This window comes from Megalops cyprinoides, chromosome 12 (genome assembly GCF_013368585.1).
Source record: "Megalops cyprinoides isolate fMegCyp1 chromosome 12, fMegCyp1.pri, whole genome shotgun sequence".
NCBI lineage: Eukaryota > Metazoa > Chordata > Actinopteri > Elopiformes > Megalopidae > Megalops > Megalops cyprinoides.
This window is the reverse complement of record NC_050594.1, coordinates 17527673-17643486: the sequence shown is the minus strand read 5'-3', so window position 1 is coordinate 17643486 and position 115814 is coordinate 17527673. Positions and strand designations below refer to the sequence as shown.

The window sequence follows — 115814 nt, the reverse complement described above, 5'->3', positions numbered from 1 at the left end:
AACATTAATAGCTGAAATATGACAACAGATGCATTAGCAAAAAAAAAAAAACAAGAAGAAACATGACATGAAACACAAAAAAAACAAAATTCTTCAATGCTAGCGTGTCCATTCCTATGTATAAATATATAAACGCCTTACAATTTATTTCTTCTCATCTTCTTTTTTTCCTTTGGCAGTGGGAAGTGCCGTAACAATCCTCAGAACTTTTTTCCTTCTCTTTACAATGCTAGTTAATTTCAAAGAAAATGATTTTGACTGTCTACTCTGTCAAAATCCCATCTCAGGACGCTTAGGTCGTCCCTGTGTTCTCCCCTAAGCGCCGTGCTCTCTGGAGCTCCAGTTCGGAAGCGGTCTTCAGGAATGCACCGTGGAAGAAGAGGCACTTGGGAAGGGGACCCCCTGCCGTGCTGCAAAGACCTTGTCATGTCCAGTCCACCTGCACACAGACAGGTGAGGCTGTCTGACAACTGACTCCACCTCAGGGTAGAACGTTTTTTCGTTGAGCTGACAAAGTCTGCAAAGCATTATGGGATCCCAAGCTGCAGTGGCAAAAAGTGCAGGGCTGGTGCTCTCGGAGGGGTCTTGCCGTTATTGTCCCCCTGCTAGGGACCAGACAGCAGTAACCCCTCCAGGCCACCTAGCACCACAGTGAACAAGGAAACACAGTGGAGTTGTGCCCCCTGCAGGACTGCTTAGCCATTGCATGAGGGTGAGGTGGGCGGGATAGACACCATGGTTCACACAGGGATCCTTCCTCCAGCTTCCCAGCTAGATTTCCCCAAATCCCCATCCCAAACATAACACACGGGAGGCCCATGTTCCTTTGCGTGTCTGTGGGGCCTGACGTATGAGCCTGGAGAAGGACATTCCAGGCAGGAAAGAGCAGGGGGGGTGGAGGGGTAGGTCTTTTTGTTTCTTTCTAAGCATCAGACCTCTGTGCTGTGGGCAGGAAAACTGGAGCTGTCCTCCCTGGACACATCTCGGTTTGGAGAGGAAAAGATATTGGCAAGTGCAAGAAAGGGAGTGGAAGAGAGAGTGTGAGAGAGAGTGTGTGAAAGAGAAAAAGAGCGAGAGAAAGCGCTCCTCTCCCCCCATGCAGCAGTAACCTAAGAGGACGTGGGCAGGGGACAGTCTCACAATGCTCAGTCCATCTGTGTGTATGTCTGTTTGTCCGTCTCTGCACCACTGCAGGGCGCAGTAGGGGGTAGGGGCAGGGCAGAAGGGGAAGGGTACAGGGGAAATGGCAGCTTTTTTTTGTCTAGTATCCTTCAGGTGTGCAACGGTGAGTTGTGTGGTCCAACACGCCCCCCCCCCCCCCACCACCCCCCCCCGGGAGGGCAAGGGTTAATAGTTGACCTTGGTGACGGGCCTCTCGCGCCCGCTGCCCTCCACCAGCTCTTTGCCGGAGCGCTTGCGGTTGCGCTTGAGCTTGGACAGGTCCTTGTCGAAGACCTCCCCGGACCGCAGCGCCGACACCAGGTCGTCGAACTCGCCCACCTCCTCCGAGACGCTGCCGCTCATGCTCTTCTTGGCACGCCGCTCCCTCTCGCGCTGCTCTTTCAGCTGGACAGACACACGGACACGGGGGGAGACGAGCAGACAGTCACACACGGAGCCGCTCACACCGTCCCCACGGGGTCCTCACTCACAAAAAGGAGTGTTCAACCCTTAACCACCAAGGGACAAGAAAACATCCTGAATCAATTACGCCTAATGGGTACGCTACTGATTACTCAACTGCTTATCAGCCACATCACTACATCAACACGGCATGGCTCTGCATAAGGAACAGTGTGTACTCAGTTTACTCAAAGATTTGGGGGCTGACTGGAAACTTGGTTGTTTCTCACACTATTCTGTGCAGTACTAGGCAGGGAGGGGTTAATGATGATGGTCAACATAGAGTGCATACCTGCATACGTGAAAGAGAGTGCGTGTGAGTGTGTGTGTGTATGTGTTGTTATGTGGGCATACATGTATGTACGTATGTGTGGATATGTGAAAATGGGTGAGAGTCTGTGTGTGTGTATGCATATCTCAGTTTGTGTGTGGAAGGGGTTGGTAGGCACTATGCAGTGCATAGTAGCAGTAAGGGTTGGGGGCTGTCTGGCCGGCAGTCCCGTTCCCAGACTCCCAGAAACACATTCCCATGACTCCCTGGGGAGCCCTATGACTGAATCACTGCTCTCTCTGAGTTGTTGACAGACTGTGGGATGGTGGGGTGGGCACTTCAGAGAGCACTGGAGATGCAGAAATTGAAAAGCCACTGAACTAGTTTCTCAACACCTCTTCCTAGTCTGTCTGTGTCTTCATCTTTCCTCGCTATCTGCAGCTCAGTTCTTACCATTACATCTCTCTTTAGGCCTACCCTGTCCCTTCCAATCCTCTCTCTTTCTCCCTCTCACATTCAGAAGGCTTAACTTAATTGGCATGAAGAATTAAATGAGGTCAGAAAACCCAACTGCTGTGGTGTTATTAGAGGAAACAGGCCTTTAAATTACATTTAAACAATGTTATCTGTAGTTTTGGAACTAATTAAATTCAAAGGGACTTAAATTGGCATAGAATTGGCAGGAAACCAAGTGTTGCTTGAGTGCTGCATCCAGGTCAGTACACAGAAGCTCACATTACACAAACCCTTAGTTTCTTTTCAAATAAAATAGATTGTGGACAATGTCAATAAATGGAAAGCACTGAATGCCAAAACTTTGACCTACCCACAAATGCTAACTTGAAACTATTTACAAAAATAGCTTTTTTTGCGGTAAGAATGAACTGCTGTGTAGAAAAGCTTTGTATAATCTAGTGGTTTAAATTAATGAGGGGCTCCACCCGGTTGTACAGTGAGTGTTTGGGTTAATGTGAGACGGAGGGTGGGTGGGCGAGCCTCACCATGGCCTCCATGCGTGCCCTCCTCTCCTCCTCTTCTTTGCGGCGCTGCATGTTCTCTAGGTCCTGCCTGGCTTCGCTGAACGACTGCAGGAAGGTATCGAAAATCCCAAAGAACTCGTCCGGCTGCATCTTGCCCTGGTCCTCCCCAAAGTGCTTCAAAGCCTTCACAAACTGAGAGGAAGACAGAAAGAGAAAGAGCAATGTTCAGATGGAGGGAAACTGAATCTCATAGCATGTTTCACCATACAAGTAGGTCCCAAACTCAGACCAATCCTTCTGCACTGCACTAAGTGCAGGGTCACACCAATGTATCTCACCAACTGTCCCTGTCTCTGTCTCACCCAAAGCCCATTCTGTTTGGCCTTAACAACAGGCCATTATTTAGTGAAGACATACGCTCATACACGGCCCCTCCCCCGCTCCCGGCTGCGATGAGCGTAGCTCTGCCAAATTTGTGCTCCATGTGTTGTGGCCCTTCTCGTGCCCGGCCAGCTGCCATGTATCCTTTGCCAGGCCCTCGCCGGTCCCAGCCTGGCCCTGGCTGCACTTAAAGGCCACCCTTGTTAGGGGACCGCTTTCACCAGGACCCATGCCAGCCCACAAAGGGCCACGCTGTTCTGGGTCCATTAGAGGACGGGCCACGCCGCACCGACTCCGCTAGCTGGACTGGGGGCGCTCACCGGGACGCCGTGTGGACACGCGCACGTTCTGACATCAGCTTCGGTGTGACGTGCCCCCTCCCAGCATGATTTGACGCACAGCCTGTCCCCTGTCATCCTGGCCTCCCGCCCAACGGCAGTTTGACAGCTCTAGGCCAACTTTTTTAAAGACATCGGTGCTTATGCAGCTACATCCTGACAGCAGTGGATAACTGTATTACTTAAGAGTTTAAACTGCGGCACTTACTATAATCACAGGCCCCATACCCTCTGTTATCTTCACTCTAGCACTACATCCGTACACTCTAGCATGTACTAGCCTTGTCCCATTGTACATAGTTGTCCCATTGTACATAGTTGTCCCAGTGTAGTAACAACAGCTAAAATCAACTAGTTACATCAGTGTACCCAATGAACTCTTCCCCCTCTTTTCCCATGAATGCCCAGCGGTGGGTAAGTAAGGCTGTTAGCAATTCAAAACTTGAACCCATCTGTTGATCGCATACTGCATTGCAAGGGGATTATGGTATACGTGACACGTCAGAATTTCTGCCCCATAAAATACACACAGCCATCCGCAAACAGCACCAGGTAATTATCCTGGATGATTTTGCAATTAATGATAAGCGTGTGGGCAGAGCTTGTGATCGTAATCCAGGCCTTGCCATTTAATCTGTGTGAAGTAACGTCTAGCGGCCTGTCTCCTTGCAGCCTGCACGCAGCTGTGCAGTATAAATCTGTAGGATCCTGCTCTCTGGGCTTGTGGACACAGAGATGTCCTCCTGCTACATGTCGTGGACCGCGGTAATTCCCCATTAGTGTGTCTGTAATTATGTCCCACTAACCAACCCCCCCGATGCACCCTGCCAAATATCTCCCAGCAACCTTGTCAGGCCTGTGTAACTCAGCGTTTAATTAGTACACGCTCCACTGGGCTCTATGGGGTTCTAATTAGTCCCGACAATTAGTCACTGAGACTTTCTGACATGTAGCAGAAACAGGGGGTGGGCGTGAAGGGGGGGGGTCTAGAGGGCAAGTACAGGCTGCCAGACCCACGAAGATGCTGAGGACATCACACAAATAGAACAGAGGTCCCTTTATTCACTGACTCAGGGGCAGCGGGAGAGAAAAGGGTTCGCCAAAATGAAGAGGTTCAGAATCGCCCCTCTGTCATTTGAGAGTGGAGCTATGGATTAAAGCTGGGGTTCCCTATTGGGGACAGGTAGACTACACAGAGAAACTCCTCTTTGAATCCTAAATACAAGGTCATTCACAGCAAATTAGGTTTTTTACTAGATGCGTTTACAATGTTCTGACCGGGCCCACATGCATATTTGTGTGTGTTCTGGAAACACTAATTCTAACCAAGCTGTATCTCATAACAGCCCGTATTATGTAATTCCACCAGAGCTCAATCGACACTCTTTGAGTCACAATTAAATGCAGTCGTTAGTGTTTTCTTAACAGCAACAGGTGACTGTAAGAAAGTGAATAAAACAACTGTGTTAGGATTATTAACACTTGCATGTCTTTGTAAGACCGGGATGAATGTTGCTTGAAGGGGTAATTCTGAAAGAAGCCATGGAAATAGGGATGGCACAGAGATGAGAGAAAAGTGAGCAGAACCACATCAAATCTGTTTTAGCAGCCATTGCAACAGCTTGTCAAACAGCTGTCACCAGTCTAAGATTTCCATCCCATAGTGCTCGCCGTATATCAACCGTGCCTGCCAGCTCTCCAGTGCCAGCTTGTTGAATTTGAAAACGGCACCCTTTTTTGACCTACCACCTCCCCACTCCCTCCATCCCCCACTCCCCACCCTGCGTCACCTCCCTTGACCCCCCCAAGCATCTACAGCTGAAGTGGTTCCCAGAAAATAGGTGTGGGCAGGCCAGGGATGCTCGGCTTATTTGGAAAACATCTGTCATGTCTTGGCCCCTCTGCACCTCATGCAGCTGTGCAACTGGGCCAGGGGAAGGGCCGTTCTGATTCAAAGGAGACTTCCTCTGTCTACATCTACATGTTCCACAAAGGTTAGTGCAGGGGTGTGCAGGGATTTTTGGAGTTTGTTTTAAGCTTACACTACACTTGTTCTTCTCTGCCTCTACCTCTATGCCTGCTACAGGCATATGCACTAAGGACAGTCCACAACCCTAAATGACCCTCCATTATGTCTTTTATGCCTGCTTCTGAGCTATTCTTCATCTACAATATGATAAAGCAAATAAAAGCTGGCAGGATCAATACTGTACAGCACTACAATTTCGTGTATGACATTGAGCGACCTCAAGCTGAAAGAGCCTAGGGGCCTATAGTGTCTACCTCATAAGCACTTCTACCTCCAGCAGTCCAGCAGTTTAATACACCCTGCAGATGTAGCCTCTGTAAGGATCTGAGGGCTCTCCGGATCTCGACTGCATGGCAGGACAGATTCATTGAGTACATCACCCTGCAACCCCAATATTTGTGTTTAATCCAGAGCTAATGATGCGTCCAAGAGAGGAAGAGAGAAGACAGCTGCCCCTGAGGGAGTCTGGGTAAAGGCGGACAGAGGCCCTTTTGTGCTCTGAGAGCACGTGCAGCATTAAGCCATGGTTTTCCCGTGACGTCCAAATGGACTTTACGGTGGGACTGCCCCCCTTGAGCAAATAATTATTAAACAGGAGCGCACACAGTAGGCCTCTGTGATGGCAGCGGAGTGGTTTCTCCCCGTGGTCCTCCTCGTGGACGCTGCCGTGTTTCCTCAGCATGAATACTGACTCCCATTGATTCCTAGTGACAGTGCTCTGCTCACTCTTTCCAGAGCCATGAAGAGGTGTAGGAAAAGAGGATGGCTTAAGTGTAAGGGACGACTCCAAACATATACGCATCCACACACACACGCACACCCTCACACATGCACGCACACAGTCACACATGCACACATGCATGCTCTCATACATATATGCACACACGCACACACACAGACACACACACACACACACACACACACACACACACACACACACACACACACACTCTCTCACACACACACACACACACACACACACACACACCGCCACCTCATCAACCCCCGGGACTTCAAAATGGCTTCCTTTCATGTCTCTGAAAGACCGGGCATGCCAAGGAGGAGGCCAGGCTGCACTTCAAAAGGAATAAATCTGACAAACACAAAAAAAAGGGGAAAGAAAAACTCAGCCCAAGCGATGGGTTTCCCTGGGATGTTTTAGTCATTACGCAAAGCTGTGACACACAAAGGTTTCTCTCTTTCCTCTCTCGCTCACTCTCTTTTTCCCACTCTCTGTCTCTCCCCTTCTCCCCGTCGCTCTGTTCCCAGTTGCTTGGCTGTGTACAAGCTTGGCAGGGGCTCAGACATCTTAAAGGGGCTCACAGTGGAGCCCCTGGGGAGATCCCAAATCCATTCCACACATCCCATCCTCCTGAAGCCCCGCCTGACTCCAGCTAGTGGCAGTGACCTCAGACATGGGGAGCAGCGTGGCATGGTGGTAAGGTAAAAAGATGCAGGGCTGGTGATATCAAGGTTGCCTTTTTCAATCCCTGGTGGGTCAGTGCTAATGTACCCATGGGCAAGGTGCCCTGCTTTGCCTCAGTGAATATCCAGCTGAATAAATGGGTAACATGTAAAAAACTGTAAAAGCGATAGGTTGCTTTGGGTAAGAGCTTCTGCTAAGCAAACAGAGTGTTAGACCACTTGTTTCATCAGGTGCTGAGCATGAGAAACTTTAGTTTTCAAAATTGTTTTCAGAAAACTGCACTGGAGTTGAATTATAAAAGAACCTGGAAGACAGAATCTTTAACTTGGATGTGCATTTTTCAGACTAATTTCACTCTGCCTGAGAAAAGGAAAGCCCTTTGTGAATCATGCAAAAGAAAGCAGGAAAGGAATACAAAGCAGTTTTCTTTGATGTAGGCAGGCATATCCCTACAGGATATGGAAAACAAGCCATACACGCAGACACACCCACTCACTCACTTTCTCTCTCTCTCTCTCTCTCTCTCTCTCACACACACACACAGACAGACAGACAGACAGACAGACAGACAGACAGACAGACAGACAGGAACCACAGGACCAAATGTTGCAGAATTTCATGTAAGGTTCAGTCAGGTGACTGTGAGGGGTATAGGTGCTGCGTTTCAGCCACGTCCCTTGTCAGAAGACGGTTCGTTCATTATCCGAGATCTCCTTGTTTTCATATGCAACAATGCTGCTTTGGGTTATAGGGAAACATTTAGCCCAAAAAACTGGGGGATGGGATGCACACAGAGATGACCAGATGGGGAATTTTGCTAGTACACCAGGGAACACTGCTATTCTTTATCATAAGTGCCATAAGGACTCAAATAACCTCAGTGATCAGGGCATCAATTTAGCATCTCCTAAGGACACATAATAATATAACTGTCATCCAAATCAGCTTGATGTTTTTAAGGATGTCTCAAAATCTAAGGATGTCTCATGCTTTGTTTACTGATTTGTTATCATTATTAGTGTGTTCTTTGTATTGCTGCTTTTTCCTTTTTATGATTAATGTAATATTTTAGTATTTGTAACACATGAGAAACCCTATATTTTCCATCACTTTTGATACATGAGTAGGACCATGTAAATACAGTCTGTCGTTATTATTTTTGGTAGGAGCAGCGTGATGAGTCAACACAGGCTGAATGGCCTGTTCTCCTCATTAAAACACTCACTTTATTCTCACAGGGAACCCTGCAGACCAGCTGCAATTATCTTACTGCCTCGTCAGGCTTGACCTGTGTCCGCATGTCTGCAGTCTGTACAGAAAGTGTGTCAAATTTCCTTGTGCTTTTACCTTGTCCTTGGCCTCATTCAGCTGGTCTTCAAGCTCCGAGAAGCTAAAGCTGGCCACTGTGATGAAGTCGCTGACCACTGGGACGAACTTGTCCCCGCGGTCCCGCACACGGCTCTGCTGATACTGCAGCTCCTGGAGGACAGAAACCCATGTAGAATTAACATGTCTGGAGCTCCTTATATCAGGGATTTTCAGAATTTAAATCATTCAATTTTCAATAGGCTGGAACGAATATTTAATTTCAAAATGTCCACTGTTTGCCAGGACAATGGGGGAGATCTAGCAAGGGAAATTGTTTTCGTGGCAAGAATGTCTGAAATTTTACATTTACATTTTATTCATTTGGCAGACGCTTTTATCCAAAGCGACTTACATAGGTTACAGTTCTTTACAATGTTATCCATTTATACAGCTGGATATTTACTGAGGCAACTGTGGGTTAAGTACCTTGCCCAAGGGTACAACAGCAGTGTCCCAGCGGGGATTGAACCGGCAACCTTTTGGTTACGAGTCCTGCTCCTTAACCACTATGCTACACTGCCGCCCAGTGAACAGTTTGTTTGAGATAGTGGAGTGCTTCCTTGGGTTAAATCTACATGACCATGTTCTGCAGTCTCCACCCAAGGGGAATGTGACACCAACAAGCTGATAAAAGACAGCACGGAGCTAACGGCACAAGCACACTAGTCTACGCTGTCAAAGGAGCCTCATGTCTGTCGGGCACGCTGAGAACTTGGTAACACCTGGACACGAGAGAAATGTTTCACAAATCCGTCACATCACACCTCACGCCTGTGCGTTGCCATTATGGCACTGTCTGTCTACATGTGCTGGGATGTGATGACATCCACAGAAAAAACACCTCCACCCTCATCATCAACACCACCACCACCCCACAAACATGCTGGCAAGCAAGGCCATTCCGAGCCCAGCTCAGAGCCTTGGCTTTCCGTGAGACCTCTCCTTTTAATTGGCATCCATGCCTCCATTGTTCTGCCTCCAGGTCAGCTTCTTAGATTTGCGTTGGGAGGGGTGTGGCATGTCATCATTTGAGTGCTTTCCAGTCAGGGAATCACTGCTCTCTGAAGTTTTGAACAATTAATGAGAGGGGAGTGCGCAAATGTGATTCCTGAAATTTCCTCTGGGTGCCATACCAACACCCCCCACCCCCTGCCGCCCACAAGCTATCTCTGCCATTCTCTCTTCCAGAACATAATTAAAGGCACAGGATGAACCAGTCATTGAGAGTAAGCTGCTACACACAAACAGTGCTGAAACAGGGCTTTTCCCACAACTTTGGCTGAAAAACACAGAGAGAACCACAGTGTCAATCCCTCGAGAATTTCGCTGTCTTCCGGCTGATTTTCTTTCGGCCTTGATAATGAATTCCCTGCCTGCCAAACTGGAAGACGACATCACATCTTTTCCAGGCAGAGAACTTCGCTGAAAGCTTGTTTCTTTGCCCGTCCATACATGTACCACCAAGTGTGTTTTTGAAGGCTTGTGCAGCCTGGAGGACTGTCAGCACTGGTTGTGGTCCGTGAAATGTGGCAGCCCGCTGGCCTGGGTATTGACTACAGCTCGGCAAGCCTAGATGGCCATGTCTGGGACAGAAAAGCAGTCAGGGATGGTGGGCGAATTAGCTGCATTATTTGTTCTTTTCCCTCTGGCTGCAGTAGGGATTATTAACAGGAGAGTGGTGGAGTCTAACTGCGACCCTAGGGCCTGGTTGTGGGGGCCTAGTGCACTTGTATGTGACATACATACTTGTGTGTGTATATGTGTGTGCTAGCATGTAGACAGCAGGCTGCTCCCTCCTCTCTCCCTGATGATGTCATTAGGAGCCTCTGAGAGTGACAGCCTGGGCACTGGGCCGTACCACCCAGCGGGAGAGTGATGCATGAGCGGAGTGCTTTCGTGATCATCAGGCGTGACACTAAGTCTAATGTGTCTCACTCATCCTCATTGTTGGTTGGCCTTGAAACATAGGCCACTTGTTCATTCACTCTAATGGTGGCTATATGCTTGGTTTCCAGAGCAGCACCAGAACTGGGGGAGGACAGGGACAATGTTAAATGGTTTGAGCAATAGCTACAGGCAACTGAGAGGCTAATGATGGTGTGTGATGATTGGGTGGGTGGGCAGTGTGAGGCAGAGCTGACTGGTGAGAAGGACAGGGAACTGTATAGGTGATTGGCTACAGAAATAATATACTCTCAAGGTGATTGGTTAGAAGGAAAATGACAGAGGTGATGAGAGAGTGGTAGAGTGGTGGACGAGTACAGACGAGAGATTTTTTACAGGAGAGATATATTTGGCTGTTGGTTTAGAGGTATATTTGGCTGTTGGTTTAGAGGTACAAGTCACTGGTCAGGGGGTATATAACTGGCTACTCACTGCCTCTAAAGCCTTCAGTCCACTCTTGATGCTGTATACCTCCTTCTCCAGCTCAGCAAGACTGAAAGAGACACAGACACAGAGAATGAACAGTAAACCAACACACAGGGAAGAGCAATGTTAACAAGGGAAAGGATATGACTGGGTGTTGTACGCAGTGCTTTCAGAGCTAGTGTTCCTGGTGGCTCCTTGCTGTTTCTGTATGACATCAACATGTCATGTGATTTCAGTTCTAGTTCAGAGCTCTAAGCCCTGAGCTCACAAGACCAATCCCTCTACTCCTCAAATGGGCCAAGTCATCAAAGGTCAACACCTGAAGGTCACCCAGAGGACAGGGCCATGTGAAAGAGGCGCACTGGGTATCACTCACTTGACTTTGGCAGCCTCAGGTACACTGTGCAGGTCTTCCTGGATGTGGAGGACATCAGGGTAGTTCTTCTCAAAGATCATGATTAGGTAATGCAGCATGGTGATATTCCTGTAGGACACAACCACACACAAACCCATTCACACGCACACACACACACACACACAAGAAAGTAAAGCATTTAACACTGGATTTTTCAGCATTTTTCTGTAGCTGAAAACAGTGGAAGCAATAACACTCTGTGCCCAAACCAGAGTCCATTAACGTCTTCCATGACCTCTCACCTGTCTATGCTGGACTTCGTGTCCGCAATCTTGTTGAGGCTGGATACCTTGAAGCCATAGGCGTTGCCTCTCTGGCCTTTGTTCATGAAGTTTCCAAAGGCAAGGACCACCTCCAGCGTCTGCGTCAGACGCTTGCTCCGAATCACCTCCCGAGACGCACACAGGATAGCTGAGAAATGGAAAGGGGGAAAGCGAGAGTAAAAGAAGGAGGGAGGGAGAGCAAGAGATGATTTTTTTATTGAGGAATCTCTACCATCCAACAGAAAAACTCCACAGGAGAATGTAGTCATTCTCCAGTGTGAGCATTCAGCTCTACAGACCAAAGCTCTCACCAGCTCCAGAGAGTGACTTCAGCATATGTGCAGGAGTCCTGTTTCAGAAAAAGCCTGTCTCCAATGATTTAAACTGAGCCTGGGGCCAAAACCGGGCACTCCTACACCCGTACCCATCTCACAGAACCAGACAAAACTATTACTGAATCATAACCCTCAATCACTGGGATCTTCCTGAAGGAAAATAACCATTGTTGCCCATAGAACCCTGACAGATATTCCCTAATGAGGACTAAAGAGCAGAAAATATTAGCAAATATGCAATGACGTGCGCGCTTTCTATTCCAAGAGCTTACGAGAGCACGGAAAACAAAGAACAAGCTAATATTCGACGAGGAAATTCCACTGGCAGGAGCTCGCCGGTGCGTCTGTGAGCGGGTGCCATGTACCGGACCTGACCCCGGGTTTCACTCCGCGCCCCTCCGCTCACGCTGTGGATCTCATCAGGGGCTACATTTTTGAGGCCAGTCACTTAATTGGAGCCGTAGGCGGGGGAAGACCCCGCGAAAGAAGACTACAACAATGCGTTTTTTTAAAAGTGTTCTCCTGGGAGGAGGGAAGCACACGCAGCAGTGGGTCAGTTTTTGCTTTCAGAAAACCTCAGACTGCATGTGAAGAGAGTTAAAACAGGCGTGCATATCGAGCACTCCCAGCCGGGTTGAACTCATGAAAAACACTCACAGCCCTGTGCTGCAGCTTTTTGGTGGCAATTAAAAACCCCCAGGCCCATAAAACCCATTATAATCAATGACGATACACACTGAGTATCAGTCACATTCAGGGTGGCCTTCAGCAGCTAGGGCTGATTTATATTCCAGGCCTGAACCAAGACAATGCGGTGGGGACCGTGGGAGCGACCAATGAGCGCGTGTGAAGATGCCTCCCGCTCAGTCTCTCATCTTAAATAGCCTGTAGGCACATGACAAGAGTTTACGACAGGAGCGGGGTCTTTCAGCTCGTTAGGGGCCGTTACACTCCCATAACGACTCATTAACATCACCCTAGTCCATTACTACATGACTCCTACTCGCTTTCATCCCTCTCATGTGTTTACTGATGCTCTCTGATTTCTCTCCAGCCAGTTCCCACACAGAGATGGAGTTGTGCTGATGTAGCAGAAGAGCTGCTCATCTGGATTGAGTATGACTGTTTTATTGTTATCATAACAGGAGGAAAATTAGTCATGCACACAAAGTGATTGGCTAGTGCTGCATGTACTTGTGATAGGATTCCAGTCTTTTCATGTGTTTTTAAGCACTAACAGCTATCAGACTATGCCTAAAAAACAGCAACATAAGCATTTCCACTTCTGTCCCCAGGGACTGACTGACAGGACCTGGGTTAGGCTCTGTTTGGGTGAGGTTGTGTGTCAGGAGGAGATGGAGAGTATGAGTCTCTGATTGTGCAGTCTGAGCAGTATCATGAATGAATGCAAGGAGCGGCTGTGAGCTTCCTTCACAGGGATCCTACAAGCCAGGCTCCGTTATTGGAACCACCCGTGCGCACACACACACACACACACACACACACACACACACAAAACATAAACACACATAGACAACCAATATACTTTCAGACAAGCAAATATACGCATATTCTTGTTCACATACACACACAAACAAACACAGACATATGCAGCCACTCACTAATATGCTCATAAACAAATACACACACATATATACACACACACACACACACACACACACACACACTGCATGCCCCTTGCTTGGACAGAATCCCAGCTCTTTGAACTGCACAGCAGTGTTTATGAGAGCGACTCGCCCCTCTCAACATTTGCCAGCTTTCCAAAACAGCTTCCCTGGTAACACCATTCTTTATTTTCACTGGAGGATTTGAAAGTGCAAAGCCTATAGAAACACAGATACAGACAAACACACACACACATACACACATGCGCACACACACACACATTATAATCAAAGAAAGTCCTCCCTTGTGTGTCGTGGGCGAGAGCTCTCGGAATGCATTATTAAAAGGTCTTATTAAGCATCTTGCTGAAGGGTCCTGTCTTCCTCACATCTTGAGTTCTTTTGTGGAGTTTGGGAGAGATTGTGTTACGATTTGCATTCTGGCTCCTTCTCTAATCACTGTGGTAAAATAAGTCTGAATAAAGATCGACTGAGAAGATCCTGGCTGCACTCTCTCCCTGACTCCTGCGCTTATTCCAGATGCCCTTCAGCCCAGCTCCGAGTCCTACCTTCAACCTTCGGCTTGGCTTCTGCCAGGCGCTCGACAAACTTCTTCTTGAAAAACAGAGCCTGGAGTCTCTGCTGGTAGTGGTCGATCCTGAGGTGGGAGAATGGGAGAGGGGGGGGAGGGAGAAGGGGAAAAAGGGGAAAAAGAGGAACCATGAAAGAGAAAGAGCGAGTTAGCCATGTCTCAAGGGGAGTGTCATTTCAATGAAAACCCCCCTTGCTCCCAAGCTTTTATCACCTAATAGGCTACCACAAGCTTCAGCTATTTCAGGAGAATCATATCAAACACATAGAGAACCCCTTTGATAGGAGAAAGGAGCCAGGCCAGTTTCAAAGAAAGACTAAGCATATTGAATGTCACAAAAGAAAATACTGATACCCTCCAAGCATCACAGAGACCAAAGCAACTGCAGCTAAAAGGCTAATATTTCATAAAGCGAAAAAGCCTTTTTAATTATCAAGTGCAGTCAAAAGAATTGAATCAGTTAGAAGACTCAAACGAAGTGGAGAATTTCAATGGGAAGATCCTTGTATGCAGCCCATTTACGTGATTAAATAACCAATTATGGGAGCAGACATCAGAAGAATTTTTGGAAAAAAAAAACAAAAAAACTGCTAATCCAGGTGAAGCCCCTGCTTACCAGAGTGCTGTCCATACTTTTCTTGTTATTTCATTGCCTTAATTCGCTTTAAGCAGCTGGACATTTTAACCTTTCTCATTTTAATCTCAAAGGGGAGTTCCGATTTCCCTTAAAAGCTGACCTCATCATGCTCCTCATTTTGAAAAAGACTTTCCTGGATAAACTGTTTGCGCTGTGTTGTACATTACATTCTTACTATTACGAGCCACTGCAATCGTGAGTGGAGATGTCAGTACTGAGGTAATTTGCTCTGCACTCAACAACTCAATGAGGGTCAGATAACGCAGCGCTAGTACTGCAGCTGTTATGTGAGAAATGTTCAACCTCAGCCAGGGTCTGTGCTCAGAGCAGAGTATGTCAGACTGAGCTCTCGTAGTTTATCATGAGGCATTAGAGTTATTGGCATGCTTTGATTGGCTGACTGCAGTGCACAGAGTGCATGGTCATTTCTGATTGGCTGAGTGACATCTCTGACTGTTGTGACAGCTCGTCCAGGCGCTCCCTCTCTCACCTGCTCATCTCAAACAGGAAGCGGTCGGCACGCGCCATGCGCTCCAGCTCGTGTTTGTGCTCCTCCAGCAGGTCTATGTCACTCTTCTCTGGGACAAATTTCAGCAGCTGCAGGCCCACAGCGCAGCAAGATTAGCTTCCCACATCGTCAAGAACACAGACTGATTCACACTCTCATGAAATCACAGTCACAGACAGGATATACACAAACACCACTGTAAAACCCTCCTGCATAAAAGCTGAATAACACATGGGTCAGTCTGGGATTATCACAGACAATAACAACACAGATGTGCTAAATGAGTTTAAACCCCAAATTGTATTATTATTATCATTATCATTATTCATTTATTTTATTTCATTTATCATTATTCATTCTTTGCAGATGTCCTTATCTGGGGAATCACAGAATGGGAATATTTGAATTTCAGCATTTCAAACGGCACCCATGAGACATGAGTCTTTTATGCCTGCAGAAGATCAGACAGTGTGCCCGCAACCAGACTGCCTGGGGTCATTTAACATAGAGGGGGGCTGTACCTGCTCCAGCATATCCTTAGCCAGCTCCTCCCTCTCGTCCATCTCCAGTATTGCTCTTTTGATCTCCTCATTGCTCATTTTCAACCTGCAAGGGCCAAAAGGATATATGCATGTCAGAGCACTGTGTCACCTCTCACAGCTTCTCCGTACAGGCTTGTGCTCACTGAACGCAGTTGTGATGTCCAGTTATCAAGGGCATTACATAAACAAGGACTTACAGTGAAACACACACCAGTGAAAGCAAGGAACTTTATGTTAGTATCTTCCAGGCTACAGACCATGTATATACTAATACCAATACCAAATACCAATATATTTTGAAAGCAAAGTTCATGTCAGGATGGTTAATGAAAGTTGCCTAAAATAGAATCAGCATTATGAGCCATTTGCTTCACGTACAACATACAAAGTTCCATTAGTTGCTGCCCTATGACCTTACAGAAGTCTTGGTAATTTGTTCAGTGTCCAGCTGTTTCACTGATGTTAGAAGGGAAAACCATGCTAACACTGGTGGCAATTTAGTAAGCTTTGATTGACTTTCTAATGTAAGAGAAACATAAGGCTAACAGGAGGCTGTATGGGTACAGGCAACACCCATGTGAAGAGGAAAATAACGGCTCTTAGAGCTAGAGCTATCTCCCACTATAAAGTGCATTGAAGTTCACAGTTAATCAGCCATCAAACGTGAGTTGACAGGTCACACATGTAAACATGCACAAACGCATGCTCATTCTCCTCTCACACACACAGACCCCCCCCCCCCCCCCCCCCACACACACACACACACACACACACACACACACACACACATACACACACAAACAGGCAGGGCTGGGGGTACAGAAAGTAGAATGAGAGGCTTGGGCATCTATCATTGTGATCAATGCCTGCTGTGCTCCATACTGCACAGTGAGGCTCTGACCGTATTACACAGGTTTATCGACCTATTGCTGACCTCATTACAGCACTGCTCACGCCCCTGGCCATCCAGTATCAGCTGGGTCACACTTACATCACTTTAAAATACTGCTTATTGATCATTTGATCTTGGACACAGATGTAATTGCATGCCTTATCCATTTTTAAACAATGGCAAGAAACACTAACCAAATATCTGGCTAGTTATTTAAAAAAAGCATGTAATTTGCAGCTGTGTACATTCATCAGTGTATCAAGGACACTGATCATAAAAACTGACAGAACATACACTGCATTTGTTAGTAGTATTTGATTGTTTTCACATGCTTATTTTATTTAATTTCAATTCCCATCTGGGAACCAACTGCATGTATTCGGAAGTTCTCAATATATTTCAAGCCATACTTTGGACCATCGTAAGATCAGAGAATCAATAAAACATATCCTGCCCAACAGTTCATATTACCCTTTGTGTAGCCAGACATTTTTATTCATTTGCTGAACAGATGTCACAGTCCATCCAATGAATTTGCATAGCATGTAAATGTACAACATGTTAATGCTGAGCTCATTAAAGGGATGGGAACCCCAGGCTACAGCAGTTCTGGTGTAGTGCAGTCTACTAAGTCATACCCCTCACATCACACAGGTCTTGAACCTCAAGCAATGCATTCAATAGCTGCTTCTGCATGTGCTGCAGGTGGATGCAGAGACATAGAGTAGGTACGCACTTGGAGAGCAGGATGACGCAGTTCTGGGCCCGGCGGCCATCGATGACTGACAGCTCCTTCACCTTGCGCGTGCTCATGTACAGGTCATCCATGGAGCCTGACTCTTTCTGCAGAGAAAAGACACAGAAGAGGATGTGGGTGAGCCAGCCGACCAAGCCCACTGCATCAACAGCTGGTGTCCAGCAAGACCATCAAAAAGTCTTGTGCACTAACAGGAAAGAAAGACGCCTTTCTGTGAAACAGCTGGACAAGAGCTGTTGTGATATGACTTTGAAGATTAAATTATTAATAAAATAGTTTTGCATAAATCAAACTGTCAATGTTGCTGTAACAGACTCAGATCAAACTCAGTTTAGATATTGTGCTTGGCCACATACTCACGTATGCACGCTTTTAACTCGGATTATAAAAAAAACCTTCAAAGTAAAAGTAGGCTATTTATGGACTGCAGTTCAAGACTACAGGAATGACGTATGTAGAACAACTTCCAAAGGAAGCTAATTTCTTCCACAGCACCACAATGCACTCCAAAGACTGGCTGGCAATGCCCTGCATTGGAACAGGGTCAGTGGATCACTCCTATCCACTGGGGTGCCCACTGTGCCTGGCAGTGCCCTTTGCCCACATGGTCAGGACATCCCAGCCAATCTATTAACTCTACTCTAATTACAACAGCATGGGGGAGACAATCCCAAATGTAACTTTCACACAGAATTCTTTTTTTGCAGAGTAGCGCTGAAAGGTTCTGCCTAAGTACATTGCCCGCTTGGCCACGGACAGCAGTACTGACCCAGGAACAGGTAGTGGTATGGATAGATAGGTGTGAATCCCCTTACAGGTGGGCACCAGGAACAGTGGACTCACCTGCTTGAAGGATTGGTTAGTGAGCAGCTCCTGCCCAGGCAGCCGAAGAGCGCAGAAAAAACAAAATTGAAACACATGCAGAGATTAATACCTCAAGCAGCAGAGACTACACCAGCAGAGCTTTAGATTTCTACACAGGGGCTGGCGTCACTTACATCTTCACTGGCTTACTTCATCACCTCTATCATCATCATTGTCATTGTCATCGTTGTCATTATGGTCACCATTATCGTCAACATCATCATCGTCAACACTATTATCAACATCATGTCATTGTACATACATTCAATCAACACTGACTCCCTCTACAACCTGCCTATATGAATTACTCACCTTCCCAAAAAGGAAAGCTTGAAATGTAACATATAAATGATCTGACCTGATATTTATACATATTTATTTAAACAATTTGGAGGTGACCTTATGCAAGGTGACTTACAGAACATTAGAAAATACTAGGCAGTTTTGGTTTTGGTCATCTGTCATGATGATAGGTCCACCTGATTTTGGCAGTGTGATAACCCATGAACCAGAGAAGACACTGGCCAGCCCCTCTACAGCACTGCATTTAATATAGCATGCTTCAGCTCTATGGCATCTACAGATTCAGCCATCTAAGGAAGAAGAGCTGCTAATGCTAAAGCCAGCCTGCAGCCAGGCATTCAGCTTCTACTGAGACTGAGCCCCTCCCTCCCCATCCCTCTCCTCCCCAAAACCCCTACTATCTCCTCAAACCCGCCAATACACACACAATCCAATCACAGTACATCACAGTTCAATGCATCATTCCAGGGAAAAAAAAACACTACCATTATAAAACCAGACACCCAATGTGCAAAGAACAAACCAAACATGTCAACATTCACACATCATAGACTTGTTCATGACCTACTACACTATGATAATTCATTCACAAACATGCCACTAAAACAACAGGATGGGTGGAACTCCTTCAGCATATATGACTGAGAACGTCTACAAAAATATCTGAAATCCCATTAGATGAAATAAGAGAGCCCCGTTCCTTGAGGTGGAGGATCAACAATGCAGACAACAGCCACATGATCCACATGGTCCATGTCTTCAGTCCCCAGTACCTGCTGTCTCTGGTAGGCTGAGAACATCTTCTCAATGTCCTTAAGATCCAGGATCTTGAAGGCCCTCAGGTCATCAATGTCATGCCAGATGGTGCCATGGATCTTGTTCTGAGCATAGGGGTGAATTGTTACTCAGGATTAATCTGAGGCAGTCTAAATACATTGAGCTGTTCTTCAAATAGAATGAGACTGTAACTCATCCTTGAGAACATTTTTCTCAAAAATCACTTAAGTTTGTGCTGTGCCTTCTTGTCACACACTCCTTATTACACAGGGATTATAAATGATATGTTATCATATAAATCCATAATCTGCTTCTTTATTTTGGTTAATAATTGAGAAAGGTCAGCATATTAAATATACAGCTTTATCAACAGACAAAGGTGCAAACTGGGAAAGCTTGAAAGGTCTGAGAAATGAAAATTTGGCAACTGAGACTTGCCTCGCCCAGCTTAGACCAGTTGAAGGACTTGAGTGGATGTGAGGGCTGTGGGATGGACTTGGTGCGCAGGGTGGTGGCAGTGCTGAACGCTGGGGGCCCGGGTGGACCTGGAGGTGGTGGTATTCCTGGGCAGAAGAGGGGCGGAGCTCCGGGAGGAGGAGGTGGGCCTCCTGGGGGAGGAGGCGGCGGTGGAGGGGGTGGGCAGGAGAAGGGAAGAGGAGGAGGGGGAGGAGGGAAGTCGCCCATCATAGGAGGCGGGGGAGGAGCCAGAGGATCTCCAGGAGGTGGAGGGGGAGCCAGGAAAGAGACACTGCCACCCTGGTGAGAAAGAATGAGGGAGAGAAAAGTGTTCGCATTTAAAATTCAAATGTTATTAGATTTTGAATAATCCTTGACAGACTGACAGAGTGGCAGAGGCAGATGGATGGATGGAGGAAAGGCCTGCTTACTGAGATGTCGTTGATGCGGGAGGACAGATCCAGCACTTGCTCCCGGGCACTCCGCAGCTCCACGCCCTCCCTCTGTAGCTTGTCCTTCATCTTGTTGAGAGTCCTCATCATGTCCTCTTTCTCTTGGGTTTTGGTCTCACACTCACGCTCCTTCCGCTCCAACCGCCCTAGCAGCTCTGCATGCTCTGAGGAGGGAGAGGAAACGCACACCGCTGTAAACACACACACACACAGACACACACACACACACACACTTTCCTTGCCAGGGGTACACAGAAACCCAGTGCCCCCTCTCCCCCATCTGATGCTGGCATGGCTTTGGTATCTCATCTCTTTGTGTTTATGTCAGTTTCATAATCGTACATGGTACACAGGGGGACAAGACATGTCATATTATGTCATTTCCTGCATTGTCTAGGCCAGCAATTAATGCCATAGTGAGAGGGAGTTACTAAAGAGTATTCTAGTGTGTACGCGTACACAGCGTATGGGTGTATGAGTATTCATACAGGGGGCAATGCTTAAGTAAGTGCAAAGAGTGAGTCATTTACCTTTCCTGAACTTCTCTGCCTGGTCTCTCCACTGTTTGACCTCGTTCTCATTCACCAGCCTGCCACACATGCAGACAAAGCATTCAGAACACTCACGGAATGGCAGTTACGTTTCTATTGCTAGTACGGCTGTTGGTGTCAGTATAAACCCCGCCAAAAGAATTAATTTTGTCCTTGCCGTTGTTATTTCTTTACATTCTCAAAGTGTTAATCATTAAGACGATACTTCAATGCAAAGCATCACACAAGGTAAGGAAGAGCCAGTCATATTTAATATCCCCGAACATGTAGAACAAGTACAAATAGATTAAACTTTTGAGACTTTTAGTGTGGAGTTAAGGAATGGTAGATAATTGACATTTGAAACCTGGAAACACTCTGGATCCCACAGCTGGGTTTGAGAAAGAGGGAGAGAGAAGGAATGCGTGTCATTACAAAAGATGAAAAAGAATTCCTAATTCAACTGTCCTTTCACAGACCTTAAAACATATTACTCTCAGTCTGAGCCACTGTCATTTGGGCAAAGATGATTTATGACAGTGTGTCCATGTGTTTTGAAAAAAAAAGTCTATTCTTAGAGCTTAGGTCAACATAAAGTCATTTGTAACACATTAACTGACAGTAATGGCTCATGTTTAATGGTGCACTTTTGGCCATTGGCCAATATAAGGAATGCTTTCTCTATTTATGTGATTTTCCTAGCACAATTTAGAAGAAGAAAGAGCCATTACAATCACAGCCTGACTATATACAGTGGAAAAAGATAAAGGATATATTTCAACCCCATAATGGCTGTGCAATTGGCAGTAATGGTGGTTGGATTTGCATTTACACTTAATAATACAAAAGTTTGTTTGCTACCGAACGGGGCTGCATTTAGGTGCAAGAATCAGATAAACAAAGGGCTATAAAGAACTAGCTAATACTGTCCAAGTTTACCTAAGCTGATACTTTATTCAGACTTGAGACTAAACAAATGGATCATTCCTCTATTTCTCTTCTCAAATGGAAAAGAGGACAAGAGGGACTGAGACAGAAGGAGAGCAAGCCAAAGAGAGAGAAACAAGAAATGTAGAGAATGAAAATAATCTAAAAGAAAGGATGATGAGAACAGCAATGAAAGTTAAAAAGGTAAAAGGTAAATTTTGTAGAAAAACGTTAATGCATGTTTTAAGGTAATACTGAATGTACTGTATGAAGTGTGGTGTGTGATTATTCTCAAAGTTCAGTGAAATGTATGGTAGGAACCTCCCAGTGCTCCATTGTAACTGAGGTCACCAATTCAGTTAGGTGAGATCTGAAGCAGAGCGAATTGGTACAGACAACCCTCACAACCCAATCAAACAGCTGGCTGAAAATACATAAAATACAACACTGAGATTATATGGACATCCTCCAAAATTAATTACTTGCACCATCTTCCTGTTCCAACATAGAAACCCTCAGCCTCACGCAGATTAATTAGCAGGATCTACTCAGAGTCATTATGCTGATGTTATGAGGGTGGCCGTTTTGATGTCAGCCGTTTTCATACAAATCCACCTTTGAAAGTGCTCCAGATCCACACCTGCTCCTGTACTCTCTCTGCCTAAATAATGGCAGGAATTTATCCCTCCAAAAGCATGATGCAGATACTCCTATAACAGAGGGCACCACTGTCTCCCTTGGTGACATTTATCTCAGCGCCTGCCACAGTGCACCTGGTGGATCCTGTAAACAGTGTTGTGTGTTTGCGCTTTTCACTGAAGCCTGAAAGACTGGGACATCACAGCGCTCTCTGATGCCAGAGCCTGCTTTGATCTGTGCAGATCTAACCGGCTGGCGGACACCCTGAGATTCAGTGTCACTGTGTGAGGATCGACCTCTAAAAAATCAGCATAAGCCATTTTCAGCTCCAACAGCTTGACAACACTTCTAAAATGTCATTTCTGAGACTTTTGAGGCAAAAGGGACTTATTCCAGTTATAAGAGTTAAAAAAAACGTATTCAGTACTTTTAATGTTTAATAACATATTATTTAAATATAATAAATCATTTCCAGAACAGTCACTAAGCTGAGATACCAACACTACCACCCATATTTAATCATTGGCAGAGTGAAATGGGGATTGGGGGCAGCGGCGGCGGGGGGCGGGCGTGGGGGTTGGGCTCACATTCGGATGATGCTCTTGACGCTGAAGTTGTCCAGGGGCGCGACATCAGGGTCGTCCCCCTTCTCGTCCTGCAGGACGATCTGCTGTAGGATCCGGTCAAGGAGCTGCCACTGCTGCAGGCTGCCCGCTCCGCGCTTGTCTGAGGAAGAGGTGTGGACAGAGTCACTGCCTGTGCCGTGACTAACATCAGTCTCTATGGAGGAACTTTTTTTAGGAGCCTCTGAAAAGTGTGCTGAGCAAACTGTTATATTACCTTACAGTTTTGTTTCAAGTGCATGAAAATGATTCCAGAAAGCCTTCTTTTTAACTGGAATGTTTTGGAAATGTGTGGAGAGATCTGCATTACTCGAATGTCACCGCACACTCCTTTTTCTCGCCAAATGGTTAAACGGACTGTATTTGACCTTGAGGTTTTCGAGGACGCTCCAAGACAAAGAATGACATTCAGGGGCAAAAAAAACATTCATTCTGCTCCTAGTGTTAAACGCAATCTTAGATAAGAGCCGATGCAGCCAGCTGGCCCGGGAGGCAGGAACAGCTTCATTCATTCATGCTAGGTGCATAGATAACATTCCAGCATCTGACTTTAAGTTGACCTTCATGCTGTAAAACAAAAGGAATCTGACAAACTCTAATTGGCTCTTGATTGATGAAGTGGATGAGAAAAGGTATGGAGGAGGAGGTGTGAGGAAGGGGGGGACTACATGATAGATCAGACAGGTGGGATTGGAAGCAGGGGTCAAGTTATAAGGACAGAACAGGGCAGCATACTGAGAGAGAAGGCAGGGATATAGGGAGAGAACAGGTAGAGGTACTGGGACAGAGCATGTCAGGGTATAGAGTTAAACAGTAGGCAGGGGTATAGGGAAAGAAGAGGGTGTATAGGGAGATTTCAGGTATAGGGAGGGTCTGTGTTGTGTGGGAGGTGTGTGACACTCACAGGGCATCTGAAGGCAGTGCTGCAGAATGGACAGCAGGTAGGGGTAAGCGTCCGTGTGGGTCAGCTTCTTCTTGATCAGCTCAAACATCTGGCCGGCGCTCTTCGTGTCTACATGCACCTGTGAATGTGAACCGCCATGCAACACTGAGCACAGAGCCATCTCCACCACTTCAAGCCTTCCAAACAACTCAATCACTTATGTTAAGTGCTGAAGCCCTATAGATTACAGAATGGAAATAGCCAGCTCTGTTCTGCTGAATGACCAGGTGAATGGTCATGTTACCCAATGCCCCATACAGATAGTAACTGACATAATACAACAAGGTCCAGGGAGGTAGATTGGTCCACTCACCATGTCAAACCGTTTGGCCAGCTCTGAGTCGTCCTCATTCCGCACCATCTCGAAGAAGTCCAAGTGTCTGCAGGGACAAGGAAGACACGAGGGTCACCCTGGGCACTCTGAACACTGTTGGAGGGCTTCCTTTCACTCAGTCTTGCGTATGAAAGGATGCGCTGCTGTGGCTGTCTCACCTGTCCAGAGTGGCGTTCTCGTGTCCTCTCAGCTTGTCAATCACTGGCTGGATGCCCAGCATCAGAAACTCGTACCTGAGGTGGAGCCGGAACTCCAGGTTGTCCTGCGGAGAGGGCGACATTACTGGTGTGAAACCACACACACGTACACCCACACACACAAGCACAAAGACACATAGAGACACACACCCACACACTTTTGACTGCTATTGAATGGCAGATAGTGTTCTATGGAGCAAATGATCTGAGATTATCAGCGTACAGCTGGAGTGGCAACAACGTCCACTTTGGGGCAATAGAGAACATTCTGTAATCTCACACAGACAGGGCGTGGCCAGACAGCGGTCAGTGGCTCACCTCCCCGGCTCCTGCATTGAGCACAGCATTGATGAATGACATGATGGCGGTCTTCAGGTTGACCTCATCTCTGTAGCGTCCGGTACTCCTGTCCAGCTCGTTCAGCAGTGTCTGAAGACAAGAAGAGACAGGGTCAGGACAGCCCCAGGGCACCATAGAGATATTCTTTCACATCCCTAGTGGCATGGTGCTTCTTTTGCCCTTTAAACACTGAATCAGACCTGCTCCAGTCTAGAATGGGTGAGAGCGTGGCTTCCACACTCTATAGGAACTTAATGGCAAAACAGTGACAGGCCATGGGTGACAGTGTTGAAGAGTAAATTTTGAATGAGCTGTTGTTCTAAGCCCAGGAAAGTCAGTGGTACTGAGTGAATGTCCATTAGGTCAAAGGTAAAGGGTGTTGCAGAGTTAACATGAGCTAACTGCAGTAATTTACTGTGCCACTGCTGGGAACCTGAGGCAGGGAGTTTGTGTTAACAATCTCATTTAACATGCATTTACTGTAGCTCTCATGTTTCCCTTTCCCTCTAAAGGACATGCTCTTCAGGGTTCAGTCTAGCAGGACAGAGCCTGAGTGCACTGTGTGTATGTGTGTGTGTGTGTGTGTGTGTGTGTGTGTGTCCGCGCACGCATGTGTGGGCAGTGTGTGTGAGTGTGTGTGAATTTGTACATGTCTATGTGTGTGCATGTATGCATGGAGGAATGTTCAATCTACCAGGGCAGAATCTGAATGCACTGTGTGTGCGTGTGCATGTGGCTTTGTGTGTTTGCATGCATGTGTGTAAGCACATGAGAGATATTCACTTTGTGTGTGTACAAGTGTGTGCAAGTGTTTATATGTGTATGTGTAAATATGGATGCTTACAAATGTGCATGTTTCAACGCATTTAAAGGACACTTCAAGTGAACCATAATTACCACAGGTCTGCAGTGTCTGACAGAAAAGCATATTGCAGCACAAAACTGCCTCAATCACCAGTTACACTGGATGCAGGGCCTGTGTGCTTGAGCCTCAGGTTCTGGGTGTGGTGAGGCCAGACCTACCTGGAAACGAGTCCTCTCTGCAGCGTACTTCTGGTAGTGGACCATGGCCTGCAGGACCTTCTTGTGGCCGTCAGGCACCAGGCAGACGGCGCCCAGGATCTCCAGCACTGCCACCTTGGTCTTGATGTTGTCCTGGCGCAGGCTCTGGGAGATGGTGTTGATGCTCTGGGGGTGGGCCAGCACGTGGGCGCGGCCCTGCGAGTTGTTCATGAGCGCCTTGATGCAGCCGATGATGGAGGTGTGGATGCGGCTCTCCGACGTCTCGTAGTCCATGCTCTTCAGGAAGTTGAGCAGGCACGTTAGGCCGTCCAGCTCGATGAAGCGCGTCACAAACCTGCAGTGCGCACAGGCCACAGGGGACAGTTCAGTCACAGTCACATGGAGACAAAGTCATGCCCCTTCTAAAGACCATGGTTAGGCTCTACATTCAATGTAGAGTGATGCTCTGTAAGCATGTTGCTCTTAAGGTAAATTGTTAGGTAGTATGCTTTTACTTTGATATGTTTTACTCTACAAGTAAGAGCTTTGGTCAAATAAATTAAATGACAATAATGTCAATAAGCCTTGCTGTCAATTAGGGTGTAGATACACTGATCTTTTGCTTGTTGGAGTCTGATGATGGGATTGCACCTGACCACAAGCCAAGGTTGTCAACCCCCCATTTGGACATCATAAAGGACGAAAAATAAAAAATGGGGGAGATGGGGTGCATGAGGGATGCTATGAACAGCTGAAGTGAAAAGGAAGAGGTGAGATTTAATACTTGTGGATGGGACCAGGTTCTTAATTGTTAAGGGACTGTCTGGAAATTCTCCCCCCAAATCTTCATTTGAAACTTTAATTAAAATAATAATGAGATCTGAGTTCAGTGCTCAAGGCTTGTGCAGTGTAAGCACCATGGCCCTGCAAGGACATATGTGTCACAAGAGACACCATCTTATTTTCCTCCTACTGTATTCCACCGCACTGTCCCTAATCTTAACTCCAGCTCATCGAAAACGACCTCACCACAACCCTCATCAGCAGTGCTGATTACGGTCAATTTAGTCATTAAAGTAATGGCGTTTCCATGACATTCTTACACATAGGCATGAGTGCAAGGCATCAGGGCAATTAGAAACATAATTTGTATCCATTAGGAACTTTCTTAATTAAATCCCAGAATTGTTTTCTTTTCTTTGACCTATTCGTGTTTCACTTCACACAATCACTAGTACTCTCTCTCTCTCTCTCTCTCTCTCTCCCTCTCTCCCTCTCTCTCTCTCTCTCCCTCTCTCTCTCTCTCCTCCCTCCAGCTCAAAGGTTCAACTCAGAGGCTGACTTGTAGAGTGGGAAACACAGGGTAAGTTATGGCCAATAATCATAACAGATACATTGTTTTGACACGGTTCAACACAAGGTGTCCAAGTTCCATCCACTCCCACTGCTTTCTTGGCTCCCAGGAGCACCAAAAACACTCTCTTCCTCCAAGACACATAAATTATACCACTATTATCCAATACATCTGATCTTCACTCTCCACGATATGCTATCAAGACCACATTTCCAAAGCAAACGGCTCACCTGGTATTCATACAAGTGTGCTCAATGAATATACGATCCCATGATGCAGAGGAATGCAACCGTGAGATCACAAGTGCGCTGCATAAAATTTACCCCTCTTTAAAATGGGCTCTTGTAGGGAGCGTGAACATGGTGATAAATGGTGATAAATGCCATTGGTGCCAAATGGTGATAAACGCCATTGTCACTAGGATCATCAGCACCGATTGAGTATTCCACATGGAGGTAAATACAGCTGGAGTTACTGGCCTCTCACAATCTCTGCTGGATATGTCTAAATGCATACATTTCATTCCTTATCTGAATTAAACACTTCTGGGAAGATGTATTCAAAAAAAGGATCAGTTTGACCTGAAGCTGCCTTTAACCCTGAGAGTGATATGCTGAAGTGCTGTATTGAAGTAAATGAAGGGCCCATCTGTGCAGGTGATGGAGAGACACACGGTTGGCAGTCCAGATTGAATAAAAGCAAGTCTGTAAGGCAATGAAAGGGAACATTCTGCCGCGGCCTCTCCAGCAGGACCGTTTCCAGGGGAGCCATCATTTGGGTTTGGCCCTAGGTGCCGCACACATGTGGGTCAGCGCTCGGACCCACAGAAACGCATCCTGAGTGGGGTGGCCTTGAGGGGTCCTAAAAGCAGACAGACTCGCAGCCTCAGCCCCTGTCTTTCAGCACTCACACAGTAAACAGTATGAGGAGAGTGCCAGGAAAGTCTGGCGCAGAGACGGATCCTAAATCAGAGAGAGGCCATCCCTGCACAGACAGATCATGGTGGGGCGGGGGGGGGGTTGGGGCTTGACAAGCGGCCACGTTTCGCAGCTGTGAGGGAGGGTCGGGTGTCGAGGTGTTTATACTCAGCCAGCCCCCAGCTTACCGGGGTGTTAACAATCAGACTGTGATCTTAAGGAGGTCAGAGTCACATGATCCAAACACGCTATCAGACACACACACGTGCACATGCGTGCATGCTTAGCTCACACACACACACACACACACACACACACACACACACACACACACACACACACACACACACACACACACACATACACACATGAATGCACAAACAAATGCAAATGCATGCACATGTGCACACACACACACACAAACGTGCACATGCACACAAACGTGCACATGCACATGTATGCAGAAGCACACACATGCACATGCACGCATTAACACACACACATGCTCACACTGTGTGTGCTGTGCTTCATTGGCACCATGTGTTCCCATTTCCTATAAGGGGTTTTTCAGCACTGATGAGAACTGACTCAGAACTGGGAACAATGTACTGTCATATACTGACGGCCAATGTTTTTTTCCCACTCCTTTCAAACCTCCACATGAATTGATCTTTTTCAGTTCTGACTTCAGAGGGCTCTCCCTCAGCCAAACACTGTGCACTTGGAGCGAGAGCTGCATACTTATCTACCCAAGGAGGTCTAAGCCCCAGAGTCCCAGGGACTGTTACTGCATACACTATGAGCTGAGGCGATTGAGCGGCTGAGTAATGTCCAGACACAGCCAATGACCGTGGCAGAGAAAGAACATTCTAACAAGTAACGACAATGAGGAAACCAAATGAAAATGACAGGTAGAGAATCAAAGGGTCCTGGCGATGAACCAAGCCCTGGAAACTGGAGATCTATCAGTCTCAGGAGACTGCTTGGCTTCACTGGACCAGGTCTCAGCCCTTTGAATCAGCAGCCTGTGGCCACTGACACTGATCTGTGCTGACAGAATTAGTTTAGTGTGATAAAGAACAAAGCCAGCAGAGTGCCGAACGCTGGCAACCGAGAGCAACTCCGCAGAACGCGGGCCACTCCCCTCAGGGGGAGGAGGAAGAGGAGGAGGAGAATGAGGGGCAGAAGCATCATCCAGCCCTTTAAAAGCACAGTGAGGATGGAACTCCCTGTGTGGAGTTGGATGACGGGGAGGCAGGAACATGAAGGTAACCCTGCATTGCATTTCACACATGCCCTTTCTTTCTGTTCGCATCATGCCACTGATTATCAGTTATCACCGGGAGGGACAGGCCGTGACAGATTCTGGTTGGCGAGCCGCAGTGACCTGCCGCTGCACCCTGCCAAAAAGAGCGAGTTTAACCCCCCCTCCCCAAAATCCACCCGCCTGCCTGCCAGCCTCCTTCTTCCACCCAAGCATGTTCTCATTCAGACACAACAGAAATATTCAATGTTTTTGTGTTCTGCTGTAAGGTGCAGTGGAAGGGCTTTGGAAGCAGATTAGCATTGCCTCAGTGAAAGTGTCGGCGCCACTTAGGGGGATCGTCATGCGATCCAGCCACGGTTCAGGGAAAATACATTTCATCTGATGTAAGGCTGGGTATGTTCTACCTCCCCAACAGGAGGGGGTGTTTCAACCCGCAGAGGAGCAGATCCCTGTCACACCACACTGAGGAGGCATGTGTGTGCCGACTGTGGCACCTTTCGAGTAAGCTTACATCTCCACATGGGTCTGGGCAGATGCTGTACTTTCAGGAGACGTGGGTCTGCATCTGCCTGTGTGCTCCTCGCAAAGGGCACCCATACAGTCTGGGTGCAAAAAGCAGGCAAGAGGAATGGTTATGACAGAAAACAGTCGAAGTGTTCTGAAGATCCTGATGGGATCCCTTTGAAGCCTTCTACATCTACATGAACATGCATATATACACACACATGTGCACATACACACATGTACACATACACACACCTCTCTGAAGTAAAGCATGTTTTCTCTCTCTCTCTCTCAGATGCCCTAGGAGTGCTCTGCTACTGCACAAGAGGTTTTAGGATAGGACGGTTTGGGACATTACGGGGCTCTGTAATTACACCCCTGCATGAGGAGCCTGTTGCAGGGGGGGGGGGGGTGGGGCACAGCTGGAGGAACACGCGGCCTCCTCGGCCAGCCCTTTCAACCGGTGCCAACACAAACCACCCTCGCTGCCGGCTTTGAAGAGCTTCAGGCAGTGAGCTACCTCGGCTGTTTCTGTTTTTCGACCTGTTTTCTTTCAAATGCTAAATACCTCCGCCTGTGTGAACCTCTTCAGCGTGGGGTACCCCCACTGAACAAAGAGAAAACATACACACATCCAAAATCTCGAAGGGTACAATATTAGGTTCCAAAAGGTATTAGAAAAAACTATATTGGATTTATTTTCAATGTATCTTGAGTTTCCAGAAGTTGGATCACAAATATGTCGAAGCATAATATTTGAGCATGTGGCTACTACTTGCTCCCAGAACAGTTGTGGATAAAACACACTTGATGAGCATAAAACATGTGCATAAAAAAGTTCCCCCATTAAGCCCCTCTCTGTATCCTGATCCCCTGTTTTACAGTACAGTACAGTCTTACAGGAGGAAGACATGCCTGTTGTACATTAAGTACCAGTTTATTTACTTTTCCCTTCACATTATTTAGCAGCAAATCAGATCTCACTGCCCATGAAGGGTGTGCAGTCAGGCTTTTAAGGTGAAACAGCTAAAGCCCATTGAATTTCTGCTGTTCTGTATTTATTTATTTCCTTTTCTCTCCTTTCAGTTAAACATCACTCAGATTTGTCATTGGACATACTGCTTTGTGACTCCTGTGGTTGCTTGATCTTGTATACTTCTGTCACTTGCACTATGATAAATGAATATGAATATCAACAACATGACTTTCTTTCTTTATACAGCCATTATTATACTACTACTAATAAGGGTATTACATTTGATTTAAGATCAAGTAAAGTCAACTGTTTAGTGAGTCATCATCTGTAAATCTGATCGAACATCTCATCCACCAACAGCCGCAATGAATGAGACAGTAATCCTGTGCAGATGTCCACCAGCCTCAGAATCACTCCCTATGCTCTTTGCTTCGGTGCATGCTCAACTCCTCAGTGATCATTTGGGTTAATGAACACTGACCTGAAAAACAAAACCCTTCCCAGAGCTGCTTCCTTTCTAATGTTTTCAGAGCAGCGTTCAGCAATGCTAATGTGGGGAACAGTTGCTTTCTGTTGTGGTTGCCCTGTGAGCTTAGACCCAGCGAGCCAAACCCCCTCTCCCTGACCCCTCCCTGCTTTGTCTTTCAGCCTGTTCCAGGGGACCCACTAAAGACTGGTGGAGCGGAACCCTGCGGCCTATCACCCAGGGGCAGTGCCCCACCCACACGGTGTCTGTGCCCGTCTCCCTCCCTGTCTAGACCAGGGCTGTGCCGGCACTGGGCCCCCTGCCGCCCTGGCCCCCTGACCTCCACCCCCAGCCCAAGGAGCACAGCACAGTGATGAGAGCTACAATCACAGGAAGGAAAGAATCAAAGCAGAGCTATTAGAGTGTTTGTCAAAGCTGAGATAACAAGATAGGGACCGCATGTACTCAGCTTATTCAGTTAATGTTACTGAGACACAAACAGGCACACGTGCATACACACACACACAAACACACACATAAGTACACACAAGCACATGCACCCAATCAAACCTCTGATGAACTCAGACATATATCTACTGTCTGTCATTAAAATGTACATGTACAGAGTAGACCCACAAACACACACATACACAACTTCAGACAGTCAGTCATATAAATCAAAAATGTGCACCTCAAGACTCACATACACTTTATGGCACACACAGCATTACTCAGTCACAATTACAGACAGGCAAACCAACATATACAGGCAATATGCTAAGAGTCATTATGGCTGACTGCCAATCTACATCTATGCTTACTGTGCATCTGACCAACAGTGGTAATCTATCTTTAAACTTTGTCATCAGCATGCTTGCAAAACAGTTCAATCACACTATGGGATACAACAATTGTAGTAATTATTTGTGTGCTTGGAAGATGTAGAAACTGGAGGATTCAACAGTCTATTGGACTCAGTCCTCTTTGCTCTGTTTGTGCTCAAAGCTGAGTAGGCACTAGGTCTAAGCCAGCATCCAGTAAATATGGCAATTTACTGTGGATATTTAAGTTCAAAACACTAGAAACATCAGGCTGGTATTGGAAAATAACAGTTCAAATCAGATCTGTTTTCATTCAAACCAATTGTTAAATATAGTTAATAATTTATATATTTATAAATTTGTATTTATTTCTTTTTCAGTGTTTGGATTGAATAAACACAAGTCCTTAAAGCCACTGAATGATGAGAGACCGATAAGCATTTTTAAGGGCAATGAACTGGAGAACTTCTCTGTGCAACTCTGAAGCCAATCAACAGCTTTATCTCTGGCATTGACACAACTCAATTGCCTTTCCTGAGAACCATCTAGGAGTCACTGAACACAGCTGTTGTGTTGGACAGCTCAGTAACGATGATCAAACACTTATTTGATCCCCATTCTTAAAGGCTACCACACCACAATGTGTAAGTGCAGACGATATCTTCAGCAATCATAGTGTAAATGCAGGAATGCAGTGAATGGGCTGTGAAGGTTTTCATATGAAGACACACTTAAATCTGTGAGTGACCAGAGAGTGAAACAGATCCACTTCAGCACTTATTCAACTATAATGCCTGCAAAGAGCATGAAACGTACTACACAGCCTGTGTGTGCTGCGTTTTATGACTGGAGCTCTAGAAAACGTGATTCTGTTGTAACGGACGATCGCTAGGCATTTATGGCCCCTAGCACAATGAGAGTCTTCAGTCTCACACAGTTGTTGACTTTGTCCCTGGTTGGTGGGCGGAGTAACAGGGAACACTCTTGTGACATAAATTGCCAGGGACAGGCCAGACGGTACCCAGAGCTGGCACTGCATGTGCCACATGCTTAGTGGCATTCCTGGCCCGACTTCCCCCGTCCCCAGCATCACCACGCCCGTGTATCACTGAGCAGAGGATCATGGGGGATTATTGCGTCGTCCCTGCATCTGCTCTTGGCTCCCCCTCCCCCTGCCTCTCTGCTCCCACCCCAAGCCCTTCCAACTGCCATTAACATGGGAATTCTGCTTGGCTTCAGTATAGCAGGTGTCCATACACTGTACTAGGGAATGATCTATTTGTTTTTAGGTAAAAGTGAGAATTTTTGACACAGATAGTTTTACCTCCAAAAGTGGTACATTCACCTGCAGTTTAAGCCTAATCTTTTAGGAGTCACTGGCACCAAAAGATTAGGCACCTGTGGCATGAGAGGGGCAGACCTCACAGTATATTCTGGATCAACGATTAGTGAATGCACTGATCCCTGTACAAACACTCTCTGATCAGTCACTGAACCATGAACAACATGGTGTGCTCTATATTTTTCACTATTGTCCAGCCTGTATTTTAGTGTCCTAAAAGCAAGGATGAAAAATGAATCTGTTTCTAATAAGGAATAAGCAGTACACTAACATCTTGCATGTAGTGACAAATACATTTATGTGCTTTAACACAATCTTGCGAAATGCTGAGACTATCAGCACTGAGGACAGTCTTTGCTAAGGTACCACAATTGCATTAGCACAAAGAGTGAAGACGAATACAGGGTTTCCCTGAGCTGAGAGACATACAAAAAGCTGTAACATGTTGGTTTAACCTAAATAAAATGTGCAGGCATGAGCCAAAAAACAAAAAAAAAAAAAAAAAGAGGGAAATCCCTCATTACAAAACCGACATGCAAACACCAAAACACACAATAATTTCATTGTTCTCCAATCAAGGAGCTCCCGAGCTACGTCTCTCGCCTACGCTCACGGCACTGTGTGAACTCGCACACTTCCTGTTACAGCCGCGCTGATATTAACTGCGGAGGCTGGATCTCCAGGCGTGGTCGAGTGGCTGGTGAGTGGAGGTGGTCAGACGGTGTCAGTGAAAACAAGCTCTCCCGAGGCAGGAGGCCCATGTGCCGTACAGAGAGATGGCCGGGGGCCCAGACGTGACCCAGACAGTCTCTCCCCTGTGGTTCTGCCCCGCCTGCTGTCACTCCACACACACAGTAAACACACACCGGCCTATCAGCACTGAGGCCTGGAAGGGAATTCCCTGAGTGTTAGAACTGTGTGTTACGCCTCATATGACCAGCTCAGTGACAGCTAACCACATGAAAGCCCCCTCTTTGGGGGGCATTAGCTTGGAATCTGCTTTTCCTTTTGTAGTCCTGCTTCTGTACTGCTGATGAATGAAGGCTTAAATTCTGCTAATTAATGTGCAGAAAAATGCAGAGGGAGGAGAGAAGTACCTAGCCTGGTGGGAATCAGTGTTAGTTAGTTCACTTATTAAATACTTTACATTACAGGAGATATATAGTCCAGAGCATGAAATGGTGATGTAGTGACATAAATCTTCAAAGTAATGCCGCTAGTGAGAGCTAGACTGGTTTAGCCTGTTTGGTTTTTAGGCATTTCACAAGGTTTTAAGCTCGATGTGATTTATCTGAATCAGTTTGGTTTTCGTTCACAGTTTGAATCTGTTCGCATCAGAGGAAAGTACAAAAATATATATGTGCACTAAATATGAGTCTTTCAGTGGTATTTGTGTATGGTAAACAGTGCCACCCTATAGTAGACAGTTGTAACTTCAGATCTGGTGATCTGGCGAGTCACATTGCCAGGACAAAGACAGTCTGTCCTTCATTGGTCAACTGTGGGTAACACATGTGAGAGTGAGAAAGCCTGTACCTCATTGGCTGAGTGCGGAGTGCTGTTTTCAGGTCTTCCACCACTTTGTTCCTCATTTCCATCTCCTCCTCATCGAAGGCAAACAAGGTCTGCATCTGCAATCACAATGAGGAAACCTTCTTATGACAGAACAAAGAATAGCTAGGAGTCAGGAACAACATCCAGCAGAACTGCATGAAGCCACTTTTTGTTCAATAAAACTCCATAACTGTCAGCTAGAGCTACATTATGAGATAAGCGACATATTTATCACAGCAAACAGAATCCATGCAAATCAGAGATTTGCATCTGTGTCTGTATCAAAGTTAGGTCTGGGCTGTGTAACACGCATGCTACCTCTGCTTGCAGTACAGCATATCAAATACACAGGATCAGCCAGACAGGGTATGTTCATGGTATTTACTTGTTAAACGACCATGCTGTAATTGAAGTTATGCAACATGGTGCTAGTCAAGGTTGATCATTAAAATCTAGTGAGGTATAAATCCATTTCACACAGCTGTGAAGCTACCGCTGCACATCAAAGTCTTATTACTCCCATTAGTTTTACTCTCAGCTTCTGTTCCACTGCTGGAGTCATTTTGATAGTAGCTCCAAGCCAAGCCTCTTCAAAATGGTTCACAACTGTATGTCTTCGTAATGCACTAAAACACCTTCACAAGAGATGCCTATTAATTTGCCTGGAAAGAGCTGAAGTGCTGCCAGGAAACATTAAAACAGGGCTGCCTTGCTAAAGCTGTCAGGCCATGTGATAAAAACGGTTTTGTGGCGATTGGAGGAGTCCTCTGGAGGCCTTGTGTCCGTGTTGACAGCAGGGGGAGATGGCACCCAGGCCTTCTGTCCCCATCCTGCCACTCCACTCCTGTCTCCTGAACGTTTAACCCTGCAGATGTTTGAGTCATAAAGTCCACGGTTAGGCCTGGCCCAGTCCAGCTCGTACAGATGGCTCCAATATCCTTGGCAGGCAATGAAATCTCCAGCTCCTGCTTTTCAGATTAATACCTGTGTTCTCCATCGCGGGGGATTACGTGCTAGCACTGCCAGCTGGTCTGTAGACCACTGTGGGCCGGCTTTAGCTAACGGTGTAAGACCCTACATACATGCACATGAGTTGACCATACACAGTGTGTTTTCTGTGTTTTAGATCCTCTACACACTCGTTCTCCCCCACCAGCATAACCGCGGCTGTCTGAGGGAGTTTTATGAATGGTGTTGGGGGGCAGCATGATTTCACTGAACAATGCGGATAATGCTGTAGAGGATATCCAGTAAGTCAGCTACCAGTACTTCCCAAAGGGAATGCTTCAGTTACGCTCCAAGTCTGAAGTCATGGCACAGCCTGTCCAAGCCTTAATGCGCTCCGTCAAGACACTGTCCAGCATTAGCGGCGGAGAGCAGAGGAAAGCGGGCCCTAAGCTAGCTCCCACAGTGTGCTTGGCTCAGCCCGCGATCCTCTGGGACTCCTCTGAGAAAGGCCTTCATCTCAGGGGTAGCCAAAGGGTCTGGAATGATTTGCACAGAAAACCCGACTTCTTGGACAGTAACCTGCTGGTCTTACTCCTCGGTGTGGTTTGTGCTTGTTGGGTCTATGAGTGGCGCGAGCATCATAGTGCACTGGGCCCAGTGTTTGGACTCTCTGTTGCTGCGCTAGTGTGAACTCCAGTAGAGGGATGTTGACTTTGCTTTGCTTTCTCCTCAACATTTGATCTCTGTTACCCCTTCCTTGATCCCCTGTTAGTTTCTTCCTTCAATTGCCGCAGCACTCAATCTGCTATTGGAGGAAACCTGCTTGTTGGGTGGAGCTGGGGGGGTGACATGAGGATGCAAATCATTTTAGAAGAGCGGGATGACAAAAAACAAGGAAGTAGGCATGGTTCTGACAGCATGACCTGTTTTTCTCAGGCAGGTGAAAGAGAGATCTCCTCTTTTCGAGGAGCGTGTTTTCTTTATTTCGTGGGCTCCCTAACCGGGCGGTTAGAGTTATGGATGTTCACGATGCTCCCCGACGCTTTTCTGGATGCGGAGCCCCGGCCGCCTCCAGCAGGAGCCTGCGGTAGGACGACAGCCACTGGCGCTGACCCATGGACCGCGACCAAACACTCCTGACTCTTTCATATCGCCCCGCGCCAGTGCGTATGAAAAGAAATACCTCTGTTTTTGTTCTTTTTATCCCCCTTGCTAATTACCATGGCCTTGATTTCTGGAAAAATACATTCATAACACTTTGTTCCCTGCGCAGATCTCCTTTTACCCATGTTGTTTTCTGTTCCCTTTTTTTCCCCCCTCTCATCTCACGGGTGCACTTGTACTGTAGGCCCCTGAATCTAAGCCATTAAAATAAACAGTGAGCCTCAATGCTGGGTCCATGTTGTGGCTGGGAGAGGCGGTTAAACGCTGTTCACCAGTGCTGTCAGCCCCGCTGGTGCACAGAGATGGAGGCAGTTGAAGGAAGGCTACAAATGGAGCATCAGTGAAACTCGTTTGATTTTGTGAGGCGACAGGAGTCTGGGACCGGGAGAGCGCTGATTAGCGTGAAGCGGTGATCAGGACGCTGGGCGCAGATCACAGGATGGCAAATTCCAATCCCAGATGGGACCCTGCTGTTCTGCCCTCTAGCAAGGTACAGCATGTTGCCTCAATTGCTCCAATAAACAAAAACAGCTGTGTAAATAGCCAACATGTACGCTAACATGTAATATGCTGTGGATAAGTTGTGTCTGCTAGGAAAAATAAATACGTTAATGTGGTGTAACAGAAACAGACGCTGAATGCTATTACCTATTGGCGTTCGTCCCCGAGCAATAAGCCTCAACAGGCCACAAATTTGCACTCTGGACATTGAGAGTATTGGCTGATATGCAATCACTTCAGCCATGGGGTGCAGGTGTAACACAGGCCATCAAAACTGCGGAATGTGAGGCTCAGTATAGATATTGTACTCATGCTAAAACTAGTCCATATGGACCAATTCACTAGAGCTCTATATTGAGGCAGCTGCTACAAGAAACAAGCAAGAAAGAAAGAAGTAAACTCATTGCCTTCGCTGACTGGCAGCAACGCGTCATTGAGAAGTCACTGCATTTCAAATGTGAGGTCACAGAGGTCACATTCACTGATCTGTGACATGGAATGATATTCCACAAGAGATATTCCAGGGTCCCAAGTTAGATGTCCACTCCCACACATCTCTGCACTCTCTTTAGTCTGGACTTGCAGCCTTCAATAGCGGGCCTTACTGGATACACACACAGTGAAAGAAAGTCCCCATCAAATAGTGTGTATAGTCATCAGTCAGTCTTCTCTAGTGATAACTGACTGCTCTGACCACACAGAATCTTTGGTCCCAATAAGTCACTCAGACAGACCAGTGAAGGATGTTTCTATTCCCAACAGAAGTAAATTTCCACAAGACCCTCAGTCTCTTGGTGCACTCAGGATCACGAATCTTTTCAAACGACTGAAAGCATCTTTTCAAACAAGTGAAAAGTGGCTTTTCATTGAAGTGTGGCTCTGTGGTGACAGTTGTTTACATATATTTGTAATGTTGACCCCTGCATTTCCCCAGTGAATGGAGCAAGGAGCTGCTGAGTGAAGAACAAGAACATGTCATCGGTGCGGGTAAGAAGGCCAGGTTGGGGACAGGAGTGTATGAGAGGGTTGCATGAGACCTAAGTGTTCCTGCGTGGATTTCAGAGAGAGCAAGAGACAGACATAGAGAGAGAGAGAGAGAAACAAGGACTGAGAGAAAAGCAAAAAGTGAGACAGGTTTACTCACGGCAGCCATGGAGTTAATGCGGTCGATGTAGTAGTCGGGCCAGCTGGTGGCCAGCTTGTTTGGGTCCTCCTGCTCCTGGAAAAACAGGAAGAAGAGAGAAAAAAAATGACAAAGAGCCAAAACACAGATCTTAATTCCAGACAGAAAAAGGAGCTCTCCAGGCCAGGTGAAATCGTTTGGTTGTAACAGTATTCAAGCTTGTGTCACCACAGCTTGTCACATTTATCATCATCATCATCATCATCATCATCATCATCATCATCACTGGCCTATTACTGCTGCTCTGAGTGTCTAAAGGGATACCCGTGTCAGTTTGTACAGTTTGTACTACAACTAAAACTATGCATACTGGGATTATGAGAATATTCCAGAACAGTGCAGTGCGCTGTGTCAATGACTGTGCTGAGCCCCCAGCACCCCCCTCGCCATGGCTCCTTCTCCACAATTTAATTGTACTGGCATTTTCATGGTGAAACCCTATAGGCATGGCCGTACAGCACTGAGCTGGTCTTTAATGGAGCTGGGGTGAAATTCATTTCCATCGTCCGTGGAACCAGTGTGACCAGGCATGCCCATCAAGGAATGCAAAGGCAGTTTAAAAGCTCCAGGAAGTCTTGGTTTGCCAATACTATTTGATTCCTGCTGTTCAGTGGGGGGATTCCAGATTCATTGCAGAGTTTGAAATGGAAAAACATGGTCGGAAAATATCATCCAGGAGTGTTGTCGTCAGTCTGTTTGTTTCTGTTCGAATCGATGCCTTTATTTGACTGCGTGAAGCTGATGGTGTTTGGAGAATCATTAATTAGCCCTCCGGCCCTTCCCTCTGCACAATATATTGATCCGGTGGCACATGTAGCAAACAATGGTGTAAACAGAACAGGGGGTCAGCGCTGAGAGCCATTATCATTCCTGCTCTGAGCTCCAACTCATGAAGCCTCTCCACGCTCCAGAGACCAGACATGTAACTTTGACAACAACATTTCTAAACATTAGAGAAAAAGTGCCCCGCGTCAGCCAATCACAAAGCACACAGCTGTCTCTGTTCAAGAATTGTGGTCAAAGTTGAAAATATAAAAAAACAGAAAACAGAAAATACAAGAACTGAAAACCCCCATAAGAATGCTGTTTCTCCAAGACCCAGAAACCAAGCAGAAACAAAAGTTCATTCTTAGGGAAAGAGAAATAGGGGGATTCAATACAGCATCTTCAAACATAAAACAGAAGCAGAGAACTGGGTTATAAAGTGACCTAAATCCCTGTGTTGGTCATCTCAGTATATGGTTCAGGGTATTTCCAGCTTCTGTTTGTCTTGCAGTTTTTGAGCCTTTTTTAATAATAAAAAAGTAAAAGATTACAATCAAGTAATCAGGATGTCAAGCTAATTTCCATAACCTAATTTTCAATTTACCCAAGTTTGACTGATGAGTTAATGCCATTTGACATCTGTCTTTATCCTGTATTTACTTGTCAGATGTATTTATTTATTTATTGTGTGTGTGTGTGTGTGTGTGTGTGCGTGTGTGTGCGTGTGTGTGCGTGTGTGTCTGCAGTTTATCCAGAGCAATGGAACAATTTTATGTGATTAGCCACATCTAATCTAAAACACCAACAAATTCTTGTAACTGGCAAAATGCTGGGTACTAGAGCTTTCAAAGAAAACATAGCTGCTATCTAGTGAGCTTGCCGAAAGTATGGACTTGGAAACATCAGTAAAACATCACACCACACAGGTATATACTTGACCCAGGGGCGCAGCGATCGGGTGAATGAGGGCGCAATGTGCATTGAAATTGGAGCACAGCCCAGGAGTAATCTTCTTAATGCCACCCAACAGCCCTTTGCCCCGCCCACTAAGACCCAATACGCAGAAGGGAATGTTGGGACAGAAATGGATGAAGAGCAACTTTCATCGTCACAGCTGAGTCCCTGCCAGCCAGCTTTTCAGACGATTAATTGTACAAACACTGTGGTGTTGCTCCATGCACACAAAATGATAAACTGCACATTTTTGACGTAGTAGGAAACTTTTTTTTCACAGACAAACAACAGTTTGGACACAAAGCGTCTCATGTTCTCAAGCCTCTTTTCTGTTATTTGTTTCCATATTTGTAAAGCGACTGCATATGAACACGCTGCCAGTTGATTTTGGGGGTAAGATTAACAGATTGCCTTTCTTGGGTCTTTCCAGATTTTTGCTTTTTTGTGCTCTTAGATTGAAATATGTGGTGTAGAATGGAACATTTAACAAGGCTTTGTAAAATACTATAATTTCAACTTTTTGGTACAAATGAGAGGTCATTATGAGGCAGATTTGTTTGCTTTGGGGTCAGAACAGTAGTGTGTTTTTCCCTCGTGCCTCAACATTTGCACTATTAAAATGGCTGGGAGGAAGAGAGCAATAACAAATATCGCCTCGTGTTCTTGGCGATTCAGGGCAAGCTAGGAGTCAGACGGAGGTGAGGAGCGGTATTGAAAAACAAGAATAACAGAAAAACCTGGACAGACAAGAAAGCTCGGGGACCTCCGCTATGCCAAGATCAGACCTCCAGCAGGAGGAATGGAGTGCCTGCATTCTGGAAAGATCTTTCTCACTCTTGGAGCCCCTGACCTCCATCTCCCCTTCCTGACTGCTTTACAAGATGGTGTCACTCACAGCCGTAAGCAGGGCGGGCCGCGGTACGGTGCACTGTGGACGGACCGAATGGAATTGGCAGATTTAAGAGACGATGAGCAGTTTTCTTACACAGCAATATGACGTTAACCCCCTCTTCGAGTCCTTGCCATGAATTGAGCTTGAGAAATTGCCATGAGAAAACTCATTAGCTCTCTCCCCATCCCCACAGCATCACCTGTCTCCAAGCATCCTCTTCCTCATTTGTCTTTTCAACTGGGTTTGAAATGAGGATTTTGGCATTAATGAATACACAGGCGTTCCCTCCCCAGTGGAGCCAGTCACCTGCATTGAAGCAAGAGACAAGCACCCCCTTTCATGAACGTTATAAAGCTGCTGTCACTGTAACTTGCCGATGGGAAAAAGCCAAACACTTGCCAGGCGCTGTAATAAGAAAGCAAGACTCTCCTTGTCTCTCCTATTGTTATGAATAGCAAGACATTTGCATTACTTGAAATTAGATGATTTATGGATTGTGTTTGGGTAGCTATTTTGGAACAAGGAGCAATCTCTTTAGGATGATGAAGTGGAGAAATGTTTTCATACAGGCAATATATTAATTTCCTTATTGTAAGAGTGCCTGGCTCTACTGAATAACAAATTACTGTGCAGAGCATAGTCCACAAGAATGCAGAACAGTGTTTAGAATATTGGACTTTATCCCATAAACATGAGTACTACCAATGAAGATAGAAATATATATATAAAAAATAAATCTTTCTGTATATAACAACATTTATATATAAATTGTATTTATTTAATTTCATTTATTACTTATATTTCACTTAATTGTCAGAACAAATTTATTCCCTTCTCCATCAGCAGAAATATGCAGATGTGTCTAAAACAATACTGAAAGAACACAAACATGCTAACCATTGCCGTGAAGATAATCTTAACAATCAATCACAAATATAGAATTCACAAGGCCTTACTACGGCTTAACATAGAAGGACTCTGGAACGTCAAATGTAATTCTCCCCTCTTGTAATCTCAAACTATTCTTTAAAAAAGAGGAGAGAACGAGTAAGATCAACATTGCACAACCCAGTACCGCCGAGGTTGATGCCAACGTCAATAGCTACTCGCACATGAACCCTTCTGCTATTGCCCTGCTCCCTATGTTCTCCAGCTGTAATATGTGACCCTGCTGTTCACTGAGGAGCTGATCTGGGTCTGGCACAGGCTGATGGCAGTTGCCGAGATCACAGTGTGAGGTTTGTTGAGGCTGATCTGAGATCATGTTCACCGAAGCGCTGCGCTGACGGTGGCGGGGGGATTCCGGAGTTTTCTGGGGAACGGGAGCAATTCAGCTGTGGCTCTGTGTTTACAGTGGATCTGAGATTTTCCTCCAATCTGGCTGAACTCTCCAACTCACGGGAGGAGAGTCAGCTGTCCAAACATTCTATATGAACACAGCCACCTACAGAGACATAGTCCAAACCCACCACACGAACACAACCACCTATAGAAATATTGTCCAAACTCACTGCATGAACAACAACCATCTACTGAGCCAGTGTCCAAACCCACTACATGAGCAAAACCGTCACCAGTAATACTGTTCAATAATGACCCATGAGCACAACTCCTTATCGACACAGTGTCTGAACATGCAGCATGGATTACATGTCTTTGTAATCTGTGAACAATCATAATTCATTGAAATGGGTGACCTGTAAACACGATCAATCCATCTTGCAGCTGCTGTGTCCTTGCCAAGTTCTCAATAACCCATCTTAACCAGCTCCTGCTTGCCCCACTCTACAATTTCAGAATGCCAGTGCATAAGAAAAACTGAGTTGGGTATTCATTTCAGGTGATAGTTAACATGTGTTATGCAACACCTGTCTGGACCACAATGTCAGGTGTGACAGTGCAAGCTGCCCTAACAGGGCTCCCCGATGGGACTTTCATTAATGGGAGGAGAGAGAAGGTGGAGTACATTGAGTAATAAGAATTGTGTAACAATGTGCCTCTGCAGGTGGTCCTGGTTATGTTAAGTTCAGAGACACTAAATTTGACTGCAGGATTTTCAGGTAGCACAGCTTTACGAGGAATGCTGACTGCATATCCAGACTATTTTTAAAATCTGTTCCTCATTACTATGTAAGCATGATGGTTTTATTAAGGAATTCAGAAAGACAGGACTGAAATGTTTTTTTTTCTTGCTTTCAATCATGTATTTGGTCTGCTTATTTGAAATGTTAAGTCACATCTTACCCCAACAGTATACTGTTGAAATGGTAGGACAGAAATATTGTTTTGTGAACATTGGAATAAAAGCTCCACTCCAACCTCCTGCCACTAGAGGCAACAAGCTATTGAACAAACACTATAAACATATCCCTTATGTTAAACACCACTTAACCATAGGTGTGGGAATCCAGGCAAGTGTACAGCCATGTGTCATAGCTGAGAAAAGTAATGGGAAAAATCATCACCACTCCAGCAATCCACTTCCCTGAAGCAGCTGGGAAAGACTGTTACCTGACCAAGTAACACATGATTAGCTAAAGATTGTGATCACAGAGTAACCAGAGTTAATGGACTGGCCTATGCAATTAATCAATGCGTCTCTATAAAGCCTATATAAAAGAGCTTGAGGGAATCCGTACAGAGCTTCTAATAGATTGAGAGTAGCATGTCTGAAAGACATGCATTTTGTCAGTGGCTTACAGAAAACATTCCAGTGGTTTGACTGTGCCATGTGACGAGTCTGCGTCTCGATGATCCCTCATCTTCTCTTGTCGGTAAATTGCTCTCGCTGCCGGCCTGACGGTCTGAGTGTGCTTTCTCGCCAGCAGAGGGCATGCCATGGGACCAGTCTTGCAATTGAGGAAGTACAGCCGTGATGAGTACCTTGTCTGTCCTGTCACTGATTTCTTCCCGTAATCGAGTTAGCATACGGATTCCGCTCTGTCAGGCAGCCAGTGCTCAGGAAAACATCTTGTCTTTCAGGAGTGACTGTCTCATAACTCATGCCATTCACCTTCTCTCAAGGCATTTCTACTACAGTTAAACCTGAGGCTTAAATTCTCTATTAACACAACAACAAAACCAATGTGAATGGGAGTGAATAGTTGTGAATAGCTGTGGATTACTATGCTTTCAAAAACAATGTTAACACAAAGGGTAGTCGTACCCTTGACATAGACAGATAATGTTATTCAATAGTAATGTAGCCTATTCACCACTCTAATGTAAGACCCTATTTTAGGGTCTTTCCATCACACTGTTAGGGCATTAGTGCACTGGATGGTTTTGAATATCGAACTGACATTTTTAAAGTAGCATCACTCAAGTTTTTTCTTTGTTTTTTTTTTTTTAAAGGGGCTGTATCCACAGGTTCCTTTCAGACATTCCTCACACACAGCTGAGAGCAGACTGACAACACAGTCTGGGACAAAGCACATCAGTGTGCCCCGGCTAATATCAATCAGCAGACCCCTAGTCACTCTCAATCTATTACTGTGGCCGAATACACTGCTGCTCACAGGCCCAAACACTGACACACACACATTGAATCCTGAGGTCACGAGCACGGACATCTTACATAATGTCCGCAGATATCAACATGATGTTCTCATTATGACAGGAACACTTAAATGCATAACTTGGTGCATTAGTCTCTTATATCCCTGTGTCAACCTAGCCCCGACCCCACCATTTGTGCAGACAAGGGCTGCGCATGGAATACTGCAACTGCAATTATTTTGTCATTAAACAACTGGTCTTTTGCAGATTTGTTATATCCTTAGGCAATTTCCACAAGACTGTTATAGAGGGTATTTTTGGGTTCATATGAGACCATATGAGACTCTCAGTTCATTAGAGGTAAACTAGAGTCAGTAAACTGGCCACCGTTTCAAAGTTTATATGTATATATGTTACATCAACATGTGTCTGTGACCCAGACATAGAGAAGATTACCTGTGTACAACATACACAGGTAGACCATTCTGACCTTGGCTGAAGTAGTTCATCCAATAATGCCATTTCACTGGCACAGTTTTTGAACAGGATAAATACATCAGCTTTACAAAAGCTGTAAACAACCATCATTTTCTCAGTAAGAGATCGAGCAGACTTTGGTCAAAATACTGCTCTGATCACCATGTTTTTTCTTTCCCCAGCACAGCTCCACTCTGTCCCAGGCATCTCCTCTGCAGGACATAATGCACTTTCTGTCTGTGTACACTGTCTTGCATTCTAAGCAGCCGGCGCTGTTTTAGTAATTCTCCATTACACAAATAGCGAGTGAGGGTCTGTTTTTCCGAGCAGAGAGGCTGCTTGGTTTGGGCCTTGTTTCCCGGACCTGGCACCAGGCTTGCAGGCATTTTCAGGAAACGACCTAAGAGCGCTGCAGCCGGGTCTGAATGGCACCTGGCAACTCACTCAGAAAAAAAAAAAAATAACAGAAAACGCTGGGTTAATTTCTCCATAACCGCCTTTCTAATAGCGGGCATTTTCTCCACAATATCCTCCTGCTGTGTTATATGTTTACTCCTCTGCGCAGAACTGTCAGTGTCGATAACATCAAACCGTCGAGACTGTAAAAGTAGGAAAAGGGGGAATGTGAGATTTGAGCAGGAACAGTTACTTCTTTCCAAAGTGGGCTTGCCAAGAATAGAAAAAAAGGACAGATTTGGGTAAGTTCATGTGAATTCGTTTAATTTCAGTTTGTGAGAGTACAGAAATGTCCCCCTTCCTGTATCTGCAATAAGAGTGTAATATCCTACTGTGTCTGACCACAGACAGTGCTGCATCAGGAACACCGCAAACTAACGACAGTCTGGGCTGCCCCAAAAAAGGAATGGGGTGTGTGTGTGTGTGTGTGGGTGCGTGTGTGTGTGGAAGATTGACTGGCCACACAACTGTACAATTCTGTCCACTGAATTTGAGGCACGAAAATGTGGCATGAATTTACCCCATCATATAGGGTGAAATTATAACTACAAAGGAAGATATGAGTATGGGCGCTGTTGCTCAAAGACAATCAGAAAATCAGTGAGGTTCATGACCTGAATTAGACCACAGTCCAGTTTCACATTGCTGGTGAAGAATCTGCTATGAGGTATAGCCAGCTAGCCAGCTAACTACCCTCACAAGACTACAACTACAAACTCATACGACTAATGATAATGTTAATAAAACCTCAACAGAATATGGAAATATTTCTAAAATACATTCCCTTTAATATCTACTTTCCAAACTAAGTTGCCTTGTACCTCTTCTCATGGCAGGTCACCAGGTTAAAGCACAGGCCCTAACATCCTCTAGACTTGCTACACAGCACAACCAGCAGATTTCCTGATGGATTTTTTCACCACCAAAGGCACCAAAATAAAAATGGAGAATGACCGTGCGGGGGCTCTCGCTGCTATTCCTTAGGTGGATTCCTGAGATGCGGCAGGCGCTAAGTTACTCAGGTTTCCACCGACTTTCAGACACGGGCCCACGAGCTGCCTGCCCGCCAGTCACGTGCTACAAGGGAAATGGCTGGGAGGCAAGATGCCCGCAATCCATCAGGACTAACTCTTCCTGACGTCTGCGGACCTCTTTTAGCACTTTTCCGTGACACGCAACCTCCCCAATCATCAAGCTAACTCTCCATTCCTTTTCTCTTTTTTTGGTAAATTACAGCACATTTTAACATCATCAGTCTTTTTTTCTCTCCTTACTGTAAATATAAACAGGTTGGGCAGACGGCGTTCGGCGTGCGGTGGCACTAATGTAATGCACACATCAGTCATCTCAGCTTAAACAAACTATGTCAGTGTTTTCCACTACCTTATAAAAATCTTGACTGGGATATTTAACATTTCCACCATTTCTCAGACCTGGAAACAGAGAGAGTAATTTTCCAGGTTTTTCTTTGGGGGGGGGGGGGCTCTGAAGAGAAGAGCGTGCTCTCACTGTTCACTGGTGTTCTTCTGAACTTCTTCCGAACATTCTGACAGTGTTAGAAGGGGTGGTTCAGAGGGGAACATGAGGACGTAGTAGTCATTGTTGCCAACAAATCCACAGCGAAGGCCAGTGTGATAGTGACTGTCAATAACAGTCATAAAGGCCAGTGCTGTAGCGACCATCACTAACACAGCCATAGCAGTGGGGTAAACTGTAATGACTTACCTTCTTCTTGCTGCAGTATATTTGCCATTTCTTCTCAGCTGGCAGAGCGAACATGGCCTCCCTGTTCTTATCGGTGAGATCAAGCTCATCCTGCAACACAAACAGAGAGGTCAGTCAGTCAGTCGATCAATCATAATTCAAATCAACCAATAAACCAACCAATCAAGCAATCAATTAACCACTCAACATATCCTTAAATGAATTAATTATCACACATAAACAGATTGAACAGTCATGCGGTCTATACTTCACAAGGTGCCCTTCACAATAAATGAATACACAACGCTTCACAGAAACGAGGAGATGATACAGGCATAAATACAGGAAATGAATCTCAGTCTCAGAAAAGGAAAAAGTCTTGAAGTCTTGTAAAATACCCTTGGGCACAAAGGGAGGACAGTCATGCTAATGCAGCTAGCTTTGGGTTCCAATGCACACTAATCTGGGCATAATGAGTCTGTTAACATGACGTCACCCCCTTAGGTTAAGAGTCATGGTAGTTTAGAGAATACTCTTGAGTTGCGTGTTACATGATGTGTGGATGGTTGTGTGTTGCATGTTGATGCATGTTCTGTGATAGCTGTAATGTGCTGTGTGCATAGTTATGCTTGATTGTTATCCAGGCTGAGAGAGGACTATACTGGTGAAATGTGGACCTTACAATTTTACACTGGGGAGTGATGACTGGGCCAGTAAGGGGCCAGTGATGTAGGATAGACATTGGTGAAAAGTAATCACTGACTGGACTATTTTAGCGTGTTCCCATATTGCTATGTGTTCAGAGTGCAGTGTCACTTCTGACACCAGCCTGCACAACTGTCCATCTTGCAGCACTGACCAGTCACTGTGTGCCATGCTTAAATAGCAGGATTATTTGGTAACACATAAAAAATGTAGATATAAAATACCCCTGATGCACTGACTGATTGCTGTTTTAATTCCGTGCTACCATGATCAAAACTGCTAATATCAGTCAGTCAGTCTGTTTTACTGGGATGGTTGGGAAAAGCCCCCGTATTTGGACCAGATGAGCAGCAGTGAGTCAGAGTGAGTTCAACGGTTGATTCATTCTCTAGCCCTCACTTATGTTCTTAAGTTCCAAAGCACAGCTAAATAGGACCAGAAGCTTTCATTTACGCAGGAGTGAGAGGTCCACGCACCTCAAACAGCAAGCAGTATGTACGACCAACTCTGGAACCCACGTAGCTGAAACTGAAAATTAGCCTATTTAGGAAAAGTATTTGAGCTTTTCTTTTTTTTTGGGGGGGGGGGGGGGGGTGTGTGGGGGTGGTGGGGATTTAGGCGGTTAGACATGCTGAGTGAACATGGTGCCTTTCCAGGCTGGGTGAGATAGGATCTGATCATTGGAGCACCTCTGCACCAGACAAACTGGCTCTCGCTTCTGCATTACCGAGCCCTGCCAAATCAGCTATAGGCCTCTGACCCAAACAGGAGTTGTTGAAATGCCAGTCCTGAGATACAACAGACTCAGGCTGCCGGACTGAACCAGAGCCAGAGGGGAGTGGAACACACGAGGCCCATGACTCTGTTCGCTTAAGTTTTCTCCTTAAGACTCTGCCTTCCTGCCTGGCACTGGAGCAGAAGCACTGCCAAGAGATTCTGGATCTCCGTTTCCTAAATTATATTTCTCATAACAAAAGCCTTTGCAATGGAATGCACTGAGAGGGGGTGCTCGTTTTAAGTGCCGATTATTGGTGTTATTAATATGATTTTAACAGCAGAGTCGCGGTCGGTTTAGAATGAGGCATGTGCTGGCCTGTGCGTTGTTTCCGTTGAAGTAACAACAGCCAAAAGGCAAAGATGCAAAAAACACATTCAGATTCAAATCTCTCTGGTGAATCAGCCCCCCCCCCCCCCAAAAAAAAAAAAATCCATGGCACATCTGCAGGTGAGCTTGTAGCCACATGGAATTGATATAAACTTAAACTAATATTGATGCACCTGCTACTCGAGAACAAAAATATATACACAATGGAAAACTGTTTCTAGCCCCTTCCATATTTCAGTAAATACATAATCAAATAAGAGTAATAAAAGTTTACTTTGGAGGTTTAGTGCAACGTGACACTTCTTTCATCCTGCTTCATGATCCTCGCAGACTTGCGTCAAAGTGTGAGGTGTGACAATAAATATGGTGCCACTCTGGCCGATTAAATTAACCTTTGTTTTTGAATTCTTGTAGCAGCTCTGAAATTAACTTAAAAAAGCTGAGAAATAGCTTATCTTTCTTTCTCTCAGGAATTTCTTATGATGGCTGCGGAATGATAAACTGCCCTGATGCATGCATATCTATGTCAACATTTGTATGCACTTCTAAGTTTTGAAAATTTGAAAGGCTAAAGCTATCTTGGCAGCACATCACTGAAAAGTCACACAACACAACCTCTGCCTGCTCACACACTGGAAGCCTGGCATGAACAAATGCCAGCATCCGGGCTGAACTGCATCTGCTGACTGCTGAGTCTGTCCCAGGATTGGCCCTCAAGCCGATGAGTCACTAATTATAGTATACGTTAGTCCCTGTATCTGGCTGGCCCAGAGGCACACATATGCCAGAGAGCTAGGAATAAAAAGAAGCTACTGCACTTCATAAAGATGGAGCAGACGGAGAGAAATGGAGTATTAAAAGATAAGGAAGTCAATATCCTTTTTATCAGCATCAATAAAAGTGACACGAATACGAGCTTCTCCTCCCGAATTCCAAAGGCAGGCTTCAGGTCTGCACTGGCTAGATAAGAGCGACAGAGAGAAAGAAAGAGAGAAAGAATGAGAGAACTGGGGGGTGGGGTGGGAGAAGGGGGGACTGTGAAAGGAAAAGGCGTGTGTAGGTATGTGTGAGGATAGTGTATGGAAGTGGGTGTGGATCTGTGAACGCGGAGGTGACTGAGGGTGTGACAGTGACAGAGAGTGAGAGAGCATGCCTGAGTCAGTCAGGATGTGTGCATGTGTGTGAGGCTGTGTCTCAGAGCCAACTGTGGTGGTGTGTGTGTATGCACGTGCATGGGATTGACTGTGTGTGTGTTTGCGTGGGTGTGTGTGTGTGTGTGTGTGCGCAGGAGCTGTGCGGAATGGCACGATCCGGACCGCGTGTCATCGGGGGACACACATAGCTCAGGAAGACGAGAGCACTTGGAGTCCTTCCGCACTGTTCCTTTCAGGGAGGGACAGGAAGGGACAGGAAAGACAAACCAACACTAGACCGAATGGAAGGAAGTCATATGAGGCCTCTGGGGACCCACAGGAAGCTGTAGCGACCATTAGTGACCAGACGAGCCAGCTGCGTGTGTGACCACAGTTTGGGTTTGGAACAGGGAAAAGACAATATTATTGTGGACACTTCTCATCTTTCTGTCATATACACTTATCTACGGCCATTTAAACAGTAGAGGGAACCACCCTGTTTCGCTGAATGAAGAAAAGCTATATCTACGCCAGCTTCTGTCAAAGTCAGAAGGGCATATTTATGCAAACTAAGCACTGATACAGAGAAAAGACCTTTGTGCTGGGATTACTCTGCAGTGTTAACAGTTTGGGAAGCTGGGTGTGCCTCTGAGGGAGGAGTGGAGCAGGGTTTAAGGTGGAAAGCGTGAGGACAGCCGGGCCGTAATGGGCAGTGCGAAGGTCACACGTTGGGTTTGGCAGGGCCGCTGAAATCAGCACTTCCCCTGCGCGATGAGTCACGGCCGTTCTGGGTCCAAAACGGGGCCGGGCCCGGTGGCTGGGCCGGTGCGGGCAGGAAGCTGACGGGCACGGTCCCAGGTGCCGGAATAGGAAAGACGCATCTCCTGACCTTTGCCGCTGCGCCCGGGAGTCCAAGAGGAAAACTTTGCCGTTATGTAACTCGCGTTCATATTCATCCAGAGAGATTTTTCATTTGTACAGCTGGGATTTAGTGGAGCGTTTCGAATGAGGTGCTTTCTTTTCATCACAGGCATCCCACCCAGCGTGTGAACCCATGAACAGAGCTGTGCTAAAGCCCCATCTGACTGGACAGGACAGATATGCAGCACAAGCTGGTTTCAGCATTCTTCCACGTGATCCTCGGTATGCCAGCGTGGGTAAAGGATCAAGGACTGCACTGCTTGCAGCTACTTGTTATTACTGAGCTAATTATTACAGCAATTATACAGTCCATCAAATATGTAATCTGAAACTTGGGAACAAGACAACCAAATGTAAAAAAGAACTTCTGAAAAGAAAGTACAGTAAAGTGAAATATCTCTGCACTGTCAGAAGTAAAAAAGTACAGGCATACCCTCACCAAATAGACTAACAGAGCACTGCTGAAACTGGATGAAAAGGGCAAACCTGTAGTCCAAGAGTAGACAGCTATCACTGACCAAACAGCTGTGATTGTTGTGAGAGGTTGAGACTGTCATACATCTTAGCTTATACTGCAAATGACACTCATAAACATTGTGCCTCACACACAGTGCTTCAATATGCTTCAGTGCAATGGTGCTAACTGTGCGTAGCTGGTACTCCAGCTACAGCTGCAACCCAGCGGCACATGTGAGCATGACACAGGGGTAAGCAGCTCCTGGGGCTCTCATTTGCACGAAAAACACAGTGAACGAGATTCTACGCAGAGGCTTGCTGGGAAGCACATGGATTTACTCCACCTAAATCCGAACTCTTCAATCCAGCCTCTCCTCGCAGCATCACGGAGCCCTCGTGCTAATCTGTCATCTGTTCCCTCCCCGACAGATGTTAGCGCAATCATCCCGATGGTGCGCTCGGACTACAATAAGCACAACAAGCCCCGCCAGCGGGGTCCCTCTCCCGGATCCCAAACAGCAGATCCTCGGCTCTTCGCTGCTCAGGGCGGGCGGTGGGCAGATTAATCATCTGTGGCCGGGATTAAAGTCACGCTCACAGCATCTCTCGCCCTGACACGGGACACGCGTGGCCTGTTTACTGCACAGCACTGTGATTGTACGCTGTCCGGAAACGCTCACTGACCAGTTTGCTCTATTGGAATAAATGAGCGAGCTGAGGATGCACTGGGGTTTTTGAAGGTTACTGAACCAGTCATGAGTTACGGCTTTTCCCGGCAGTGTTGTCTGTACACTCATGTGCTAACAGCAAAGCCTCCTTTCTCTGGGTCACGTGAGCACTACCTAGTACCTGACAAACATTTCCTGATGACCTCACAGATCAGGGGCAACGCATTACACAAGCCACGTTACAGCTGGGCTATTACTCTATATATTTGAGTAGTTATAACATCTCCACTGCAACTGTACATTGCTGTGCTACACAAGACTGTGATTTCGCATTCATTAATTATTACCATGTGCTAGACAGTCCAAATAAAAGCACCAACATTTGATAATAATCCATGGGTTTCTCAATGTTAATGTAATGACATAATGCTCTGTTGCAGATCCCCTCTCTCCTCTCCTCTTTCTCTCTGCCCCTCCTCTCTTCTTCCCTCACTGTCTCTCCCACTTCCTCTCACTCTTTTCCCTCCACCCTCCCTCTCTCTCTCCTCCCCTATCTCCATGCGGGACATACAGTGGCATTGCCAGTGCATGGCTTGGCACCATATTAGTTCATTGTGTTCCTCAGACACATGGCGGCCATATGCACAGAGCTACAGCACCTCAGTCCCACTAGACGTCTCCAGTACCTCTCGTTCCCCTTAAGCAGTAACTTAAGACTGTCACCCCTCTGTCCTTAAGCAACCCTCCTCTGGCTGTTGTTTAGAGCAATGTGGAGCATTCCACTTCACCCTGCTGGCATCTTAAATACACAGCACAAAAACACACACAAATACTGTTCCCAGAGTTTACTCTGAACCCGCGTCCAACTCTCCAAATGTGTGAGTAATTATGCATAATAATAAATTGTTATCACCATAAAGGGACTTACCAGATGAACAATAATGCATTTTCATTGCAGGAGTGAGCTATATTTTGACACGTGGTATGCACATTAAAATGTTTTCTCATTTATATGTATATCCTTGAACATCAATAATTTGTGAGAACTTCAATATACATAATACGTATGCATCTCAGCAAGGCAAATGCATAGTTATTCAAAAGGGGAAAGATCACAAAATGCCCTATATTCAGAATATGGAATTCAGTACCCTGTTCAAAACAGCTGTGTGATGAATTGCATCTATTAAGCCCCCTGATGTGGGCTCTATTGTACATGTTAAAATCAATCAGAGCATTTAATTGTTTCCAGGTTAATATGAATTTGTTTTAGATTTAGCTAACTGCGTGGAGGAATTTTACAAATGTGCCCGCAAACCCTGGAACTTCTTGAAAGCACCTCTTAGCGTGTCTCAGCCATTCTTGAAGCAACGCAGGCTTTTATATATACCCTGGTGTGAGGGGTCCCAGAACCATGTCACTTCTGTCTGGACTGCCCATCAATCTTTCCACCAGGTCATCGAACCGAGTCATTTCTGACCCGCCCTCTGACAGTTACAGAACTGGGTCAGGTCTGAGTGGACTGCACATCCATCTTTCCTTTCCTAGCCAGTTCATACTTGACATCCACCTGATGAAGCATGCACTCCTCAGTCTCCTCAGACTGCTGGCCTTAGTATTCAGTGGATGGGGCAGCTGCATGGAACTGTGGACGATCAGGAACAGGATTTAGTCTCAGGAATTCAGAAAATGGATGGCACACCAACTGCTGTGGCACTGAGTAAAAACACTGTAGCTCTTCTGAATCTCTCCTGATCAGGCTAATATGCAAGACACCCCGGTACTGAGGTTGCCGGTGTAGCCAAACAAATATACTACAATAATAAATTGTTTAAGGACTTCTCATTTTTTTGAATGAAGCCTTTCTTTCTATGCTATTACAAAAGTGTGGATTGTGTTGGTCTTCGCAACCCACTACAATGACAATGTCTGATGAAGGCACCGGGACGTCATGTGTTTGTAGGCTTCAGAGCTGGATCAAGCCCGCGGATCTTATGGAAAAGCCCCAGGCAGGAGCGATGATGTCACTGAATGCACTCAGGAAGCACGGTTTGCGGTAGAGACTGCAATTGCACGGTTCGTTCAAATATGTGTCGTGTGGCCGATTCCGAAACTAAACGGGAATGTACAAAAAACTATTCAGTCACGGCTGAAGATCGCTTTGCTTCTCTGGCTCCCATCTGTGTGATCGGAACCCAGCGCCTGATCGAAATCCTTCCGGGCGATGCCAGTGTGGCAGTTTCCAAAACACGGCGAGGTGGTTTAACCCACTCCGTGTCCCAGATCTGTCACTCACGCGAGGGTTTTTTTATTCAGAGTGATATTTATCTTGGTAAAAAAGAACCGCATTCGAAGTAATCCAGCCGACGATTAATATGGAAGCAGACACGGTGGTGTTTTCGTTTTGCGCCGAGCACTCGCTCGGCCTGCATGCAGCGCCGCAAAGCCACGGCCCCCCGATGCATGCGGCGAGATGTCAGTACAGCCCCCCATCAAAGCACTGTATCCATAATGCATGAGGAATTGGGAGGAGGATAATCCCACTGCTGCTGGGAAGAACTGGATTGAAGCGAGCCAGCGTTCTGGAAAGGGCTGTTCATCTTTGATATTTCTGTCAGACTCCAGTTAAGCCGAGATATTTACCATAAATAAGCTCGGAGTTGTTTTGTTTTCTCAGCCATGAGAGGCTGCTGTGATTCTGCTAAGCATTTCCATATGCCAGACATGTTTTATTTTATTTCTCCCCCTTCTTATTGCTTTTTTTTTCACAATATCTTTTTCCATTAAAAGACCCAAATATGAGCACAGCTCTCTAAATGCAAAAGAACAGAATCAGTTTTCTTTAGTTGATGTTTAGACTTTTCAGTGTAGAGATGAGGAGAGGCATACCAGAGTATTTCTTCTCAGCGGGACCTACAGATCATATTAATGGAGTAATAAAGCAAATGAGTAGTCTGACTAACGGGTGCTGAAATTCATATGTGAGGGGTCTCAGCTCAAAGCCTGGGTGCTGAGTCCATGGACTAATTTACTTCTGTTGCTAAAGAAAAAAATATGACGTTTGAAATAGTGACAGAATGTGTGAGATGCAAAACTGTCAGTAACGTAAACCGCATTAGTAACATCATTGCAGAAATGAAATAGCATGTGGAAACAGCACATCTGTTCAAATGAACTGGTCTGCATGATACTATACTCTGAAGCATCCAGCATTTTAACATGTGGCCAGCCAGTCATGAACTCTGACCCTGACCATAGTGACACATCTGCTCTTCTTCCCTACCCACTAAGGTCAGTCCTGAAAACTAAAAATATACTTGTTACACAGTGTCTATAAGCACATACATAAGTGTGATAAACACAACTATAGGGAGCTGGCATCAGTGTCTGAAGGTTTGTAACATGACATTTTTCACTCCCCTGATGCTGTGTATTTTCTACATCTACAGCTTTATTTAACACACCTTAGATGGGTCTGCTGGGTCAACAGAGGATGTGGTTTCCATGACAAGGGGACATTAAGACTTCAGTCTCAATCACTTACATGTGCAGGACTGCATTTGGTTGCGTAAAGCTGCAACCCAAAAAGGTAAATTGGGATGAACAAAACTGGGCAACTGGCAACTGGATATATTACATCTCTGTATCAAGAGTCTGCCAGAGGAAAAAAAGGAATTACATTGGTAAATGTAAAATTGGTTGTGGTCTAGAATAAAGATACCTGGTGTGGGGTCCTGTGTGTGTGATTGTGTGTGTGTGTGTGTGACTGTGTACTTTTAGCTGTGTGCACATTTGTTTGTGCATGCAGGTTCTATCAGCAGACTGGTGCAGCCTGTTTGTGTCAGCCCGTTCCTTGCCTCCACCCATCTGCGTGCCAGTTCAAACCGCTCATTTTCTGAAACGCGCAGGGCCTCGTACGCTGCTGCAGAGCCATGCCAGTCCTGCAGTGCGTTTGACCTCGAGCGGTGCCAGCGTGCGCACTGTGGGTTCCAGAGAGGGCTTGGATCCCTCCAGTCCATACAAACAGAGTGCTGGTTCATTACCATCTGGGCCTGGGCTAATGAAGCACACGCAGGTTCTATTGACAATGGGCTGCTTCCCATTAAAAAGGGGAAAATTCCAGGACTTAGCTCAACTAAGTAGTACACCCGTTCCCTTCCAGAGCCTAACCAGGTGCTTCTACTCCCAGTACCACTACAAAATCCCTTGCCTCTTACAGCAATTATTATTATAAACAAACTCATTATTGAACACAAATATGATTTCTGATGATTTATGGTACGTGCAAAATAGCATTTGCAATGGTTTGTGGTAACATTGTGGCCTGTCGAAGCATGTGACTGGATTAATCAGTATGTTTAAAGTGTCAATAGCTGTGAGGAGAAGAGAAGATTGTCATTAGCAAAAGGGGATTGTGTTGGGCAACAATGTAGCGGTGTGTGTCTGAGTGAAACACATCAGAGAGGCAGTGTCAATGTCAGTGAGTCTGTTATGATGCAGTTTTCATATTAATAATATAATAATAAACTTTCTTTACACAGCTCCTTTCCCACAGATTTGTAGCTCAAAGTGCATGCCCTTTGACACTGAGGGGGTATGTACTCCTTTACATGTGAATGAAATATTTTAAAAATATCAAAAAATGCCTGCATTTTTTTTAACTTTGTCAATTGCATTGTTATAAATTCACATGGAAGAAATGTTATTATGAGAATTCACTATCATCTCTTAGAAGCATGCACTCAGTTCCATAGGTAATGAAGACAATGAGCAGCACAGCGGTGTGTATTAGAACCTGTGCGTCAAAGAATGCAGTGCGTAACAGGAAAAAGTGTGTAATGAGGACTCACCACCAACTCGGAGAAGCGTGCATGGAGTTCATCGGCCGGGGGCATGGGGGCGCTAAACTCCAGCAGCTGCAGGGGCACACTGTCTTTCAGGTTGATCTCCGGGGGTTCACTGCTGCCAAAACAGCACAGGAACCCCAGAGCGGGGCGTGTCCGCTTCCGGGGGGGCATCCTGTCCAATGGGCAGGCCTGCTATCTAGGGGGCATGATCTATAGAGGGGGAAGAGAGAGCGGGATGGAGGGAGAAGAAAAGAAAAAAAGTCAGTCAGAAGAGAGCACATATTTATCTGTCTGGTTCTCTGAGCAATTGTGGGGCATCGTCCTACATATACAGCCACAGAACCATAACTGATCCTGCCAATACCCTGCAATGGAACAGAATGAGAGGTCTGATTTGGCCACCTCCGTGCCGCGGTTCATTCATGGCCATAGAAAAATCACAGCACTTACAGTCTGGGTTTTGCAGTGTTTGTGCTAGCTCAAAAGCATGACAGATATCTTGAACCAAATACAAGGAAATGCATTAGGCAGCAAGCATTGGAACCAACTGGCACGTCCTCCTCTCTCCAATCGTCTCTCAGCCTCTCGGACCGCTATGAAAGTTATTATGACTCACGTTCCCATCTTCTGTAATCTCGCCACAAATGGAGCCTGGCAAAAGGAGCACTCTCATTTCACCGGCTCCAATAACCACCCTCACCAGATCTCCTTCTCATCTGCCCTGTTTGTTTACACATTGTTTACATGTATGAACCGAGGCAGCCACTGCCTGATTACCCCCCCCCCCATCCTCTACATTTCAGACCTCCAGAGCACTCTGTAATTAGGCGATGTGCCGGAGCATCTGAACAACGGCCGCGGTATGAAATCACCCTCCTCAGTGACTGGGCATTCATGCTTTTCCTTTTGAACGGCGCAGAAAGGGAGAAGAGGAGAGGGGGGCTTTTTTTGTGGCAGGTCTGAATCAGAGCTTGGATTCTTCGCCCAATGTCGAGTGGCAGCGGGGAGCGCTGGCATCTGAGGGGGGCAGAGCCGGGCACCGTGCCCTCCCTGCCTTCTCAGCAGCCCTGCCTGTGTGAGAGCGGGCAATGGCGGGCCGGCGGCAGGATGAGGATACAGGCGCCGGGGGCCCGCGCCCCGCCTGGAACACTGGAAAGGGGCCCTGCCCACAATGCCGCTCTGTTCAGGGCCACAATGGAGCCCGCGCGGATCAGGGTGTGAGTAATGGCACCAAAGCCAGCCGTGCCTCTCGCGCTCTTTCACAAAAATCACAAAAAAATGCAGAAGCGAGTAAACGGCCCTTTTGTTGTCAAAGGCCGCGTCGCTGAATAACACTGCTGCACAATGCAGCCTCGTACACAAGGCATGCAGGAGGATTTGTGGGCGGCTGTGGAAAGGTGATGCATAGGGTATGTGGTACAGAGAATGAGACATGATCAAACCACACAAGAGAGAGGCAGTGCAACCCGCAGAGGTCTCACTGCTTCTCCTGTGAAATCCTGCTCATCACATGACAGATACATCCATTGAAGCAGTCCCAGAATAATGTGTGTGAAAAAGATGAAGTCCCTTTTAAAACTTCCTCATTGCCTTTTGTAGACCCTTTACCTCCCAGGCATGTTAATGAGGTGCTAGCATGCTAGTTTACAGTTCTGCATAAAGCCTGGTTGTTAATTGGAGACACCTTACTGAATACGGAGGTTCAAACACAGCGCAGGAGGGGTTTTTCTTGCATTTACTAAGAATAGCGCAGTTGTAAATTCTTTATGAATATGCTCTGTTCCGCAAGGAGGTGAAAACATTTTATCCTCTATATCTTCTTGTGTTTCTCCGTTTCTCTCACTCTATTTTCATCTCTCACCCCTCACACTCCCAGCTTTCTTTCTCCCTCTATCATGTGTTCCTCTCCACAGGGCTGCAGATCTGTTACTGGGGTACACCTCCTCATGACTCTCCAAGCTTCCCCAAAATGAGAAGAGGAGCTGGGGGGTGAGGGACAAATGAGGATTTGTATGTCAGTGCACTGCTGGGCTCCACTCATGTGGAAAACACTGGACGGATGTGCTAGTTCCCAATGTGTATTGATTGAGTGGTTGAAGAGGGAAGCAATGGGGACACGGTCAAAGGAGCAGGGACATGGAGAGTGGTGGCAGGGTGTGCTGGGGTGGGGTTTTTGAAGTGTGAAAATGATGCCCTGAGGGTATTCCACCCATTCATTCCACCCAAGTCCGGACCCCTGTTTCAGGAAGCATGTTAATGTACTTTCAGTTTCTTGGGGAAAGACAGAACAAAAAAGCAGCAATGGGCTTTGAGCCGTCACTGGAATGGACACAGAACAAAAAGAACACATTCCAAGCCCCCCCCTCCTTCATCTGAGGTCTGCACTTTAATGCTGAACACCCATTTTACCAACTCTGTGCCAAAACCTCAATTAGGCCCCTCAGCTCCACTGCCAATAACACACTCCAAATCACAGAAAATCCCGTAGTTCTGTTGCGGAAAAAGCTGTCAAGATGGGGACAATCCAACAATGAACCTGGACATGACAGCGTATGACAGTGTGTACGTGAGACGGTCATGAGTGTATTGTAGGACCACGACTGTGACAAGTGTTGGCAGTGGAGGTGAGAGATTCCCTCTCTATCTTTGTCCTGACGGAGGTGACAGGCTAGGGTGTCTGTGCCAGTGCTGTTCCAGCATTGTTTCAGCATTGTGGTCTGGCCTAAACACAGAAAGTTGCATTGTGCTGACTCTTGGTCTTTTGAGTTGCCCCATGTGTCCATCGCTCAGCCTGTAAATACAGATGCTCCTTTTAATCAACATCAGATTCATGGCACTGATTTACCATGAGCTACACGGCATGGTGGAAAGGCTCTCACCACCACTGGGGCCATCAATATCATGTGCACAGATCTGGGAACAGAGCTGGATTTTCACTTGCCATTCGTACTGTAGCTGAACAGAACGATGGCCATTAAATAGCCGGGTTGATTTCATTAACCTCAGAGCTGTCCTGGTTTTAGAGGAAAAATGACTTTTTTTTCTTAAGCTATTTGTAAGCTATTCTTTCACCCTCATTAGTGATAGACATCTGTTCCGCCTTGCCGCACACTGTTTCTCAACAATCTGCTCGGATTTCCACCTAGCACACCACACCTCTCCGTAGTGGAGGCAAAAGAGATGTTCTTCATTTATTCATGAATGAACAGAACCTGTGCCAAAACACCATGTGCCAGCAGGCACAGGCGTATTAATGTTTTCTGATCCTGAGGAATCTCTGTATGTGGTGTTCCAATTGACCTCTCAATTGATTTGGTTTGATCACCAATTAATTGAATATAGACTTTTGCTGGACATCTCTTGAGTGATATCCATTTACAGTCCTTGAAGAAAAAAAAAAAAAAGAATTTCTAGGGGTGCGTTTGTGCTAAAAAAAAAATTAAAAGTACACAAAGTAGTTCTGAAATATATGTGTATTCAACTCTCAGTTGTCTGATAAATTCATTATAATGGGCCCTATTCCACTGGATTGAACTTACTGTAATTAAATGAGTTAAATTCAATTAGTTCAATGCTTATTTGTATTTCTAATTTGTTTCTAAAGGCCGCATGTTATCAAAATCTCCCCATCAAATACCTTTACTTCTATCTTTTTTTAGAGCACATGCACTGCTTTCAATGACACATTTCTTTCATCAATGACATTAAGCAGATGACTTTCAAGAAATGTCAACCGCAAACCATTATTCAATTACCAGCTCAAAATCTATTGGCACAAGCACTCGCTTGGAACAAAAGAGTCCATACATGGGACTACCCCAGAACCAGGACTGGGGAAGCACTGCTGCAAAGAGATGCAGCAGGCCCATATACTCTCTAAATCAGCCTTTCCAACCACAGTCATTATCCACTCAATGCTCTCAAAGGCATCACTGATGAGGAAGACCAAAAATAGCTGTGGTGATGGCCAATACTGTACTATTGAAGCAAACTGAAACAGAGGTCCTGAGATTCACAAACCGCTCTGCTGCGGAGCTCCCCTTATCAGGGAGAATTACTTTGGCATGATTCTCAGTACAGCACCCTCCCCACTACAGCCCCCCACGGTGCCTGAGGGGTACAAGCAGCTTTGGCTGTCAGTTATCGGAGTGAGATAACGTGCACCTCGTCGTCACAGCCAGCACCTCGAGCTCGACCTCATCCACGCCACACGCGGCCGGCCCAGAAGTAAGGGACCCTGGCTTCGTTCCAGCCTCCACAGAAAGTAGGCCAAGAGCTCTACTCCCCCCCTCCCAGCTGTGGAGTCAAAGGAAGCTGCACGGCCAGGGCTGGAAGGGCGGGGTGGAGGGGGATTGGGGGGTGGGGGGGTGATGGTGGTGGAGGGGCGGCAGTGACTGCCCATCCTGTCTCAATTAGACATAATGGTTCAGCAGGAAAATCAGGGCATGGCTGAAGTTTTCACAGGGGTGTGCAGTGCATGGACTCCAAGGGGCAGGCCTGTGAATGTCTCTGCATTAGAACTGGCCTGGAGCTGAGCTAGCTCTCCCTTTGTCTGCCCATGTCTGACCATCCTCTCATTCAATTCTGTTATTTAAGTAGCCAGAAGTGTTCAATGCCACCCTTGAAGCTTAAAGCAGCACTTTCCTGATGTTATAGGAGCAAATGAGGGAGTACAGTAAACAGCAGGGCTGGGAAACAAATGTGGCTCTCTGAAGCACAGCCCAGTAATCACCTCTTGGGAGAAGCTTTGCCTGCATAGTGTCACCATGGAGAAGTATCATCTGATCAGAAGGTGTGGAACTAAGGCCCACCCATCCTTTGGATGAGGCATTAAACTGAGCTCCTCACTCTTGATCCCATGACATTTATCATAAAAAGTTTAATTGACTAAATGTTTTCCTCCCACCACCTCAGCTGATGTGTGGTGACCAGTTGAGTACCACCATCCATGTAAAGACCTTTGTGAGTCATGAAAGATGCTACAGAAATTCCTTCAATCCCACTGTGCTTACAACCCTTTGTCTGACCCTACAACTGAGCCAAATTGCTCCACTCAGCTACCTCGGTTCACCTGGCTGCAACACCCACCCGAGGTAATGCCACCCGGTCCTGCCATTTCACTCTGGTTCCACAGCAACGGAATGAGTTGCCGACACTGATTAGGGATGCAACATCTCCCGCTGTCTTCAGGTACAGACTGAAAACCCATCTTGTACTATGTACTTTTTCTGGCAACATTCCCCTGTATGTGAACTTAGTATTAGCGTAGTACTGAACTTCAGGTATGTTGCCATCAACCCAGACTTGTTGCCTATGGTTGCCCATGATTACCAGGTTAGCATCTGCACTGATGCTGCTTGTCATAATGGCCTTGTAAATCACTTTAGATAGAGGACCTGCCAAATGAATAAATGTAATATAATTTAAATGCAATCCATCATTATTTTAATTATAGCCTGAGCACCGTTTATTTTTTTAGGAGAAGGATGTACATAAAATGTGCCACCACAGATATTTCTGCCTCCTTCGCACAAGCCTCCTTTTCATGTTTTCAAGAGAAGCTCTGTACTGAATCCCAGAATTCCTGCTCCTCTTGGAATTCCAGTCCTCATGCCAGAAGATTTCAGCAACGACACAGTACACTCTTCAACTGGAGCCCCGCATGTTTGGTAATGACAAACTTTGCGTAAATCTGCCATGCTGTTTTTATCTAGCATACACGAGCTGGGCCTACATTACACTATTACAAGGAAATAACAAGGCGTTGGGTTTCAGCTCTACATAAACAGACCCAGCTGTAGCCTTTGCAAAAGTACTGTTTAAAAGGATACCAATAAGGACCACACCATGACTACAGACTGTACTGAATAGAGGGCAATGGAGTAATCCGCAATGGAGTAAACGTACAGTGCAGCAGCATCTGAAACTGTTTCACGAGGGAATAACCACCATAGTTTTAATTCAACAGTGAATATATTTTATTGATGAAGACAGCCAGCGAGCACCAGTAAACACAACCTGACAGATGTTTAAATCATTCATTGCCGTTAAGTTTATTCGACTTGCTGTACAGCTCTGTGGTGTTAGTCAGTTGCTGTGACATCTTGACCTCAAGAATCAACAACCTGGCCATACACGCAGGGGAAGGAAAAGCGCAGCCTGTTAAATTAGATTGTGAATGAAAGACGAACGCCGGATAATGGGCTTAATTCACTTGTTGTGGCTTGCCGTTTTCGGAAGATAATCCATCGTTCAGTATTGCTCATCTTCACATCCAATTCTGTCTCATTTCCATCTCCTGATTCCTTGCTCAGCCACTGTGTAGAGTCATTACCCAATATTTACCATTTGCTATCACCATTTCCCATCATGGCCCATGTTTCCACTGTATAATGGCCCGGATCTCTTTTTGTGACAGCCCCCCAGTGTCCCCCTATCACTCTCTCCCTTTCACTCCCTCTCAACCAATCTTCCTCACCACGGCCCCTCTTTCTCTCTCTCTGTCTTTCTCCCTGTCTCCCTCTCTCCACATACACAGAAGTGCCAGTAACCCACAAGAGACACGTGATGATCCCTCACACTCTGCGTGAGGCACCCCTAAAACAGTCCATCAGAATATACCACCAATCCTGTTCTCACCTTCCTCCAAGCTTTTCAGCCACAGACATACATTACATTATGGTCGTTTAGCAGACACTCTTATCCAGCATGACTTACACAGGTTACAATTTTTACATGTTACCTATTTATACAGCTGGATATTCACTGAGGCAATTCTGGGGTACCTTGTACCTTGTACCTTGCCCAAGGGTACAGCGGCAGTGCTCCAGCTGGGAATTGAACCAGCAACCTTTCAGTTATGAGCCCCACTCCTTACCACTATGTTACACTGTCACTCCACTCGATGTACTCACTGTCGAATGTAAGAGAGCTTCATGCCTATATGCTCATTGCTAGTGATTATCAGGCCACACTGCACAGGGGTCGGTGTAATGAGTGACGCCCTTGTTCCTGTAACACCATGAGAAGGCACAAAGACAGCCTGAAAGGAAGAGAAATGCCAGGGCACTACATGAAATAAGATTAAAGAGCATATCAACATGCAAGACCCACTGTGGCAGAGGATCTGAGATGAATGACCACTGACTGCTCGCATGAACTGTCACTGTCCAAGTATAGCACTGACCCACACACACACACACACACACACACACACAGGCCCCGGAGTGGAGCAAAACATGCTGCCAGCTCCCTGTGTAACTGCTGTGTAACAGGAGAGAAAGCGAGAGAGTGAGAGAGGGATAGGGTGTGGGGGGGCGGGGGGTGGGGGGGGATGCTGCCACTTCGCATTCAGCTCCCTACCTCATCACCTCTTCCACAGTGCTGAGAACTAGGTCAGTGCAAGGGGGTGGGGAGTGGGGGGTGTGTGCTTTCCTCTCTCTCTCCCTCTCCCTCTGAGAGCGTTCCTCGCTCCATCTTATCTCACTGCTACAACTGGAGGCTGCGACGGCGTGAGACGTGCACCCCCCACCACCCTCTCATTTATTCATTAACGCAGTGCTCTTGCCATAAACACAGATCTGTCTCTCAGGCTGCTTTTGCTGCCTTTTCTCACCGTATCTCGCTTTCATCTCTCATTTCTCTTTGCCGTGGGAGATGGGCCTCTACCCCCTGAAAACCCCACCCCTCCCCTCCCTGCTTTACTTTGTAAGTACACAGGATGCTGGCATTGTGGGATGAATGGGGGACTGAGCTAAGGGAGAAAGACCATTGTTCTAGCGCCGCAAATTAATAACATTCTAGAGGGGCGATCAGGCAGGGCAGCTACAAAAGCCTTACATAACAAAACCTTAGCAGTAGCTGAATGCAGGCTGCAGAGGAAGAGGCCAGATCACAGAGACGCCAGGATAAGGAACCTGTGCTGAGAAAGAGAGGGCTCTGAGTGAGACTAGAGCAGCATGGATCACTGGAGCATGTCCTATCCTGATTGGCGCTGACTGGATGATGACACGGGGCTGATTGGGGTTAACTGCGTTGTCATCAACTGTCACAAGGAAGGGAAGCATTTGTCCAGTGCTGGATGGATATGCGGAATGGTGCTTTATTCATAAGTATAAATTGAGCATCGCTGTTTAAAAGCTCGGGAGGTTGGGGAGGCACCTGTGAATGGGATTGGGGCACACCAGCTGGTTCATGTCTGTCTACTAGAGCATGTGTGTGAGAGGAACCTGCACCAATCAACAAAGTTCAACCATCGCTAAAGCAGTCACTAAACCTTGAGAAAAAAAGGAGCATTGTGTAAATGTCAGTGATTTTTGGGGTGTTCAGCACTTTTAGCGTGTATGTGTCTGCTCACCCTGTCCGTCCCTTAGGGAGGAAACCTTGTGTGTATGCACACATCTATGATTGTTTGTATGTGTGTATGTGGCCCCCTGCCACCCCTTCCCACAGATGAACGAGGCATTGATGCTCCAGCCCTGCATGCCACCAGCCCATGGCTGAGTCTGTCTGTAGTCAGGGTGACTAATAGTCTGGGCTGCCCAGGCTCCATAACCACCGGTGTTACTCAACCGCTCTCCCAGCTCCTGGGACCTCCCATCATGCAGAGCACCACCGCAGCATGTGCAGAACCCGTACCCGACCCGTTTGAATCAACCCTCGCCTTTGGTGGGCTGCTGTCATTACAGCATTAATTGGATCCATTAACCCCCAGAGGAAAATCGCGGTGCTGCCACTGAAGCGTGGCTTGTCGTGATGACCTCATATTATCTTCACCTCCGCCCCCACAGCCCTCTCTCATTACTGGCTGGATGCCTAGCAGGACAGCCTTGCTGGACATCTGAGAAGGGACCATGGGAGAACTGCTGAGGTGCAGGGAAGGGGCCTAATGTGTAACACTATGAAATATGGCCAAAGGATACAGTGCTGTTTACTGTGCACCCCAAATAGCATATCATTGGTATCTAGGAAATACATGGAAGCCTGATAAACCTGCAAACAAGCCAAGAGGAAAAGCCTCGTATTACGTACTTTGATTCATTTTTATGAGGAAAAAAGCTGTAGCCTGTCATGATACCGGTGGCAGGGAATTCAACCCATGAGAGCACGCAGCATCGATACATAAATAATAACCGAGTTGGATATCTTCAGGATTGCATTTGTTTAGTTTGTGTGGTTTCTGGATTTCTGTGCGTGCCAGAAGGAGAGAGGGTTTAACCATGTTTGGAGATTTGAAGTGACAGCCGAGCGGGGAGGTCAGAAGCTGCAGTGTCGTTTCCTGCACCATTTAACCCCTGCCGGTGTGAACGCTCTCGGCCCTGATGTGGGAAACCTCTCCTCTGTTTGTTTTAATGCAAGATACAGCACAGTGTGTCGCAGTTTTGGCAGAGCTTGTGTAAATATGACTGAAGGTACCCCCACGCACTCCCATGATTCCCTCATTACACACACACACACACACACACATACAGAAACACACAGTCAGATGTGTGTGCACACACGCAGACGCACGCACACACACACACACACACACACACACACAAAGGCGCACTGAGCACATTCCTAAGTCACTATCTCATCAGCTATTTAAAATGCTGCTAGTGAATCAGGTTACAGGCTGAATTGACAAATGACCATCGCAAACCTTGTAATGGAGAGGTTTACGTAATTTCACGGTACATTTGCTGGCGTTGCATTCCGTATTAATTTGAAACCGTGCATTCTGAAGTTGGGGCTTTCATATTTTTGGAATACAAAGCGTTTTTCAAATGAGAGGCAGGGGGTATAAAGGCAGAGAGAATTTGTGATGAGTAGTCCTGGGAGACCCAGGGAAGAAGCTCTGCACATTTGTGTATGTGTGTGTGCATGTGCTCCTGCTCGTGTGTGTGTTAGTGTCTATATGTGTGTCACACTGATCATCTTCCTCACGTCATTCCACATGCCAATTTAAGGGATATATTTAGACTAAAATTTTTTTTCTGGAAGGATCAGAGCCTGACCAGTCAACAGCCGACAACACTACCCCAGGTACAAAGCTGAGTGAAGGGAGGAAAAATAAACTAAAAATAATAGGTCCACCAGTAGAAATAGAGCTTTTAGAGCTACGCATTATTCATCAACTGTACAAAATGCAACAGTCCCTTCTGTGTGAAATTTCTCAAGAGCATCACTTCCTCTATGATGCTCCACAGAGACCTGACATCTCCCAGTACCCTCTGGGCACAGAGTGATGGCCGATAAGAGTGTCTGTGAAGGAGGGTGCCTACGTGCATTGGTGTGGCGATAGGCAGAGATGAAAAAGTGAAATTATGTGCCTCTCCCGGTTTCTCCCTCTTGCTCCCCATGCCAGATAAAGGAGCAGCAGAAGAAAGAGACAGCCTTCCTCTGGGAGAAGGAGAGGAGGAGTAACAGAATTCCCCACTTGTTCTTTTCTTCTAACAGGAAGAGAAGCACAGACAGCCCAGTGTACCAGTCCAGATGGATGTACCTGTTTAACAGTGCCACACTCAGCTCTACTGAGCTCTAATTACAGTTTCACTGCACATTCACTGCACAAAACCATGGTTTCCCAGGGGCATCATGCTAAAAAGGGCTGAAGGAAGCACGGTAGCGAAGGCATTATTACCTTTAAATTTTGTTCTGGGAGATAAAAGGTGATGAAACTTCTGCAAACGTGTCAGTTCTGACAGAGTATCAAGTTCTTAATGAAGTGACCACAGAACACATGGAAGGCTTTTGTTAGCAATGATACTGTTACAAGCCCTGTGATGCACTGCCGGAACTGATAAAATAAAACCACTTCAGAGGATATCAAGGCAATGTGCAAAGGAATGGATGGCTTCAAGCCTCCATCAAAACAAACACATAATACGCTATTGTTTACAAGAGCCATAGGTCACATTAATCAGCTTCTCCCTCGCAGGGAAAATATTTCTTGAAAACTTGCTTTCTGGAAAAAACGGAGGGGGGATTCATCCTCAAGGGATGTTATTAATAGACATTTCATTTAGCCTTCCTTGTAAAATAAAAAGAAACCATTTCCACATCTGGCGACTATCCTTCAGAACTTTATACAGGCACCACGCATGCCAGATTTACTGAAGTTTCAGGCTCAATGTTTGTCTCATTTCTTTTTCTTTCATTTTCAAAGGGGGGCAGGGAGGGAGGGCTGACTGGATTAGTCCTAACTGATTAAAACAAATTAGGCCAAGAGAAATAAAGGTGCACAGTTGCCCTGTCTGTTCTGAAAGCCATCTGCATGCATTACCAGTTTTTACAGTATCTGTGGAATACGATAATATGAGTCACATGCTGCATGGATATGAACCAAACAGTAACACAAAAGGAGGGTTCAGAACTACAGCCTCTTCCACAGGTGAGAGTGTGGTGAGAGACAGGCAGGACATCTGAGAGCGGTTACCAGGAAACCACTTATTATGTCTCCTGCTCACAGAGAGAGAGCAAATGTTAGATTACAGTTCTCCGGGGTTTAGAGCACCGCTTCCATCAAAAGCAATAAACAGGAGATCATGTTTGCGGAGTGAAGTGACCTGGACAGTGCGGATGCTTGCAGGTTCAAAGCGGTGTCCGGCACTGGCACGCAGTGGCCCAACTGACCCACTTTCAGATGCAAAGTGGCCTTAGGACTCCAAAATAGACAGGATCACCCAGCAATTACTGCTATTAATATTTCAACTTATCGAGGAGGGGTCCTGCATTCCAAAGGCCCTGCGTTCCCACATATTAACAGTGCTGGGGTGAAACCCAAGCCATGGCATCAATCTGCATTCCAATACTGCCCCAGGGTGCAGAGCAGTTTCTCTCTGTTGTAGGGAAGCCATTAGTAACATATTCTTATGCCCTGATCAAAATAAATCCCTTCACTATGCGAGTTACTCATATCTCAAAAAATTAATTCCAGTGGTTGGAGAACTAAAGGCAGAACCAAGAATCCTCTTACCAGGAAAGAGCTGTCAATTTCAGTTGTGTAAATTCAAACAGGTAGGTCCACTGTAGACTAAACTAAACTGCAGCTTGAGGCTGTTGCTATTGAACTAGTCATGAAAGGGTCAGACAGTGGTAATTAGTTGTGTTAGTGACCATCATAAAGATGACGGAAATAGTGTTCTGAAGGGAACCAGCTACACAAGGGACAGGAAATACTTGTGGCGCAAACATTTTTACGGGGTGACAATGCTAACACAACACACAGCATTATTTTCCGTGAGTGTGCATTTTTCCGGTTGGCAGGCTATTGGCAGTTTTGATGCAGACTGGCTCTTGGCTGACCACGGAGGATTTCCAGGGTAGTGCCCTGCTGATGACCATCTGGGAGAGCCCGGAGAAGGCAGGCAGTTGGGGGCACTCCACAATGGGCATTGTTCAGCAGGGCCAAGTCCTCACAAGGTGAAAGGTCAACAGCTGCTGACTGGAGGGCATGGGCACTGAGGCTTGTGGGTAATGCCTGGAATGTCCGTCTCTGACCATTATAGCCGTGTGGAAGAGAGGGCCACTAGCGTGACTGGCTTTAAAATAGCGCCTGCAAAGCCCTCTGAATCGAAGCACTGTACAGTGATAGGATGTGCTTACACATCACAAGCCACAAAACTGTGTCACTGCAACAGACACTGTACTCTCTTTGTTTCAAAGACACAGAGGGGAACTCCAGTAATCAGATACATTCTATTTTTGAAAATTCAACAACATGTGGTTACATTACTGTCACAACTTCTACTATTACACCTACTTCTACTTAATTCTATTACTACTACTAGTGGTACTACCACTAGTGCTGTCCTAGTATTACTGGTGTGGCTACTTCTCAATCATTACTATTCTCACTGCCTGCAGTTACTATACAATAACTACTATTACTGCTATAACTTCAGTAATAACAGACATAAAGAGGCTGAAACCTCAGTGAGTAGAATATTCAAGCTACTGTTGACGCAGGAAACTGCTCGTGTGTATCATCGGTGCTCGCTATCTCTCCCCAGAGCTCTGTACATGCGGATATTATTTAACCTCCACTGAGCAGCTGAGATAACGCCGAGAGAAGGAGTTCCTGCTTTACTGCACCGTTACTCTCAAATCCAGGGAAAGTAGTTCACGCATTCATAATGGATGGATAAAAAGAAAAAAAAAAAACTTTTCTTTGATTTATGCCCTCATACTCCAAGTTAACGTAAAAAAAAAACCTCAGTTTGGCCTCACTGCTCTGACTGCAAATCCCCCAGCATACTGTACATGCAAAGCCTTTTACCGGGATGACATAACAGAACAGAAAAGCTAGTGGCCCTCCTGCTCTGACTCCACCTCTAGCTCCAGCACGGCAGAGCCCTTCCCTGGCAGGAGAGGGATCAAACGTGCACCTCCAAAAAAGCAAGAGGAGAGAGGCCAACCCCAAACAAGCGTCAATAATTGATTTCGCGGGTAGAATTACACTTGACTGAAGTATGACCTTTTATTGGCCCGCTTTAGACGTAGTTATGGAATTTACGATTGAAATGGAGTCTTCTCATCAAGGTGGACGTGACAGCAGTTGGACAGGGCCAGCTGTGTGCTGGAGGGTCTTCACAGCACAGTTGTTTCCCAGGGGGGATTTAAGGCCGGGTTATTGTTAGCATTGCTGTGAGCTCCACAGGGTCCCAGAGGTAAAGGAGGTTGCATTTAACATTAGTGTGATAGAACTGGTATTTGCCATAGTGTGGCTTCCATGCTGCACACGAAGGGAGCAGAGACAGCAGCAGCATGACTCCCAGAGGGAAGAATGTTAATGCTGGTTACACAACGCCTTGTGAGACAGCAGGCAGCGCTAGTGTGACCTCTACATCCGGCAGCACTTGCTGTTCTGAGTTTGGACTTCGGGATGGAGAAACACTGAGGGCTGGGGGAGGGCGAAGGGGTGATGGGATTGCAGAGGTCCCGGTCATCCTAACCTCCCTATGGACCAAAACGTCCTAGTCAGGCCTGACACTTCCTCCCTGAATTCCTGAAATTCCCAATGCCTCAAAACTCTTAACAATCCTCCGTCTCTTTGCCCTGTCCCCATCAGAGGACAAGATCCATGGCATGCTCTTACAGGCTGCGCCTGTGAGCTGACTAACACCCCCTGCCTGCTGGGTAAAATGAATCCCCCCCCCCTCGCATGTGTGCAAGCAGAGCATCGCATGACTCCACACTGGGGCGGCGCTGTCACAGATGATTGAAGGGGAGCGTGAAGTTTGACAGCGCTCATGTTTCACACAGCCGTCACGGCCTCTGTTTACAGCCCATAAAGACACCGCTGTAAACTCAGTCAGAGTCTCACAAAACAGGAGCCTGGCCTCCCTCTCGACAACACAGACATATGTGAACACTTCCAGTGAGGTCACTACGTTACAGCTCCATCACCCCACCACTACTGTCCCTTGGAGGTGCAGCTGGGACCATTCCCAAATGCTTGTTTTATGGGGAGAAGCCTAAGGCCCCCCTCCTCCTTTGCTAGCAGGACAGAGGACATTAGCAGAGCAGGGCGCTGCTCCTCATCCCTGCCCTGTTCCCACGACACGCTTATCTGGGAGCGGCAAGTCATGGCCGCCCCAGTCAGCAGGGAGGGGTGCAAGCGATCAACATCAGGATCAAATGTCTTGTACTCACTCGTTTCACCGGCCGCCCATGGAGCGAGAATGACCCTGTCCCGTCCACGGACAAGCCCACACCATCCCACGCCGACTCCCCCCAGGCTCGAGTGCACCGGTGTCTCTGACTGTCCCTCGCAATCCCGTTTCTCTCCGTAATCACTCCGTCTCTCTCTCCCTGGGTGAAAGCTGAGGCAGCCTCACATTCCTGGGCCGGCCTGTGTTGCCACTTCCTCAGTGCTACTGCGCTGGAGCCTGGATTTCAGCTGACTGCGCTGAGCTGAGAGTCAGGCTGTTGACATTCACCCTCACCCCCCCTCTCCCTCGCTCATCCTCCCCACCCCTACTGCTCTGGACAGCAAGCCCTGTAACACTGTTCCTCAGCATATGACAGAATGAATATGTGCATCTATAACTAATAAGATGAGGGCAAGGGGCAAGAGGGAGAAGGGAGAGCAAGAGAGAAAGTAAGAGAGACAGAGAGAGAGGGGGAGAGGGAGACAGAACGAGTTAGAAAGACCAAGAGGGAGCAAGAAATCAAGGGGGAAAGGAAGGGAGAGAAAGGGTGAGGGAAAGAGACAGAGAGAGAGAGCAGGAAGAGAGGAAGTGACCCCCTGCAGCCTGCTTTTCCCAATGTCCCTCAGCTCCGAGCCACACCCAGCTGGTTCCTGACCTCCGCCTGTCTAAGGAAAAGGTCTGTGGATCCCAGCCGTCCCACCTCCTCCTCCTTCGTTCCCAGTCAAACCCGATTAATCACAATCAGGATAACGAGCGCTGATCAGTGTCTCCTGAGCCAATCCAGTAGTCCCTCTGAATCACAGGGAGGTCTGAAGCTATACAGCCACATCAGTCTAGTCAAGCAAACCATTAGCTCACCCACACATAATGCACTGCACCGAGGAACCCAGATAACGTGAAAATCACAGCCAGTAAGATCCTGGGGGACTGGAGCCGTTTAAGTTTTTAATCATGATTGTTGAAAAGTATATCTTTTTATCGAAAAACCACAGAGGAAATAAAGTTCACTCCTAACATGAACTTTCCTTAACTTGGAACAGAATGTACATGTGCAGATATACAAGAGGGACCAAACGGGGGGCGGAGAACACAAGATGAGAGATGCAAAGTAATGAAGAATTCCTAGAAAAACAACAAAAGTCATGCAAAATTGATTGCTATGGCTATGCACAAGCTAACATTTCAACTGAGGATGTTGTTGTGTTTTCAGTGTATTGAATACTTATCCTTTTTCTTGTGAGAGGAGATCATTATTGTGGAGTGGACCTTTGAAACAGGATGTGCTGTCACAGTAAAGGTTACTGGGAGAATCGATGGAACAGAGAATCTGTGGACCTCAAACTGAAGAGAACTGCAGCTGGTATCCTCTAGTGACCTTTGACCTTTTAGTTCAAAGGGCTCCAACCAGCACCCAATACTGGCTGCTACATGCTTGCATAGAATCAGTTCAAAAACATGACCCCACAAAATATACATTTGGATGTTAGAAAGAGTAATGTTACATTTACAAATGAAATTGACATTTGTATTTTAAATATAACAGCTGTGGTCCCTGGTTTACCCATTATGAATGTGTACCAGCTCTAGCCCGAAGAAAACTCACAGGTCAGCAATGATAAATTTAGCACTGAATATTTGATGAGACTCCCTCCAAGGGGTACTGTTAGTGGAGCTGTAGAATGACAGATCCTCAGTAAGCTGCTGCCCGTCCAATGACCACCCCGCAGCAAATACCTGACACCCTTGCTATGGCCTTGTAGCCTGGCAGCTATTTCATATTCATCCCCCATCTTTCACTCAGAGCTGTCTGATATTTGGCCTTTGTGGTGACAAGATGACATTTTGCTGCTCTGCATTTACAGCAGGCTTGAGATCAATGGATCAATTAGCATCTTTGTTGCCAAAATTCTACGGCAGTGTCATTGCTCCTAACACTTGTTAGCAATACTGCAGAATACTGGAGGAATTGTTACCTTTGGTCATTCTCCTATACACACTGCCACGATTAAAGCTGCAGTCAACACCATAGCATATAATACAAATGAACACTTGAAAGCATGCAGGTATCGTGTTCATTTTACCGCTTTTCAAAAGCATGTAAATCAATTCATACCCGTCACTAATCTGCCACTTCAGTTAATTTGATTAAAACGAAGACCTCTCCCTGACACTGCAGGACACTAAAACACTTGGATGTGACACTAAAATGCTTTTTGGCACACACAGGGAATTCCAGCCTGCAGGAAAATCAATCAAGCATCCCTTCCTCCCTTGCTTCATTAGGAAGCCACAACTGGCACATGACAGGAAATGCGGCTCATGAGTACAACTCCCAATGCACGCACGCACGCAACCTGACCTCCCTGTGCTGCCGCATCCACAGGCTATTCCCTGTTGCGTGGTATTGTATACAACTTGTTGCCTTTGCAGTACCTTTACACACTCCACATTCAGTGATTGTAACTGCAACAAAATGATTTGGGTACGTTAACTGTGATTTTTATTTCTTTTTTTTTTTACAGTCTGCAATCAAATAAGAAGGAATCAGTCAAATGGGGTTTAGTAACAGGTATAGGATGAGTATCAAAAAAAAGGTAAGCTCCCTGCCTCATCTATTTGTAGCTCACCAGCTCATTGGGACTCATGCATACATCTACTCCTCTATCACTCATCCATGCAAACGGTGGCTGATATGGCGCGGCTCTAATGTTGTTTGTCATCTCTACATCTGAGGAGATGGAGGACATGATACCACAATAATAATAGTGACTGCATTCCTTCATGGGCTCTGGGGACAGATGTATGATGGGACCTCCTTGTCCTCCTTGTGCCCCGTCCCCTCCTCCTCCACCTCGCTGGAGATAGGAATGGTCTGCCTTGGCCTGCTCCGAATGGCACACTGTGCTCTGAATCCCAGACAGTGGAGCTACGCAGTGGGTGATCGTCCTTTAAATACTTTTAACACATTCGCATGGGCCACTTCTCATCTTTGGAGATACGGCGGCAATGAGCTACAAGTGATTCTCTTTTAACACCCGACTGTTTCCATTGCAGTGATTTGGCTTCTTTCCCTACTGCCATTCAGAGCGCTGTACGGAGAAAAGATGGGTTTGCACTGCAGTTCAGTTCAGAAAGTGCATCTGGTTGTGATATGAGGCAAATGATCCCAGTCTGAATGGCACAACCATGTCCTGGTTCTCCACACCTACTGCTCTGTTCACATGGTGCAGGCTGGAGGATTCTCATAAACTGACACTTATCAGGGTAACACTTCACCAGTGCTGGCTTTGGACGTGGTTGAAGTACGCTTGATTTAAAAAAATTATGTTAAAATCGATTATTTAATACCTATACACATATGCCTGTCTTACTGTTTTCCTGCATGGGTGTGTTTTGTTTTTGCTGTTATTACAGCACAAACATCCCAGTAAAATAAAATTAGCTGGTGAACACCCTCATCCTAGCCACCATGCCGTCATGCTATGTGCCAGGAGGTGGGTGACAGAGTCGCTCTTGAAACCCGAAGAACCAGGCCTTCCAGGGACCCTAAATCACAACGACCTTGCGCTGCTCCTATGGTAATTATACATTTTTGCTGTTGGGTGTGGGTGCACATAGCTTGTTTACTCAGAGTACATCCCGAAAGATAGTGAACAAATGGAGCAAATTTAACTGTAAGAGCTCCTGTGGAGGGGCAGAAGGAAGGGGGGGAAAAAGGCCCCAATGGGCTCTTAATCAATCAGTTACACCCAGCGAGGCAGCTCAGAAGTAGCTCAGAGCAAGCTGGGATGAGCATGGCAGGGCATAGAGGAAGCCGACAGCTAAGCGCTGGCCACACTACGGTCACCACACCGTACACCTCCTTCACCCTGAAGGAACTAGGAAAAGTAGAGCTACAGCAGAGACTGTAAGCCAACGGTGACATATCATGCAAGTTTTCCAAATGTGAGCTAAATTTATCTGGAAAAAAAAGAGCTGGCTCCTGTTTGGAGTTGGATGGGAAAAGGTGGATGGAACATTGGAGTGGACGAGTGCAATGTTCAGGGTGGTCCCCTTAATGTGTGTAACGGTGCTTTGGTTCCTGTCTGTGGGAGGACAGTACTAGTAAAAGTGGTAGTCAGATTCAATAAGCTAAGTAAAAACAGCGACAAAAAAAAAAAAAAAACACAAAAACTTGAAAACAGGGTAAAAAAAACACTTCAAAGAGACTGTCTGAGACTATCAGTGCACTGGCTTTTGCAAAGCTTCCCACAGTTGGCGGAGTTTGAATCCTGGCAAAGTCGTATTTTATTTTGTGTTGTTTCTCAATGGCCAGGTCACAATGTATGATTTAGAATGTCGCGACGTCATAGCTTAGTTGGACCCAAAATCAGACATTTTTTTTTCTCACAGACTAGAAATCCGTCTAAACATCACAGTCTCGTCGCAGAGTATGTCATGGATTGCTGAGACTGCAAAAATGGTGTGGTGTGAACCAGCCATAATGTATCACTGCTTCTCAGAAACAGTGTTTCTCTTGGCCAATAGTCTCCCTTGCCTGTTTGCCCTGCTGTGAGTGAAGTTCCTTGGATTGGAATTACGGAACTCTCCTGACTGTATACACATGGACAAATGCCACTGCTCCCTGTCCTTAACGTGACATTGTGCACTTGGGTCAGACAAATAAGAGGCAAATAACACAAACTTTACTTCCTGCTCCACTAAGTTTATAGCAACATCTGTGCCCATTGACTAATCTCCAGCTACTGTAATGAGAAAAGCAGAGAGTCTCACCATTCTCTTCTTAATGTGCTCTGGACTGCTAACAGCTTGTTTAGATTTCATTGCAGCATAAAAAAGTAACTTAGTTGAAATGATACCGCTAACCTCTTCTCATGAAATATATATATAGGAGCTCCTCAAAAGAGAATACTTCACACCACATCCAGGTAGGGAAGAGAGTACTTTCACCAAGGGAATCTATTATACCTGGGCTACACCATTGTATGTCCCAGACACACATACATTGAGTGACACAGGTAGGAAATTTTGGATGACGTTATAGCTCTACTATTGGCTAGTTTAGCAGATGTCTCAATGGCGCTCAATTAGGCTGTAATATGAGGCTATAGTATGTCGGTGAATAATGTTCTTATAGTCAGGATTTCACTTGTAATGTGTAGGTGAAGTGTGCTTGCATGTAGAGGAGTTAAGAGTGTAGTTTGAAGGTGAAACATGCTTCCACAGGTTAGTACTGTAGTGCTGCTGAAGTGTGTGTAATCTAGTGTGTTATAATAGTGTAGTGCACAGCTGTGGTGTGAGCTGGTGCTCCTGTGTGTGTGTCTATTAAGGCTGTAGTCTGACTGGATGGTGCTCATATATAACAGTATTAAACACGGCTTACTATTAAGGAGGCTGTAGTGAGGAGGGGTAATGGTATTCCCATGTATAGATATTAACGTTGCTTTGTGACTGTGAACGGTGCTGTCATGTATTAAGGTCGCAATATGAGGCTGGACAGAGCTCTCATGTATTAAGGTTGTAGTGTAAGAGTGAATGTTGCTCTCATACATTAAGCTTGTAATATGTGGGTGAATGGTACTGCCATGTATTAAGGATGTAGTGTAAGAGTGAATGTTGCTCTCATACATTAAGCTTGTAATATGTGGGTGAATGGTACTGCCATGTATTAAGGATGTAGTGTGGGGGCTCATGCTGCTCCTGCGCATTAATGTTGTAGTGTGCTGGTGAGCAGCACTCCCTTGAAGAGGCACGCAGCCAGTGCCGTGAGGGTAAATGGGAGTAGTGGAGAGTTGCCCCTGGGCCTTCGCTCTCATTACTTCAGCCTGGCTCTCTGACAGCTGCATGCTTCTCCCCATCATCCTTATCACTGTTTGTTTTCTTAACTGAAGACACCCTCCCTCTCGCCTGCCCCTTTCCTCTCTATCTCTCTCCCTTTTTTTCTTCCTCTTACACCCGTTATTTGACCCCCCTACATCTATTCTTCTTGCTGCTTCTCCCTTCATTTTGCTCTCTTTCTCCTCTCTCTTTCACTACATCTTGCTTTTCACATACACCACAAGGTCACCTTCAGGCAGCATTGGGTACCCAGTCCCAGTGGAAAAACATCTTTTACCCATTTTTTATACTCCAGTCCTTTTGGCACATGTTCCTTTCTTCCATCTCTCCTGACCCTCTCTTCATTTTCTCTCCTTCCATTCATCCCTCTATCTCAGGGGCCCCATGGAACCACAAGGCAGCACGTTCAGGAAGGAGCCTTAATTTGATCAACATGCAATCCAACCTCACGGCTAATTGCAGCAATTACTCAAAAAGGCGCAGTGTAAATAACCACATTAGATCTGAATTCTGAAGCTGCCAACCGGACCAACTGAAAACATCTCACTCTCATTTGTCTTCCCCTTTCACTTGGATGCCTGTCGTGACATCATACTAATCAGAACCACAATGATTGAGGAGGTTAGCTGCAAATTCACTTTCCCTATACCTACATGTTAAGAGAGGTCCTAACTGGAGTCCCATTCAATTGTTGGCTAGACTACCTAAGGTCCTCTTGACCTACATGAATAGCACCATTTAGAATCTAGACATTGGTATGTACAATGCAAATTCAAGAATTAAAGCTAATAGAACAGCCCATTATGTTTACCATTACTGTTCTTGCACTGAGGCACTGGTAGCAGTTTCGGACTTGAATTCCAGATGGCTTATCCACTCCAGGTGTTATTTGCAGACTGCTCCAGATAAACAACAGCACTAACATGATGTGTTTTTAACATCACTCATCTGCACTTACCATCTACTTTCTCAGCAAACACTTTCAACCATGGCAACTTACAGGGCCTACATTTTTACATATCATCCATTTACAAACTACAGCTGGAGATTCACTTAAGCAGCTAAGGTCAAGCATTCATACAAATTGAAACAAATGCTGATTGTTACCAGTTCTTTTGCCATTGTGTTCAACAATTCTTATTGACCTTTTATGATTTATATTCTATAATTTCAAAGTATTTTTAAACAGTTTTGTGCATGTTGCTTATATCCTTTTTAACGTAAAGGGCCTTGATTCCAGTTGTAATCGCCACACAATTCAGTTCGAGTAAATGTTCTCAGTTACTGTATGTGAATGAAACAAATCTTGACATACTTTCCCAAGGGTCCCCAAACAGGACTTGAACCTGCAGACTTACAAGCCCAGTCCCCTGACAACTACTGCACTTATTTACTACACTGATGTATCAAATAATTTTATTTAGCATGCAATGAAAGGTGTCAATCACCAACCACATAATTTCTGTACATCCTTCAATTCTGGAGGATGGCTAATTCCCTCATACTTGGAGAGCTCCCATTTTCCCTCAAAAGCAAGCCTTTGACATGCCTATCACCATCACCGAAGGGGTCAGTGAGGACAATGACAGTTAATGAAGAGCACGTAGTCTTGGCTAGTGTCCTGAGATCTGGGGGTCGGTCGGCGTCACCGCAGTAACGCGGTCAGTGCAGGGTGCATGAGAGCATGTCATGTGCGAGGGGGAGAGAAGGTCACTGTAACCACTTCATAAGCAACCTCTGCCCCCTTTCCTCCAGGGCGCAGCAGAGGGGATGTGTTAATTAAGCATGACCCAGTCCTGGCCTGTGTTTGTCCCCCCTTCTGCCCCGCTGCCATTTCGGAGGGGCGAGGAAACGAGCCTCAATGAGCTCTTTGTCCCAGAGGCAGACTCAGCAGGATCAAAGGTCAACCGTCCGCCACAGCTAGTGCCGTCGTGTCCCACAATGCCGCTCACTGTCTACATGGCTGTCGACCAAAGTGAGCCCTGTCATGCCTGAGGAATGGTCTAATTTTGTAAATAAATATTCATGACTGCTTCATCATCTAGCTAATTAACCCATTTTCTCATTTCTATCATTTTTTATCCATTTAAAACAATGCTTTCATGTTTATTTTTTATTTTTCCATGCCAAAATTAACATTAGTAAAAATATGCAAAACTATGAACCAGGGAAGAAGAAGCCAATGCGATAAAGTGTTCCATATTACAGCTAAACAGTGGGCGCTGTCCGAAAATGTCAGCACACACAGACAATCCACAGATCTCGTTCACAGCACAACTCATTTGGTCTGTGACAACTGCGGCTTATGTTCTTCAATTACTATGACGGAACCCACCCTCAAGTTCAGTCCATTTTTACAGCTGGATGGCAGTGAAAGACCACACCTTGTTAACTGATGCAAAAAGAGCCATCTCTCTCAGTGCATCAACACCATGATCCCATTGCCCATGAAGAGGGGGCCCAAACATGAGGCCAGGGAGAAACACAGAAACAAACCCATCTCCTTATGGCATTGTTCAGCAAACAGCGCTGCTATTGCTCCTCTCACTGGGGCGCAGGTGTGAGTGCAGAGGGTTAGCTCTTTTTCCAGATGCGCCACTTCAAAAGGATGCTTTATATATTCCAGTTGGTATTATATTAGTGCCGTGGGGCCTCTCCTTGAAGTGCAGCTCAAGTTGTGCGGCAGACATTACAATTTATCACTCCTTTTTACTGCCACTAAAAGGACCAGCTCAATAATACCACTTTTAGGAGGGATTTTAGGGGGGAATTGCTCTCCAGAACAGTAAATGAAAAAAAAATCTAAAAAGGTTGAGCTTTTCCATGACTGAAACATAACTATTTTGGTCCCATATAGAATATCTTAAATCATTAATTTAACGCCATGAAACGGTCTTTTCATTCAAATTATACGTGGAAAGTTTTAACACAAAAAACGTGTATATACACACACACATATATATATATATATATTTATATATATATATACATATATGAGACACCAAGGTTCACATGTGTGCATCACTGTCTCATCATACAACATCTGCACACTTTCTTCATGTGAACAGGTGTGTGGCTAACCCCTGACCCCTGGTGATGTTTGGGGCCTTTGAACTTGGTGACCTCAAGTCTGTCTCCTGTGTTCTTGTACATGGTGCAAAGTAACACACAAACCTAGCGCACGCATAGGTGCTTACACCACATTAGTTTTTACTGCAAGGCTACGTGGAAGTGCATTGCTGCGAACAAGGATTGTCTAAAGTCCCCACCCACCTTACTGTCACCACAAAATCTGGATCCTCCAACCCTCTCCTAGCCTCCCTCTCCTCGTCCTCCACGATTCAGATGACCAGACATGGTACATCCCAAAGAGGCCCTGCTCTAACCGTGCCTAATATAGTCCCCAAATATACAAACACTTCACTTCCTGTTTATCTTGCCTTAGGTTCGGAGCAATCTCTTCTGACCACGGCTGCATCCACAGTGGCTTCCGGCTCTCGCGCTCGCACGATCCCTCTCGCACACACACACATACACACACATGAACGTTCACACGCAAAAAGGGGTTCTTCTGAGGAGCCGCCCTGAGTGAACGCTTTCTTTTAATAGAAACCTGGCCTGCCGCGTTGCCGTGCCCCCGCATTCAGACTGTGCCGCAGTGCTTTTTTTCTCTCCTCTACAGCCCTGTGAGCTCCGTGACCACAGGTCCAGCTGATGGCCTGAGGGAGACGCAGGGCCCATAGCTGATTTAGAGCTCCGCGCTACATGGGACAGGCTGTACCCAGGGCCCCGCTGAGGGGTTTCGTAATGGAGGCATTCCTGCGAGGCATGCCGGGATGGCCCTCCGACCCCCCTCCCTAATCGCTCACCGCGCACGCTCACTCGCGGCCGCTGATGCGAACCATCAGGTCCTCCGCATTCCACCCGCGGCCCCGAGCACGTCTTTTCACAATAAAGACATTCCACTCCACACGCGACTTTCAATCACCTCAATACAGCCGCTGTCATCTGTATCCTCTGCAGCAGCTACTTCAACACTGTGAAGGACTAAGCCCATCCCACCACATCCTTGTTAGCGTCCAGCCCATCAAGACGCAGCCCATCACGGTATGCAGCCATGAGACCTGTCAGATGGCTAAATCTCTTCACCTCATCCCACAGGTGGAATGGATTACTCTCCCTCATGTTCTCTCTCACCACTCACTCAACAATGCTGCCAGTGTTATTTCCTATCTGAAAAAAAGGGTTCACAAAGACCCTTAAGACACTTCCTTCAAGTGGCCTGCAGGAGGTGTCATTTATAACATGTGCCTCTTGGATGGGAGTCCTTCACTATAACCCCACTGTATCCAACCCCACACCCAATAAGCCGGAGGTTGATTTTTGCTCTACTATTTTACAATGGAGTTTTATTGTGCTGTGGGGGATAGAGAAAAGTGGCAATGTAAAAAAAATGGGGGGAAAGGAAGAAATAGAGGAAAATAGAAGAGAGGAAATAATCGTGGCCAGGCCTGACACCTGGGAGGAGGGGGGTGTGGGGGTAGGGGTTAGGGGGGAGTCTGGCGGGGCTGATTGAGATGAGGGAGCTCTTTGTGCAGATCTATTTTTAGCAGCAGGGATTGGAAGCAGCTGTGTTGGCCCAGCTCCCTGCCCAGCACGCTGCAGGACACACCCACACACCTCCGAAAGAACTGCCGCTCTACCTGGGCAGTCATTCCCCCACCCCGCACCCATCTGCTGCAGGCACCACGTTGGTCTAAGTGGCACATCTCCCTGACTCCCTCCCCGCACCTTCCAGCTCAAGAACTCAGCACCAGACACTTCAGATAAGGTTCAACTTCCACTTAATTAAATCCATGGTGTACACTGACTCACATGCACACATGTACAGACAAAATCACATATACACATGCATAAATCCATTCACAAATACGGACATATATTCAGTACACACACACACAAGCACACACACACACACACACACACACACACACACACACGCACACACACACACACACACACACAGTTGCTTCAGATGCCCTTCATAGACATGCTTTCCTGAGGGTTCTCTCTTCATTTTGGCAATTCAACATGTAAATAAGAGGGAAGTCTGCAATTCTACAAAAGTGACTGATGTGCTCAGCCACTCAATCAACCAATGGGCCCTGAAGATGAAAGACATCTGCCAAGCTGAAAGCCCAATTCAGGTCCTTTACAAATAAACAGTGACACAAGGGGGTTAGAATTTCCACTTCACTCTAATTTCTCCTGCTTACTGTTGAGTGGTAGAATGGTAAGGGCAGGCCTCTGATTGGTTATGGTCCACTGCATTGATTTGCTGAGATATTCAGCCCATGATTTCATTACTGTAGCTCAAAATTCAGCACTGTAAGCTTTAAGCTAGTGAGTAATAAGACAACCATGACAGCATTCATTGGGTCCCAATGTTCTATTTCTCTCAGTCTAATCCATGCAGTGGTTACGGTGTGCAGCCTAATGAATTAAACTACTCTTTTTCAAAAAACATTCAAATATATGCAAAGAGGCAGACCTACAGTAGTCTTACTCATTTTAAACTCTTCTGAGCTTAAAATATACCAAAATCTTTAGCACCCAACAATCTCCTCTAATAAAGCAAACCCATTCTGAAAGCAGATGTCCTTCACAGGCAATGATAAGCATTGCCTAAAATGGTAAACAGGATGAAAACATCTCTGGAATGAAGCCCATTTCAATTTGTGCGTGTCTGTGTGTCACAGGAGGAGAGAGAGAGAAAGAGAGCAAAGGGAGGGGGGAGGGAGGGGACGGTTGGTCCGATATGTTCATGTTCTGAAATGCTTTGACAGCATTGGATACCTCCTGTCATGCTAACAAAGCTAGTCTGAATCCTGGGGGGGTTGCACCCCGCAATTCCTGATACCTGCACTCGTCTGTCTGATAGATACATCACAGCTCTTGGCCTGTGAGGAAATGAAGTTTGAGCCAAACAGGCCATTCAGGAGGTCTGCTACCATAATCACAATACTCAACAATAAACAGAAATGCACAGATACAGACATCCTTATTTCACTGCTGAGTTTGTGGTGCCTGCTTGGTGTTCTGTAGAAGGAAAAACAGTCCATTTAGGAAGAACGACAAGACATTTCCCATCTCACATCCAGAGGACAAAGCTGAGAGATCAAACAGAATTCCAACCCTGTTGGCAAAACAAGAACTTAAAATAATTTTGCATGTTGTAAGCACCTACAATGAACGCATAGTTAATACTGATACAACAGTCTAATGATTAATGTATACCTTAGTGTTTGACTATCGTACTCCCTACCATTCAGCTAGCTTGTAAACAACAGTTTAGCTAGCATATGCCTTACTGTTCAGATATCTTATACCTTAATGCTTGGTGACACGTAACTCATCTCTGACTCCAAACAGCTCTCACCATTGGGCAAGGAAAGCCGGAGCTATGGACACAAACATGCCACTTCTTATTTGTTTCACATTTCCATGGGTTTCGTGATTGAGGGTTAGCAATCACGGATGAGAACCTGCTCTATAAACTCTGTGCACTGACATTCCAGCTCCTCTCTATGGACAGCACAAATATACACAGCACTCTGGCTCAGACAAAAGACTGAAACCTCTAATTGTACCCATGAACAGCCAGAGCTATTCTTCTTCAACTTCCATGAGTGCTCACATTCCCAGTACTGTGCTCTGTCTTTTATCCCACAATTTTTTCACTTCCATATTTTGGATTTGTGCTCAGAGGTCAGTGTTATGAAAAAGTCTCAGAAACATTCACGCAAATGCACCACACAACACAAAATACACACACGCACACACCCACACGCACACGCGCACCCACAGATGCACACAAACGTGCACACACACACTTGCACACGCATATGCACACATGCATACGCACGTACACACACACACACACACAAACTCACACACATACACACACACACACACACACAACAGTGCAACGACCCTGCCCCATGTCTTAGATAGCATTTGTAGATTTTTATTGTTTATTGTTATTGCCTTTAACAATGACAGGGTATCTGAGAACATTTTACTCTGAATTCTGCCCCACTTTAGTCCAGTGTCTGTGAGAAAAAAGTACACTTGCTCCTCAGTATTCTCCTCACATGGACTTTTATCAGTTGTGGTGGGGTCTACAACTTTGTTGGAGGGGCATGGATTTTCCTCAGCTTGATGGGTGATGGGCATCTCATCTTGAACTTATTTGAATCCAGCCTCTTCAAGTGCTTCAATACCATTTTTATAAGGGGGGGGGGGGGGGGGGCATTCACCTCTATTTCGACAAGACATCAACATACCTTATTCTGCCTAGGAACATTCAGAAATAACTCTGGTTGAGACAGTATAGGATGTTTTCCAGCTCAACGTGCATGTCAGTTTCCCCTTGAGGACAGGGTTGTGCACATAAATTCATGCTGTTGTTGTTTCTATGGCTATTGTGGTTTTCAGAGCTATCCACTCTATGGGAAAATCTATGGATACTGCTGGTACAATACAGTACACACATTCCTCCTAACCCATTCCACATAATCTTTGAAGTTTTTGTGACTTGTCATCCTTGCATAAAGAGAAGCTTCCTTCCATACCTGCTTCAAAACCCAGTGGTGTAAATACCCAGATTATCTGACAATGATGGAGAAACTACAGACGTTTGTTACCATGCAAAGACAGCTGTCCTGCATGGATTTAGCCATCACTTCCAGGTTTATCCCCGTTTTGCAACATGCTCTGGTGCCCCAGTTTCAATGAGGGGAAACGGCCATCACAGCTCAGGTTTAACACACCAGTTGCACAAGTGTTAAACAGAGCATAAGAGAGGGGAGGACAGAGTCAACCTGGAGAGGAAAATCATGCCTGAGACCCTAAAAGCCCCGTAACGACCGCTGCAGCCAGAATTAGAATCGTGTTCAATCCCTGTAAAGATAATAAGATGTATAAAAATGTGCACTGAGGGAATCATTATGGCAAAGTAAAAGCACTTCCCAGGGAGGGAGACTGAGGAGTCTGAGGCCTACAGTGCCCAGACTTAGAGAACAAGACAGCTTTACAACCTCAATCCATTTCTAATAAAGTACACCGCACCAAGGTCCAGGCCCCGGGCAGCCACTCCCCCTCTAAACTGCGTCTGGACGGCTACTCTGCTATGGGACCAAGCCAGTGCCTCAGAAATGCAGTGTGCTGGGTTCTGTGGGCCACCGGTAAGGGGACTGTTCCGAAATTCTGAGAGACAGCTCCAAGGCTGCCTCCAGCTGTCAGTCGCATTTGCTCTTCCCGAAGCTGACGTGGAACGTCACAGGCATCAGAAGGGGGAGATGGCGAGAGTGTGCGTGTGCACGTGTGTGTGTTTCTGTGTGTGTGTGTGGATACAGAGGGGCCGTTATACACTAATGGACAAGGTCAGCGTCGCCCTCCAGAAAAGGAATGGAAGGGAGGAGCTGCTCAGCAAAGGCCAAACATCACTCCACCCTCCTTGCATTAGCTGGCTGTCTGCTGATGTGAAACCCAAGACCAGAGGCTGGGGGGGGGCTTGGTATGTGGACAGGCAGGAGACCACATCCAGAGGTTCTGAAATGCAAGCCCAGTGGTTCTCACTGGCCACCAGTGAGTTCACGGGGACTGAGGAGTTAGAAGGGGTTTCTATTTTCAGTCTGTTACCAATGTGCCATGTCTTTGCATTTTGGAAAGGCGCCTCTTGTAAACAGTCGCAGCAGATTTGAGCAGACACCATGGGAAGACATGGCTTTTTAGGCAGTGTTTCTTTAAAAGAGAACTGGAACAACGGGATGGTCTCTGAAGGCACAGGCCTGGCTTTCCAGCGGTAAATTTCCTCGTGGCTGGCGATAAAACGCTCTGGATTAGAACTCTGCCCCAACCGCTTCTCAGAAATCAAGTGCTCAATCTCCCGCCTTTATTGACCCTGGCAGCCACCGCCCAGGCAAGCAAGAAATGATTGGAAACTGGCTTATTATTCATTGATTAGACTCGCAGTAGAGCCCCCTCGTGTCTCATGCCAGCTCTCTCTCATAGACAAGCCCTCTGAGAGGAGACTGAGCCTGTTTCAAGTCACTCATACCTTGTCCTCTCAAGGAGTTCTTTCAGTTTGGATGGCAGGGTATGGGGGGGTGGTTGGGGGGTAAGGATGAAACAAAAAATAATAATTACAAAGTGACTTTTTCTGTACGCCGTCTGAATGAAGTCCAAAGGGTCAGAGATAAAGAATGCGTGAGATTTCCTGCTCCGCGGCCCATAACTCCCCAAACATCTCCCAGTTTATGTACTGCGGCCTGTTGCCAGGGCAACCTGGCGGCGAATCAGGGCTCTGCACCAGAGAATCAGTGTTCCAAGAGAAAGACGCAAGTGAGTCTTAAAGAGACACACACACACACATACACATGAATTAAAACAGCAAAAGTATTGTACTCTGGGATTAGCCAGGTACACATGTAGCCGCTAGACACACAGACATGGCGGTAAAAAGTGCTGAAAGCCATCTAAGTCCACATAGCATGAACATATGATGTTATTGACTTCTGTAAGAGTGTTCATAAATCATTCTATTATCCCCTCTATTTTTTCAGCTGAGACAAATCCTTAATGAGCTTTAAGCATATGCCATATTAAAAGATCTAACCACTAAGAAAAAAATCAGATACAAAAATACACAGCAGAGTCTGACATAAAACGCACTGTAGGGGAATGTCTGAAGGTGAAATCAGACAGGCAGCACCAGGCAGTGTGGAGGGCAGGAGAAGTTCAAGTTATGTTAAATTCAACAACAAGCTAGAGTTCAGTAAATCCCTGCTCTAGTGGTAGTTTTATACGGGCTGGAAGGATGATGGCTGTTATTTCATAGCATTTAAAGTGTCCTCTTCCATGCTTTGAATCTGTTTCTCTTTTGTGCTTATGTACCAGTTGGAACAGCAGTGGCCTCCATTGCTCTGCATACGAAAAGATAGAACATGCCAACATCCTAGATCCAAAACGACATGCTGTGTACACAATGTAGAATTAACACAGAGTTCATGCAAAACAAACCACTCTGTGTTTATAATGAAAACAGCACTTCCAGCATAAGCACTCCAGATTCAGGACTTAAATCAACAATTTGATATGCTTGACAATATATACGAATATGTACAGTCTTAGCTATAACTAGTAATACAGATACACTTCAGCTCCACAATTCCAGTGACATCAGCACATGTTCATCATTTTAAACTCCTCACTACACCTTCATGGTAGCACCGAGTTAGAGTACACTGAGTTTTTCTAGCACATAAATATGATTATGCAGAAGCACTGATCAAATATATCAAGTAATTTAATTTCACTAAAGTTTCCATTTAAAAGCAGAAATCAGCATTGTTTTGGTCATGGAAAAGAAAATAAAGAATGTTAAAAAGTAAGCTGTTAGTTAATGTTAGTGAGAGAGCATGCACAGTGTGATTAATTCCTCTGTCTTAATGAACCAGATCATGAGCCATGTTTGATCGTTAATTGTGCATTTAAAGGATTTGTTTTTTTAGCACAGTGGGGGAAATTGTCAATATTCCAGCTCTAATGGGTCCATAAGGACATGGCACATTAATACTTTAATCCTGAACAGGGCAGTTCAGGCCAGGTAGGACCAAGGGCATAGGAACAGCTTCTCTTTGCACAGGCAACTTCAGAACACTAATCCCCCGTCCTGATGGGACAGGACATGCCCCCGCCCCACCCGTGTGAGAGAGAGGGGTGGAGAGAAAAAGAGAGAGGAAAAGGGAGGAAGACAGAGAGAGAGAGGGAGAGTAAGAGAGAAAGAGAACTGGGAAAGAAGGCTGGAGTGAATCACAGAGATTTCAGCAGTCAAGTCTAACCTCTCTGCTCCGCATGTGGTGGCTTTGCTTACATAGGGAGAAAGGAGCTGCTATGCTGTCTCTCTGACACATGTTCACCAACATGACATAATTATCAGCAAATTTTCAGGTCCTAACCACATGCTGCCACACACAGTCTTTGCTGACCCGTTCTCTGTAACTGCCTTGCAATAGCAGACAAGAATAAAGGCTACAGGGTCATGCTGTCACTGTCAGTAATGCACTATATCAAAACAGAAAAACTCCCATAAGAAGACAATACCAGTCTGAAGTAAATTATTATTAGCAATGCCTGACTGTTCCATGGCCATTTTCTCTTCAACACGGTGCTTTTTTTATTTCCTTTTTCTCTGAAAACTGTGGTTGCTGAGACACTAAGGCAGATTTCTATCTGTGCCTCCTCTTCAACGCAGTGTTTGTGCAGTAGATCCGTTATCAGCATCCGGGATGTCAGAAGATAAACAATTATTCCCTGCGAAAAATATGCCGCTTGTTGTATCCGAGCTTGGCTATGGCCTTCAGTGACCGAGCAAAGCACAGACACAGGGGGTGCTGGGTAACGCAGGAGGGCCGCTCTCACAGAAAGTGTCAGGCCAGAGGCCTCGAAGGGAGTGTCACAGCGAGGCCGTTAAAGATGGACTTTTGGAGAGTGAATGACCAGGCTGGAAAGACCAGGCTTGTGATAATGTGGTGAACCACGCTGGCGCTCGGTGAGGGAGCAGAGCGCACGGCGAAAGGCTGGCGCAGGAGCGGCTTGTTTACACACAGAGCTGAGATGGATATGCGCAGCTGAGGACGGGATCAGATTAGGCCAGCGGATGACTGATTCATGGTGTCTGGAAAGGTGCTACCACAAGCACATCCACGGTCAGGCACAAACAAAAACTCTCACTGGCAGCAGCGTGAGGACTAAGAAAATAAGAAAAATAAATAAAGGAATATCTACAAACCAACATGAACAAACGTGAAGAATTCAACAGTCCATTTGGCATGCACGGTGAGTGGAAAAAGACCTGAAGGAATGAATCAGAGCCACTGAATGTTGAAGGATGAAAGCAAAACGCGCGTTCAGAAACCACCAAGTTTCCCTGCTGGTGAACGCTTTAGTCTTTCAATGAAAGCAGTTCATCACTTTCAAAGAAAGCAAAAAAATGATGTGCGACTATGGCAGTGACTGCTCTGATCACCATGCTGAGTCCCTGGTGGCATCCACAGCCCAAAAGGAAAAAGGATCACCCACAGGCACTCCGTGAGCCCTCTGTCCTCATCACTGTTCCATTATGTTGAAAGAAATACTGTAGCTTCATATGAACCAGAACTATGCATTTGTCTCCAACCACCCTTTTCAAAAACCTTAATGGCTAAACTACAGGGGGAAAAAAAAACAAGCAAGCAAACACAGAAGTACATAGGGCTACGCTAGACTAGAGATAATGGCCATAAAATACCATATCATTGCAACCTGTTATTTCATTATTTCAGAATGCATCTAAATATATTAATGAGTTCTTAATTTGTAAATGCCTGTGTTTTAATAGAGAAAGAATCTGACAAAACACATGCATATGATGTACATAAGCTTCTTATCACCACTTTTCCTGTTCACTTTCAAATCCTCTTCTGCGATTTGGTCATTATGTTGGGAAAAAAAATGTAGCCCTGAAGGGATCTGAAGTCTTTTCTCTTAGAACAGAAGTTCAGAAGGTTGACAGAAGGTCACCTCTAATTCGAAGCAAAAGTAAACAGGACACGTCCCATAAGAAAGCACTGCCCGGGCAGCTGTGCTTATTGATAAATGCCTATGGAAATTACTGCAGCTACATAATTAGAAAGAAACACTATATTATATTTTGTTCAAGGACAAAAAGTGAGAGAGAGAAAATGTGTGACTCAGTAAGATGGTTTTATCTAAACTAGAGGATTACAACACTTTTATCTGATTCACTGCCAAAGCAAAGACAGGTTCTGATAGCATCAAAATCTTCATAAACAGCCAGGTTATCACCATGACACACTCAGCTCCCATAATCCCTTGCATAAACAGTCAATAGCATTGCCATGGAACGCCCCAAAAAATCCCAGGTAAGACTGAATGTGAAAGTGGGAGCATGTTGGCACGCACGCATGGCATTTAAGTAACAGACTTGTCAAGGCAATAATCATGTCTAAATAAATCTTGCCACTCCTTGATTGAACATTTTAATGAAATGCATTTGACTTAATAACCCATGATCTCTTCTGAGAGAGTAAAAGTTATCATAATGCTGGAAAAGAAATCCCCGTATCCAAAGTAAATATTATCACCAATACACAAAAAACTGAAATAAACTTACAAACTGCAACGGTTTCACTGTACCTATGGTGATTCAGCAGCCAGTCTGGAACACAGGGCCAAAAGAAACCGGCGACACTTATCAGAACTCGGCTACAATCAAGGCGCATTTCTCCATCTTGCCTTTCATTTTGCACTGATTTTTTCATATGGATGTGTTTTTTTTGACAGGGCTACTTTATTGTTGTGCTGAAAAGTTTGAGTGTTCCCAGAACTCCAGAGTGTTTGGATAGTGACTTCTGTGCTTCTGGATGGCGTGAGAGGGTGGCAGTGGGGGACGCCGAGGATTTTTGGGGGGAGGGAGGCAAAACAAGCTTGCTGATGGATGGGCTCTGGATCCAGCCAGGCCCGGGCTGGGCCACAGGGCTGCGGAGTGTTCGGCTGCATGGGAGCTGGGAGAACGGGGACCCCAGAGCGCAGGGGAGCACAGCCTCTCCACACGGGACTCCTGGGAAAAGCGCGCTCAGATCGAGGCTCTCACGGACAGCGCAGGAATTTTCCCACAATCCAACAAACAAACACAGCGCTGCACGGGGCAGCGACAGGAGACCCTGACCCACAGAAGGGGTAGGGGGGGTTTGGACCCATGGGGGAGTAAAGCTGCTAAAGACATACAGACTTCAGAGCCTCTAACTACCATCCTCCTTCTCTGAGACAGAACCCGGCGCTTATGATATGAAGGACTGGCTTCAAAGGCAATGCCGTCATCGAATGCTATGTCTTGGACTTTGTTTTCTTTTCTCTTCCAGCTGAGCCTCAGTATGAGTGACCCGGAGTCATTGGCAGCCAGAGGAATCCATCACTGCCGCAGTGGCAGCGGGAGTGGAGAGAAGCTAGTTCTCCCATCATCCCTTCCTTTTCACAAGCTTTCAGACCATTAGGGCAGGACTCTGTGCGGAAGCCACCCCTAAAGCGCACAGTTCACTAACCAATGCTCGGATCTGGGGTAGCACAACAGAGGTCCGTAGGACAGCTGCATCCATTTTTGGAGGGTTGGAGAAGGGCTTGAGCATTTCCCATGGAGAGGGTCCGCTGTTTGCTACACATTAGTTGTCCTGGGAAAGCAAACTGAGAGTCATAGGGTAGATTTGGGGTGCCCCATTCATCTTAAATGGGGCTTGCTGAGCATGATGGGCAGCCTCAGGAAAATGCACTTGCCCATGCAACCACCCCCAGGTAAGGGTTTAAATAGCTAATTACCGGTGTCAGTAGCATGAAGAAGCAGGCCAACACAACCTGAGCAATAAAACAGCTGAAAAGGGAGTGAAGAGGACACTCCCCAGGGAAAAATGTAATTGAAATCGGGGTAGCTAATGACTCTTTGAATGACAATCAGACCTCTTTCCCCAGTAGGGAGACTGTCTAGTAGAGGTGGTGTGGGGTTCATGGGGGTCAGGAATGATGCTTCTTTACATGTTATTGTGTGAGCTGCTGTGATAGAGAGAAAGAGAGAACTGGGAAAGTGCACCCATTCTCTCTCCCTGTCTCTCTCTCTGTTTCTCTCTCTTTCTCTGTCTCATACCAAAGGGATGTGTTCACACCCATCTCTTCATTGACATCCATGTGACACAATCAAGATAAACTCCAGGATCAATCCCCGAGCCACCTGCGACCACGAACTATGCTGAACTGACCACGAAGTGCAAACAGGCTCCACTAGGTGAGTCAGAGGGGAGTTTGATGCATTATTGTGAAGCATGAGTTAAGTTTGTACTCTCAGTTCCATTGACTATCGTTCCATCTCCAGCGCCGGCCAAATGTTCCATTAGCTCTCTCTGTGATGGATGGCTCTTTGCTGAAGATCTACAAAGTCTATCTTGAAATGCGTAGGGCGCAAACAGGCGTAACTCATTTTTGTAAGCTAGAAGAATTCCTTATATAGAAATACCCCCCTGAGCTGGATCTGGCGGTATTATGAATAAAAACCTGGAATGTAACAGAAAAGCATTTGAGCTTCTTTGTTGCCTAAACCACATTGTTCTATTCAAAGCCTCTGTACATTGCACTAATATTATATTGATGTCTTCTTGATGCTATCCCAGTCACAGAAAAAACATACTCCATTGAACTGCAACATGGCATCAGTGATGAATGGCAGCCCTACAGCAAAGCTGATTTGTCTATGTCTTCATGTCGCTTAATATTTATAACTGTTTTATGGACACTTGTTAAAATGTCATTACCAGAGATACAAAAAATGAGATAAATGAGATAAAAATCCCCCACAGTCCCCATTTAAGAGGGTGGGAAGTGTCACACATTTGCCTGCCCCCTCATCTCAGCCTTGGCACAACCTACTAGGACCACCCACCCTTTGAGCACGGTCATAAATTACATCTGAACAGACCTTGGGACACAAAGGCATCACCAGCTCAAAGTAGCAAAGCGCTACCATGTCAGTAAAGGAGCAGCATTCATAATGGGTTTTTATGAGGGCATCGAACCCAAACTCTGCTGCCCTCTTCCAATGGATCTGGTTCACTGGCAGGTCTCCACCGAGGCCAACAGTCACCATATGGCCAAATGCAACAACCTTTGTTATAATGGTTATTTTCATTGGCTGGTATGACGCCAATCTGATACCCCAAAAATGTATGCTACTGCTTACATGCTCCCGGATCTCCACACTTGGAGTGTAGCAAGTGGCCAAAATGGAGGTGAGGAGAGAGAGGCGGCCGCTTCCAGGTGAAGCTCCGTTGTTCACGGATGGAGCGCTGGGCTGGTTCCCGGCTACTCGCGTCGCGACGGAGTTGCACCAGGGGCGGGGGGCGTGGAGCCAGAAGGAGAGCCCGGGCAGAGAGTGTTTCCAGATGTGCCCCATCTGCACGGTGAAAGAGCTGCTTTGTGCTGGGGAGTGCGACACGCGCGTGGGGGCGGCCCCACTCGGGATCCTGCCGTAACCTTAGCCAGGTGGGGGAGTGGGGGGGAACAAACCCGTGCTGCCTCCGCCCTGCGCCTTGTTTTGACGGGAGCTAATTGTCCATGACGGCCGGGAGCCAGGGATCTGAAACAAGCCCTTCATTCAGAGGGGGAGATGGAGGGACATGATGGGGGCTGGAGGATGGGGGGGGGGGGGGGGGGGGGGGGTTGAGCTGTCAGGAATGCAAAACAAATTGTGAATTTCTCAACCCCCATTACGCTCTTGCTAAATCATTTTCAAAGAAACATAAAGACCTCAATTCTCCGGCGGACCATCGGGGGTGTATTTATAGACCTTAAGATTATTACTGAGCCGGGGTCAGCGTTTAATGTTGTTAGATCTGATTTGTAAATTACACCTGTTCCTCGTGTTTTACAACACCGATTACACAAGCACGTATTTAGTGTTGCTACAGATCTGGGTATGATCTGCAGAAAAAAAAAAAACTCAGCTTGCCAACTAGAAAGAACCATATGAAGTGAAGAAATGTTTCTTTCAACAGCATCTTAGGATTGCATGAGTGCCATCCAAGCCCACGCCCACAGCCCCATACCAGCGAGGACAACAGCACAGAGCCACACAGGAAGCCCAGGGCACAGAGCAGCAGTATTTCCACAAGGAAACTGCATTCTAAGCACATTTGAATGGCCGCCGCACAAAACAATGATGCATTGTGCCCGGCGTGTAAAAATGTGAATGTTAAAACAATATTCAGAGCCGTTATTATAGTATTGGATTTCTGGACTTTATGAGTTTTTAATTGTGTGCGATTACATAATTCTTTTTACTTGTTGAAGTGGCAAAGCAGCATCCTGTGCGGATGGAGGGAAAAAGGGAGGACTCAAACAAACCAGCCAGGGATGAATATTCCGCCTCTGCCCTCTTCAACAACATGAGGTCAGAGCGGAGCATGGATCTTAGAACACGACGGACGCTGCCCTTCCACAGGTTGCTGAGCCTGCTGCTGGATGGGTGACACATGCGTGCATGACTATGGAGGGAAGAAACTCTTTGTTGGGTTGTGTGTTTGTATTTGTGTGTGTGTGTGTGTGTGTGTGCGTGTGTGGGGGGGGGGGGGGGGGGGTGGGGTGGGGGGGGGGGGGGGGGGGGGGGCTTGAGGATGCATGACAGATCATGTTCTGTCACTCAAGCAATGATGAGCATGGAGCATGAGCATGGAGATATGGAGAAAGAGATTAAGATAGACAGAGAGAACAGGACAGAGATAATCAGCAAGTGAGATGAAGACAAGTGTTGGACAATCTGAGAGACGGTAGAGAAAAGGGGCAGGCCCAGACAGGGAGTCCGGCGCAAAGCCATCAGACATGCTGCTGTCTGCTTTCGTCGGCACGTGTAGAGAGGTCCAGGGCCTGATCTGAGGTCAGCAGTCTCCGAGATGCGGCTGACACATGGCAACACCCCCTTTGTGTTCACTGCTGTAGCTCCTGTCAGGCTCAGGTGTTCCGCAGCACAACTCCATTAATGTGAGTGACAGGACTAGAGACCCCCCCCCCCCCTTGGCCAGTGCTGAATGCAGTGCACACTGTGGAACCTGGACAGCCATTCCCTGATAACCGACTGAGAAACCCATCCCCCAACATCCTCCATCCGACAGACTTCCTAGTTCTCTGGATATCACAGAGTGAGGAATCTGACCACTTAAACCATGCCAGGAGTCAGAACATGGAAATGCATATTTCTTTCTTCATCTATATTTCCTCCTCACTCGTCCATGTTCTCTCTTCAATACACTATTGTACAGTGCACTACTACTATAGAAAAAGTCTACTTTGGAACTTCAACTGTGTCACAGCCATCATAGATTGTTTTAGAAAATGTCACAATATATGAATTGAAGCATATGCAAGCGTATGGATTCATCTACATTAGACACAGCCAAGAGGGAAAGTTGCCAAACAGTAGCGATGCATGACCAGTTGTGGATGCTAAAACAAACCACCAAAGCTGCCCGTAAGAGTTCTTGGGTTCTTGCATCCTGACTCACACAAATTCCAGGGGTCTGACTCCACAGACCTCCTGCCTGGACATATGTCAGGTCAGTTAAGAAGCATCACAGGTGGAGAGGGCATAGGGGGGGTCAGAACACAGGATGACCCTGTTCAGCCTCACAGCGGTCAAACAGTTCAGCAAAGACCCCGGAAATTCTTTGGATCTGAGATCTTCAAAGCTCTGCCTCTGCTATGGTGCAGCAGCAGGCCCAGCGGCAGCCACTGCAGCATCCCACATTGGTGGGGCCATTGCTCCAGAAATGTGTTAAACACAGGTCAGTCCAGCTCTTACCAGCTGGAGGAGCCATCATTTCTCTGCACTCTGAACAATGATCTTATCCCTTTGGGGGGAACTAGCTGCAAGAACAAAGCTCACAGGAATTGCAGGGACAAATCCCTTTAACTAGCCAGTAAGAGGAGAGCTAGCAAGAGTGATGCTTGCTCCACTCTCACTCATCTCACACAACAAATAAACTCTGCTGCTCCATGACTGTATTATGATGAGGGGAAATGCACCACTGCCCACTGCTGTTCACCCATCATGACCCTACGATGACCTCTGCGATGCCCTGGTAAAAGCCAAGGAGCTCTCTGTGTAGGGGGCTTATCAATCCACAATGTTGCTCTGAGCAGGCCAAGAAAAACAGTCGTGCATTCTTTTTTGTGTCCTTAGCAACACCAAAACACAGTGTTAAGTACAATGTTCCTCAAATGCTGTTCCCAGCAAACTGGGATAGCTGGGAGACCCTGTCCACACCAGTAAGCACGCACTGGGGCAGTCTCTGCCTCAGCGTTCCCTGCCTTGCATTCAGAGTGCATTAACTCACTAATGCACCCATTTAAGTCAGCCTAGGATTTCGTGCCAGTTCTGAGTGAATGGATCTGACAATCCTCTCCAAGCTGTCTTTGGCTGTTCCCTGAGGGGACTTCTCAGCAGACAGCGAGAGAGGGAGAGAGACAGCGGGAGAGGGAGAGGGAGAGAAATAGAGAGAGGGGAGGAGGAGAGAAGGATGGAGAGAGAGATCCAATCCTCTATACATAGTCCCGGGGCAGCTTAGGGATAATTATGCGAGGTGTTTTATAAGTGTGGGTAGCTCAGCAATGGCCGAGGGCACGGCAAAAAATGCTCGCCTCAACTTTGCTCCGGTTCCTCAGTGCCCACTGATGCATCTGTTCGTGCTATTCAACTTTCACAGCCCTCACTTGTTCAGGCCCTGTTTTTCGTCCGGCTGCTGCCGGTGCCAGACCTCACGGTGCACACTAACGGCTGCTGCTCGAGGTTCGAACGAGCACGGCGGAGCGGAGGGATCGTAAAGCGGGGCGCTAGCGCCCGAACAAAGATAAGCACTGTGTTGCTGCGCAATAACCAAAACCTATAAATACGCTTTCATTTTCACTTACATTTTACTTTCCCCTCTCCTGGTAATAAATGGCAGCTGTGCGGAGACTGCGACGGGCCGTGATTAGGAAAAGAGAGCGAGAGACACTCCATATACTGTAACATGTGGCTAATTATTCCCAGACCTCTATATCTGTGCCAATATCGGCAGCAGCGCGGATACACTGACCCAGCATGCTGGAGCACGCAGAGAGACTAAGTCAGAATAAATACAACAACAGATGAAGAAGCAGGGGGGCTTTCATGTGCAGAAAAGCATCAGCGTGCAATAGTTGCATACACAATTTCAGCACATATTCCTCAGAATGCCAAACTGTCACACTCTGTACATATCAGCAATACTGTTTCATGTTTATCTATTCCACTTTGTAAGCACTTGTCGAGCTTTGTGTGTCCATGATCTCCTTGGTGATATGGTACATGTTGACAATAACATTGTTGTAAAATAATGCACAATATTAGTGCACATATGCATGTGAGCCTGCCTGTTTCTCTGCCTGTGTGTGCCTGTGCGTTGAAGAGTACTCCTGGAAACAGCAGCTCCAGGTCAGTAAAAGCAGCTCTTACTCCTGTGCACTGGCAGCCAGTCCCAACAGACGGCAGCTTCTCACCTTACCCTGCGACGGGCAGGACAGGCTGCCAACCACAACACCAGGGCTGGGAGAGAGAGCCCTGCCTCAGCACCACACAGGGAACAATAGTCTTCTCTTACCCCCCAGGCCTGAGTACACTGCTACCATGCGAGGGCATCCCATGGTACCTGGGTACCTGGTATGTCTATACAGACAAAGGTGTCCGCACTGCTGCCTGCTCCAAAAAACTTTGCCTGGTCAGGACCCCTCATGCAGCTGTGCATTCATGGGCCTGTCCGTAAGGAAAACACATCAACCAATGACAATGCTGCTCTCTGATCCAGCTCTCTCCATTTTATTGCTTCTACATACAGCTGTGGGATACCCAGAACTGTTGCCAAACTACAGCTGCAACTTTCAACACATTAACATTGTCATAATGCTTCAGGGGGGCTGCTAGAGGAGTCTCTGGTCCAATGTGTTGGCCAGTTAATGGCCAAGTCCTAAATCTGAGATCAGTTATAATGTGGAGTGCAGGGGATTCCACTGCACGTAGCCCTCTGCAGGCAGGCCATCTTTCTGCAGGTAGGCCATCTTTCTGCAGGTAGGCCATGAGGCCAGAGATTCCACTTTTAACCATTTGGTAAAATGGTATAGCCCTGTCCATTACAGCACACATACATTGGCACAAAATCCTGAAATGGCATTTCTCTAAATCCTCAAATCACTTATTTAAAAAGGATTATTCTGATTAAAATGTGATTTCTATGCCATAATCCACTCAAATCCCCTTGTCCATAATCATGTTTTTTTTCCTCTCTCTTCTTTTTATGGTACTGCATTCGGTAGACTCACATGATAACAGGTATTTAGCCCTTTAAAGACAAAAATGTATCAGGTAAATCTGGAATGGTTTGGAGTCTTAATTTGTCTATGAATCACCAATGAGTGAAGTGTGATTTGTGGTTGGTGACAGTGTACGCAGCACTAGTCCCAGAGATTACAGATGGCACAAGATATCACTGACAGATGTGCAGTTTGATTAGACAGTGATTAATGGTCACTACCATCTAATATTCAGGGAATAGTTGCAATCATTGTTAAAATGCCATATCTGGCTCTGGAAAGTCATAACCCACCAGGGGCAAATGGCCACAAAATATCATCAATTTCAAAAACTTGGAACAACTGAACTCATTGAATTTAAGAGAGCCATCTGTTTAATTAAGCAATTTCAACATATTTTACAAAGAATTTGGGTTTATGCCACAGTCCCCATGGATAACAGCTGGTGATACTTGACTTCTCTTGATAAATTGATTTCAACTTGGAAAAAAATACCTTTACTCTTCCAAATCATTACATACCTTTAAATGTTTGACCCTCTAGTCAGCAAGCATAATAAATAGAACGCAGGTGCTAGATATTAGCTGGCAGTATTTAGATGTAAGATCGAAATGGAGATTGGGGTAAAATATTTTGATGAGTTTCTATCACACCATCGCACAAGTTATATGTAAACTTCACCGAAGTGCACCCGTGCCCCGTCTTGCTTCTTGCCAGAACATGACATTTTCTATTGATGTGCAGTTGGGGACGTGATTGTGAAATGCAAACAGTGCCCTCTATCCACAGTCATCGGTAATGCAGATGTCATTTCGACCAAATAGCATACATTCACGCTTCAGAGCAAGGCGTTCTAAAAAGAAGCTCACTCCCAAAATAACACGCGGACGTCCAGATTTTGTGCCTCGCCTACTTACACAGTGACACACATTAATATGGCACTCAAGAAAAAAAAAAAAACGCTGAGCTCCCTGAACTAAATCCAAACAGCTTGACGCAAGGGGCTTCCTAATCCATGTCGACCATACTTAGAAAAGCACGCAAGTCTAGGCTCCTTTGCACAAAATACAACGTGAAGCGAAAAACACAAGATCGCATTCACTCGAAATGGTGAACACCAAGCAGGAAATAAATTGCACGCGTTTTTTTCTGCGTGGAACGATTAATGGACAGTATCCCGGTGGTCCAAGACCGCTTCGATTCAAAATGTCAACTGGCAAGCACACCCTCTCTGTATCACGCTCTGTTTTCTTGACATGACATGACAAATACCCGAGACCTTGTTTCCAAAAGAATTGTTTGTTTTCCCAAAAGAATAATTGTTATTTGAACAAGACGCTTACTTCGGTTGATACACCCAAGTAAGCAAACACAGTCTAGCTAACGATCCATTTGCAAATGTGACAAAGATTTTACACCTGATATTTCTCGACTGAAACAATCAATCGATGCACTTGGATCCAGCGCTCACAAATGTAAACAAGGTCCTATAAATGTAAGCGATGTAAATCGATAAATACAAAACGCCTCTAATGTTAAAATGCTAAAAGCACATGTGCAACCAATGCATTGCAAATAAAATATTGGGAAGCAACGATGTAGCTTTTCAAAGCGTGAGCCACTAATTTACAGCAACACTTCCCAATGCTATTCCATGGCATGTTAAAGAGGAGCATACACCTAGCTACTTGACAGCACTGCTTACCGGTCAATGAATGACTGGAGAAAATACCGAAAAGATACTTCCACACATTGATCAGGTCCGCTCATAACAATCGTTGCAGTTCATGCGATCGAATTGTTACTTACCAAAACGTTTCATTTCATGAGAAAAAAAGGTTTTCCGTAATCCCCTGTTGCCGTCACCACAGTAAAATTGACCAAAGACAGGTTGAGCCGATAACAAGCAATACGCCTGCGTTCTAGGTCGTATTAGACTTGGTCCCCTCCGCTATGCTCATTCAGTCGCTGGACCGCGAGTAACTAAGCGGAGTGTAAGCGAGCGCATAAGTCAAAAGTCGGTCAAAACACAACACGCCTACCAATTCCAACTCTTAAAGGCACAGCACACTACTGCGTCCTCACTGTACAAACAAATACGGTCGCAAACAGGTCGTTCTATATCCAATTGGGAATAATGCAGGGTATAAGCCTCACTCATTTAATAATCCTTGCATTACGGATTTTACACATCATTTAGACCGGTTATACTGGCGAGATGCGTGTAAATAAATGGGTGGAAACAGAGGGGGAGGGAAAGAGTTAAATAAGGTGTGGCCATGTCTATTATTCAATAAGTTACTGTTGATCAATATGCAATTTTAGTAATGTGTATATTCCACACGGCTGATTCTATTCAAATATGTGTTAATCTTTTTCATTTATTTATTCGGTTGATTATTGATGTACTTATTTAGGTTCATACAGCAAACACATTCAATTTTTGCCAGAGGTCATTAAAATATTTATTATGACACTCTAAAAGAAAGAACTTTAAGACCTAGTTGTCACATTTTTTGGCAAACACGCCATAATGCCTCTGCTTTGTACCCCACCTCTTATTAAATCTATAATCCGCGAAAATATGAAGAAACGTCATGACTCAGGTTTTTGATCTTAACAAGATTAATAATCCCTCATTAATTGCAAGTTCTGAGCAATTTTGACTGTGGAACTCAAACAGAGAGATTAACTTTTCATGGGCGAAAAAAACGCAATAAGAAAAACCACTATTTATAGGGATGAGTGAATTGTAAATGGGTTGGCGTTATCTGGAGCTTGTTTTGCGGGCCAGGAAAACGCCGGCAGAAACATAATCAAGGATTCCGGAACGCACGTGGAATTCGGAACAGGATGATGCATGAACAGAATTGGATGGAATGAAAACAATGTTAAATGAAATGGCAGGTCGTATCAATACAGCTTTATTTTTGGATCCGGCCAGCATGCCATTAATATTTAGAAAATTTCCCCCACCATCCTGCAAGTCGGATCCAGTGCTGATGGACGCATTCCGCAAGCTTTTCCCGGCAGCGACTGCAGTCCTCACCTTACTCTAATGTTGATTAGACTGACACTGTGTTGGTGCTTTTAAAGTTCCCTCTCAATCTGCGACACCTGAGTAGATCCCTATCGATGACAACAACTGGGCGACCGATTTCCCGTTGGTGTCTTGGTATCATGAGATATTGCAATAATGTCACAATGGGGGACAGGTGAGGGAGGGGGTACCGGTCTGTGTGGCAGCACTGCAGGGTATCTCCAGCAAATGCCTCTTCTGAGAATCCACTGAAGTGCTGTAAGGCAATGGAATAAGCACTGAACGGCCCAAGCAAGACCTGTCAGGGAAGAGCTGACATTATCCAGTGGAACAGAGTGATTTCTCTCTGGAGAGAAACAAGAGCTCCAGACAAAGCTGATCCCCCACCAATGCACAAAAGTGAAGGATTCCAAATTTATAATCCAGAGCATATAATATATCAGTAGGGAATTAGTCTCACATTAAGGACTGTCACTCCAGCAGTAACCTTAGCCCCAGTCCTTAACCCCGACCCTCCCTCTCATCCCAACCCTCCACCAGCAGCCTCAATTTATTTTAGCAATCATATTGTTTTGAGTACAGTATACATGTCATATAATTAACCTACCCTGTCATGCTAACCATGGCTGAAGCTGAATTCACCACAGTATAGTGTTGAGGGAAATTAAGTGCTTTTCCATCATTCCAAATTAGAGGAGATATGTTTCCCAGACTAGAGACACACTTATTCTGGCTTTATAATTCTCCCAAGGGGGAATGGGCATACTACAGCAGACCTATACTGTTACACGGACATCTCTCTATTTCTCCAGACAGTGGCAATCCCAGACAAGCGGGTACAACAATACAAGCAAGCCGGGGAGATGAAGATTTCTGCAAATTTGGGGCTGGATGGTGATCCTAACCTAAACATTAATGAATCTGAGGACTAGCAGGGGAATCACAGGTATCAGCCTACATTCAGAGCCTTAGCTTTAGAGTCACAGATATAACTTCAGAATCAGAGAGCTAAAGTGTTCATTTCAGTCTTAACTTGAGTATCATAGACCAAGCTGCATGACAAATTTAATTTCTAATTTATAATAACTCTAAATGTGGCAGCAATCTGTTCTACAGCACAGCCATCAGTTGCTGTGCATAACGAACTGAACAGATTATCAAGATCGGGGCTGAAAGTATCAAAGGAAGAAATTACTTCAGTCTATTCAAACTAAATTTATGTGCTGTGTCCTTATCGTTTAATAAAATGCCTTGTTTTTCTTCTTGCCATTTCACATACCACATTTTTCATTTTGGTGGCCACAAAAACTTTTGTGAAATGAAAGAAAAAGGGACTTTTTGTTCAAATTCAAATTCCTCAAAGTGCAGGCCAACGTGTGGAAGCCAAAGTCAGTTGCACACTCGTGTTGTGTTATTATGTTCCTTCTGATTCAGGCTCTGGTTTGGTCCAGACTGGACTGCCTCAACTCTCCTCTGGCAAGACCTGCTGCCATTGCATTAAGTTCCATTCCAGCAACCAATTCACAATTCTAGTGCTTACCTAACATGTTCTCAAGCCTGAGCCCTCTCATTGTTCCTCTCTCTCTCCCATCGTACACTGGCTTCCCTGCAAGTCTGAGGGCATTCAGAGTGTGCAGAGTTCTGCTCTGCATGCTGCTCTTTTCCCACCTTCTGCCTCTCCTTGTTCTTCACCATCCAGTCTTGGCCACCCTCCATCTTTCCACTCCTCTGTTCTCTCTCTTTGGACGTAGGTCAGGAGGTGGGGGGGCGGGGGGTGGGTCTTTCTGGCTGCCTCTGAGTGGTACCCTTTAGCCACCCTCCCCAGCCCAGAGCCTTCCTCTACCTCTGCCTCCTCATGCCCACCTCCCTTTTCTGCTAAACTGCCCCTCTCTTCTCCGCTTCACTACCCCGGGCCCTCTGTCTCTCCCATCTCTGCTATATTGTCCCTGCCCCCACTATGATGATCTTTGTACCCTACCTGCAACTCCCATACCATCTCCATAGTCCCTTCTCTGCTGTGCTAGTCTCAGTCCTTTTCTCTTTCCTTTCTCTCGTATAATGCCCTGGTGTCTGTTCTCTGTTCCTCCTCAGTGGTGTTGGTTAGTCTCCATCTCCCTCTCCTCTCTTGCCCCCCAGTGGTAGAAGGTGCCTCTCACTACTGCCTGGACCACTCAGAGTCTCAGAGTGCAGCTACTAAATGCTGCATGACAGCTCCTGCTATGTTTTGTTATCATAATTTACAACGGTATAATATTCTGATGGCTTATGTTTCTTCTCACAGAAAATTCCTTGCAGTACTGAATGTGCTTCTTTGCACTTGTAAGGCTATACCACTGTGTGTTGCTTCATTTAGCTTGGTGAAGCTTATGGTCTGGCATGAAGTATTAGTTACACCCTGTAATTACATTAGGAGTTCCCTGTATGTTGTCTGGTAGTTATCTGCAAGGCTTGGTAAATATGATAAAGATATAATCAATTTCATGGAGGACCTAGTATTTTGTAAATGTGTTAAAGGCTTGAACGTTTGAAATTTAAGAAGATATGTTTACATACTCTTCTTCTGCCGCTATCAGAGAATGTTAGATCAGATTAACTATGGATCAAGTATGTAATCCATATTCAAACATGAGAAGACAGGAGTGAACTGGTCCGAATGACTTAACTAAACAGACTGGACTTGAATTTCCTTCCTGTATGTGGTCCATCGATGCTGGTGACAATGGAGTTCACATCTGCGAGCAATAAAGAGCGTTAAGTCACTGTTGTGAGAGACACGACTGTTTTTCTTTCTGTTCGCACTTTCCGTTCTTTGCATTTCGGATGCTGGGACAGCAGATGGCTTTCATTTCGACATCCCATGCGGTTCAGAAACTGTGCCCTTGAGAAGATCTCCAAGGATATCCCTAGGATCCAGTCCGAAGGTCCTCTGGGGCTACTCTCTGGGAGGGTAACCAGCGAGAGGACAGGGTTCAGAGGAGCATGCACTGATCTCTGCTGTCACAAAAGCAATCCATTGATTGTCAGATGAGGGCGCTCGGTCATACAGTTGCCAAGGAGATGACCTCAAGCAAGAGCATCCCCACCCCATCATTTTTTCTCAATGGTACTTGTCTAAAAGTGTTAATGCGGGCTGGCACGGGTATAATTTGTTTACGTCAGCATTTCGATTGAAGTGTGAGGATGGCTTGTGAATCAAAAAGCACTGGCTGTGATTTGTAAGGAAGAATTTGTCACATGGTATGGCAAAAGCAAACCATTAAATGCATTTTTCCTGTCTAATCAGTGAGGCTGTGAAATAAAAATGTGTGGAAAAATGAAAACAAAAGCCTCTCAGTGCACACCTCATGCTATATGAGACAGAGCGGAGGGGGTGTATATGAGTAAGTAGCGAAGCTCCCAGCATGCATTGCTTCAATCCAACACTCTGGCTAACAAGGCTCTTGGACCCACTCTGAGCTTGGTGTCAGTTCTGGACCAGTGCATTGCCAGACAGTAGCTGCCTGCTTGACAAATGCCTGTGCCCTAATGTAAAGGAAAGATTGCTTTTTGGCTCCCTGCGTACTTTGCGTCTCCTGAACAGCAAGGTACTGATGTAGGTGTCACAGTTACTTTCCTTCAGTCCACAGACGACCTATCCCAGCAACGGCCCCCTTTTCCTGTTCACCCAGCCTTCCACCGTGCAGAAAGACAAGGCTTCTTTCTTTCTTTCTCCCACAGTCATTGTTGCATTCTTGTTTTTCTCACTTTCACTACCCTGTCTGTAGTCCAGATGCCTCTCTCTCCTCCTTCTTCTACTCTCTTTCTGAAAAGATGTTGGCGTTTGAGTGCTTGCAAACCAAAAAATCTATTTATACCTCGTAGTTAGGGTGGTTAGCCCTGGGCTCTGAGCTCTAAGCTTGGGCCTGCGCTGTGAGCGTCCGCAGCCAAGCGGCAGGGAGAGGTCCCGGCCCACCCCTGCCCACCTTCTAAATCTGTAACCACAGGCAGCTGTACACGCAGCGGGCCGGGCAGGACCGTCAGCGCAACCTCCACGTTCTCTCTGCGCTCCAGGGCAAAATCAGCCCAGTACCAAAAAAAAAAGCACATTCTCCACGCAGTGTTTCATTACTGTCCCAAAACCGAATCCTCTGCACAGCCGTGCTGAAACGACTTTGTCCCAAAATAGAGGAACTCTCGCCCTGCCACAGCAAAGGAGCTTTGCTTGCTTTCTCATGTCTGCCTGAGCCGGGCCATGTATGGCACATGAGCCATGGCAGGTGTGAAAGGGCGTTTGTTTTTTGGTTGGGTGTTTTACCCACCTGTAGCAGCCATACAACCCACTGTTTAAAGGCTTCCTGTACTCATCAGTGCTAACACACACACACACATACACTCACAGTGAGCAGCTGGAACACTTACATTCGCACACAGTGTCAGAAAAGGGTAGGGAAAATACCTAGAGAAAATATGTGAAAGCTCATCATGTGAGGCATTTACACAATTGCACAATTGTTTTTCTATTGCATTTCAAAGGGATTAGATAACACTAAGAATACTTGATGTACTAGCTTTTATTCAGTGATATGCTAATATTTTCCATTGGCAAATGTGGTAGCTGTTACAGTTGTTGCTGTATATGTTACCTAATCAGAGTTGCGAAAGGAAATTATATCCATCCCAATCGGCCAGGTGTACAAGGCCCAGAGGGTTTTTTGCTTGACACACATGATTTGCATTGAATGAGCTCAATCAAGAAATACAAGGACACTTGAATTTCCCCAACAATTTCCTGACTATCATATTAGTACATACGGAGCTCCCTCCCACAGTAGGTTTTACCCAGGGACTGAGGCAATTTTATGTCTCTTATGAATAATGTTCATATTATATCAAACGTAGTTATTCTCACAAAGGAAACCAGTGGGATATTTGAATAACTACATCATTTCATCTGAATCCCTGCCCACTCTCACAGCTCATCACATCTCTGAAACAGTGCAGTATTCAAAGAATCCATGCATGTCCAGTTTCATTTCAGAATTCAGTTGTTTGCCAAAGTCATCTTCCTACTGAGGATAACGGGGAGATATATTTAACTAAGGCCCAGAGAATTCCCCAGACTTACCAATAACCAGGCTGCAAGTAAACCAAAAAGTAAAAAAAAAAAGATGTTGACAGCCTTCTACCGTAAGTACATTTCTTGTATCAGAAGACTTCATGAGACAGCAGCCAGCTCTTTTTGCTGGCTTTAGTTAGCCTCCAGAGGGGAGACACTAGGGCAGAGGGTACTGCAGAGAGGCAAAGTCAAATGGCTCTAGACTCAATGCAGAGGAAATTGCTCATACACAACCGGCAGTCCAGCCTGTTTGCTGCCCGTCATGTCAGTGTTATATTCGAAGCGCTGAGCTTGTTTTAAGGGAAATTTCTCCTGCTCAGTGGCGTGTGTAATCACTGCTATAGAAGGTGTTATCTGCGGTCTTCATGCAGGTGATTTTTTACAAAATGGCACCGTTCCTGGAGCCATTACGGTGACATCACCTTAGCTCTTACTCTCCCTCTCCTCTCACCGATGGAAAGTACGACTTAAATGGACTATTTACCTGCATACAGCTGGAATTTTAATTCAGTGCTACCTGCCTGCATTATTGCTGTTTGCGAGGGACAATTTCTTATTTGCACATCTAAAATAAAACAGGAATATCGTTGCATTTAGATTAACTTGGAATTATGACACACTTACCATACATAAACACACATACACACAAACACACAGACACACACATGAAAATATGTGTAGACACACTCTCAGATACACATACACAGACACATGCAGGCACACACAGCCAGGCACACATGCGTGTGTGCACATAAATATACACACACATTCAAGCACCCCATTAGAGCAAAGCAGGCTCAGGGAGAATGTGCTGACCAGACAACCTGGTTCTAATCCCCTAAAGCTTTTCCATTCTCTTATTATTTCAGACTCTACTTTCCCCAGTTCAAACCTGACCGCTGATCCCGCAGTGAGCTGACTATAACTCAAAGGATGCACTGTGATTTAAACGTCTCTGTTTCCAGGAGGGACCTCACCCAGATGACCTACTAGTTTCATGGATGCACTGGGCGCAGATGTCTCAGGGGACAACCACCCAACTACAGGGGGAACCCTTCTGCCCACAGTTACCCTTTGCTCCAGTGAAGGCCTGTCATTGCGGCATGGAGAAGAGTCCCCTCTAAAATTTGGTGACCATCGCTGGTCCAGGGGCGAAGTTGACATTAATTAAGACATGAATAACAGGCCGGAACAGGCACCATCAGAGCAATGTAGCGGAACCACAAGCCCTCAGCAGCGTCCATAACTGAAAGATTATCGTTTCATACTCTGTAATAAAAGACTTGAAAAGTCTGTCAAAGTAAAACCATCTCTTCTACTGAGGGGGAAACAAAACAGCTCCCATACGGGATTGATTAGCCAGGAGCTTGCAGCCTATTTTTTATTGAAAGCATATACAGGGATACAGCTGATGAAGCCAGTGGGCTGGTGTTCAAGGGTATAAGGAGCTTCAGCACAGAATTACAGAGCACTGGAACACTGCACAGAGCCTGTGTCTAATGCATTACTATTTGCAGCCATCTCACATGATGTTTGTAAGAATACTTGGAGAAGGACACAGCTTTATGGAGGTTCTTCTTTTTTCGTTCTACACAAATAATAACAGAATATCTGCTCTAAATAACAGAAGCATCTAGTGTCATGATTTCCTGTCACTGCCAGGCAGAAAAATCAGCTGAAAACACATTTTTTAGATATGATGACACAGATTCCAGCTTGTTGTTCAACCTCAGAAGTGACATTGTTCATAATGGTCCTTACAAACACACTATTATTTTCTTTTTCATTTATGTCATTGGGGGGATTCAAGCTGATATTAAATTTCTCTGGGATATTTTGAGTTCAAAAATGTAACCCAGGGAATGTGCGGGTTGGAAATTTTGAATACATGGCAAGTAGACATCCAATCAAACACTTTCCCCAGGGTTTCATTTTTTTTCCATGGAAGAGTCATTGTTGCCCTTTAATTGGGATGTCAGTGTGGGGTTGTGGTTCTGCAAGGAGACTGTCAAAAAGGCTTTATTGCTAAAATCTCAGGTGTGGCACCACTGCTCTGTCCTTTTGGCTATGCCCCTCGGCTCTCACCTTGAATTACTGCAGTTAGATCCCAGTGGTGTACATTTACCAATGGTCTAATTTGGAACATCTTGCAGGATTCTCTGAATAAGGACAACTGATAAGCCAATTACTACCATAATGATTTCTATCTGCTCAGACATGTATCTGGTTGTTTCTTAAGACTGATTTCTAAAGAGGATTGAGCAGTTGAGGCATTGGTGCAATGAAACAAAGAAATTCAGGATGAAGAAAAATCAAAGAGTGGCTCTGACAATGAAATTAACAAATGTATCTTACAGTATCACTAGTGTCAGTAAAGTGTTTATCAAACAGCTGAACTCTCAGTTAATTAGGCCTGATTAAGCACTGATCTACAACTGACATCACCCAATAATTTTTTTTTCTAACACAGACATGTTATTGGAAATGTCCTTGCTCTAAAGGATGAATGCAAGTACATGTCTTTCTGTGAGTCATTTCTATTCACATGAGCATGTTAAACAGATTAGCACTGCAAACAGTTGTACAGCTATATTGATTAACAATAATTAGCTGTCCAGTGGGGTTTGGGATAAGTAATTAAACAATTAATTATGTTAACTGTGACATATGCAACAGCACTTTTCGTTCTCATACATTGTATAGTAGATGTGTAGAAATGTCAAATAAAGATCAGTATTTGATTAATGGCTCAGCAACAATTAACTGAGAGCTCAGCTGAAATGAAAGCCAGCATACAAAGTGGGTCCTTGGGACCAAGTCTGAGGAACACTGGTCGATAAAAGATTGACTATGTGGGATCACGAGGGGTAATCACAGGACAGTTCAACTGAATTGCCATTTCCAATGTGTTCCTCTGGGAATTGTACAGTCACAGACCCTGAACCTCCATTTCATCTTTACATTACATTATTGGCATTTAATGACACTGTTATCCAGAGTGACTTACAGCATTTACAGTTCATTTATTTATTTTACAACTTTATCCATTTATACAGCTGGATATTTTTACTGAGGCAATTGTGGGTCAAGTACCTTGTCCAAGGGTACAGCAGCAGTGCCACAGTGGGAAATCGAAGTCCTGCTCCTTAACCGCTACACTACACTGCCTCATCTACAAGAAAAAACTGTCTCAACATAGCATTTGACCTTGGGAAGTCACTACATTGAAGCATATAGACAAGAACAGACTGATGGTGGTTTGACAGACACTGTGATTTGGGACACTCCAGAGGGCTTCTTTCTTCTGCAGAACAATAAAAAAGCCATTGTTGGCCATATAACATCACAGCAGTTACATTGATATCAAACAGTGTCCACAAAGCAAAGGGAAATATATCATTTAAAATTTTTGTCTATATATATGCTGTGGATATAAACATTCCATTCAGAAAAAAAAGAGACAACAAGACTGAACTTGCCACTGAGATCACTGGGCTGATCACAGGGTGATTATTGTATGAAGTTATTGAGGTTATTGCAATGAGGTTATTGCACTGGGATTAAGTGTACTGTTTCCACAGCAGCCAGTACGGCAAGCCAGTGTTACAGCCGAGCTTGGCTGAGCATGCTGAAAAACTGGTTTGTTATTACAATGCTCCATTTGAGGCAGCTACACTTTCACTTTCATATTCAGCAATGTTACAGGGTAAAGACAGAGAAAGAGAGAGGGAGATGCAGAGAGAGAGAGAGTTCAGACTTTCTGAATGTACATGTACAGTATCTTACAGACTACAGTAAGTACTGCTGTATTTTTACCAGGATACCTGGACTCATTTTATTATTAAAGTGATCATCTCAAAGCAAATTACCTGGACACAATGTGCTCTCTTAAATATGCAGCAGCATGACCCCTTACACTCACATAGCATGGTGCCAGAGGACCTCACTCAATCCAATGACCACCAGTAACACAACTTTGAGTGGGAGCATTTGAACTGAAGATGGCTCAAAATGGTTGGAACACTATTCTACAGGACTAAATACTAACACAAGTAGGCACAGTTTTTCTTCATTAAGGAGGTGAGGCCAGACACAGCGCCCCAGGTAGGTCTGCTGGTTCTGGTTGGAACGAGGGCAGGGAGAGTTACAGAGGTGTCATAATTTCCTCCTGCACAAATACAAGGTAATTATGCATAGAATAAAAGCAAACCATATTTGCCCCTTTAGATCCTCTGGTTAAATATGACACAATCTGTCTGAATAACAAAGAAAGCCAGCTCTGTATGGCAAACAGTGGATGACCAGGGGAAGAATGTGGTACGCATGGCAGGACAGGTTTGTGTGTGCAGGGCACCCATATACTTGATTGTGTAGTCAGACAGATACACAGATAGCATTCCTCTTAGATGTCTGTTGATGTTTCCCCTCCATTCCTTTGTTTAACTGTAATGAGAAAGGTCAGCTGAAAACTCAAATACCCTCTACTGTGACAACACAGGGGAAAATATAGTGGGTAAGGAAGCCAAAAGGTTATTAAAGCAGTCCACTGTAAGTGAGGTGATTGTCCAGATTGCTAGAACTAGCTTTCATCAGACCCAAAAGCATTGCTTAGCTCTCTGAGGTCTTTGAAAGGCACTGTATCAAGGAACTATATAAGTCATTCATATACCATTCACTGAAAAAAACACAATGGCACAAACATACATGCACACATCCAGTGTATACCTTACAAGACTGCATACAAGAATATAACATTCATGTCAGTGTGTGGAATTAGCTTATGCAGTCATATCCTCTGTATAAATCTGTTTCCTTTTTCCTCCTCCTTGTTTCAAAAAATATTATCAAGCTGTTCTTGGAGGGTGATCAGATGTTGGTATCTCATAGTGAGGACCTGGGGCTGATGGTATTGGCAGAAGTATCAATATTCAGCACATTAAATAAATAAACGAATTTAAAAAAAATCAATTCCTCAGTAAAGACACATGGTCCGAGATTTCATGGAAGGTTTTCCAAACTATTAATGACTCAGGACAAAAGTATATATTTCATGGGGAACATGTCAGAACACTCTGGGTTTTTTGGCTCACTGTTTCGACAAACGCAGCAACTCAAGTTCTTTTATTAGTTTCAGATTGTTAAATGGTGCCAATCTTCAGGTTTGCCTAGTTTACTGCGGTTCCCAGAAACACTGTCATTTCCTTTAAACAAAAAATCTGAAAGCCCGGGACACCACCATGACGCTATGTGGAAGCGTGCCACGCTGTGAAAAACCACCTGCATGACGAGCTCTGTTAAAATCTTCCATAGCTGTTATTGTATGCTCTGCTGAGTATCAGACATCTCCCCTGAAATGCAGCAATCGACAATCGAGTCTGTGACATTTTTTTTTTAATGCAGGTGACAAACACAGAGGGACAAAGCAGTGAGGCCACCTGAACCTTTCTGCCCTAGTACCGGGCCCTAATATCACTACCACTGCTGAGGGTGTGGCCCCTGACACCTCCCGTCCTTAACAGCATAAGCACAAGCTCAGCATGGATGCGAGATGACTCTAACACAGCGGCAGCAGTGGCCGCATGCTCAGGGGAACATGTCAGTGGCCTGCACGTGACACAATGTGCTTTTATATGGCTACGATTGCGTAACAGGGGATTCAGCAGTGCCGCGCATCCAGAGTCAGGAATGCGAGGCCTTGTTCGCTCCAATCAAGACCACAGTTTAAACGTATCACTGAATTCCAGCCCTGGGAAACAATTCCACATGAATGCTCTGCATGACACAAGCGCTCGTCTACGGTTCAGTTAATAATTTTAGTTCAACAATCAGCTCAATATGACTTTTGCTCATCTGACATTTTCTGTAAAAAAAGGCAACACTTTTGTTCAGATGTGAAGGATATGACTGCCTACCTATGCTGCATGAAGAATGTGAAATCTAGCGGAAGCCAATCTTGGCTGCTTTGGGATAGGTGGGCAATATGATCCAAATATTGTACTATCCTTCCTGCTCTGTCCCTATTTTAATAAAGAACTATGGGATCAACATGTCTTGCAGGAAAAAAACCTGAACAAATCTATCTCAAAACAAGCTTCTTTGAGGTTATTCCATTCCTATGTATTAACAAACACACCGTGTTGCTCTTTGGTTAACACTGAACGCCAACCTTTAATTCCCATATGCACAAGGGAAGGAGACCCATATGAGTGTGTGTGTATGTGCATGTGTGTACATGTCTGAATGTGGGAGCTCTGCATCGTGTGGAAAGTTTGGTCTGAAAACTAATGAATCGTTTCTGTGTCTTCCTCTCTGGAGCCGTTTCAGCACTTTCTATGGCACAAAGCCATTCAAAGTGAAATCCGATAGGAGGATCCCCCTGAGCACACGCAGCAGGTTGGGAGTGAGATGGGCATGGCAATCCAAGGAGAAGGAGGTATGTTCGGCTGGAGCCCAGCTGGGCGTCTTGGCCTCCATGCAGCGCTCTACCTCGACATCCCATGAATCTCTGCTGGTTAGCTGAGAAGGGTCTTATTACATGAGGCACTGGGTTAGATCAAAGCTTCTACAGTGCACATCAGTCAAACATGACAAATCCAGAGAACACCATGTATAGATGCTTTGGTAAAACTAGCCTCACTCTGACAAATGAAACAACTGCTATAAGGACGCATTTTTCTGAAGGGTAAAAAGATCAGATCAACAGCAGAGTCCTCCAGCCAGTTATTCTACAGTCCAGTCAGGACTCAGCCACAAATGAACTCACTGTTGTCATTAAAATATAATTAAGTCCTGTTTTAAGTATTGTAAATCAATCATAAAGAATGGCTGCTGCATTCAGAAGTACTGGTCATTGTACCACTGTGGCGAACCACATACCGCCTACTGATTGGCACCGCCATGCAAACACTTCCTGGTACTGCACTCAGGGGGTGAAGTTTCCTGGCAGTCTATTTTAGGGGAACGTCCTGAGTTCAGGTGAAATGCCAAGACGACGTGCGATGTGGTGAAATCTGAGCCTGGTTGAGAAAGAATGAAAAAAACAGGCTCCAAAAGACATTCTCTTTCGCTTCAGAAAGACAGACCACAGAAAAGCGATCAAGGCACGGCCACAGACAACTGACTTGTCTTCCTTTACAAAACACAGACTGGGACAAGGGTTTTGGAATTGAATCTGTCCTCTGCAACCATCTGATAGGACTGAGAGAAGACACAACATGGACAATAAAGGAGGTAGAAATCATAGTAAGCCCACACACTTGGAAAAAATCATTTGAACTCTCTTATGCTGTATACTCCGCTCTATTTCAGCAGCTACACAAAGCGTACCGGGACTGTGTGTTCACCTGCAACTACAAGCCCTGCTGCTTGTGTGAATAACTCTGCTCCACTCTTAATGTTGATGCCCAGTGCTCTAATCAAATGAGCACGCTCCAGTGCTGGCCCTGCTTTGAACTATTTTTATTAACTCATTTTATGACCCGTTGAATCAGCAAAGCCCATTCATACCTTTGCTCTTCACTAGAGTTTACATTAGAAGAATGCCAAGACGATTTTATCACATGAAAGAAAAAAAGACAAGGACAAATCTATGTTCGAATCAACTAACACAGTGAGCGCTCTTCAAAGTTTAAAAGAACTGCTGTAGAATAATCAGTGAAACATCATAAGCTGTTTTGAAGTCTCCTCTCTCAGTGCAAACTTCCTCGATGCATTCTGTATCGATCTCTAATACACATTGCTGAGAATGGCTTAGAGTAAATATAAATAAATTTTCTCCATTTGAGCACCCAGTTGGTAGCAGGAGCAACAAAAAAAAAAACAAAAACAAAAAAAAAAAAACAGAAGAGAATTACCTGCTTCAGAAGATCTCACGCAACTCACTCTCTCTGTCCAGCCCTGTGTTTTTCTCTGGTCCTTTGGGGTCAAATCTATGTAGTTGGTGAGCTGTAATTGTCCAGAGAGCAAACAGAGACAGTGAGAAGACTATGCCTCCAGCACAGTATATTTCCAGAGCTTTTCCACCCCGCTGGACTGTGGTCTTGAGCTCTCACTCAGTAATCCACTGCTGCTGAGGACTGTGTGCAGAACAGTGCAGAGAACAACCCCACACTGCCTCAACCTCCCAGACCACGCTCTCGCTTTCTCTCCCTCGCTCTCCCTCTCACTGCTCCCCCGCCCTCCCCTTCACTCGCTCTTCTACTGCCTCCCCACTCCCTCTCTCTGTCATCAGCAAGAATCAGATATTTAATGCAGCAAGCAAGAAAGAGTAGAGTGACACAGGCCAGAGTCTAAGCTATTTGGTAACATCCAACACATGTTAGACTACATGGGTACTGGAGCGCTGCACATTGGAATCTAGCACACTCAAATTCACAGATAAATGAGTTCAGCAACTGATAACATTCAAACTGAAATACCAATAAGTAAATAAAAATGAAGGCTTGATTACCCCCCCCCCCCCCCCCCTACAGTTGAAGTTACCTTAACAAATACACGTTATATATATATATATATATATATATATATTACTGAATCTATACTACTGTAACTACTTTGTAGCTTTTCCTTCCTGCTCAACAGCTGTGTAACAATAATAATAATAGTAGTAGTAGTAAACTGTGGTATAACAACTCACTAACTTATCTCTGAAGTTTAGGTCATTGGCTTCTGCTATTTTATTTTGATCCAGTAGGCGGAGCTCAAAGTAATGCTGAACATCATGTTCTCATACTGAGATCTTCAGTGCAAAATGAATATTTCCATAACTAATTTTTAGATACATTTTAGATACATACCTGATCAAAAAATGTTCAAAATATTACTGCAGAACAGAGGATGGTTTATCTCATGTCCCTGATATCTTATGAGGTGACTGCAGGTACGTCCCGGGAACGTATCGGCTGATTA

At 45.7% G+C, this 115814-nt stretch overlaps 1 protein-coding gene across 4 annotated transcripts; it reads right to left on the bottom strand.

The window, feature by feature from the left end:
* Positions 1 to 1347: 1347 nt before the first annotated feature.
* daam2 (dishevelled associated activator of morphogenesis 2) lies at positions 1348 to 115014 on the bottom strand. Of its 4 annotated transcripts, none has more exons than XM_036542685.1 (26): positions 114761 to 115014; positions 57320 to 57526; positions 47503 to 47592; positions 38697 to 38771; positions 34922 to 35016; positions 25760 to 26093; positions 24716 to 24826; positions 24359 to 24462; positions 24180 to 24246; positions 23828 to 23945; positions 22888 to 23026; positions 20735 to 20793; positions 20184 to 20368; positions 19735 to 20052; positions 19293 to 19400; positions 18196 to 18225; positions 17332 to 17438; positions 15683 to 15767; positions 15144 to 15250; positions 13994 to 14082; positions 11444 to 11612; positions 11163 to 11270; positions 10793 to 10853; positions 8396 to 8527; positions 2896 to 3066; positions 1348 to 1566 (listed from the first exon to the last, which is right to left on the bottom strand). In XM_036542685.1, exons 2-26 carry the CDS (start codon positions 57485 to 57487, stop codon positions 1348 to 1350), a joined length of 3249 nt encoding a protein of 1082 aa, XP_036398578.1. In that variant the 5' UTR covers positions 57488 to 57526; positions 114761 to 115014. The 4 variants fall into 4 exon arrangements, with proteins under 4 accessions (XP_036398578.1, XP_036398576.1, XP_036398577.1 ...); XM_036542683.1 differs by lacking the exon at positions 114761 to 115014 and adding an exon at positions 100582 to 100744; XM_036542684.1 differs by lacking the exon at positions 114761 to 115014 and adding an exon at positions 71954 to 72193.
* Between the last annotated feature and the right edge of the window lie 800 nt (positions 115015 to 115814).

Coding starts and splice junctions, on each gene's coding strand:
- daam2 (XM_036542685.1), bottom strand. CDS start 57,487: ATGCCCCCCCGGAAGCGGACACGCCCCGCTCTGGGGTTCCTGTGCTGT. Junction 23,027..23,827: donor GCACTGCCTTCAGATGCCCT/GTGAGTGTCACA, acceptor CCTCTTCCTCAG/ACAAGCGCGGAGCGGGCAGC. Junction 20,053..20,183: donor CCCGCATCAACGACATCTCA/GTAAGCAGGCCT, acceptor CTTTCTCACCAG/GGTGGCAGTGTCTCTTTCCT.